At 35.6% G+C, this 118,460-nt stretch overlaps 5 protein-coding genes across 7 annotated transcripts; 2 read left to right on the top strand and 3 right to left on the bottom strand.

The window, feature by feature from the left end:
• The first annotated feature begins 9,311 nt into the window (after nucleotides 1–9,311).
• On the top strand, nucleotides 9,312–37,622 carry LOC128015966 (regulating synaptic membrane exocytosis protein 4-like). Its single transcript, XM_052600242.1, has 6 exons — nucleotides 9,312–9,979; nucleotides 23,579–23,717; nucleotides 31,462–31,574; nucleotides 32,467–32,568; nucleotides 32,852–32,991; nucleotides 34,546–37,622. Exons 1-6 carry the CDS (start codon nucleotides 9,883–9,885, stop codon nucleotides 34,762–34,764), a joined length of 810 nt encoding a protein of 269 aa, XP_052456202.1. The 5' UTR covers nucleotides 9,312–9,882; the 3' UTR covers nucleotides 34,765–37,622.
• Nucleotides 37,623–39,587: 1,965 nt separating this feature from the next.
• On the bottom strand, nucleotides 39,588–42,702 carry LOC128015965 (actin-binding Rho-activating protein-like). Its single transcript, XM_052600241.1, has 2 exons — nucleotides 41,995–42,702; nucleotides 39,588–40,241 (listed from the first exon to the last, which is right to left on the bottom strand). The coding sequence occupies exons 1-2, from the start codon at nucleotides 42,571–42,573 to the stop codon at nucleotides 39,804–39,806; spliced, it is 1,017 nt and encodes a 338-aa protein (XP_052456201.1). The 5' UTR covers nucleotides 42,574–42,702; the 3' UTR covers nucleotides 39,588–39,803.
• An 8,270-nt stretch (nucleotides 42,703–50,972) lies between these two features.
• Nucleotides 50,973–89,966, bottom strand: LOC128015964 (angiopoietin-4). Of its 2 annotated transcripts, XM_052600240.1 has the most exons (10): nucleotides 89,777–89,966; nucleotides 87,491–87,832; nucleotides 62,017–62,166; nucleotides 61,405–61,526; nucleotides 58,378–58,610; nucleotides 56,292–56,404; nucleotides 56,065–56,166; nucleotides 55,327–55,493; nucleotides 55,103–55,233; nucleotides 50,973–53,173 (listed from the first exon to the last, which is right to left on the bottom strand). In XM_052600240.1, exons 2-10 carry the CDS (start codon nucleotides 87,803–87,805, stop codon nucleotides 53,013–53,015), a joined length of 1,494 nt encoding a protein of 497 aa, XP_052456200.1. In that variant the 5' UTR covers nucleotides 87,806–87,832; nucleotides 89,777–89,966; the 3' UTR covers nucleotides 50,973–53,012. The 2 variants fall into 2 exon arrangements, with proteins under 2 accessions (XP_052456200.1, XP_052456199.1); XM_052600239.1 differs by lacking the exon at nucleotides 89,777–89,966 and having other exon boundaries at nucleotides 87,491–88,480.
• LOC128015963 (uncharacterized) lies at nucleotides 76,111–84,259 on the top strand. 2 transcript variants are annotated; one of them, XR_008184042.1, is made up of 2 exons: nucleotides 76,111–83,815; nucleotides 84,152–84,259. XR_008184042.1 is itself a non-coding variant. In XM_052600238.1 (2 exons), the coding sequence occupies exon 2, from the start codon at nucleotides 77,428–77,430 to the stop codon at nucleotides 83,320–83,322; it is 5,895 nt and encodes a 1,964-aa protein (XP_052456198.1). In that variant the 5' UTR covers nucleotides 76,111–76,426; nucleotides 76,763–77,427; the 3' UTR covers nucleotides 83,323–84,259. The 2 variants fall into 2 exon arrangements, 1 of the variants encoding a protein (XP_052456198.1); XM_052600238.1 differs by having other exon boundaries at nucleotides 76,111–76,426; nucleotides 76,763–84,259.
• A 10,604-nt stretch (nucleotides 89,967–100,570) lies between the features above and the next one.
• Nucleotides 100,571–110,206, bottom strand: LOC128015199 (R-spondin-2-like). The gene is made up of 5 exons (XM_052598863.1): nucleotides 110,128–110,206; nucleotides 104,976–105,146; nucleotides 104,512–104,649; nucleotides 103,721–103,918; nucleotides 100,571–101,016 (listed from the first exon to the last, which is right to left on the bottom strand). The coding sequence occupies exons 1-5, from the start codon at nucleotides 110,204–110,206 to the stop codon at nucleotides 100,925–100,927; spliced, it is 678 nt and encodes a 225-aa protein (XP_052454823.1). The 3' UTR covers nucleotides 100,571–100,924.
• Between the last annotated feature and the right edge of the window lie 8,254 nt (nucleotides 110,207–118,460).

The following is a 118,460-nucleotide window of genomic DNA, read 5'->3' as shown; positions in this document are numbered from 1 at the left end:
CACATTAGAGCTTGATAAAGACTGATTTTGCTCTCCATTATGGCAGAACACTTCTGAACACTTCTGCACAGAACCGCTCGTATTACATCTGCTGCACACCTAAAATTCCCAAAAATGAAACCTCAACCTTATGTCGTTCTAAGCCTATATGACTGTTTGTTTGTTTTGTTTTTTTGTGTGGTTACAAAGTATTGTTTTTGTCCATAAAGTGAAAATCAGTGTTGTTTGCATTGTCTGGCGTTACAATCAGCTAATGTTTGTTAGCAGCTGAATTAAATCCAATTCTTACTGATTTAGAAGAGCTGGTTGTTAAATAGTGCTTGTTTTGCTCAAGCATGTCACATTTTCTCAGAAAATATGATTCATTTTATAGCATTTTTACTTTTGACAAAAATTTGAAAGGTGACTGTCTTCTATTAACTAAATCACCAGAAAAACTGACACAAAGACAGGATTCTTGTTCAATTATCAACCCATTGTTACATGGATAAATGATTCTGAATCTTGATTTCAAGTTATTATGTTATTATTATTATTATTATTATTATTATTACAGATTTTGGCAAAAACGTATTTGTTTATTTTTTTTATAAAAAAAATGCAGTATTTGCAGTATTTGAATACATTTTTTTCACTCCATTGCAGATTTTTAAGTTAAATGATACATGTTGAAATCTTTGATATTTGATGCATCTGGTTATTTTGATAAGTGCATTAAAGCTCTTGTATACAGAATATGCAATTTGAAATTTTTTTTATAAATTTTGAACTCATTAAAGGTGCTGTAGGGAACTTTTGTAAAAAAATATTTTTTACATATTTGTTAAACATGTCATTATGTCCTGACAGTAGAATATGAGACAGATAATCTGTGAAAAAATCAAGCTCCTCTGGCTCCTCCCAGTGTCCTATTGCCATTTGCAGAACCTCCGTCGCTCCCGGTAAAAAATAACCAATCAGAGCTGTGGTCCGTAACTTTGTTTGTGTTCAAAATGTAGAAAAATGTATATAATAAGCGAGTACACCATGAATCCATTTTCCAAACCGTGTTTTTAGCTTGTCCTGAATCACTAGGGTGCACCTATAATAAGTGTTTATATTCGGACTATTTTAGATTGTTTCGGGGGTACCGCGGCGGAGTAACCCAGTACCTTTGTGATTCTTCATAGACATAAACAGAGAGAAGTAGTTCCGGCTACGATGTTCTTCCGCAAGACGCAAGCAGTTCTGTTTATTAACCGCTAGAGCGTCAAAAGTTCCCTACCGCAGCTTTAAAGGCAACATTAGGCCCTTTTTGCAAATCAGCAAATGTTACAAATACAAACACACTGTCTGTCTAACTTCCAGATGTGTTTTTGTAACCCAGTCTGGAGTTTGGTGTTGGATGTGTTTAAATAGGCCGACTCAAAGGGGACTCTCCTGTGTGTCTCTCGTGTGCCAACCAAAGGTAGTGTCCTAAAAGTAGGACCGTTTTTTTTTTAGAGCAGGAGCTGCTACAAATCAACATCGAGTAGATCAGTGTGCGGATGTGCAATGCTTTTTATGAGATGCCCAGCATTCAGACCATCAGTACCCTTGGAAACAACACAATAACAGACAGCAGAAGTCAACAGGAGAGATAACATCTGTGCATGTTGCTCAACTCACACAGCCATCAACATAACAAGATTAGAGAATGACTGTAAAAAATCAGGGTGAAGCCAACAGGATTGAGGATTTAGCAGTGTTTCAATAACTGAAATGATGCGGGTCTGAACAAAAAGCTGTTACATAACAAGTATTTGGAAAATATCAGGAAGAAAAGCAAAGTATTTGATGGAATAACTAAATAGAATAACTGAAAAGAACTATAAAGAACAATGTTACAACTATCTATGTAGCATTACGGACTTATGGACCAATTATGGATATATATATACACACACACACACACACACACACACACACATATATATATATATATATATATATATATATATTAGTGCTGTCAATCGATTAAAAAAAATTAACTAATTAATCGCACAATTTTTTAAAATTAATCGCGATTAATCGCGATTAATCGCAATTAAAAGACTGAAACTTTTTGGATATGTAAATGTAAAATGTAAATAATTAATGTAAACTCAAGACAAAGAAACTATTTAAATTCAAAATATGATTGTTTATTGGAATTTTTGTTTAACTTGTAACACAGATTTTCTCATGTAAACAACATACCTGCAATAAACCATCAATATCCTCCAAATTAACTGTTGGCTTGAAAGCCATATTTATTACAGAAATAAAAACACAGGCATGTAAGTACCATTTGAATTTCAAAACAATCAATGCCAATAAAAAACAAAAATGATTTCCACGTTGAATTCTAAGTGGACTGCAAAAAAATTCCAAAGTATAGTCATTGCCAGTGCTTTAAGTGGGCCGGTACACACAGGTACTCAGTACCGCCACTTCCAAATATAGCTCTTGAGCGTATCGCCACCTCTCCGTGCACCCAGAACGTGCTTGTAGCGTACCGGTACGCTCATTTGGACATCTGTTTTAATATAGGTTTTAATCTTTTTGCCGATTTTCAGAGCGCCCTTCACAATGCAAGTTTCCTAATTCATCCCACCGAGAGCATAAACTACATTACCCATTCACCCTTAAGTTATACAAGTGAATAGCGCATGTGTCGCTTTTCCCACTGTTAAGTGTCAACAACTCAACGTGGCCGGAGAAGGTGTGTGAAACTCGTTGTGAGTTATACTAAAGCAAAATCTTGAGTATTTATTGTCTGATAAACATTAAAAACTGTCTGAGGAGGTTGAGTCGTCCTGCAGCCCCCGCTGGCTATTCATTGGCTGCAGCATCTTTTTTCTAAGTTCTAAAAAAATACCGTAGACGGCAAGGCACAAATTTAGATATTCATTTATCTAATTAATCTATAGCCTATGCACAAAGACAATATGATCTTTTTGTCCCCTTTTTGTTTTAAAGCTTGATGAAGAGAGAGAGCGCAAGTTGCTGCAGCTGAGGAGGACAATGATGCGCGCGTACAGGAGTGATTGACAGTTCGCGGCACTGTGTACAAAAAATACTCCGCTACACAATTATTTCTTTATTTTCGTTTAAGCTTATTAACGTTAGCGTTACAGAAAGGTCTGATTTACGCACTGTTACAGTGATTGTTTTTTTTTTTTTTTAAACAATGACATTTGAGTTCATGATTTTAATGTTTCTTGTGGCAGACTAAATGAAGAGTAATGTTTCTTGTGGCAGACTGAAGAGTAAGCAGAGTTTTATACTGAAACTTTCCGTCTAAAATCCTTCCTTGGTCTTATCCATATTTCTTTGCACGTTGAACACACATAGGCCACAACTGGAAATAAAAAAAAGCTGCAACCGCGTTAATTGCGTTATTTTTTTTTAACGCGTTAAATATTTCAAATTAATCGAATGCGTTAACGCGCTAATTTTGACAGCACTAATATATATATATATATATATATATATATATATATATATATATATATATATATATATATATATATATATATATATATAATAATAATTCAGCATATCAAATATTTCAGTACCTTGGGATGAAACAAAAAGAAAACACCCCTAGCAGTAGTATAGTAGTCTTTATAACTGACAGCTTAAGAGGGTTTTATCTGTTGAGACATTGGGATGCTGAAAGCACAAAGAGCTGTCAAAATTGATCAGATTTGGTTTGATTTGGATTTTAGGGTTTCATAAAACATCTTGACATTTGCAAACTTTTGTATAAAAAAAAACAAACAAAAAAAAAAACAAGACCTAGAGCTGCCATATATATTTGGTAGGCAGACTGGCTAAGAATAGCTGGACATTTGGAAAATTTAGAAACCACAAACGGAGAACTGATTCAGTTTAGCATCTTGAATGAGAAGATCTGTGACATTACACCTCCTGTCGAGTGCATTTACATGAAACACCTGAAATTACCCATGACTCATTGAACTAAACCGCTCTAAATGCCACACAGCCTGAGACAGCCTATCAAGGTTAGCCTCTTGCATCCACTTCCTGTGGAGAGCACCCGTCTGTTTCATGTTTACAGGCATCAGTCAGCAATGGTCGTGATAGTGGGTTTATGTCTATCAAATCAACAGTTTCAGTTCAAAAAGTCTTTTTTTAGACAGACATGACTAATGCAAGTTTAGCTCACAAATAACTATTTGGATAAAATCAATATGATGTTTTGGCAGTTATGTTTTAGGTAATACAGTAATTCTATACTGTATGAACATGAATAAATGACAACAAAAATGTCAATTTTGGGGCGAACTATCCCTTTAAGATGCCAAAAGCAGGCTCGCCATGCAGGGAATAACATAAATCTGTGGAATTAATCCCAGATCTTACCTCAGTAGGTTTTTGTGCATTTGTAAATCCGAAATTTTATGGCGACCCGCATGACATTACAAAAAACATGCTCCAAATGAAGTTTAGCATCAAATCGAAGGGCTCAAGTATGTAAGGGGAAGTTAGCATATATTAGAAAACAAGAGAGAGAGAGAGAGAGAGAGAGAGAGACAGATAAAGAGAGATAAACGTGTAGCACTATGTTGATGTTAAAAGCTGTTAGAGGGATTGGCCTGTGGACACGGCGCTTTGTAAATCCAATAAGTGGATTTTGCAATTCTGTGATAGACTGAGCGCTTTTGCTTAGTTGGTAGAATGATGTGATCAAGCAAAGCTTCAATACGACACGCCCCCAAAAAGAACCAGACAATCACTTGGGTTTCTGTGTGTGGCACTTTTAACAGTGAGGGCCTCTTTTTTTAATCAAATAACCATATATTTAGCGTAATTACCTTTATTGAAGCACTATTAAGTAATTGGCAAACCGTGGTCGGCCGCACTGAACGGAGATGCTGGTGCCTGAAAATTAATCTGCAAATTTAAGTGTTTCCTGGCCCACATCAGCTCGACCTGGATGTCAGTTTAGCTCCACTTTTACAAGTTGCTTTCAGAATAAGACAGTATGTTAATGAAAAATGCAGACAATTGGACCAGAAAATGTAGGCCATCCACACTGCGCTGCTCCACAGAGAAGAAATCTCACAAATGGGATCTCATCATAGCTCAGTTGTTTCTCCTAGGCAGCAATGATGGAGGTCAATGTTTCTGTATATGGCCTAATTTTCAGATTTTTTATCGAAGAAGAGAAACAAACAAACAAACAATTCAGTAATCTCAAGAACTCAACAATGTGCTTAAGTTTACCAAGATACTAGTCTTCAATTAAAAGCCTATGGACATTTATTTTCCATTATATAATTTTATATTAAAAATATAAAAATGTAACAACAAATTCTTATCTCACAATTCTGATTTTTTTCTTCTTCTTACAATTGGGAGTTTATATCTCGCAATAGCAAGTTATAAACTCATAATTTTGAGTTTACATTTTGCAATTCTGACCTTTTTCTAGCAATTTTGAGTTTATATCTTGCAGTTCAAACTTATGTTTTGCTATTCTGAGTTTATAACTCAATTTTATATTTATATTTTTTTAGTTCTGAGTATAAATCATGCAATTCTGACTTTATTGCTCGCAATTCTTACTTTTTTAGCTCAGAACCGTAAGAGCAAAAGTCAGAACTGTGAGATAAAAATACATATTTCTCATTAAATTCTTCCAAGACCAAATGATCTGAAATGCTATCTATGTTCATATATTGCAAAGAGCTGCATGTTGCATCTCCTTTCTGTTCCACAGGAGAATAAGAGAATACAGGTTTGGAAAGACATGAGGGTGAGTACATATTTTGGTCGAACTGTTGCTTTAATGGCATCAAACGATGTTTTTTGTGCCTTCACAAATGGACACTAAAACCTAAAAGTGTTGCCCTCTCGCCTTCCATCATGCAACCCAGAGTTTCGATGCAGCTCAAGAACATGGAGCAACAGATCCTCAACACGTGTGTCCACGTCACGTGTTCAAACATCTCCTTGATGCAATGCAGTCACCCAAAATGATCCGTTCTGCAGCCTAACATCAAAGTTACTGCTGCTAGTACAAAATCCAAGGGCTTGCCAATGTAAGATTATTTCGATTCTGTCATTTTCTTTATATTTATCATTCACTAATTTGCTGTGATTCACCTAATATTTATTACTTTTGAGATAAAAAAATGTAAAAGTTCTGTTTCAGATATACATTTCTATTTTTACAGACAAAATAATAGTGGCGGATGTGTTTGTACAGGAAGTCAGTGAACTGAAAAAATAAACCTGCTGTTGTCACCTGCTGTTATGTCTCTAAGTATGTGCTCTGCTAGCAGGAAAAGCTTTTGCTTCCACTTGGATTGTTCAGGCAGGCATCAGCTGAAGAAAATAAAAACAGCAAAATATAATATATTATGATCATTGCATCAAACATCATTAACTCTGTTCTTAAACAATATTTTCTGACCAGGATAAAACTGGTTTCTGAATGAAACATAACAAAAATCCCCTAGCCTATGGAGGCAGCTATGAAGTCACACGGAAATCAAATCAAATACGAAATCAAAATGGGTACATTTATTTTATGTTCCATAATTTTTAATCAGCATTCCAAAATGTAAGTTATATTCCATCACTAGAAACAACGACAACTTAATTCAGCGTCGAATCTGATTCAAACGGTAACTCCTGAGTTCATGAATCATTCAAATAGCAGGTTCATAAGAGTCATTTGTTATTGAATCAAAGTCAAATCAATTGAACAAATAGCTTCACAAAATGATTCAATCACTGTTGGACACCTGTTGGATGAAGCTTTCAAAATGCAACGAAAACACACGAAAAAACGTGTTCATGGTCTACAAGCAATGCAAGGCTAAAAAAGACAGTAGAAGTCATTATAATCAGTAATTATGTCCCCGCTGGATGCAACAAATGCCTCGTTTGTAATGGGTTTTATTGGATTTGTCTCGTAGAACAGGGACACAGCATCACAATATGGTGAGGTGCGTAACACTTCTGTCACACGCTTGAGGTATTCGGCCAATCACAACACACTGGATAGCTGGCCAATCAGAACATACCTCGCTTCTCAGAACGATGAGTTTTGTAAAAATCTACCAGTTTCAAGGCGGGGCATAGAGGAGAAACAATAATGTACATTGTGTGTATGTAATAATGTACATGTGGAAAATAATGTGTTTTTTAACCTTAAACCGCATAAACACATTGCATTACACCAAAAACACAACATAATGTTCTTTTTAGCAATGTCATACAACCCCTTTAATGAACTGTTTTTTTTAAGTGTTTTATTTGGAACAGCCTAATTTAACTGAATTATATAGTCTTAATGTGAGTGAATGAGAAAAAAGGCCACATTTGAAGGCTTTGGTGAACTACTGATCATGTAATAGTGTAAGTAGGTTTCTGGGCATCACAGAAAAAAAACATTACAATGGTCTTACCCTCTTTTGGAATATTTACAGCATGATTATGGGTTTCTGCCATGGGCTTTGAACAGAAGGGGTGTCAACTGTTGCAAGTACATGTTGTTTCTGGAAGGGAGAGAACAATCCTGCCCTATTTTGACATCTTTTTTCCTCCTGTATGTTCTCTCTTTTACACATGCAAAAACTTGTGTTCACTTTTACTCTCCGCATCTGTCAGGTTTCATTGGTGTCTCGCACCTAAGATGTCATCAGCGTGAGACGGCCCCTTCCCCAGGGTCCCGCTGGTAGATGGAACAACATGTTAAAAGGTCAACGAAGCAATGAACAAGAACCAGCACATCTGCCATTGGCAACAATACAACGTACAAGCTATAGGACTGAATGATGGTATCAGATGATAATGCTGTGAAATACTTCGAAATATGGTACTGAAATTATTATGTATTATATATTATTATAGTAATTTGTGGTATTTGTTAATAGCTTGCAGTTATCACACAACAACTTGGCAACAGCCACTCAGAACACCTTAGCAACCACATTGCAAAAACTTGCGTATGGCCAAAGTGAGGGTAAGCATAAAATCAGATGAACTCAGCTAGAGGTTAAGCCATATAAAGACTAAATCTATACAAAAACTGACAGGATGCACTTTGAAAGAGACAGAGATTGTCAGCACTGGCTATGAGGCGTTAATAACTATGAGTGATGCTCCTGCGTTTGTTATTTGCAGTAGAGTTGTGATTGTTCATTGAGGTGGCACAGGTGACATTTTCAGCCCTCTCAGACACACACACACACACACACACACACACACACACACACACACACACACAGATGCACTCTCTCCTGCCAGACACACAGAAGACAAAATGAATCTTTAACAGAAGATGACTGTTCTCAGCAGGCAGTGTCATTCTTTTATTCCGCTTCTTAAAGAAATATTGTGGGTTAAATACAGCTGAAACCCACTGGTGCTGTCAAATGTTTTAGTGTTATTTTGGTGCTAATACTTTAATTCACAACATACTATGTTCAAGTTAAATGCAATAGGCCTGTTTGTTGATGCTGTTTCTATCATTTCTCAGTTTGAAAAATAAAATAAAATTAATGTATTAACAATAATAAGGATGTGACGTTAATATCTGTAAGTTCATCCAATTTTATATTTTCAGTTTTTATTATTTTTATTTGGTTTTAATTTATTTTTATTTTAGTTTTAGTAATGCTAACATCATTTATTTTATCAACTATTTTTTTTACTTAGTTTTGGCTTTATTTCAGTTAACGAAACAATTTTTAATAGTTTTAGCTAACACTAACAACATTACAAATATCCTTATTTTTGCATTAAAGAATTAAACACAAAAATAAAATTTTCCCATTTCTATTTCCAAACTTTCCATGTCTTCCATTTATATGTAATATATTAGTTTTAAAATACTAATGTGAGATTACTTTTCTTCATGGTTGAATTGATTACATTTATTTGATATTAATATTCACAACATTATTGATTCGATAGGTCTTAGTATATAGCCAACTGTTGCAGTTTCTGGTGTGTGATTTACTCTTAAAACAATCAGGTTTGATTGGAAAGAGAGAGGCAAACACACGCTGCAATCAAACCATTTCTGAAATCTATCAGCTTTCCAATGTTTCAAGATTTCCACTTCACCGTGTCAGTGGAGAGAGAGCGAGACGGTCGATGTCTGTGAAGGATGAAAGATATTCACAGCTATTGTGCCTGTGGACGGTGGCCACGCCCCCATCCTGACATCCAGCCTGTGATTGGCCAGTATCCTGAATCCCAGCAACAGCTCTCTGGTGTCTCCTCCCATTTTTTGTCTCCACAAAGAGCTCAGCGCTGAATGAAGTGAATCAGCCTCAGACTGTTAGAACAGTAAGAACCTCTTCTCCCCGTCTCTCTCTCTCCGTCTGTCTCTTCAATCCCATCTCTCCTTTTCTCTCTCCATTTCTCCTCTTCTTTATCTCACACACACAGACAAACGGCATTATATACTATCCGTCCATCCATCCATCCATTCATCCACTGCACAGCCCAGTGAGGGATCAGCTAGACAGAGAAAAGCAACAGATCATGCTCTCTGAAGCAGATCCAGCACAGCTCTGAGACATCAGCCTCTGGGATGAGACTCCATCCATCCTAATTCTCTGTCCTGAAGACCTGGACAAAAACAAAACAAAATAAGGGCATTGCAGGCACCAGAAACTCTGGACATAACATCTGGAAAGGATTCTCGAACCCAAACCAGGTCCACAGGGACTTCCGAGGGTGCTTTGGTGTTTGTTTTTCTATCTTGTACGGGGCTGGCGAAGGGGCCGGTGAAAGTTAGCCAAGACGCCGCGTGCTGTGCTCCGCGTGAAGAATGCCCAGGCGCGCCTGCCCAAGCCGGTGGACACGGCGCCGGCACCTACGCCGGGCCTTTACATGGAGCGGTCACAAAGTCGCATCAGCTTGTCCGCTTCCTTTGAGGCCCTGGCCATCTACTTCCCCTGCATGAACTCCTTCGATGAGGACGATGGCGGTGAGTGGACTTATATGTGTGTCTGAGAATGTGGGATTGCTTTTGACAGACCATGACACCTGGAAGTTAGAACAGAGATAAGTCTTAGGGATTCGTTTTTGAGGTTATAGGTACTGGTTGCAAAAATGCGGTGATCTGGTCTGGAATCCAAAAGGTTATGGGTTTAAATCCCACAAGACGTATATATGAGTTTTCACCAATGCGTCCTTAAATCAATCCAAAACATAATGGCAATTTTGGATGAATTAGTTCAATATGATTCCGATAGAAACATATAAGCTGTGTCTCATTTCATAGGATGCACCCTCCAGAGGTTGCATGTCGGTCACATACAAAGACATTATTAAATTGACTTATTTCTTGTGAGGTGTAAGTTATTGTTATTTCTTTCTTTTTTAGTTCAATGGTTACTTTTCTGAAATGAAGCTGTTTTAATGACACATTATAAGTGTGACCTGCAGAGGGTGCAGCCTTTGAGAAGAGATGCAGCAACAGTTTTTTTTATCAAAAAAGTAAGCATGAAGGTCCATCCCTAAACATAACCGTCAGTGGGATGTAAGCAGATCTTATGAAAATATATGAATGCGATTACAGAATAGCCACCAATTCGCAAAAATGAAAAATATTTACGAATTGCCATGAGATTGGATGGCCTCTATAACCAAGACATCCCAGGTTAATCCAGGGAATGTACTTTGGATAAAAATGCCTTCTAAATGACAAGTTTGCTTTCACTCAGCTATCATAGGTAAAAATGATTATAATGTGGTTTTGGGACTCATTTGGGTCAGCAGCATTTAATTGGTGCAAAATTATGTTCAGTTCCTTTCCCAGTTTTGGGGTTTTTGCAAGCCCCCAACTCTTGAAAATGGTGCCACGTGTATGATTTGGATGGAAAGGCCATGTTATACTGTTCTTTTTGATATGCAATAAAGTAAATGGGGTGGTTGCCCATCTGAAATGGTAAAACAATTGTTCTTTATGATGAATACATGCATTTGCACACAGAAAACACTTCCTCCAGCCAGCATTCTAATCAGACAGACGTTTTTATTAATGAAGGTGTTTAATCACAGTGCTGACACTCAAATGTTAATATAGATGTGATTTTCTCCAGGTATGGCTGTGGCTCATTTCAAACGTCTGATTGCAGTTTCAAATTCATCAGCAGACATCATGGCGTTAATTTAGTGCTCATTAGAAATATTCCAACTGCTCGGTGCACTACTTGCTGAGTGTTTCTGAGCTGCAATTTTGCATAATTTCCCAAGTGCTTTTGGTCTAGGTATGCTATAAATCTCTCTCTCTGTCTCTGTGTGCTCTCTTCCTTTCTTGATCACCCTCGTTTCCTTTTTATCCTGTCCACTCACCCAAAAAACCTTTTACACAGCCACGTCTATCCGAGACATCCACACGCCCAACCCACCCACCCACACACACACACACACACACACACACACACACACTCTACCCTTGGCCTGATTACAGACTTTTCTGCAGGAGAGAGACTAGTATCGAGAGGAAAGATTGTGCCTAGCTGGTGATCATCTTCGTTCAACATGTGTGCATCACACACAAACACACACTCTTCACAAAAACAATGTACACTTAATTGCACTTTCTGGTTTAGATTTTTTTTTTTAAGGCATGTACAACTCCTCATATGCATCTTCAATTTTCACTTTAAGGTTTAGTTTATAAAATTGTGCAAACATTTGGATGATGATGTAATATTGCCTGAGAATTAAGAATATGGCCGTGTTTATTTCGGCCTGTGTTGTGTTTGTATTTATAGTGTATGCTGTTGGTTTTAAACTTATAGGCCTGTCATTTAACTAACCAGCTCACTGCATCTTTTTTTTGCTGATACATACTTGCATAAATCAACTTAATCAATGCAAATCGCACTAATGAATATTCTAATTACTGGAACACAAATGAACACATTGCAAGTGCTTTAGTTTAACACCTATTGCTGACTGTCACATAACTGCAAATTCATTGGTGATTTAATAGCAAATAAGACTGAATACAATGATACAATCTGCAAATTACAATTTGATTTCTGGTTTGTGTTATTTGAGATACTACTTGGGATGGTTTGCAGCCATTTAAACCTGTCATTTATGAACATGAAGATGGACAAAGAGATTTTCTACAAAAGAAGGGGAAAATGTTGATTAAATGCTGTAATAAATGAACTCGCCAGTGACACCAATTATTTACTGATCAAACCCCGGGATATTTTTAACCTAAACTATAGAAGCAAAATGTTCTCATATAAAAAAAATATATATTAATGGTTTTCGGATCCAATAATCTGAAGAACGAGTGGAGTTAATGATGTCTTTGTCAGTCCATTTCTGACAAAGAGACTGCTGAATGTAAAGGTCCTTTGGTTGTGTTAAATGCACATCTCAAAACACCTGCAACTGAACTTGATAAGTGCAACCTGCGGAGGGTTCACCCTTTGAAAAGAGATACAGCGACAGTTTTTAGGAAAAAAGTAAGCATGAAGGTCCATCCCTAAACACCACCAGGGTGTAAGCAGATGGATAATAGTTATGAATTGCCATGAGATTCGATAGATGACCCAAAAATGAAAATTATATATTTTTTCTTAAAACCGTTTCTGGTATTTGTACAGTTGAATTTTGTGGTATTCTGTTTTATTGTAATTCTCTTCAATGCCAATAAAAAAATAGACCACTATTAAATGCAGTTCAGTACCTGACACATAGGTGGTGAGTTATGAAGTGGTTGCCCTACAGTTTCTGGACTTCTTGTTGTCATTTTTGCAGCAATTCTGATCCATTCAGGGCTGAAAAACTGGCTGGAAACTTTCTGCTTCACATCTGGTTAAGAAATGGCATCAAACTGCATTAATCTTGAAGAAATTATGCTGAAAACCAGCCATATTTTAAATGCACTGAAAATTACGATAACATCTAAGTTAACTGGTTTAATTCAAATCAAAATTATTATTTAATATCGCTGAATGAACCTAAATAAATTAATTTATACCAAAAAAATATAGCTCTTAAATGTAAATTTGGAAAATACAAAATGAATGCTAGAAAGACAAACTTTCAGGGCTTTTCCAAGTAAAAATATAAGTGCTTTGTGATCACAAAAATAATTGAGAAACGACTTGTTCCAGTACGTTTATTTAGCATATGATCGTTTGATTAGTGTCCTCTCAAGCTTTAACAACTGAGTTAAAGTTTCTCTGTTCAGACTGCTTTCACCATTGCTTTTTTCTTCACTGTGTGTTAAGATTTAATCTAACAGCCCAACATGGGAGTTCAACACCTATATAACACACTCGTTCCCCAGCCACGTTGACACGAAGGGCCTGAAGCCTTTGCGGCATGCGTCAGATCCAACGTTGCCTCCCACCGCTTGTCTTGGTGCATTCAGACTTCATCTTTCATATCCTGTTTGCTGTTAACGCTGTTTGATGAAATGTGTATTAAGAATCCCAAAGCACAACATGTTTCGGCTCCCCCTTCCACCAGCACAGGAACGAATCTCTGCCGAAGAAAGGCAAACGCTCTGAAGTCTTGAGGCTTATTAACCCTCCTACACTGACAGGTCCTGCATTGATGCTACTGCTCAAAATAACCTGCAAACAAACACACGCACGGCATCAGTGAGATGTCATATGGCGGCAGGGGCACTTTCTGTGTTGCATAAGAGCGTAGTGAATCAAGGACAGAGGAAAAGATAGAAGGAGGTCAGGATGATTGATACTTGTAGTATGTGTCTGTGTGCATGAGATTTAATGCTGACACTGATTATCAGCATGTGTTTATGGCTCCGGTTTTAAAAAGCTGGTGAGGGATGATGGGTGATGATATTTATATTTTAAAACCAGGGTTAAAACCTTTTCTGAAGAATCTTTGTGTTGCCTTTCACACGTTCAAAAATTATATTTGATTCAGATCTTTGTTATGAAACAAAATAAAAAAAAATAGCTTAAAAAATATTTCAAAGTGTTGCCAAATACTATGCCTTAATTTTCATATTTTATTTCACATTAAATTAGCTTTTACGTTTTACATTAGAAAACAAAAACATGAACTATAATTTTGTCACGATCATTAGATGGAGTGCCCATGAACTTCAGTAGAGGGCACTCCACTCAGGACCATTCCACCCATCAACCACCAGATGTCACTTGGACACTAGCACCTCTCATACTGTTGCACCACACCCGAACTACATTCCCCATGAGTCACTGCATCACAATCACCTTGCCACACCTGCACCTCATTCATCAGCCAATTTCCTTGCCACACCTGCACCTCATTTACACACACATAAAAGCAGCACAATCACTCTCACTCACTGCAAAGTCGTGTTTAGCCTGTCTAGCATTTCTGAGCGTTTTCCCCCTGTGTTTGTTTTTCCCGTGTCTGATCTTGGATTGTGTTACCGACTCTGATTCTCTGCTGCCTGCCCGACCTCCGTTTGTTAACATTAATGATTCTGGATATCCCTAACACACCTGATGCCATTCCTGATTTCTGCCTGTATGACCATTCTCTTAATAAAATTCTGCACATGGATCTGAACGCCTCTGACTCCTTGTTACAAATTTAAATAATAAGAATAAGAATAACATAAATTAATAATAATAATAATGCTGCTGACCATATGTGCCATTTTCCCCAGGATTTCTATATTGCCTAAAATATCCAGGTTTTGACTTTATTTTCCTGTTTCCATACTTGACGAAGGTAATGATCGAAAAGTAGTTTGACCAATAACATGCAGGCATTGTACATAATCGACCAATCGTGGCGCATGAGAAGGCACAGGATCTACAGAAAAACCTTCCCCCTTCCCCAGCTCCACCTGTATGGATCTGCAACGGGGTGATTTCATGTATATTATATATAGGGGTTATTTTATATGTGTAATGTGTGGAGCAGCAGTATTTCCAGCAGCATGTCTCGGCAAGCCTCGGCAGGAGCTTAGCAGATCTGTTCCACCAACACCAAACATTAACATTGCCATGTATATTACCATACTAAACTCTCTGAGAGTTGTCGTGACAGAACTACAAATTGCATATCTTAAAAAAAAAAAAAAAATCGTGCTATTACTAGAGTTCCAGCATGTTTTCTGACAATTTAAGAATTTAAGGAATCTTGCTGCATTTATAAACCATAAAATCACACTGTGATTAACTCGATCAAGTAAGCAACATCCTAGTGAAGCATTACAAACAACCCTAAATGCCTTTGCATCATAGTATAGCATCATGATCAGGCAAAATGTAAAAATCTAGTTATTTCTTATTTTTGAATAGCCGTTTCTGGCAAACATATCATCAGAATCAGTCAGGACTCATTCAAATAGGTCTGGTTGTGAAGTCATATCAAAAGACAATCTGAAGTGGCATCACTTTATCAAATGTTATGCTCTTTTGAAATGTCATGAAACCATTTTTTTTTTTTATCATAGAGATTGCATGTCTGTTTCCAATGTACAAGTTCAGTTATTTAGAAAATGTCAGTGTGATAAGTGTGCAGTGGTTGATTCTCATCAGCTCATATGAGCCACTGTGTGTGTGCACTGATACTGAATCGATGGCCTCTGAAATGCTGTTCGATTCCCAGCCATCAGGCACAGGTGAGAAAGTGATCTGTCGTTTTACTCCCCAAGTGCAAAAGAGAAAAAGTCGGCCAGGGTAAGAAATCTATCACATGATGCCAGTGTGAAAACAACAGTCTGTCCAATCAGATAATGAAATTTCCAGTTTCACACTAATGCATAGTCTGATTCATAATATCATTCATTGTTCCTGTTAGAAGCATCTCTAAAATACTAAATTCTTTGTTCTAATACTATACCTACATGTTGAAATGCTCAATAACTCTTTATATACAATGCTATATAAAATTATTTTAATGCATGAATTATGTTTTGTAATGCACCTTATAATGTACTGTATGATCTCATGAATATTTGTAACCACGCTATCATACATAACAATACGTATACTATTTCAGATGTAATACAGAATGTTTAAATATTATGAATTTTAACTTTGGCTACAATTATTTATGAAAAGATAAATAATGCATTAAATTGTGGGTTACAAATTTGTATTTCATACTTCAAAATTTTATGTTTAATTACTTTAATTTAATTTGTTACTTGCCATTCCTCTGTAATTGTTTTTAAAATTTACAAGGAATTTCTGTGTCACCTCCACACACTTCAGCTTTAAATTGAGCTAATAAATCTGAAAATGGAAAAGGACCAAATACACATACTCTTCATTCTTTGAAAACATAATAAATGATGCAGTTTCAGGTTAATTTATTTGATTTTATAGATGTAAGGAGGACAGACAAAAAGATACTGAAATGGATAGTGATTGTATCGCAATGTTTCTTGTGCCTCAGATTTATGCACACACAAACCTAGCAAATGCAGCACTGACTGATCTCTCTTTTCTTTCCCAGCATGACCTCTGGTAGTGTAGTGTGCAGGTGCATTTGGTCTGCACCCTTTGTGTTGGCATATGCAGTCGGAAAGCACAGCGATACAGTGACGCGTGGGAGCAAGAACAGATGGATGTGCACAAATGCTCAGATTTACCTGCTGTCTTGTCCTTTACTACAGTCTAGAAGTGAAATTAATATTCTGAACTTTTATTTTCTCATTACTGTTAAATACAGTATTTTTAGGCTTAATTTTCCTCATGCAAAACAAACATATACTTTAAATATAGTTTTCACATTACATGGTGGAATACAAATTGTAACTTTTTTTTATTTTTAACATCAAATTTTCGATTTTGAAGTAAAAAGGCTGAAATGTTATTCTTGTAAAACATACTCTAAAAACAATGGAGTGCATTAAGATTTTCTTTTTGCATTGTGGCATTATTTTCTTAACATTTTAATACATATTTAATAAAATGTTTAATAACATCATTTCTGAATAATAAATAGAATTAAAATCATATTACTGTAATACAGTATTTTGAGGCTTCATTTATTTAATACAAAATATAACTTTTTTTAAATATAAAATTTTTTATACAATACAATGTAAAACAAATATAATATTAAACATAACTTAATTTTTTATTTTAAGTAGAAAGAGGGAAATAGTATTTCTTGTAAAACAAAACATACATCAATAATCTTTTTTATTTACAGCATTGAAAAATAATTTAACTACAGTGCATTGTTTTTGCTTTGTAAACATTATTTTAACTATTCTGAATTCTAAATATAATAAAAAAAAACTGTAATACTGTATTTTGAGGCTTAATGTTTTGTGCAAAATATAAATAAAATGTATTTTAAAGAAATTAAACAAATAATTTAATATATAAATATAATATAAAACATAACATATATAGTTTTCCATTTAAGTTAGGGGTGAAATATGATCCAGTTCTTGGCAGGTTTTTGTGACATTCACTGTGTTTGATCACTGGAACAAAATAATCACATTTCGTACTAGCAGGGTGTACATCCAATAACTTTAAGCTCTCATAATTAATTAATTCATTTAGAAGTGTAGTTAAATTGAAGAATCAATATATATTACAACGAGAATTCTATCTGTATAATGATGGAATAATGGGATGTGTGCCCTAATGCTAATCACTATTGTAACAAATGAAGATCATAATTGATACTCCTAACCAAACATGAATTTGTTTTTAATATGCCGCTTGGCAGAAGCGTTCAGCGAGCACATCAGTTTAAGTAGCAGTTGACTTGTGGAGTAAATCACAGCGTGTTTCATCTGTTTTATATAAGCCACTCTGAGCAGATCTGCAGAATGAGATTGTTTGAAGCTTCACACAATGTCGACACTCACGCGCTCAATTACTGCCGCCTACACATTATGACTGAAGTATCTGAAACAGCATCCGGTGGCCCACATTTTGAATGGGCACATTGTTCTGAAAAGACATTTATTCAAAGCTTTGACTTAGTGGTATAGTGGTCATGCAGGAAATATGAGTTTAAGTATGGCTTGTGTGTTGCTTTCTAAACTTGTTTTCTTCTTGGCTACTCTCATATTTTCAATGTACTTTAATGTCATGATTGCTTTATATTAGGGATGCACGATAAATATCGGCCGATAATTAATGTGCATCTCGTCAGTAAAGCCGGCTCTATGAGAAATCATGCACCTGATGGAATTTATCACTGATTACAGAACCGGCTTTACTGACGAGATATGTTTATATATTTCTGCCAAATAATCGAGCAGTACAACAACATCAAAACATCCAGAACAAACTGCAAACACATGCAACGGATACTAATAAAAAGGTAATTAAAATGTTAGATTCTACACAGAAGTTTTTTTTTAAAGAAATTAATTACTTTTATTCAGCAAGGACACACTGGGTTGATCAAAAGTGTTTCGAGAGATTTCTATTTCAAATAAATGCTGTTGTTTTGAGCTTTCTATTCATCAAAAATACTGACAAAAGTATCATTGTTTCCACAAACAATATTAAGCAGCACAGAATTATTTCTGAAGGATCATGTGACACTGAAGACTGGAGTTATGATGAAATTATGATGTAATGAAATTACTGTATTTTTGATTAAAAAACAGCTTTGTTGAGCATAAGAGATGTCTTTCATAAACATTACAAAACCTCCAGTGTATAGTGAGATGAAATCTTTTTCAAGTTTACCTTGTTTACTTTCTTAATACATTTCTGATCTCATAATTATTAAAGATTATTACAAAACAATTGTTTATAATCATATGGATATGTCTGATTCAAGGTGGTTGCACAGTATAGATTAATACTAATATTACTCTGAGGAAAAGATTTTAACTTATGGTCTGGATTGGTGTGGATTATTGTGACGTATCCATCAGCTGTTTGGACTCTTATTCTCACGGCACCCATTCACTCCAGAGGATTCGGTTTGAATTTAAAATGCTCGGTTGACTGCTAAGCAAATAAGGAAAATATATAAATTATATTAATACAGATCTATTTAAATGAACAGCAATCATAAAATACTGAAATTATAAAACAGAAGACAAATGTTTCAATCTAAAGTCTGTTGTGAACAGACTCTTGTCTCTGGTCTGCAGCTACTGAAGCTCCGGTATGAAAAATCAAACTCATAAAATCCCAGAAATATCTCAGGTATATTAATATAACTCTGATATATTAGCTTCTGATAAATGACCTTTTGAGGTCATTGTCCTCCTTCCATCCATTTATAGCTCCGGTCTAAGCTCTTACGTTCACAGTTTCCTGATTCTGACTCACTTCTCATTTAGCCTGTAGGCAAAACATCGAAGCTGAATTTGGGCAGAATATGAATAAATATTTGGCATGACTTTTGGCTGAGAAGAATCATCTGTGTATGATCGGATTCTCCACTGTGATTAAACAGATGGGCTCACATCTAACAGTCAGCACATGCTTAATACTTCTGTATTTTGGGGCTTTTAAAAGGATTTTAACACATTCTTATGTGGAGCTGACAGTAAACCTTACAAGGTTAAAACATTTCCAGGGAACTAAAAATAAAAAAGAATAAAATGTATTCCAAATAAGTGTTTTGAAGAAAATACGGTGGCCTATTTATCCATTTTAGTTTGATTAGGATTTTTGAATTGTGATTAAATTCATTCAAATTTGACTGAATTTAAATGAGCATCAAACTTCAAAATGTGGATTTTACAGGTTATATATAAAAAAAAAAAAAAAAAAAAAAAAAAAAAATAATAATAATAATAATAATAATAAAAAAAATCAAGCATATTTATCCTTTTTTGACAAAATAAAGTCTCAAAATGCATCTGTAAGTTCTAGTTTGAAAGTTTTTTTTTTATTTTTTATGTATATATAATTAAAAAAACATTTTTAATTCCTTTTATTTTCAATAATGGAATCAAATCAAATCAAATCAAAAACCTTAAAAACCTATAAAAATAAAATACAATAATTTACCAAAATATTGTTATACAATAAAGGAAATATTATAATGATGTACAAATAAATGTATTTTTGTTTTTGCATAAATGTATAGCATGTTTTTGCATTATAGTAAGGACAAAGAAATACAGTAAGACATTTACATGACAGTTTTCATGAGAATCAACCACTTCCATTAACAAGTAGTTATAGTAAAAGTAGTTATAAGAGCATTGCTTTGGTTGGAAATCTGGTTAGAAAGAAAGGTCTGGATTTCCCTCTTTTCTTCAAAAGCAGTAGTGGTGTTGGGTTTGGCATCTGATTAGGGAGCGCAGAGGTTATAGCCTCCAACCAGGCATCTATCAACATCACTGCAGATCAATAGACCTCTAGTGCTACTGATTTATCAAAGAGGTAATAGATAATTAAGACAGGCTGTGGTAATGAGAGGTAATGGCATGATCGATAGCATGGACAAACCAGAAAACTGACATGCTTATTTAGATGACAATCAATGTCTGGCCTAATGATCTTCAACAAACTATGTTTCAATCAGACCCAAGTTAAGAGCATCCTATTCCTTTAACCCTGCACATGCACAGTTCATTAGCAACACATCAAAACACTGGGCTTTTAAAGAGACAGTTCAAACAGAAATGTAAATTATGTCGTTCATTTCTGCTGTGCAACACAAAAGATAATGTTCTCTGTGTTCTTTTACAGCTCTAAGCTCCAAAAAGGACAAAAAACATAAAAGTTACCCATAAAAAGCACACTTTTGCTTGTTGGGAAATAACTTCTCTTATTGTTAAATAAAATGAAATGATAGGTTTATAACAACGTGACTGATGGCAAATAAAAAAAATAAAAAAAATAATGGATAAACCATTTAATTAAGTGATGGCGCACTTATTTGCATTTAAATTTGCATATCAATCTTTAACAATAAGTCTTTACTGAAGATGTAGCCTTAAGTCTTATAATAGGTTTTTCCATATGTTGTTCATGTAATCAAATTTGAAGGAAATCAATTTGAACGCCCTGACAAGTGACAAGCGTGGGGCATAAACCACAAGCAAGACGAGATAACAACTAAAAGCACTTGTTAGAAAAGCCTCTTCTTTCTTGTTCATGGTAAATTCATGAATGTCACTTTGATTAATGATTGTTGGCCATTCTGATGAAATGTGATACTTTATCTGTTGTCAAAGGATCTTGACAGCACAGAAAATGCTGGTGAGATGTCCAGGGAACAAAAATATCACACTTACACAAGATATAATTAATGCTAAAATGGAGTATTTATAGAGCGAATTCATTATTGCTCATACTTGTTTTGAAATAACACCCAACAACCCACTAGCACGCACTCAAAACCAGTGGATGATGAAGTATCAAATACTCCAGTAAAAGAAAATATTAGTCTACTCCAGTAAAGCATTAACAACTCCTTTTTAATTTTACTGTTGAAAGTATGAAAGCAATTTTTGAATGTACATAAGGATTACATCTAAAAAGTACTAACTGATGAATGTTTATTTTGTAATTTGAATTTATATATTTTTTAATTGAATAATTGTATAGTATATATTTTATATAATCCTACTGTTCAAAAAGAGAAGGGGGGCTTGTCATACACATCAAAACAATACATACATTAAAATATCAATTTAGATTACTGATAATTCATGTGTGCAAATAAATTATATATATATATATATTTAAAAATGAGGAAAAACTAAATATGTGTTGACAAACAAGACATCACGGAGTAAAATGTATACCCTAACAAAAAAGACGCTTTACAATACTAGTATGAAACTCAACAGCTTAAGAAATGTCATGAAATAAAAAGTACAATACAATGCTTAGGAATATAGTTAAGTGAAAGTTTCTCATGAGCAAGTTACACCACTGCTCGAAATAGCCTGGAAACCACTAAACAACTCCCAAGCAGCCACACAGCAGCAATCAACCAATCAGAACATCTTAGCAACCACATGACAACACCCTGGAGACACCCAAATGCACATGTAAAAGTCAAGTTTTGCTATAGTACTTGACCGATTTTTTGTGAAAAGGTGAAATCACTTTTTCAGGCATGTTCACCAAACATAAAAAGGCCAAAGGGAGAGAGAGAGATGCAGTGAAGCACACTGCTCTTGTCTCCCATAGCAACCCTGGCATTTCTGGTGCATTTCCTGATACATGATGTTCTGTTGTGGAAGGTTACGTTGACATGCTAGTTAGGATGTGCCAAGTGCACCAGAGAGGCAGGAACAGACAAAAGAAGACTGTATTTTTAGGAATGGCCTAACTAGGTCATGTGCTTCACAGCCAAGAGAAAGCTGTGAAAATGGCTGCTTTCCCATCACTGCAGAGAGCGTGCGCTTTTCATGTGGATCGGATGCATTCAGCTGTGAGAAATGACAAAAAGAGATTATATGCATGCATCAAGCTTACTTTCTGTTGCATTATATATATATATATATATATATATATCAGAATATTAGATGCTTTCTGAAGGATCAAGTGACACTGAAGACTGGAGTAATGAGGCTGATCACAGGAATAAATTACATTTTAAAATATATTCATATAGAAAATTTTAATAATAATTCACTATGTTATTGATAACAACAAATTATAATGATTATGATCAAATAACTGCATCCTTGGTGAGCATAGAGACTTTGAACAAAATTTTGTTTGACCCCAAACATTTGAATGGTAGTAAATATTTACTGTATGTTTTCCTCTTAGAAAGGAAGTAAAATGGGTTGTGAACCAACCCGATCTCACGTCATTCGTACTAATAAGGTGGCTTATTCGTACGACCACACTCGTACAAATTCATACGATTGTTGCCAAATCGTACGTATTTTACGAGTTCCACAATTCGTATGAATTTGTACGAATTACCTACATCTAAACCCGCCCCTAAACCTAACCGTCACTGGGGTCGTATAAAATCGTACGAATAAGCCACCTCGTAAAATAAGTACGAATTGGTCGTGAGATAGCGTTGTGTGAACATTGTTTTATGTTGATTTACTGTATATAAAGTGCATGCAAAATCAAGTAACAAAACCATTATGAGATGACATCCAGCTTTGAAATGACTCTGAAAGTCATTCTCTGAAAAGAAATGTATTTGTGAGGTCATGGGCTAGTGAAGCTGATCCCCTTCACCTTTACTAGGAAAAGTCCAGGCTTTGTGAATCTGTCCTCTAAGCCTTCAGAGTTCAATAAGCCACCACTACAGACTTGAATTATACAAGAAGATTATATTTTTCAAAGGATTTATTTTTAATACAGCCAGTACTCTACCTGGCGGCAACGTTATCACAACATATTTATTCAGTCTGATATGGAGAGGATTTGATATATAACTTGCTTTTTTCCAGTGCCTTGCCAGAAATACAAGAATAACATTCATTTCACAATAACTTGTCCCAAAAAGTTTGTGCTAGAGACATGAGTGATATCTTAAATCATGTGAACGTTTATGTGCTGGACAATAAACATTCCCACAAAATTACACTGAAGGAGTGACTCAAATCAGACACTTGGTTCCAGTATGAACCATCTAACAAGCTAAAGATTCAAACATCTTATGAATTAAATGTTGGTTTGGTGAACTGACCTTTCTTTCTTTGTTTCAGACCCAGAGGGCCGCAGGTTAAAGGGCATTCAGAGGAGTACAGAGACAGGGCTGGCCGTAGAGATGCCCAGTCGCACAGTCCGGCAGGCGAGCCACGAGTCCATCGAGGACAGCATGAACAGCTATGGCTCGGAGGGAAAGTGAGTATTACAAATCAGGACTTCTCAAAATATTACATTTCTTTTAAAAAAAAAAAAAAAATTCACCCAAAAATGACAGTTTGCTGAAAATAGCTCACCCTCAGACCATCCAAGAGTTTGTTTCTTCATCAGAACAGATTTGGAGAAATGTAGCATTCCATCACTTGCTCACCAATGGAAGCTCTGCAGTGAATGGGTGCCGTCAGAATGAGAGTCCAAACAGCTGATAAAAACATCATAATAATCCACAAGTAATCCACACCACTCCAAATGACTTCTTGTGAAGCAAAAAGCTGCATATTTGTAAGAAACTAAGAAGTTTTTTAACTTTAAACTGTTGCTTCCGACTTCTAAATCTATAATCTAACGCTTCCTCCAGTGAAAAAGTCCATCCCCTAGTTGTCCTCTCACATCAAAATCCACATAATAGTTTAGAACTGTTTTGGCTTGTAAACTGTGCTTAATCTGTGTATACTTCTCTCCTGATTCAGATGAGATGAATTTTTCACGGGAAAAAGGAATATTATGGATATTATGGACTCATATTTTAGCTGGAAGTGACGGTTTGAAGTTAAAAACATCTTAATAATGGATTTGTTTCTTACACAAAGCATTTCACATCATCAAATGTTAATTTATGGTCTGGAGTTGTGTGGATTACTTGTGGATTATCGTTTTTATCAGCTGTTTGGACTCTTATTTTGATGGCACCCGTTCACTAATATTATAAAAGTAGCCATCATCACTGTGATTACTCACTTTAGAACTGCAACAATCAATACTGAAAGTGAAAAACCGACTGCTTCCAAATATAGAATCTGTTATTTTGCAACCACATTTAGTTTGTAATCAGTTTGATCAGGTGATACATTTGATGGGATAAACATAGGAAAGAGTGTTGCATGACATAGTGAAAAGTGCAGGTGAGATGAAATCTACCTCTGTACGCAGCCTTTATTATTATATTCAGCTACAAGATTGATTCAGACAAATCTTCCCTTTTCTTTTTCTTCCTGTCCCAAAAATCTACCAAAAACATTAAACATTTCTTCTATCATTTGACAGCCTTAGTGTATAAAACTATTTAGTTATTATTAGTATAACGAAACAAAATTTAAATCTGGAATCTACTTAAATACCCTTGAGGTCTCACATTCATATTTTATTTGGTTTGGGATACATTACATGTGTTATTGCATTACATTTCTTTAGAAACAGGGATGTTCATCCAGTAACTCTCCGGAGATTGTGCTTATATCTTATATTGAGCAATAAATAACAAGTGTTTGAGTTACATAACCAACAGTATAAACCCCTCTTCTCAGCAATAAACCTTTTCTCTGCCAGCTCAATTTCTGAATGAAATCCAGAGTTGAGAGCTTCTGTGTAGATGTACTGTAAACTCATTTCAGATCTGGACACTGTCTGGAGTGACACATCAAAGCCGCAGGTTTTTATCTTATTTTAGCTCTGTGGAGGACAAAAGCTGTTTAACTTCAATTCTATTGTGCCAGAAAGTTTTGCACAAGTTTGCATATATAAATGGAGAAGATATTTGCTGGGTTGGGCTAGTTTTAACCAGGGCTGTTATCATTATAAAACAAACAAACAAACAAACAAAAAACATTCCTGTTACTTGAAAATAGCGACATTTAAAAAACATAATTTATTTCAGCTTGTTGCCCAATAAACAATTCTCATTTTAAATTATTTTGAAGTTGAAGTAAAATTACTAAATCTAAATAAACTATTAAAATAAAAATAAATTAATAAAAATAATGATTAATAACTATAATATAGACATGTTTAAAAAAGAAAAATGAATAAACATGACACAAACGCACACCACAATTATTAAAAGATTAACTAAACTACAGTGAAAACAAACAAACAAATAAATACATTTGAATGAAAAAGATAATAGTATATCAATTACCACAATATTTATTAAAAAAAATATTTTGAAAATTTTTTCAAGTGAACAAACGAAAATTTTAAATGAATCATCAAACATTACGATACATACCATGTCCAGAAATATATTTGGACATTAAGGCACACTTAAAAATAATCAATGCCATTGCATTCGATGGTAACACTTTACAATAAGGTTCAATACGTTGATATGAACTAAGAAGGAACAATACTTATACAGCATTTATTAATCTTAGTTAATGTTAATTTCAACATTTACTTATGCATTATTAAAATCATGAGTTGTGCTTGTTAACATTAGTAATGCACAGTGAATTAACATGAACTAACAGTGAACAACAGCCTTTTCATTAACTGAAATTAACAACGATTAATAAATACTGCAATAAATGTATGGTTCATTGTTCATTCATGTTAGTTAATACATTAATTATCAAAGCAAGTGGCACTTATTTAAAAGAAAGATTGCACAAGTACTATTTTCATACAAAACATGATAATATAAACAACAGATATTTGGTTCAAAATGAAGACAACACATATTGGGACCAATTGCCAAAAGCTCAAATAGAAACATTAAGAGAGGATGCAAGATGATATAAACTTGAAATAGATTCATGAAGATTTTTCAGGCAAATTCATTCAAATAAGAACCACTCATTAATAACAGAAACTTCTGAAATGTGCTTGCAGACAGTTCACTTCAAAACATTATGTTCAGTTACATAACTATAACGATATGTTGTGCTCAACTGACGGTCTATTCTGCATAAATTTCCCCTCAAACTCTCTGTCCAATACCCAGAGCTCCATTAGAAATTCACAAACAGTCAAAAACTCCCCACAAACCTTACGTAACGTAGTTGGAAGCTCTTCCTGTGCTGCTCCATCATGGGAGTAAAGATCCAGCCCAATTCAGCGGGATTACTGCACAGTTTATGGAGCGTGGGGATTACAGTTTTGACTGCTACCACTGAGGATATTTTACCATATTACATGCATCTCATGAATACGTAACAGAGTAAAACATAAACACTTATTGTTAGTCTGGACTTTGCAACCGTGATGGAAACTTCTACAGAAGATTCAGTAATATTTATTGAATATCTAGTGTTTATTTTGATCTGTTTCCATTGTGTGTAACTTGTCTTTTATGCAAGATAAAGTTGGGCTTTTTGGCTTCAAATACCTAAAATGTTATGAAACATTATATACAAATGTATAAAACATTACAACTTAAAAAATTAAAAAGCTTAACTTTACAAGGAGCACAATTAAAACATTAAAACGAGGAATATAAGCATTGTAAACACTCAAGAGTATATGTAAAAAGAATAAAAATGATAACTTTACTGAACATTACACCAAAAATTATTAAAACATTTTAAAAAGTACAAATGTCTTTAGTTACTGCAAACCATTAAAGTCTGTTGATTTCAAAACACATTGCAAGCATCATCTTGCTGCAGCTGTTGTACAGCTATAGAAGCATAGCTGATTTAATAGGGGCTTTTGCTGTATTAAAACACAAATATTATGAATCTAGATTAAAGACTGATGCACTTTCTCAGTTACAAAGTTTTGAATCTCTTGCATGTCTGACCTGAACAACTCCCACTTTTGTCAGTAAAAATGTCTTATTTGGGGAGCAAAAAGTGCAAAAGAGGCCACTTTTATGGACCTGTCAAAATGCCCTAGAAAGCAGCAAGCACTGATCTAACGCCCTAATTAAAACTCCAAAAGCAAAACTGCTCATGGTGCATGGGCCAAATATATGATCATATTATTTGTCCTGTATTAAAATCATATTTGACAATTTTTTTAAGCTGTCAGAAACTGAAATGTAGTGCAAATAAATATGACTGCAAAGGTGAATGCCCTTATAAGTTCACATAGGTCTTTTAACAAAAAATAACCATAGGTTTGACCTCTGACATTCAAGTTCAAATACTTAATTATGAATAAACTTATTTTTTATGTTTTGCATGAAACCATGCATGTTCTACCTTTCTTTAAAATCAATGGCATTTCATATGCTATAAAATTCATACATTTTTAAAAGCCCAAATACTTTTTGGGGCCTCTGTATAAAATTAAGGCAGTGATGTGATCTATCTTTAATAAATTCTCAAATAATAGGTTAAAAATCTAGCTAAATTGAGAGATAAAAATATAATTGAACAGCAGGTCATCTTCATTTAGGGTTATTATAGTTAAATAAACTTAAAGCCATATAAAATAAAATATACATTTATTTCATTTCAACTAGTTGCACAGATATCTCTCATCATGTTCATTGCTGAACTTGATATAGTTACATAAAAGAAAATAAATGAATAAAAACTATATAGACATAGTTAAAAATAAAAACAAAAGCTAAAGGAAAAAGACAAAAATGTATTACATAAAAAGAAAAAGAAAATAGAACAACAAGAAAATAGAAAAACTAATTCAAAATATTGCTCAAACTACAACAGTATCTCACTGACACTAAAATAGCCCTGTCTCCATCACATTTTAAAATAAGTCTGTGCTCTATTTCAGATATATAAACATTTCCCACATACCTTTCACCTTTTCTCTAGAAAACAATAACTCCTGTACTTGCATGCAGGAACGGAGCATCTGTTTAGAAAGGTTTGCATGCAATGAATGCCAGAGCGCCAGAAGAGCAGCACAGAGACAGTGATATATAAAGCAATAGAGAGCAGTGCGCTGAGATGCCATGATTAACACATAACACAGACAAATGTTTATTCTAGTGACATCAAGAATGTGGCGTGTAATATGTGGAGCGGTGATAGGTGTATTTGTCACTCTCCGAAGCGTTTGTATGTGTTTTTACTGATGACTGCTGCTGACGCCAGTGCATGCAGGGGCCAGTGACTAATAATGACTCTCTCACACACACACACACACACACACACACAACCTTAAAATTAGTCCCGCTTTAGTCTTCTGAAGCCATATGAAATAACTTTGTGAGATGAACATATGTTGTATGGTTATGTGAACTCTGTGACTCTCCATTTGTGTTCCAAAAGGAAACAACATCAATGGGAGAAAATTTAGACGATTCCTTCAAGAACAGAGAGAGTGAAGCAGATAGAGACACCAGACGAGAGACTAATGATGAACTAGATATTGACATGGGACAAAGAGACAGGAAGGAGTGAAAAATGAGCAAAATAACGAGGACGCAATGAAAATGGTATCTCTTGGGATGCCCAGTCTGAGTATTAGGCATCAGGAACGTCTGGACCCTCCCATTTTAAAAATAGACCTGTGCGGAGACGACAAGCGAAAGAGACAGAACTGGGAATGGGTGGAGGGGCGCTGGAGGGAATCGAGGTCAAACCGCAGAAAGAAAATTAATTATGAATCCGTCCACATTAGTATGGAGGATAATTGAGAACAAACACAGAGGAATGGGAATGGAGAAATGAGAGATGGGTTTGAAAGGAGGTCTGAAGGAGAATGACAGTCATAGCTATCTATCTATTAAAAATGAAGAAATGTGTCATTTCTGTGCAGAAAATCAAAAATACTGACTATTTTCAAACAGGTTTCCATATTACTCACCCCATCTGCAGTTGGTCAATCAAAACAAATAATCCTGGCCCAAGCTCATGCCATTCATTCTGCCAATTGGACTGGCCAGGATGCTCAAATAAAATAACAAATGTTTGGGGGGAATCAACCTGGGGTGCACTTCCCAAAAGCATAGTTGCTAACCTGTTAGCAATGGGAGATTGTAGTGCAACCAACAAAGTTGCTAACTTTATTAGCAACTATGCTTTTGGGAAATGCACCCCTGCTCAGTTATAGTTAGAGGAAAAGAAGTAAAAATGAGTAGCATGTCTTTCAAAAACAAGATCTGCCTAGTTTCAACTTTTACATCTTTACACAAGATGTAAAAACATCTTATGTTGGGGTGGTTCCATTTGCTCAAACAAGCACCCTTTTGCTGTTTTTGCTCCCTTTCTTTTTCCCAATTTTTTGTTTGCAGAAGGAAAACACACTTGCTGTGATGAGCAATATGGGATTCTTCACTTGTGTAGATAGCTGAAATTACATCAATTTCTTTAAGAGGATCTACCTTTATATATATATAAAAAAGATATCATGTATAAAAAGAACATAAGAGGAGCATTGCTTTACAAGTGAGACAAGCAGGTAAATTGCTATTTTACTTGAATATAATATAATATAATATAATATAATATAATATAATATAATATAATATAATATAATATAATATAATGTCATAGATGAATATAATTATTTTTTTATACTTAAAAATGCATTATATAATTAAAATACAATTATTTTAATTATAAATAGGACCTATTTTAAGTTATTTTATATATACTGTCAAAATGTATTTTATGGGCTAATATGTAATATTTTGACAGTACATTAAATCAGTGGTTCTTAAGTAATTTGTTTATTTAATCCTTAAATATACCTTTGTCTTTTTGTTTAACCTGTTAACTGTAACTCACATTTTTTAACATAGACTTGAAAGTGCATGATCCAAACCTAGATTTTTTATAATTCATGACTGAAAACATTTTGTAACACGACTTTGATGTACCATTTTCATGGGAAAACAATGTTTGATTTTAAAATGGCTTTCAAAGAATTAATTTTGAGATTTTAAGTTTTGAAGTGATATATCATTTCAGATGATTTCTAAAGTGTGTTAGAGAAAAAGGCAGAACTCCTGTTATGATGTAGATTTTTGAGGTGCACTCTTGCCATAAATTAATCTATTGCTTTTCCTACATAATTTCTAACATAAAATATTGGTAAAATAGATTAAATAGATTTAATTGGAATATAGTAAAGTAAACGTAGGCATCCCGTATACGGGACGGGGTGACAGTGAACAGGTTTTAAAATGTTGTTTATAATATTGTACATCGAACTGCAGCTTGTTGGTTTAGTTTAAGGCTTCTTTATTGAAGATGTTTTAGGGGGAGATAATTAATCTGAAGAATAATTTTGGAAGGCTGATGAAAAAGTGGGCAGTCACTGCTGTGCTATTAGATGAAGGCCAGACGTCCTGTTTCAAGAGGTCATGAGGGTGAATATGACATGGAGCATGTGACCCATCTTCTAGAAACACATATACTGAAGTAATTTTTGGCCGCATACATGTCAAATCTGCCTTTAGGTACAGGAAAGCAGTGTGATTATACGCGTCTGCACTGGCTTTACTCCAGCGGAGCACTCGGCACTATCAAAGCAGAGCTTCACCGTTAGGGTTAAAGCCTGTCTATCCTCATTACATAAAAGAGAAGTGCCTTCCACCCATCGATCTCGTCCCATCACAGAGCTAAGCTGTTATCAGTTCAGCCATCGCAGAATAAAGGAAAACTTGTAATGTCCGTCATACATTGCTCATCTGATGTGAATCTTCAAAGCCTTCACAAGCAACACACATAACAGCATCATTCTGCCAAATAAAATTGTTTGTCGAATCCTGAAAGCTAGACATTTTTCTTTAAAGAGATGGTGAGCTGAATATGAAATAAACTAATTGTTTGGAAATAATCTCATGTCGATTAACCTTTACAAATGACAGAAAATAATTCTACATGCTTCATTCAAGCTGTCAGTACTGAAAACAATGAAATACTGAAAATGTTCTCAGTGCACACAAAATGTTCTGAACATTATTTTAAAGCAGCATTGTGTACTGTATACTATATCCAGCGAAATATGTGGTGGACAAAATCTCAGTAAACTGTATTAATAAAATGAAACTTTTCACAGTAACCCTGTCCTGTTTTCTTCCCTCTAGTCTGAACTACAGTGGAATGTGTTTAGCATCAGATGCCCAGTTTAGTGACTTTCTGGATGGGATGGGACCTGCTCAGTTTGTGGGCAGACAGACACTAGCTACAACTTCATTGGGTGAGAGCACTTACAGTATATACAGTACGTCAAACAGTTAATGTAGTACAAGTGAACAGGCTTTTCTTTAATGCAAATTAAAATTAGCCATATAAAACCACACATTTTTGTATTTTATTGTGTTAAATGATAATTCAAATCACACATCATCTTTTTAGATGTGTATATGTAACTAAAGTGATGGAGAGTGACAGCTTCTTCTATGCACAATAAGTGGTTGGTAATTGTTAGAGCTGCTTGACAAAAGGTTGTTTGTATTACAAAATATTCAATAAAATAGAAATTAGTGAGTGTGAAAAGAGATGTGCTTTTATTTTGATGCTTCCAAAAATGTTAATGAAAAATAATTTTCAAAAACCCGAATCAATGGTATGATTAAAGAATCTAAATTTGAAATATAGGTTAATGAAACAACATATTGTGCAGAATTTAATTTCTAGAAATGACCACTGAAAGCTTACCAATACTTGTTTAATTCTCAAATATTGTAGTATGCTTCTGTGACATGAAAGATATAGTTCCTGATATATACAATAACAAAACATATATGGTGGCTGTTTGGCCAAAATGACCAATGAGCATCAGTTTATCATCAATAAAATAATATTAAATAAGACACCAATGTTTTTGCAGAGTAAATACAGACATTGTTATTAAAATATTGGTAACATTTCACAATAAGGGCTCATTGGTTAACCTTAGTTGCTAACATTAACTAACAATGAACAATACATTTGTTACAATATTTATTCTTTGTTAAGGTTAGTAAAAAAAAATTGAACTATTCATTTTTAGTTTATGTTATTTCAGGTCCATTAAATAATAATAAAAGATACAATATTTGATTTCAATAATGTATTAGTAAAAAAAACGTGCAAACTGATGATTGCAGGAGATGTTGAGATCGGTCTAATGGAGAGGAACGGACAGCTGGAGGTGGAGATCATTCAGGCTCGAGGACTCATCATGAAGCCTGGATCTAAGGGCCCTCCAGGTGATTCATCAGACAGAAGGATGAGCCTGATAGAGCGATTCCATTCATTTAGGACAAAACTGACTGCAAATGTTTATAAACTGCTTCTCAAATACACAAGTTTCTCTTAGATCGTTTTCCTATTCTTATCTGAATATTCATTATCCAAAAGTGTGTGTGTGTGTGTTTTGAAAAAAAGAGAGGAAATCGAAAAGCGACATCTAAATCGGTGGCTCTTCAAAGTTATTTAAATTTTTTAGTCTATTTCAAGGATGCCGTTTGAATTTTATTTTATTTTTTTCAGCTGCCTACATTAAAGTCTACCTTCTGGAAAACGGCATCTGCATTGCCAAAAAGAAGACGAAGTCCGTCCGGAAATCGTTAGATCCCCTTTACAATCAAGTCCTTGTTTTTTCCGAGAGCCCGCAGGGAAAGGTTGTACAGGTAAACTTGATTTTTACCTTTTCTGAAGAAAATGTGGGTTACTTGTGCAAAACTTGTGCTGTGCGGTTACAAAGAAGTTCTGGATGATTTCTCTTGCTAATTTGGTTGTTAGAAATGCCTTACATTTTATTGTCCACCAATCAAAAAAAGTCCAAGTACTTTAATATTTAGCATTAAGGGTGGTTTAAATCTCAAACGCTAAGTATGAGCTATAGAAATAGTGTTGCTTGCCTTATAGGACTTCATTATACTTGAATTTCACGATGCATTAAACATTAAGGTGTCAAGCACTTCAAATGCATCTGTCTAGTTATTTAAATGACAAAGAAAATAGGCTCTAAATTACAGCAAAGTTTACCCACGTCTTTTCCAATTTGGTGTAATTTCTCTGTAGGTGACATGATGTCAGTGCATGATCATTTCTTATGCATTCCCTCCATCATTTAGTTCCACTGCAGAGAACTGGCAGAGAAACAGCAATGCAGTGAACACTTTATTTTTAGCAGCGGTGAAGGAATAGGGGGAAACGTTTCATATCTCTCTGAATTAGACATTTTTCTAAGGACAACATTTATGAAAGTCTGTCACAACAAACAATAAAGGTTAGAACAGGCTGCAGGATGTTCAGGAACGTCGGGTGGTGGGAAAAACATCATTTGCAAGTTTAATCACTGGTTTATGACGCCCTCCATCCAAACATCTGTCATTATTATGTAATCTAAGGGAACTATTAGATTGATCTAAAATAAATTATTCTTCAAAATTTTGACAAATTCATTATCATATTTGGAAATTCAAGTTATTTCAGTTTACTGCAAGATGGATGAATCACACAAAAGCTGTCAAGAACATGGCCACGTCGTATTACGTCAAAAATAAAATAAAATAAATAAAAAGAGAGAGAAATTTGTTTTGCTTAAATAAAATGTTGCTTATTTTAATGACCTATTGCATTGTAACCTTATTTTCTTTACAATAAAGCACATTTTCCCCCAATTCTATAATGTAGAAATAATTTGTTGATTCGTGGCCTAGTGGTTAGAGCGTTTGACTCCTAATCCTAAGGTTGTGGGTTTGAGTCTCAGGCTGGCAATACCACAACTGAAGTGCCCTTGAGCAAGGCACTAAACACCCAACTGCATAAATGGCTGCCCACTGCTCCGGGTGTGTGTTCACTGCTGTGTGTGTGCACTTTGGATGGGTTAAATGCAGAACATGAATTCGGAGTATGGGTCACCATACTTTACTGTATGTCACGTCACTCACTTACACAATTAACTCAATGAGGGGAACATGCAAGAGGAAAACAAAGTCAAAACTGAATGACATGTGACACTAAATATGCTTCTAAATATGCTTTATTTTCTTTCTTTATTCACCCAGAATGATGGCATTAACAAATAATGACCATGGATTATGGTATATAAATAAGTGAGAATTCTGAAATGAACTACAAGGATTGTATACACATTAAAAATGTAGAATATTATAGTCAAAAGTACTTTTTTTATTGTTACTTATGATAAAATAATACTTCCATTTCTCATGCAACAGGTCATCGTTTGGGGAAACTACGGCCGGATGGATCGTAAATGCTTCATGGGCGTGGCCCGCATCCTATTGGAGGAGCTGGATTTGACAAACATGGTGATTGGCTGGTACAAGCTTTTCCCCACCTCTTCTATGGTGGATCCTACGATGGCTCCGCTGATCCGCCACTGCTCACAGCTGTCTCTGGAGAGCACCGTCGGGCCGTGCTGTGAACGCTCATAAGACTAACAACTCCACTAGATTTATTTTTCTCTGGAAGGGCTCTCACAGCCCCCCGATCCTAAGAGTGCTGGTTGTGCATGACTGCGGCACCGGAACCCTCTGGAATGTTCTAGAATCTCTTCAGAACAAATGACCTTTCTGCAATATTCCAGAATTGACCACAGAGGGAATGCTCTTTTTCAGCCTCCGAGACAAAGATTTCAGGACAGGCAAAGAATGCAGGCCAGACGTCTGGGCTTTATTTTAGCTTTCAACACATTAGCTTGTGATGGTCTGTATGAGGAAACTTCCTCGAGTTAGATCTGATTTCCAGAAAGCAGGTAAATGTTTGTGCAGTCATCACGTTGGGTGCTGCAGCGGATTGGATAAAACGGATGGGTTCGTGCAATATGACATCCAATAGAGACAAGAATGTATCGGTAATAAAAGGGCGGGTTTGCATTAATTTTCTTGTGTAATGAACAATACAAGAATAGATATACGTCTTAAAAAGATTCAATATGTGTAGTTTGAAAAGAGTCGATGATTTCGTTTGCACACAGATCTTTTTCTGTTTGTGTCTCTTCCGTTTCGTCTTTCTCATTACTGAACAGTGCCAATGCTGCCAGCGAGTGGCTTTATTTGTGGTTAGTGTCGATATTGAGTGATATGAATCAGTAATCTAAGCAGACACATATTTAAAAAGACTAATTTTACAAACTCTTTTCCTGAACGGTGACATAATCCTGATGAAGAATTTTTAATGCCATTGTATGCTTTTCACCATTAATATTACATGGGAAAATGTGAATGGATGCAAGATGCTGAATTAACATAGTGATTATATAATACATGTGAGTAAATGATATACTTACAGTTAGTGGTCGACAGATATGATGATCAATGGCTGAAACCAATATCTAGAGAGCAGAGTGACATAAACAGACATGTTATATACATAATGTATATGCCATGTACATGAAATGGATGAATTTAAATGAACACACTTTTAGAAAAATATTGAAACGAGAGAAATCTGTTTTATTCATTAATAAGGGTGTGTTTTTGACGACTTATGTAAAAAAAAAAAAAAAAAAATTGGTCAAATTAATCACCATGCCCAATATTTAAGAGTTTATTACTAATCATTAAAAGATAATTTAGTTTTGCACTTTATAATCTTAAATGTCTTTCTTATAAGTAACTGCTAGTTTGGGATAAGCCAAAGTTCATTTTCTTCTTTATACTCTGATATTATTTGTGACTACGGGATGCAGAATCTTTAGTAGCAATGATAAGGCTGTAGCATTAGATAGTAGCATACGCATGAAAGGCATCTTAGTTTGCCACCATCTAATGAGATTTTGCATGGAATTGATTGATAGCGGATTACAGAGCATTTCGCTGGCAGTCGAGCAAACATGTAGCAGCGGACGATCAAACGAAAATGCTGTTACATCGCACTGAGATGTGCTGTGTGTCGTCCTGAGCGTCGGGGATTAATAAATACGTCCTGAAATGATGAAACATTAGCACAGAAAGGGAAGAAAACGGCATTCTACATAGCCAAGAAATTTTACGTCCAACATAAAATATTCGACTATTTCTGAAATAAATACACTATTTACCACTAGACAACTAGGATTGTTTTTTTTTTTTTTAAGATTTATTCCTCTCAGAGAAGTTCAGGAGTGATTATTTCAATTAACACTGAAAAACGTACCTCAAATACCCTCAACATAATCATATTGCAAAGGCTATATAAAGCACTGCCACTATCTTTTTAAAAACTTTCAAACTGTATTGTCTTAAAAAGCAATAACTATATGATTTTTTTATTTTCATTTTTTTTTTTGCTCACTTTATTTGTTACAGGGATTAAAGCCAGATTGTCTCTGCATCACATTAGGAACTTCTGCATCCATGTAGCAATATACAGTAGTACATAATTGGTTTTAGACGAAGCGCTGAATGTCTGAGATCCACATTTTAAACATGTGTTGATGGGCTAAAAAAAATCATGATTTGGAAAAACCTTTTTGAGCACTGTAGTTATTAGCATTGTATATTAATATAGATTAATATACATTAATTTAATATATCATATTTTAATCAGTATCATGTCAATCTGTCCAAAAAAAATCTTATTTCTTGGTCTGTTTATTGTAAATAGAAAACTTGTGGGCAAAACAACAATAAATCATCAGGGTCTTGTCTGGGATGTCAATATTGGCATTTAGTTTTTAGGCTTTAAGCAACACATTTCTCCTGTTTACATCAGCATGATGTTATTGCTGATATTTTACAATCTGGATTGGATATATAATTGCTTTTAAACTAACTCCAGATGTTATGAAAGAATGTGATTTATAGAATATAAAATGAAATATCTCCATTCCACATGTTGAATTATTAGGAATAGTTTTGTAACGCCTTAACTTGTAAACCAGAGGTCTTAACACAATTCCAGTTTACAATACAGAAGAGAAAGAGCATGCAAGAATGTCATTCTGCTTTTACTTCTATTCATTTTATGTCTTTCTCTTTCTTTTTGTATTTACTATTACTTTAATCTGATAAAAAGTCATGGCCTTTTATCATCACGTTTTTCACCACACAATTTTATAACTGATTAATCTACCATATCAACTATACTTGTTGAAGTTGACAGGGCAAAATGATCAACATATTCCTAAAATTTGGATGCTATGATATTTTTCTTTGTGGAGATACTTGTTTAATTCCTTATTACTATTCATTATATGTACATTTGAATTCGTAAAATAATGTCACTGTTGATTAATGCACAATTTAGTGTATTGTTACTCTGCTGAAAATGGTTATACAGAATAAAATAGCTCACTCTGATTTACAAAACACATTATTGTCTGATGATTGCCTGATGCTTCTTGGTCTTAAGAGTGGATTTACCCTTAAACCATCCGATAACCTTTTACTACTAACATATAACGTTAAGCTTATTGTGCTCGGCAGAGAGAATCAGACATTGAGTGTTATAGTTAGCCTGCTGCACTCAAGTCTTTATCAGGATATGAAATGACTTTTTAAGAGTAAGATCGAGGAAAATTAGGTCAAGCACTCTTGATTTGGGAATTGAGCTGAATATTGGTATTTGGGGGATATGGCCCTTTTATTATCATGTGTGTGTGTGTGTAACCACTGCCACTTACAATCAGGGACAGATGAATAATTTTGTCCCTGTTTGATTTAACTACAAAGAATAAAGATTGCTTTATATACATCAAATGCATCCCACACACATACATTTCAGAATATAGCTTCTTACATAAAAAACAATAATAATGATAATAATAATAATTATTATGTATTATTTATTAGTCTAATTTATATATATATATATATATATATATATATATATATATATATATATATGTATATATATACACACACACACACACACACACATACATACAAACACACACACAATTTGATTTATATAATTTCTAATAATAAAGTATTATTAATATATACCATGTAACATATATAGTATTAATAGAATGAAGTATTATATTATTAATACCTTATTTTTTAGAAATTATAATACAATAATATTACAATTATATAACTGACATATTATATTAATATTACTACTAATAAAAATTATAAAATAACTGATGGATAATTATACAAATAATAATAATAATGATAATAAAATTGAGACATCCTCTCATCATTTTTTTTTTAATGTAACACAAAAGTGTTTTTATTTCATCCTTTACTGACAGGAAAATAACTCAGCATCAAATAAATAAATAAATAGTTGTTTTATTTACAACAAATGCTTCTGTAAGAAGGTTATTATGCTTTCATTTTGAAAGAGGTTATTAAAAAAGAGCCACAAACATCGAACAAATAAAACAACAGCAAATTTCTTAAAGTAGACGCAAATTAACAAAATGTTCAGATGCACCAAAGCAAAAAAAGACCTTACCAGGGTCTACATTCTCACATGACCAAACTGATTTGTCATTGCATTACAAGCATGAAACATGAGATGATTTCTAAAACATGTCTAGACATCAAAGCTGGTGTGCAAAGCATTCAGAGGATGCCTGATGTTTGATGTGTGAGGAGACAAACACGAGATCCCTTGTGAAAACTGTGAGCGAGGAGTCGCCCTTTCACCATCTCAAATATAAATCTCCTCACTACTAAAACGAAATCCGCTTTCAGACCAGGTCATGCACCAGAATGGACATAGAAGAGCATATGTTCATCACAGAACGTTCAGCAGGTTTCTGGAACGTTCTCAAGGTTCTAACATTTCGTCTTGCTAGAAATAAATTATAAATAGAGGACTAATTTGAAACTAGATATCTAGAACCTAACTTAAAGTCATTTAACTACACTCAATTTGAAAGTAGTTAGTTTAACTATACACTTATAATATGCATAAAATAAAAGCAATGAACCATTTTGACATGCTACACAAATACTTGTTTGAAAAAGTAGGTTTTTAGTGCAAAAGCAAAAGTATTTTGAAAACAGCTGAGATACTGTAAAAAATAAAGTTCATGAAATAATTAGTTACTTTTTAACAATGCAACTTATGGTGCATTCAGGTCATGTCAGTTAGATCATATTTACAAGTCGTTACTACGAGTGGGAAACTCTGAATTTGGAGCGTGTCAAAGTATCTGTATTGACAGTAAATTTGAAATTAATAAAAAAAAATGTTTTGTCATGTACAATTAAACTACATAAGATACATATCCAAAACAAAATGTTATTCTATAATTACCAAAGAATGCATAATAATTCAATCAACATCATATATTGAATAAAAACAGAAAAAAAGCAAAAACAATGATGCACCCTCTTTATTCATAATTTTGTAGATGTAGAGTAAAAAAAACAAAAAAAAAAAAACATTGAACTTTATGTAGAAAAGTTGAATTCGCATCGTGTTCCAACCAAAGTGACTTGATAGCACCTAAGATCATAATTACAACTTGTTAACTCATAAGTACAAACTTCCCAGGAGGACTTGAATGCAGCATTAACAACTTTCTGGGACATTATTCTAGTAATGTGATTATAATGTCATCATCCTGGCCCTTCCAGAGCATCTCGCCCTCAAAGTCCACCATCTTGTGTTTGCGACAGCGTAACAAAATTCCCACAACTTTATCAGAGATCTTAACGTAGCGGTCAAACAGGCGGCCGAAAGTGACGTAGATACGTCCCTCTTTATCCTGCTGGCCCATGCTGCGTATGATAAAACACATCTCCTCCATCTCACGGTGGATGTGTTTTTGAGCCCGATCGGCGCGCTGGGCTGTTTTGGATCCGTCTTTGGGTTGTCCGTATCCCGCGTCACCCTTTTGGAGTCGAATAGCCATGGCATGTTCATAGTCAAACTCTTCACTGAAAGGGTTGAGCTTCTGGCCTTCAATGTGGTCTTCAGCGAACCGCTGCCACTTGCTCCTCAAGTCATTCATCGTAGTTATTTTAATCTGAGAGGACAAGATTCATATGTTATTCATGACCACTGATTCACATCAGAAAGTGTATGTTTTAAAGAATTAGTGCCCTATCATACACCCTGCGCAATGCGTGGCGCAGGTGTTTTTGCTAGTTTAAATAGCAAATGCATTTGTGCCCCATTTATCACCCATGGGCATGCTAGTCTAAAAAAGAGGTGTGTTCAGGTGCATTGTTGGGGCATTGCTATTTTGAGGAACTGAAAATAAACTGCCCCATAGACCAACTCAAACCTGGTCTAAAGTCTGGCGTAATATTTTTTCTGTTAATTCAAAAGCCTGTTAGTAATTTGCGCCTATAGACAGGTGCACAACAAGCCTACAATATACTTATTACACACACACAGGGATGTGCAGCAGCAGCAACATTTTTAAAAAGGTTTTTAGAGATGAAACTCTGATTGGTTTATAGCATGTTACACCCAAAAACACCCATTAGTCATTAAGAGACATCAGGGTGACATCATCTACAAAAGACTTCAGAGGTTATTAATTATTAATTACTAGTAGTATTAATAATGATAATAACAATAAACATTAATAGTAAGAATAATAATTCACTTTAAAAGACAAAAAAAAAATTGGATTTAATTTGGACTTTAAAACATATTTTTTTTTTTACAATAATATATTATCCATATCTTGTTTAAGGTGTAGACAACCTGGCTTGTCACCAGACAGTCAAATTACACTACTGTCTGTCTGACGTGCCTGAGGATTAATGTTAAATATTTCTCAGGTTGTCTTCAAGGGGCACTAATTTCACATGGGCGCCATCTGAACCCGTGCTAATGCGTCCTGTGAAACGAAAGCTGGTGATATACAAATACCAGATCGACACAGCTGTGATGGATCTCACTCATCAAGTTGAGGGTCAGCATGATGCTTTTCAAAGGTCAGAGTAAAATGATCCATCAGTGTTTTTATTTGCATATATTCCATTGAGTTTATGATGGAACATTATGCTGCTGTGACGGTACAGTTGGACTGTGACTTGTTCTAATGCTCTAAAGCCAAGATTGCCATCAATTATTAATAGGGAAAAAATATCATCTTTTCAACCAAGAAACTTGTATTCAACTATTTAAAGAGTCATTCAAAAACATCAAAAGATTCACTATCAAAACACGTTTATAACTATAGATTTCGTGAGTACTTTCAGAGAGACAACCACATTTAAATTAAAGGGATCATATGATGCTATTTCAAATTTTCCTTTCTCTCTGGAGTGTTACAAGCTCTTTGTGCATGAAGAAGATCTGTAAAGTTGCAAAGACTTAAGTCTCAAATCCAAAGAGATATTCTTTATCAAAGTTTAGACTCTGCCACGCCCCCTAAAACACCTTGTTTAAACACGCCCCCACATATCTATGTCACTATGTGGAAATATTTGCATAATGTTCCCAAATGTTCTTTACATTTACATTTATTAATTTAGCAGAATCATCATTGCCACAAACCGCTAGTATCAGTTTTGCTTTAAATTTGTTTTTAGGCTTGCCATTTAGAATTAATGTCTTTATTATATGCCACTATAATTTAAGTGTGTACAGAAGTAATACACTAACACTATACTAACACTATACTAATGCTAAACTAAAGCTATAATAGCTAAGCAATTGTGGGCAGAGTTAGTGAAAATAGCTTTTGCTAATAAGCTTGCTATGTGCACTCAGTACAAACAGAAATTACCAGAACATAGCTTGAATTGAACAGATAAACACACCTTTTGTCTGTTGACATGTTTCTTCGGTTCACTCTCATTCTGATCACTGTTGTCGCTTAGAGACACTTCCTCCCCAAAACCACTGTCCTCAGCATCTGAGCCACTACTTCGGCATCCCAGCGCCTTCACCAAAGTTCCAGCTCTCCCACCACAGTAGCGTCTCCTGGTGGGAGATTCATTGCCAAGAAAGTTTTTGGTGTCCTCTGATGTTAGCTGATTGGTGTTGATCTTCTCCTTGATGATGTTCACTAGGTCTTTTCCATATTCAGTACATTTTGGCGTGATGCCTTTAGTCACGGTCACTGTCTTAATCTGGTCCTCTTCACCAACTTCGCTAGTTATGGAAACCACACGAGGAGTAACCAAGAGTTTCATCTCACTCTTCTCATTCTGCTTGTCTTTCGTGTCCTCAAGGATGGTGTCAGGCATCCATCCGCTCGGGATCATGTCTTGCTTTTCGGTGTTTTTGTTTGCCCAGCTTTGCCAGCTTTTGGCAAGGCTGTTCACTGTTGAAGCCACCTTGATCTTTCTGACGGCTCTGCTAAATGGCCGGTTTTGCTGGACGGCAGCTGTACTCATGGCTCTTATTGTGTTTTCCTGGTTGGTGAGGTTCAAATCTCAAGGTTTGTAATCTGTTTGGATGCTACTGGTGGTCACCAGTGTCTTTTATATGAATGGAATGAGGAAGTGTCCTCTGAGGTGGGCGGTGTTAAATTTCTCTGGATGCACATGGTGTCCACTGTAACCCCAAACATGCGAATGGAATTTCTCCAGTTGAATAACAGGTGGCCATGTTATGACCAACCAAAAACACTTCTGTCCAACTGTGCAACCATGCAAAAAACTTTTCTGACTGCGTCTCTTGTTTTAGATGCACCCATGATCTCACCATACCATAAAACCGCTCAAGGACGCCTATAGATCCTGATGAAACGACTACAAATGCATGCTCTTCTCCACTGCCATGGCATGTTTTTGTACAACGTGCCAGAACTCAGTGTGATGATCTATTTTTGCAGACTGGGTGTTGAATTGTGCATGTGCGCGCTTCTGTTGATTGATACACAGGCCTGTTCTCAAAGCGCAAGCCAAGCTATTTTAAGCAGGAGTCGTGCTGAAGAAAAACTTAGGATGAGCCTTGGATTTGCACATCCCCTCTGTTTCATTTATACAACCTTGCTGATAAAATGGTGAATGGGATAATTAGAGTATTAATCTGCTCGACATTTTCATAAGGCTAACCATTAAGCAAATAGGTTACTGCAGAGATATTGCGTAAAGAAATGGTTCATAACTGCTGTGTGCCAACCTCAAAAAATGGGCTGCAGACCTGTTTTGATAAGGTCACGCACAGGTATGATAAATTAAAATAATAAAATGTAACTAGCCATATAATATTTCCCATTTTTCATCAAACTCTGCAATATTTTCCAGGCAGGGTGCTGCAATGATAACATTTAAAAGACAAATAATGTTTCTAAAATCGATACTTGAGAGACATTTACAAGCCAGAATTGACCATTTTCTTATGCAGCCATGGTCATGATAAACATTTAGAATAATTCATGATAACATTAATAGATTTAATAGAACGTTTGACGTTTTTGCTTACATTTGTAACATTTTTGTCACCAGTTGTAAAATATAATGCAAACACCTGCATTGTGAAGTCTGCACTGCACTATAAGACATCATAACATAAGAACTGATAAGGTCACACACAAAAATGCTACATTTAAATACGATAATAAAATGCAATTTGAGAGACTTTTTTTTATTCAGCCTTAGTTATTATAACAATTATGCATATAATATCCATATTTACTTTGGCACTTGGGTAACCATTTGTAAAAATGTAAAAATGTAATGTAAAGACCCAGTTTGCACTGACTTATACAACTTGTTAACATGAATCCTGCCCTATATAACCTTATTTGCTCAAGGATTATCCGAAATCTGTGGGTGATAAATATATATCCACCTCTTAAATGTCTTTGCTTGTTTTTAGCTCCCACACAAGATCCCTGAATCTTTGGGGACAAAAATAAAATGACTGTCATTTTGGATGTTATTTCTCGTCGCTTCCTCTGGCTTTTGGTGACTCACATATGGAGGAGTGTACCGAGGAAAGAAACCGTCACTTATATCACCGCTAACACCACCAGCTGGATGCACTTACCAGCTCAGACTGCAGCTAAACACGCTTAAAGCTTCACTGACTGGCCATTGTAGCATCTCCTAATGTGTTTGTAAAAGCAAGACATTCACAACCTCAGACAATTCATATTTAACTCATTCTGAGATGTAAATGGCTTTTGTAGGAAGAAAATAACAAAGGAGATATATTGATCTCTCAATAATAGCTTTAATATTGCAACCATGAATCTCAAAAATAAAATTATAGGAGAACAAATCAAGAATTTTCCCTGTCTACTGTTTCAGAAGAGATTTCAACATCTCATCAAATGTGTGTTCAGATTTTCCAAGTCTCACTATGAACTCAAACATTTCTCATCAGACTCTTCCAAGGCCAAATAATCAACTGTTCTGAAATTTCTGCAATGTATTTGTATGAAAATTTTGCCTTGCACTAAAAACTCATTTGTATCTTTGCATATTTACATATTTTAATGTAACATAACTTGGAACTCTATTTAGACTCAATTGTCCTTGACGTATACAACTCACACTACACCAGATGATAAAGCTATTAGCATCGAAAAACACATTACAATAAATGTGCTTTATAATAAATGTCATGAGCCAACATTCAACTCAGCTCTGTTTTCCAATAATAATCTGAATGCATGTCTAATCTCAGTTGGGCATTAGTGCAAAGATTGAACTGCATATAGAATCATTTCTTCCTTTGAGCAGTCGTCTCATTAACAGACCATGAGTAATGAGCTAATCAACAACACTGTGCTAGGATATGACGTTAGTCGTGCACAGTAGTCAGTCATTTACTAGCTTTAGCGCACACAGCTGTAGTAGTTTGACAGCTCGGGTGTCATTAGAAACCAGCTTGGATGAGACAATTAGTGTGCTCGCATTCCATTTGGTCCTCGTAAACAAGCCAACCCAGCGTTTTAGCACACAGCTGTATCGCTAATTGTCTCTGCTTATGCTAACCAGCAAAAACAGGGTTGATTTTGTAGTATTTCATACTAAATGATGTGTAGCACCAGCTAGCTCTGCAGTAACAAAGGTCATTGCTAATAAAAAGTTCAGCCGCCTGCAATGAAATGGAAGATGGTATTAAAAAAAGTTTATACTTATTGTTTGAAACTATATTCAATTCAATTCAATTCAAGTTTATTTGTATAGCGCTTTTTACAATACAAATCGTTATGAAGCAACTTTACAGAAAATTATGTTTCTACAATATTTAGTAGTAGCTAGTAGTTTGTGCACGTTTGATATATGTGTGAATATGTGTGAACATATTTATGTTCACACATTATGGTCAGCTCATGCTTACAAAATAACATGGTATTTCCACATTTTTTTGGTCATGGTCTTATCACAAGTCTTTCCTGTCAGGATAAAGTTATGAATGTAGGATTATATTTTCTTGTTGCGGAAACATGAATGGACTCTAATAATAGTGGGTTACCACCTGACAATGATATTAGAATGACATAAGCTCAAGTCACTTTGTATTTCTGTCTTTGTTCTATTAATAGACAACCTGACCCACAAAGTACCCTTCTACTATATATATATATATACTATATATAATCACCACCATATTTTTACCATGCTTTGTCAGTAGCTTTGGTATGACATGGTTTTAGTGCTATCACCACAACAGCTGCATTACATTATTTTTTTTCGTACATTTTATTCCTCCTTTATCTTTCTCTTAGATGCCAACTCTACTTTTCTTTTTTGCATATGACACAGATTAACTGAATATATCAATGGACAACCTACAATAACTCGTATTTTAAAAAAAAGAGCATGTATATAAAAGTACCATGAAATTATAATTTTTTGTCACTGTACAATGATAAAATGCAATGCCTTGCAATACAATACAATGCAATGCAAAAAAAAAAAAAAAAAAAGTTTTCACTCTAAATTGCTAATAATTTTTACAATTAATTACAAAGAAACAGCAAGTAACACGTTGAATTAAACATGACATTTTAAAGTAGAAAGACCTAAACAGTATCTACTTGTAAAACGTACTACATTTTTTTATTTACAACTTTTTAGTGTTAAATATTACATGAAATTACCATCTGATACTGTGATTTTTGTAGGACTTGGCTTTTGTAATTTCAGTTATATTTTTAAAACAGTCTTCATTCTCAGAGCACTCAAGAAGTAGGTGCCATATTACCACACGGACCACCTAATTTAGCCATCCAATGAGTCTGAATGAACAAACCAAAAATAAAAAGCATACAAAATAGTCAGCGGGTACTGCGAAAGATGTTAAAGGACACCAAGACGTCCCTCTCTCTTTCTATGTATGCTGATGAAGACTGGTGTTGTTGTGAGTCATTTCTGTGTATGACTCAGATCAGATACTCAAACTGTCCTCAGACACTCTCAGCACCTGCTCAAGACACACACACTCTAAAATAAACCCTCCTTCTCCATTTTTCCTTCTTACCTCACCCACCCACCCCGGTTTTGTCTATTGCTTTCCTGCTTCTCTTTCTCATATCAAAAGATGCAATCAGGTCTGAATCGTGAGCGTGTCGTGACCCCTGACCGCATGCAGACTGAATTGTGCTTTGTTGAATACGTCTGATGAGATTAGACAAATTATCACACATGCCATTTTTCTTTTTTAAATATCACATCCAGTTTAATAGCACAGTCATGTGATGGAAACTCTATCGCACCAATGAGGACAGAGTTTTTTTACCGCCACACTTCCAATGCATTGTTTCACAAAATTTTTACTAATTAATTTAAACATGCTCTTCTTTTAAGAGCCTTTTAAATACAAAAACATATTAGGAATATACTTATGACCCCAGAGTGGTCCAGAAATTAGCATGGTAGAGACATTTTTATGAATAATTTGAATCAGTTTTTATTTTTATATAATTTCCTTTAAATTTTAATTTATTTCAGATTATATATATATATATATATATATATATATATATATATATATATATATATGTATGTATGTATCGAACATGTGAGATTCACCTGCATGTGAGATCGCAGGATCTGTGTTTGTATGACACACTGTGAGTCTGTCAAGTCATTCTACACAGGCCTCTGCATAATCTAAATGATTTATTGATTTTCTGTAATAGCCCCTGCAGATATTTACTTTATAACCTCTTGGACACCAGATTGGAAACATGTAATGAAAGGTGAGGGGGACAAATGCTAAATTTATACATAGTGTCGTGTCTAGTATTACCTCAGAAAACACACAAACACTACTAGAAAAATACAGCACAGCGTGAAATAATAATAATAATAAAATCATATAATGTTATCCATAACATGTGTTTAATTCATCATGTTTAATTATAGGTGTGCTCTTTTGCGCTATTTTCATTATCAAACAGTATGTGCCAAGGTTATTAACATTACTAAGAACACTGTGTTTCAAATAAACACAGTCATTATGCTGATCCATGTAAAAACATAGAAAATGTGCATGCACATGGCCCATTTTGACTGCAGTTAACAAAGGTACATGCAAAATGCATCTCTGTAATGTACACACCATTCTGTCACTGTCATGAGGTTTCCATGCTTAGGTGTCACACATTTCTTTTAATACTACCATCCATTTATTAATTCTAACATGTCATATATAGATTCATTAGCAAAGAAAATGTAGATTTCCTATTCATTTCTAAAGAAATTATACATAGGTATTGCCGAAAAAAAATTATGAAATGTGAAATAACATTGAGATATCCAACACTTTCATACTGACATTCATGTATAATTGAACCCTAATGAATCAGTTTGGCAGGAGTGAAGCACTAATAAGTTATTGATGACAGACTGGAGAGACATTAAGTCTGATAGGTCACTATCTATTTATAATAACAAGTACTATACTATCATGGTATATTGGGCATGTACACAAGCATTTCCAATATACAATGGCTAAAAAAAGGACCATGATTATACCATGTTATTTATACAGGATAAGACATGGCATTCTTTGAAGGGAAAGTTACAGACTTTTACATAATACATAAAAGCATATACATAAAAACACATGTATGTATTTTTTTATTTAATGTGTGTGTGTGTGTGTGTGTGTGTGTTAAATTCTTATAATGCCTTGATATTACATGACAAGCAAGATCAAAATATATATACAACATCATATATTTATCCTAAAATGAATGCACATAAGCAGACAGTATAAAAGACTCCATTATCCAGTTATAAAATTATGCTTCAGCATGGACATATGAATGCATAAAAAACAGACTAACATCAAAGCAGCCATGATACATTAAACCACACAAAAATAGATCCAAACAGCAGCATAGTCTCAGTATCCTCAGCTTCCCCTGAGCTAGAATTTTTACGATCAATCTAGAATAGCTAAAGCTGAGTGCATTTACAGACCCCCTGTGTTAAGAATGATGGGACGGGACAGCTGCATTACCAACCACTGTTTTGGAGAAGTGTTTAGCATGCCAACATTGCAGACAGTTTTCCATGTTAATTGCATATGGCACATCAGTGACAAGGTACCCAGGGTGAATTGTGACTACATCCATCTAGTGGCTTATTAAGGTTAAGGAAATGTTCCCAAATCTATTCCAGTTAAGCTCTATTGACGGCATTTGACTCACTTCTCAGTATGTAAACAAAACAAGCAAGATTCACATTTAAAGTATTGCAAGTTTATGGAAAAGGGTATTGAACCAGAATACACGTTTCTGTATATACACCATATCAAAACTGTAGTCACAAAAAATATATAGACCTAACACAGGACTAAAGGGTAAAAACCACTATAAACTTTGTCTATGCAAAGTTAACTGCAAATATTTTAAACCCCATTATAACCATGTCAACTCTACAGCTCAAATAACACAATTTTGAAAGGAGTGATTAATATATTTTACAGTATGCTACACTGAAGTCCATTGTAAGAGCTACACTGCAAACGATCAAATTATTGTACATTCTGGTTAAGCTATATTTATATATCACATACACACAAACACACACAATAGCAATTCGTTTTGAAACTATCAACATAATTTCTGTAATTTTATCAAACAACATGTTATGTAATAGAATGAAACAAATTAACACATCAAAACATCAAAGATCTCATCAAATCAATCGCTAATACTAACTAATGTTTGCACTGTTGTTTTCCCTCCAAAATTAAGTCACTTCATGGAAAATGATGACATTAGGAAATATCTTTTATTATTTAAAGGGATATTTCAAAAGACGATCAGGATATAGAGTCATGTTGACAGAGAAGAAAAAAATAAAAATAAAACTACTGTTTATTCTCAGTGAAACGTTTTGAAACACGCTTGAACTAGACAGAATCAAATGAATATTCCTAAATATAAATGATAATATCTGCTCAGTATATGCTCAAAATTATTTAAAGTTCGCGTCTCACGTAATTTTGATTAAAAACCTAAATAATATGATTTCCATCTTTAATATTTACATGTTTATGCGTCTTTTATATAGTTTATTACGACAAATGAAAACATATGCTTACCTCATAACACCAGTGTGACCCTGGTGTTAATCTCTGGTCATTTCACCCCTACTAATAAACCACTGTCCCCATCTGCCCCCTACTGCTCAAATCTGACCATCTGCACATCATTATGGAATATTGTTTCCTATATCTTGGACATGGGTATTTTGTTAATATATATGAATTGTAAAGATAAATATAAGTAAAAAATAAAAATGTACTGTGACCGTCAGCAATAACCTAAAATAAGTTTTTGTGGTTTAGACATCAATAACCTAGATTTCCCTCTAGCTTCTCCAGAGATCAAGAACTGGAGGGACAGAGCCAAAACAACAACAAAAAACTGAATCGAGGTCAGAAGAGGAGGGGAGGGCGAGAAGGCCTGAGAAAAGGAACAAGAGAGAGAGAATGATATAAAAGAGCAAAGAGGGTTTTGAACACATCCAGTTTCACTTCACACAGCTACATTACTGCTCTGAATGTGCAACCTACAGCACTCTTCAACCAGACCTGAAAAACCTGTTGAAACGGTTATGGATATAATTCAATATTTCATTATTTTTCGAGTAATCCTTTATTGTGGTCATGCTGTAGTTCTGAGGTGGCAGATGTTTGTGCATCCTACATACAGAGCTGGTCAGCAGATGGCGCTAGAGAATAACTTCTCATCAAAACAACAGCCAGTTTGACAAGGTTAACTAAAGTCTAACATTTTTCAGCTATCTGGGTAATATGGTTTACGGTGTCAAATTCTTTTTGGAAGCTTTTTACAGTGCAACGGCCTTTTATATTTTCCCCTCAGCTCGCAAGATACTCATCTAACAAAAATATGAGAACGTTACGAAACATTCAATTATGAACATGTTTTTCTCTGGATGTTCTCTAAAAACGTTCTAAATATTATCTTTATTCAAACATTATGGAAACGTTAATTTTGAATGTTCTCTGAACATTCTCAAACAAGTAACATTGTGGAATTAAAATGTTTCAGCAATAAAATGTTTCATAATGTTTTTGTATGGACGTTATATATATAACTTTGAATGACTGGTCTATTAACAGGCTGCTGAAAGAATGTTTGTTCATAACGTTGAGAGAACCTTGCCAGAATGTTAGCCAAAGTTATGAGATTATTCCCTGTAAGCATTACAGTTATATGCAGTTTGATTAATAAAGATCAATCATTATAATGTATATGCTATATATAAAGTATCTTAACAGAGGGACTTTTGAAATATGTTTCAGAAAAACCAATTAAGACACAGTGACCAAAACTGCACCAAACATCTATATAAGAAGCACTTTATTGCTTATGTAGAACTCTTAAAACAAAACCCCCCCCAAAAAAAGAGGAATATCTGATATGACAAATTGACATTTTTACAAAGTGAATAAAGAATCAACAAGAGGGAATGTCTTCCATATGCTCCTGATGTTCTTGGCAGAAAGTTGGAATTCAGTTAAATGAAAACACTGTATGAACTAGGAAGCTTGAACCACAAAAAGACAGGAAAGCCTTTGGCATCTTCAACTTTTAGTTCACAATAGTAAAATATTTCATATATAAATGTCAACCTGCTGAAATCCTGGTATCCAGTTTGACTCCAGAACTCATCTGTAGGGTTTATTATCAAACTGTAATGATATGTGATGAAAGGTTTATGGTCATAAAGTATTAATGTATACACAACAGCAGCATCTAAAAGTATTGTTCACACTGTACAATTGTCGGAACAGTCAGCTCCTATCAGCGTATCTGCTGTCTAACCACATGACCGTCATACTGTGCTCCTTAAAGTGCATCCTCCTAAAAAATGACATCTAGTCTTGAAATGGGAACAATAGGACACACAGAACATATTTCAAAACATGAATAAACAAAATATAGTATCTTTCTCTTGCATACAATACATACACATCACACGGGTACAAACAATTTTAAGGCCAGAAACATACTTTATGCAAGTGGGCAAACGCAGCACATTGCTTTCGAGTTGCTTTAAAGAATTTATGTACAAAAGAGTGCAGAAAAGAGTTACATTCAGTAGCTAGTTATAAACTTCCCAAATAACACTACTCTAAGCTGCCCGGCAAGATTTACTTGCAAATGTTACTCCGTGAAGACCATAAAGATGATAGTTTATGCTAAATAGCCTCCATAGCAATACTAATAACATGTTAAACAAATAGAATTTAGTCTTATTAAATTACACACTGGAGTTAGAAGTGTTTGCATTGACATTCTTGTACAGAGTATGTTTCAGGGCTTAAAAAAAAAAAAAGAAAGAGATACAAAATATTAAAAATATCCAGTTATTAAAACTATACATAACATTATACAATGACTCCGTCTAACCAGCTGACTTGCTAAGAAGCTACACTAGTAACACTACCATTCAAAAGTTTGGGGTCAGTACATTTGTTTAAAGAAATTAACACTTTAATTCAACAAGTAAAGTAAAGACATTTATAATGCTATAAAAGGTTTCTATTTCAAATAAATGCTGTTCTTTTCATCATTCTATTTATCAAAGAATACTTACAAAGAAAAAAAATTAATCATGATTTCTACAAAAATATTAAGCAGCACAACAGTTTTCAACATTGATAATTAAGAACTGTTTCTTGAGCAGCATTTTAGAATGATTTCTGAAGGAACGTGTGACACTGAAGACTGGAGTCATGATGATGAAAATTCAGCATCAAAGGTTTATATTTAAATAGTATATTCAAATAGGTATTTTAAATTATAATACTGTATTTTTGATCAAATAAATGCAGCCTTGGTGACTATAAGAGCCTAAAAATCTTACCAACCTCAAGTTTCCGAATGGTAGTGGAACTAGTCATCTGTCTCACTAAATTGTTAATAGCTATTATCTTTTACAAAATAGCACATCTTAGAAATTAAAGTTATTCCTCTTGAACATCCAGAACAGTTCTGGAATCAGACTCATTAGGTTTGAAATGTTTTCCTTTGGAATTACATCATGCCACAATTTTGCCACATTTTGACACCATCACTAAGAGAGTTTCAGGTTATAAGCCACACATGAACTCAAAAAGTTGGTGTAAAGGTGAAAGACAAAAGTAGGTGTAAAGGTGAAGCATGTTTAAATGTGTAAAAAAAGAAAATGGTGGTGTAGTAATGAAACCAAATATTCAGTCTGATAGTTTTTGTCCACTCCTGCTCTCTGTAGTGAAACATCGCCGTTCATCCATTAAATGACATCTTTATTTGTCTCCACCTTGTTGCATCTATGTCCCAAGGCAAGCACTTTATGTCCTTTCATTATCAATATGACAAGCTTGCGGCAATGCTAATTTATTCACGTCAGAAATCAGCTGGACGGATCATCATGGAAGTGGACCGGAGTGAATAGCTGGGTCCACGGAAGTGATGCCACTTAATCCCATTGAGCTTGCGGATATTGTGACCCACGGTGTAGTAGATTCCGTTGAGGTTGGACAGACCGCAAGCATCAAACCACCAGCCTGAAAGAATGACAAATGTAAAGAGACTGAGATAAATAGGGAAGTCGTGGCCTAATGGTTAGGTACCCTTGAGCAAGGCATCGAACCCCCAACTGCTCCCCGGGCGCCGCAGAATAAATGGCTGCCCACTGCTCCGGGTGTGTGCTCACAGTGTTACTCACTGTTAACTAAACCAAATCTATTAATAAAATAAAATATTAGATGATATGATATGACAATGATACATTTTGCCTTGGCAACTGTCTGAAATCAGTTTAAGTTTAATAACTGGAAATAAATAAAAACTTAAAAGTACTTTCATGCTGCTTTTTGTCCTTTTAAGAACTTGATAGATACAGCACGTTTTTACTGAATGAACAAAAAACTAAAACTGAAGATTATACAAAATAATTATTTAGCATACCACAAAATACAGAAGGTCATACTGGTCTTGGAACGACATGAGGGTGAGCAAATAAAGTCAGGCTTAAAATTGCATCTCCTCAAAACAATCAAAGCCCTTGATCCATCTCTCTCCTCTATAATGTGTCTTTTTATTTTTCTCTCCACAGTCTATCAGTGTTTCAAAGAGTATGTTATTCCCACTGTGCGGTCGATGTCTCAGCGAGACCTGTCAAAGCAAACTGTGACTCTTCAATAAAAACCAGACTTTCACTCTTCAGAGAGGACACCGTCTGTCTATCCCTGATTAAATCAGTATCACCTCCCGCAATGCGTGTTTAGTTTGTACAGGCCGCACAGATGGATCCATCTTTCCATCTTTTTATTACCATTTGAAATGCAAACAGAAAGGGCACTTAAAGTTCTCCAGCCAGTTCGACGGTAATTAACTCCAACAACTTTCAAAATCAATAGCGATGCATGCTATTAAAAGCTGTTTATCTTTTCCCCCAGTGGTGTGGGATCTGCAGTCGAGTGCATAGATTAAATTGTCTGCATAGCGAGCGTTGAAATCACATCTGAACTCTGGATGTGTTTTACATAATTCTGTGATGGGCTTGCGTTTTCTTTGATTAGAAGAGGATCAGAGGGATTTTTCATGACAGTTTCAGCTTAAAAGGCCACAAGTGAAGAAATGTGACAGCGAGGATATGAATGTAGATGGCTTGTGTTCAATAAGTGCTGTCGAGTGCCTATCTACAATCAGATTAGTCTTTACCTAACAAGTATTTTATGTCAAATGATCATGGATGTGACAAGATCATGGACTTTGCTCAGTTTTGAAGATGTTTTCATCAATGGGATGACAATTAAAGATGCAAAAAGCAACTTCACTGATGGACATTAAATATTTGCGTGAACAGGAGAATTTTATTAAATTGCAAGATTATTGCAATAAATCGCACTGATACTTTCAGGTGAGAACTAAATTTTCTGAGAGTATTGTCTTCTGTAGAGCTGCTTTACAGCTGAAGTGAATTAGTTTCATGATGAATTCTGTGACTGTTATTGAATTAACTGAATTAACACTGGAGCTAAATAATGACACGTCTTTTGTAGAGCTGCTTATAACTGAAATTTAGTTTGATAATTGATGAACTTTACACAGTCATTGAACTGAACTGAATCAACCCTGAACTGATTCGAACTGAAGAATGACACTATTGTCTTTCTCAGAGCTGCTTTACTGTCTAATATTTGAAGAAGTTTGCTTCAATTATTTTGTTTTCGAAAAACATTTCAGGAAAGCATGTTTGAGTGTGTAGCCTCACATTGCTCAGCTACAATATAATGTTATTAAAAACAGCTATGTTTTTTAATGCTCTACCACAAACTCATCTAAATCTGGGATGACCTGAGGGTGAGTCAAATTTGTTCAAATTTAAATTTTGGAGTGAACTATTCATTGAAGTACTTCTCAGTATTTCAAAATTTGAACAGTTTGGTTCATAACAGTGTTTTTGAAAGAGCTCATGTTTAAAAGCTCACCTCCAGTCATCATTAGGGCACACTTGCAAACACACTTGTCATTGTCAGCGTCGCGAGTGCTGAAGCCTGTGCCGTTTGATGCTAAGCTACTTTGCTGTCCTGGAGTTCCACTATAGCTTCCTAGCGAGAGTCTGGAGAAAGAGAAAAACATTGCAAGATTATGATAATGATGCCAAAACGTATTAAATGATCAAGTCTCGCACTGTTATCAATCTTGGTGATACCTGTACTGTTGTTTTTCACCGGCGAGCTGGAATTTGTCATACAGAGCATAGGCGCCATTCTCCTCCCAGTCCTTAAGTTCCACTCGGAGGGAGTACTGGGCTTGACTGGTGATCAGGTGAACAGCCTCATTACCCAGCCAGTGCTCTCCACTAAGATCACCGAATCCCTGAGAGAACAACATACAATGACACCAATGCTGCATCTCATTCATCTTGTAAAGCCGGGTTTTAATATAATACACAATAACATTTGGCAAGATGAACAAAATGTAGAAAATTGCAGTATTGATTTTCACTGCTACAGTTTCAAGAACTACCAGTTTTCAGTCCATTTCAGCATATTTAAGCACTTAAAATATCAGCAGAATGTACCAAACAGCTCCGCTACTGCCAATGATGCCAATCTGTCACGCACAGTTTTAGCCGCCGTGCTTCATCCTGTTTTGGCTGCTTTTTAAGTCTATATATGTCATCAGAATAATGCCAAACTTGTAATCAAGTCTTCTCAGCACAGACAGAAAATCCGTTCTGAAATGTCACCAATTTCTTTAAACACAATCAATATGGATTTTCATCATTATCTACAAATGCAACAAGTTTTTGTCTGTACACTGATATAATGCTAAAGTGGTTGCTGTGGTATTCTAAATGGTTGTTATGGGGTTTAGTGTGGTTGCTAAGGTTCTGCACAGTCAATTTTAAATGTTTTGCACTTTTTACATCTTCGCGTCCACCTACCAGTTTGTAGTCTTTCCACCCTTTCTGGAAGTTCACATTTCCGTTGTATCTGTGCTGGAATACCGTCCAGCCACCTCCGCTTGTCACCATATCACAATAGACCTGTCAGAAGGATATGAAACATCTCAGTCTCACTCTCTTATATTTGTGCCGTTCCTCATTCGGTATGTCACAGCCAAGATATATCACACTGATTCCTCATACTTGTGAAAGAATGCATCCCACACCTTGGTTGGCTCGGTCGTGTCTCCGATGTAAATGTGGTAGACTCCGCTGGTGTTGTGACCGGATTTATAGGCCTCGGCACAGTCTCTGAAGTGCTGCTCATTTGATGAGATGCCTGTAAGGAACAAATACAGAGGCTTTGTGGTTTAGAGTTGATTTGAAAGCAAGTTGAAAAGATAATCAGCAAACAAAAGATTTATGCGGCATAGCTGTTAGTGTGAAATACTTTAGAGGTCTGGTATTCGTTTATAAATCACGACTCTGTCTTCTGTATTTTTTTGTGTTATTGAAATAAAGTAAAAAATAACCTGAAACAAAGACAATATTAAAAACTTACATCTTTCAGTGAGTTGCTTACTTATGAGTAAAACTAAAAAAATAAAAAATAAAAACCCAATAAAAAAAAACCTAAGTGACATTTTTTTTTTAAATGAAAATATATTAATTCAAAATATTAATAAATACTGTAATAGTGTATTAATAATACTAAAGTAACACTGATGTAACTGACTTTATTAGTATAAAAAACTAAACTAAAACTCAAATCTAACTTCTATTATTATTATTTTTTTACTTGAAATAAAGTGAACTTTACCTGAAATAAAATATAAAATATAATAAAATAAAATAAAACAGAATAAATAAAAACAGAAAATAATCAAACAAATTCAAAACATTAATAAAAATTTCATACTAAAATAACCCTGATTAATATGATGCAACTTTTTGTGCTGAATCTTCACATGCTAAAGTTTTTTTTATGGATTTGCCACACAGTGTGACAAAACAAAACGACGTGGTTTCTGTTGTCAAAACAGATAGATTTATAATCATTACATAGCCTCAACTGTTCAAATATAAAATCCATAGTGGTCTAGTTTTGGGATGAGTCATTTAAACATTCAACACAATGTGTTTGTCAAGAATTTGATATAGAGTTTATTTAGAAAATTTGGTACATTTGGTTCTTCAAATGTGAACCTCCACACAAACATTTATAAACTGACATGTCTTCTGTCCGTATTAAATGCTGCAGTCTTGATTTAGCTTATCACTGTGTTTGTGATGCATGTGAACTTCATCCAAGACACGAGAGCATGCTGCCAAAGACTTCACTAGCAAGAGCTTATCCTCTTCTCTCTCCATGAATCACAGCTCGATTTATCATTAGCGTCACAGTTAATTAACCAAAACTTTCAAGTCATGTTAAGTATCTGCCACTAGATTTCTAAGCTGTTGTAAGCTCAAGAATCAGACGTGACCATCATTCTTAGACAAGTAACCTTACTTTGTACTCTAACCAGGTGTTGAGTCACTTTTCTTTCCTCACAGACAGTGAAATGTTGCAGGGATGAAACCAAAATCAACATGAAATGACATTTGAAGTGCATTTTTGCTTTAAAAATATGACATAAGTTCAAGTGAAACATCATGCACTTATACGGCATGATAGACGATCTAGATTGTTGTAGACTAATATTCTGAGCTAATTTTGCACAATTTATGACGATAATCACATGTAAACAGAACAAATACAACTTGTAGACTTGATGCTGTTGGCAGGAGTCCAAACAGCTGAGAAAAACAACCCACAATAATCCTACAAGCAATCCACCAGTCCTCTTCAATTCAGTAATTCATATCTTGTGAAGCAAAAAGCTGCATGTTTGTAAGAAACAAATTGAAATTCTGTATCTGAATCAGGATAGAAATATGCACAGTTTACAAGGAAAAACCATCCAAAACACTTTTTAAAAGTAAGTGTTATTATGGATTCTATTCTGGCCAGATGCAGAAATGCCTAGTTAAAATAATGGATTTATTTCTTGTGAACATGCAGCTTTTCACTTCACTGGATGTTTATTGATGGACTGGAGTGGTGTGGATTATTGTTATGTTTTTCTCAGCTGTTTGGACTCACATTCACTGCAGAGGATCCATTGGTCAGCAAGTGCTGTTAAACTTATCCAAATCTGTTCTTGTGAAGACACAAACTCGTCTAAATCTTCTATGGCCTGCAGGATGAGTACATTTTGAGCAAATAATAATTTTTGGGTAAACTGTTTGTTTAAAGGTGTGTACTCTTACCTGTACCAAAAGACACCATGCCGATAAGTGTGTGTACGGACTTCATGAGCTGCTGATGTTGTCTCTGTAAGACTGAGTTGTTGCTGCTGGCCGCACTCAGCTGTCTCTCCAGAGCCGTAATGGCAACTGTCTGTCTTTTCACCAGGTCCTGCAGGCGCTCCTTCTCCTCCCTCATGTCCTCCAGCTCTGTCCTCTGCTGTGACTCCAAGACCAAGACTTTACTCTCCAAATGACTGGTGGAAGCAATGTATAATGCATTCTTTAAAAACTTCTACTAATAGTTTAAGTCAAAAAGAAGCTTTTTCAAAGCGTCTCCAGATGTTTCTAAGAAATTCCTAGATAGAGCAGGAATCAATGCCAAATGGAGACATTGGGCCTCTACCTTGGGACTACAATAGGATGGATAATGGTGTTTTGCAATCTACAGGAGTTTATTTTAAACATTTAGACTTAAGTATTAAACTTTGGCTCTCAACCCATCCCTCACCAGTTGCACTAGACATGAATTCCACCACAAAACATTTGTCTTTTGAGAAGAAGTGTGCTATTACTTTTAAGATTTCAGAAACTGCCCAGAACAACCTAGAAACAGGACAGAATACCCCAGTAACCACCTAGAAGTCCCTAACAATCACCCATAACACTAGCAATAAGCCAGAACACTGCTTGAAATCATCTGCTCGAAGTACCCTAGCAACCACACAGAAAAAACACCCTAGCAACCATCTAGTAATCCAAAGCAACCACCCAGTACTACCAAGCAATCAGCCAAACATCCCATAAATGTATGTAGATGTAATTGAGGATATGATTAAACAACAACTATTGCATTATAAACTTTTTTTTTAAAGCAGAGAGACAAAAAATATTTTGTCATTGTAAAAACAAATAAAAATACTGTATTATGCATGCCAGGCCAGTAGTTGGCGATATCACTTTTTAAAGAAATACTACGCGCCTGCACAAGTACCTTTAGGCTGAACACATAATACACACGCACATGACATCACTGCTTTCACAAATTCATGTTTCCGTAGTTTCCGTAGTTTCGTAGTTTATTTTCAAAAGTTTGCTATTGTTGTGTAAATGAACATCCAAAATGCATAAAACGTTTTCAGTTTTTTAGTTGAAAATGGTGTTGTGTAAACATCCTCTTAGTCAGCAGTTTTTTAACAACAACTTTCTGAGCATACAGCATGTATTTACATAAAGTACCATCGATATAAGCATCATACCAATATGAAATCATATGTAAACGGTCCTACTCGCCTCACTCCCAATGAGATTCGAAAAGTGGTCTCCGGCGAGGGAGGCGGTCGCTCTAACAAAGAGGCTTAAGACTGGAGCCTCTAGCATCAATCACTAAAGCACCTCTTGAGACCAGGGGAATAAGGTTTACACACACAGCTCTTACTGACAGTTACACTCACCCCCCTAAAACTCACTCCCATCCGGGTCACGGCACCAAATTTAACCGGTCCTACTCGCTCCACTCCGAGTGGGATTCGAATCGAATTGTTACTAAAGCTGTTTGGTTTCTATTGTCTAATGGGTTACTGTGTCATGTGAAATTACTCTGATCTCTGAACCTTTAGAAAATTATATTTTCTAAAAGTATTTCCATCAGTGCTATGCATGTAGGTTCATGATTTAGTGTCTGGATCAGAGGAGACAGCACTGAATCAGTCTCGCCCGCTATCAAAACAATTTACATCTGCACAACAATGAGCCACTGCTACAAAAATGAGTTTCTGAGGAACTCCACAAAATCCTGCCAGCTTTAATCTGTGTGTGATTTAGTGAGCGAGTGTGAATGTGAGTGCTAAAAAAATAACACCACCCGAGGGTTCGAGGCTGAAAATAACTGGAAAGCAAATCAAAACCCCATTGAGCCATGTAACTGGAAGCTTACTTTGTTAAATTACAGTAGATAGTCATTAAACATACTTTGGTTGCCAGTGGTTCTGGATGCTTATGTTTATAAATTGTTCATGATTGATTACACAAATAGTTTTCACACAATCGATTGGCATGGACTGTTGAAGTCCCTTGCCAGAGTTTGTAATGTGTACACAATGCCGAGCAATTGTTTGCTGCTATTACACTATGAAGCTGACCCTCTCTAAACCCGCATCAATTCTGGGAGCAATTATCAAGTTGTAAGTCACCTTGGAAAGGTCGAAAACTCTCTGTTCTCACTCATACGGGAAACATGAAAAATTGAATTGTTTGTAAAGTAGTGGTCCATTATAACTACGTCTGATGCCCCAATGCAGCTACCAAAACATCACTAGCAGCACAGTTCAACTGGTCGTCAAAGTTGAATGACAAAAAGCGCTATCTGTTTAATCTAGTGAGAGCCAAGTACAAAGTTTTCTGGGAAACCCTTTGTCTGGCTTTGTAAGTGTGCAAAGGAAACTTGCCTGGGGTCTGCTTTCTGTGCAGTGCTTACTCCGTAGTTATTAAACATTACAAACAATCAATTAGGTTGCTGATTATTTCCCTTTACAAAACCTTTACCCCTGCTGTTCTCTCCGACTGGCCGAGTATGGGAAAATATCGCTTTGAGAACAACAAGAGCGACAAGAGTTGCTATACACTGTGTGAACGTGCAGTTGTGGACATTATCTGACCCTAAAAAATGACTTGCAGATAACTTTTTGGTCAGCAGTTGTTCAGAGTTGTAATGAGCACAATTACATAATCCAGTTCTCAGTTATGACTCACTCAAGCATCACTTTGTATGATGTTTCTCATACAATATCATTTGAGAAATAAAATGGACACAAAAATGAGAGAACTGTTGCCATATAAGGAGAATAAAGCTATACAATGAATATGGAAGAATATGATTATCTCATTGCTTTCTATGACATACAATCAAGATGTTTTGATTGATACAGTCACATTAATTAACTGGTTTGACAACTTTCTGCTGATGTTAACATAAAAAGTAAATTTTAAGTTACCAGACAAGAAGCAGAATGAAATGAAAGAAAAAAACAAAGATTTATTGAAATGTTTTACCTGTTCTTGTCTTGAAGTTTGGAGATTTCTGAAATCTGTGTTAAGAGTTCCTTCTCCAGTTTGTTTGTTGACAATGAATTCTCTAATAACTGAATTGCAATTCTTGATGTCTGGTTCATAACCTTCAAATGGAATTCAATAAAATGAAGAATGAGAAATTACAGAAAACTATCATATATGTTACTTTATATATGACATGATACAGTGGGGTCCTAAAGTCTGATTGTTTGTTTAAATGACAACTAAAGCAACTACCAACAAATGATGTTTTCCAGAATGATTTTAGATGTTCTTGAGCTTCAGTGGAGGAAAGAAAATCGGACAGTTATTAGATTTGATTTGTGAAAAATCATTATGATTTTCCCATCACAATCTTCTACCTTAACATTTCTATGTTTAATATTTTGAAGCATTTAACAACTTTCCAGGTTTAAATACAGGTTTTCAGTGTGGTCTCACATTTTTGGACCCCAAATATACATATAAATATATTATATATCACAATATTTCTGTTTTTAATATATATATATATATATATATATATATATATATATATATATATATATATATATATATATATATATATATATATATATAGTAGAATGAGATTACCTTGGCTTCAACGACATTGAGTTTCCTTGTTTGCTCTGCGGTTTGGGTGAGCAGGTTGGTGCCGATCTCCAGCATAGTGGCAGTCTGGTTATGGACTGCATCAGCTTGAAAATGCACCATCCCTGTCTTCTGATGGATGTAGTTTTCTAACTGTTGAGCAAAGGAAAGACAATTGGGATTTCAGATAATTCTGCATATTGCAACATGTTGGACTGACCTTCAAAGGATAATATATTATGGGGGAAGTCGTGGCCTAATGGTTAGAGATTCGGACTCGTAATCCAAAGGTTGCGAGAATTCCAACTTTGTTTTTTTTTTCTCTTTATGTCAAGAACATTTTACAAAAGTAAATTTTTACTACTTTTGTGAAATGGAAAAGGTTCCATGGATGTTAAAGGTTCTTCATGAAAACAACTACTTTTTTAAGAGTGTATGATAGTCATAATGAAAACATGATGGTTGTTTTAGTCCCATTTGTCATTTAAAAATTCAGAAGGGTGTTTACGAGGGCCACTTTTTTGGCGGTGATGTGTCCTCTCTGCTTCCTTTCTTTGAAGCACTCAACAGTGTGGACTCAAGAGCTGGAAAGTTGATCAAAAACAGGATTTTTCCACTATCCAGTGGGTTTTAAATCCACTGGGAGAAGATCCAGTGCCAGGCAAAGGTGAGGTGCGGTATAGTGACCCTCTCAGTCTCAAAAGACAAAAAAATAAATAAAGCATCACCAAGACTACACTGACCCTGAGAGAAGGACTAATGAAGGATCATTTTATCATAATGGAAATAAACATGTTAAACCCTGAGGAAGAGCTATGCACTTGATGTGGTCTATCAGAACTTAAAAGGAAAAGGAAGATGCTTTTTGATGTAGAGACTGTGTTAGAAATGTATAATAGTGATATTTCAATATCAATCGCTACAAAACGCATTCAGTGCCCTGGCATGAATAGTTCCAAATAGAAGAACGATTTTAAGTTCATCAAAGAACCTTTAAGTGAACAGTTCTTAAAAAACATTTAATTCTTTGTATGTAGAGCATAAATTTAAATATCTAACGAACCTCTTTCCACTATAAAGAACATTATTTGGAATGGAAGGAAGTTCTTGATGGAACCACTGATGCCAGTAAAGAACCTTTACTTTTAAGAGTGTATGTTAGTCATAATTAAAACATGATGGTTGGTTTGCAAAAACGAATTAACGCAAACAAGAATGTAAAGGTCAGGTTTTCTTTTGTTGTTTTCGTCTCCCTAAAGACGCAGTGTGTCCTGACCGATTAATTGACCCAAGCTTCCTGCCTTGGATTAAAATCACATAGGACAAGTCCAGCTTGGGAACGCTGATCTGGATTCAGTTGGATCCGCTTTACGAGCGCTAACCAAAACCAGATGTTTCATCTCATTTTGACCAGAGCTTCCTGGGACATCTCCTTACTGTAAAAACACCACCAATGTAAATGTAATGCTCTTCAGAGATTATTTCTGCTGAGTCATGGCGATCTGCATGCAGTCACGACACGGATGATCATTCACACACACTACAGATGTTTATAGGAGATCACTTCAGAATGATTGTGTTGGGTTGTTTGCTTCATAAAGATTCATGCAGATGACATCATTTTCAAAAACATAGCAGCATGAATTCCAGTAATTGTTTCGTGATCAATCATTGTTTTGTTTGTTATAAACTAGCTACTCTGTCATTTAGCTGACAAAGTGATTTATATGACACTTACGGAGCAACCTGGGGTTAAGTGTTTTGCTCAAGGGCACATTGGTAATAGTTCATGGATCAACCCTTGTGGGGTTTAAAAGTATAACTTGTCTGTTAGCAGCCCAGATTTTGCGCTGCTATATATTATCAACATGGGTTAAATGAGGACAAATACTGATTTACAAAGAAATAAATAAATGGTTTAGTATTATAGTTTCTGGGATAACACTTAAATTACATCAGAATTTATAACACATTTGTTAACATTTGTTTTTATACGCAATTATTTTTTTATAATTCATGTGTGTATATATATATATATATATATATAGACACTGACAAGACACTGATTATTGATGTTTCATAAAATGCAATGAATGATTAATACAATAACTAAGAATGAATATATTGATAGAATTAACATGATTTGATATGTCATTAAGATTCATGCAGATATAAATAAATGAATAAATATTATTCAATTATGATAATTGTATAAATAAATACAAATTAATGAATGCATTCCATTAATGTTTTTTTTATTATTATTAAGCATAATAATAAAAATAATAATAAATAATATTCATCAAAACAAAACGAGAAAACCCCTAGACACTAAAGTAAACATGAAATCAAATAGGACTCTATATTTACATTCTTAAAAGATGTTCCTGGTCTTATTGCATAGGATTCTTCTGTGCATGTTATTTTATAGAACAAAAATGTTCATCTTTATATTCTTTAATAAATCCTGCTAATAAATTCTGTATTACATTTTATTATCCCTACGGAAGTAAAATGGGTTGAAACGAATGCCATTCTCTGTTTCTAAATAAAAGAACCATGTGAAACTTGAAAGAAGACATTTTGCAGAATGTTCACACTGTTCTTTACTATACAATGAATGTGAATGGCCACTAGGGGCTGACAAACTTCAAAAAGCATCATGAAAAACAATAAAATTAGCCCATATGACATGCATTTCAAGTTTTCGTGTGAGGAAAAGACTGACATTTTTTAATGGAAATCCTGCTTGACAGATGCGGTCACAGCCTTGACTTTCACCAGTTAAACACTGTGCTATAAATTTCCCCTTTTTAGAGTATTATGGGTTTGGAATGACACAAGAATGAGTAAATCACGATATCATTTTAATTTTTGGGTGAACTATGTAACTGTAACAGAGTAAAACAACTCAAACAAACACACTGGAAAATCGCTGTCAGTGTTTAGCCTTTTTAACACATTTGATTGTGTTCAAAAGATCTGGGAATCTGAGATTTGCCAAATGTTTACATTGCAGGAAAGTGGTCTGCGGTGTAGACAACTTCATGAATTATAATGGGAATGCTATAGTTTTATTGTGTCATGTTTCTCACTCTCATTATAAACAGGGTTTAAGACGATACAATTTCAGAAATAGCAGTGTCATTCTACATGATGATCAGATTTTAGTGGCTGTGCAACTTGAAAACTTCTGTTTTCTCATCTGTCAGGATTTGCTTTGACGTCCACTGCTATAGGCCCGGAAACCCCAATGATTATTTTTAAAGCTAAGAGCTCTGAAAGATTTTATCATTAATACTTTTCTGCAATTACTTACAGGCAATGAATAAGTTAAGACGGTACGTTACTGACAGGTTTCTGAAAACGGCTCAAAAGAAGTGTTGGCTCCAGTTCAGCATTATTGATTTCATTATATACTGACCAAAATGTACATTGAAAAAGGCTAAAAGGATCCTAAGTGATTCGTCCCATGTACTTTACTCATGTTACAAACTTTTACCTTCTGGGAGAAGGTACAGGATCCCACGATGCAAATTGAACCGTTTTAAAAACTCAGTTTTGCCTGTGTCTATTAAGCTGCTAAATCTAGAGCAGTGGCACTTATGTTTTATGTGTGTGCGTTTTTGGATGGATATGTATTGTATGTATTGTGTGTGTACCAGGTTATGTTGGAGCGTTTAGTGTCTACTCCAAATTTCCCTACAAGGGACAATAAGCCTCTTACTGTGATACAGAGAGGGGTCCAGAGACAAAGGCAGAGACAGTCTTGTTTTAATGAAGAAACTAATGATGCGCCGCACGGCTGATTAACAGAACTGAGGATGCATAAAGTAAACAGGGTCCTTGACCACTTCTTCAAAGGGAAACTCATCTAGTTTTAACAATAATCCAACAACACATATACGAAAAAGAGAGCTTAGGCGAAGGCAAAGGGACAGATAGCGAACAGGTGTGATGATGAGAGAATGGAATTCAGCTGGCGGTAATGAGGGCTTACAAAGGCTGCATTTATTTGAACAGATATATTGAGAATATATTACAATTTATTATGTGAATATGTGAACAGTAAAGTATGCTTACTGCATACTGCACAGTATATGCCTATAGTATGCTGTATACTGCGTACTCTATTTATTTTTTGTCCTACTAAATTAACTCTCCTGTATGTTTTTTTTTTTTTTCAGACAAAATAGCAGATTTGGCATTATGATTTGGTATAGTAAAAATTATGGTATAATTCTGAGATGTAAACTGAGAAAAACAGTCAGAATTACGATAGCTAATAAAAGTCATATATATTTATATTTATCCCGTGGTGGTAACAAGCAGCCTTCATTGAATGAAATCAGGTCGTGTGACAACTAGCACACTAATGCAATAATCAAGTGTTGGGGAAAGTTACTTTTAAAAGTAATGCACAACAATATTGCGTAAAAGCCCTTTCACACCAAAAACTTGAATGACTAAACCTCAGGCTGCAGAGTCATTAGTCATCATAGAGAAGAGGGTTCAACACTCTTCATTAATAAAAAAAACAATGAAGCACGTTTGTTAGTTTATCTAAAGTAATTGTTGCTTATTAGTATGGTTGAACTGGATCATCAAAGGTCAGCAGCAAAGACATTATTTAATCAAATGGGATTAGATACATTTGAGTTAATTAATTTTGATGAATACTACATTTTATTTTTTCTTGGGTGAGATGAATTAATGCACATTTACATTTAGTCTAGAACTACCATAACATCATGTTCACACAACGCCTCTGTACTTCTGATTTCTCCCAGTATGGGGACAGGAGACTTGTCAGCCAATTAACGGGAAAACAAAGTAACTTTGTTTTTGTGTGTTACTTTACTAGTTACTTGAAAAAAGTAATCTGAGTAGGTAACTCTCATTACTTGTAATGCGATACCCCAACACTGGTAGTCAATACAATAGTATTCCATTCAGAACTTAATTACGTTTCAGTCATCTACAGCATTCATTTCAAGAAATACATGAAACTGTTTAAGCTTTCAGATCTGCCATTGTTTTAGCATTGCTCAACTCTAAAAAATCCCGTAAAAAAACAAAATGTTTATCCTACACCACTGCGAAGTCTTCACAAATATAACATCATTCTAAAAACATTTATTCCATAAATATTTTTCTATTCTGTTTATAATGTAGTGTTTAATGTTTGCAAACAAAGTCTGCTAGGTTTTATTAGGGGAAAAAATGAAAATGTTCCAGCTACAGAGCCTTTTCCCCCCTTCAATTTATTAATATTCCAGGATATTAAGTTTTGAACATCCTTTTATGGTTTTGATTTTGTAAATCTGTAGGTGTGAAAAATATGGCTCAGAAGACCACTAGGCTCAGTATGCTGCCTAGTTTAATTTTATTATGTTATCTTTCAACTTTAATACCCCTCACTGCTGACCGGACAAACTTGGCCTTTCATGCCTTACTGTGACACTGTGTGGTTAGACAGAAACTCAACAAATGACATGACTAACATGATTAACATGACTAGATTTGAGCTCAATTTAGCAGGCCTCCTTTAGTCACGAGGACTTCCTTAGTTTAAATTTGATGTTAATACTTGGACCAGCTGTACTAAATGGTGGCGAGGCCATAGTGAGCAGAAACAGAGTTGATCCACAGGTAATCATTCCTGCAACAAATGTCTCACACATCTCACTTTTAAAATAAACCAGATGGATAAAATTAGTGGTGTTGAGTCTATAATTGCTCTCCACAATTTCTCCACTTTTCTAAAGAGGCATATTGATTTTTCCACCTGCCTTTTCATTTATCCACCCACTCATCATATAAAATCTAAGTGAATTCATAAATGACAGTCACTTATATCAAAATAGGGATGCACTGAAATGTATTTATTTATTTAATTCCACTATTTATTCCATTCCATTTAAGATACTGATGAGACGTAGACAGGCATACGAACGATGTCACGTTAAGTCAGGCGGGTGCAGGAAGCAAAGTGCTTTTTTTTGGTCCTTTTTATAATGCCATATAAGTGCAGCTGTACTGGGCACCACTGGTAAAATGATGCTACCCTTTATGCTGAGCGCACATGCTATGATAATAATAGCTTTGTAGGACCACATTGTTTGGATAATTCAGTTAAATCTGATTCTGGTCCATGGAACAGAAAAAAATTATATATGGATATTCTATATTAATATATTCTCTGTCCAATTGTATTGTTTTACTTTCAATAAAAGTGTATTATTGGCTTTTTTTAATTATTATTCAGTATCACTAAAATGATTTAATCATCAATTTCGGTTTCGTTTTTCCGCCAAGTGTGCATCAAGAATTTTCATTTCAGTGCATCACTATTAAATAGATATAGAATTAAGTGAACGCATACATACTTTCGATCTTATTCTCTACCAGCGTTATTTTATTATCACTGATATACTACTGTAGTTTTGATTACTATATTTTAGTCATTTACTCTCATTTTAAGTTAAACTAAACCTTTAGCACTGTAAAGTTTGTATAGTTTAAAGTGTTGGAATAAAGCTACAAGAATGTACAAAAAATAAATTTAAGTTTAAAGATACTAAGAGATTGCTTTCAAATGTTCTATGGGGGTATTTCATCCTATTTAGAAACATAATATTGCTATTGGGAACTAAATCTAGTTTTGTTTTGTACTACATTGAAAGTCTTCAAGAAAAGTCCCTTTAGGATTGGTTCCAAATTTCCAACAGGGATCCTTGACTAGATCTTTTCAAAAGAGTCTCAGAGTGTCAGTTTATTGTAAATGGGAAACTAACAGTGCATAAAAACGACTGTGTTGATGTCTGGGCTGTTTATGGTGGCATTGAGCCACTAATCCATTATGACAGTGTGCCGGTGAGGGGACAGGAATGTGCACATAAAAAACTGTCCTTCTGACAGCTAAATATGTTCAATTAATTTGTGAATAGTATTAACATGCTCTCAGATTCACATGATACTGCAAAAACAAGTTGTTTCCTCAGACAGCAATTAGACACTCATTTATCATCAATAATGAATCATGTTTTTGTACTATGATTAACATTCATCACACAAGCAGCGTCCAGAGAGAGTCTGGATACTCAGAAAAGGAAAGAGTGGGATGTTATGTGTCCCTCAATGGCTAAAGTGTTTAGCCTGATGTTAAAGGGAAAACCCTATGTGTATGTTCATATATATATATATATATATATATATATATATATATATATATATATATATATATATATATATATATATATATATATATATATATATATATATATATATATATATATATATATATATATATATATATATATATATATATATATATATATCTGGAATATCTCCAGTTTTCTCTTTACTCTACATTTTCTAAAACATTCTGAGTGAGGTCAAACAAGAAATAGTCTCTTGTCTCTGTTCTCTTGTACTGAATGCCCCAAAAATACACCCGGTCTGAGAACATCCTATTGCTAATTCTATCAGCATGGTTACAGAGAGACGCCCCACTGTCAAAGCCACTGAAGACTTCAACATTACTGACGTTTGCATGGATTCTTCCCATTGGCTCACACATAACCAGATACTGATGACTACAAGACTGATGCTATATAAAGAGACCGGGGCTATTTGTCACATGAAGAAAGACTATCAGTAAGTAAAAATTTAAGTCAAATGTCTAATGTGTTTGTGTGTGTCCATGATGACTAATGATTCAGAAATTTCTACTGTTTCGTGAATTGTTTTTAATTTCACGTTGAACAATTAAGCAAAATTCCTGTATTTCTGAATAGCAGTGTGTCAGGGTTGAATGTGGCATTGTTTTTATGCAACATTTTAACATACTAGAAGTTAGATTGAGTAACTTAATTTTTTTTTAGACAATATTTCCAGTTATTTGTTGATTATTTTATTTTATTATTAATATTTATTTATTTATTTATTTTTTTTTGCTGCATCAACGGAATTGATCATTTGAACCAAATCTGAATCATATGTTTCTCCAATCAACACGCAGTAGCTGTATTTTGTTTCTGAATCATGTGAATGAATCTGTTGAATGATTGAATGACTCACTCATAAAGAATTCACTTTTTTGCTCATGAATGAATCTTCTTATTTTTTTACTAATCAGAATTCAATGGTTCATTTATACAGTCGCTTGTTGCCACCTGCTGCAGCATCATGTTGATAAAAAAATTAAACACCACAAAAATTGTTACCTTTTGGAAGCTCATGTGGCATTGAAAAAGAAAACTACGTTTTTAAAATGAATGCCATCATTCCTGGAAATTAGCTTTGTAAATTAGCTTTTTAAGTCAATATTTTAAACATCAAACTGAGAGAAAATTACACGTGGCAACTAGCCAGATCTTGCATAGCCTATATAAACTCTTATTCAATGTCATGGTTCATCATTATATTTTAAAAATGATCCCCTCCCCCCCATAAAACTGCCATTTTTATTGTAAATTGTTCCCTGATGGATTAAAGACCAGAATTAGCTTCTGTCCCATAGAATTCATAAACAAGCCAAAGAGGATTGTGGTGAGCTAAATTTATGATTGTACTGGGATTTTGGTTATGGCTTTATCATCTGTAAACTCATCAGAGTTGGTGAAGCTTCAAAGATTATGGAAAACAAATAGAAAATCCAGAGCTGTGCTAAAAGATGTTAAATATACGATTGACCTGTCAAAGTAGATGTACGTTTTATAGCACAATCTGATAATGTGATCTGCCAAGCAGACCATCAGGGAAGAAAGCAATCCATCATACTCATTAGAACACAAACAGGGGAAATCATATCATGTCATATCTTAAACTTTCATTGTACAAAGTCACCATTTCTGGTAATGCAATCAGATAAGGTTGAAAATGATCTGCAACTGGCACAACAGATAACATCAAATTTTCTGGAACCGCTGAATTTGGGAATGAATCATTCTGTCTTCTGAACTGAATCAACTGATACATTGAGAAGATTAGACTCGAGAGAAAGATTGGGCTGTGGCAGTTGATTATGGTGCAGTGCAGTTCATTGTTAATTATTCATATCAGTTTTTAAAGGATGTTGTGCTGTTGTTTCCGTTATATTCAGGGAAGAATGTATTTTCAATTTATGAGTTACTGTTTTTGTTTTTATTGATATTAAGAATTAGCTTTATTTTTAATTTCACAGCTTTTATTTTAGTTGTGCATTAGTAGCTTTATATTAAATTAAATTCATGCATTTAGCAGACGCTTTTATCCAAAGCAACTTACAGTGCATTCAGGCTAACATTTTTTACCTAACATGTGTTCCCTGGGAATCAAACCCAAAACTTTTTGCACTGTTAACACAATGCTCTACCATTGAGCTCTACCACTATTTAATTAAGATAACAATTATATCAATATGCAGTATCAATGTATCACTGTGAAACATAAATTGAGATTTTTGCAAAATGTTCATAATTTAAAACATGAATTTACTGCATTTTTAAAACTAATTTGAACATAAATTATCTGACCATCCTTTCATGTTCAGTTATATGAAATTAAATAGCTTCTAAACTATTACCCACTTTTCTCTGCAAATACTGATGTGCTCGAATACAATTAATGAATTAGCATATCATGTAATTCTATTAAAACTAATGCTAGACAAGATAAATCAAACAAGTCACTCCAAAAAACTGTTGCTTAAAGAGTAATTTCTAATCTCGGGCCTAGGATTACTCAGAGGTGGAAGGGTTAATATTATATTTGATAGAGCTAGACTATCCCATCAGTTATGATTATCAGAGTTACTGCTCCTCTGGAAGACAACCATGTTTTCTTTACAACCGAGATGGAGCTTAAAACTTAAAACCGATGTCACTTCCTGGAGGAAGATCTCATTATGTGCACCAATTAAAACAATATTCATTAGAAAACATGTAATGTTTGAAAGTTTTTAAATGAAAATGGCAAATTATAAATAATTTATGTACTAATTATAAATGTATAAATTATTGTTGAATAAAATATAATTTAATAATTGATATAACGGTTCGTAAATAAATTATAAATCAATTTATATGATTTTTATGTCAGTTATGTTCCAATATAATTAAGAAATTCATATAAACTGTATCTGACATAAAAATGTACTGCAGAGCTGGAATTACTCTTTTTAGAAATCCATCTACAGATTTATTATTGATGTGCAGCCATGGAAACACATGTGTTCTAATGTTTGGAGAAAGTAAGAGTCCCATCTGTAGCATTTCTTGAATGAGCATCAGTTTTATTCCATATAATGGATTATTGCAATTGTGTAATGTGCCATTGGAAATTCTGTCTGAATCTGCCCAAACTGAAATTTTATACTGAAGTTCCTTCACATCAGCAAGAACAAACAGAAGTGTAAGAAAACACTGTAAAGAACAGAACTATAACTCGTTCCAAGGAAAAGCACAACAGATGGTCCAGTACTTGAGGGATTGAAACACTAATGGGTTCTCAAGTGGGGACAGGATAGGTTGAAACCATCTATTTCCATGTGATCTCCACATTTGACCCTAAAACAGGATACACATTTATTATATTGTACTTGTTATTATTAAACAGCCTTTTTAAAGGAAATTGAGGAAGACAGTTATCACAGTTTTAAAGATGTACTGCATGCACACGATGGTGGGGGTAAATCACTGCTACCAGTTAGTATGAGTTGACTTAGAAAAATGCCTTTGATCAACCCAAGACAAAACCCTGTGCCTCACAAGAACAAACAGCAAACCTCAAGACTCTAATCACTCACCTGTAATAAGATTCAGCTATAGTTCCAGGTGTAGGATGCAATTTGGTTTTTGAAGTTCAGTCTTACTGAAGACTTTAACTTGAACTTGAACATATAAAAATGAAAGAATGCTTTGGTTCACAATGTGTTGCTGTATTATATCATTTATTTTTATGTAGTCTCAAGATTTTTTTTTACATGGTGAGCAACGCCTCATGGTACCATCACAGAGAAAGGCACGCTTTCCAGAACATTTTCCTTCGTTGTACCTTGCAGGTGAAATTATCTTTCCAAAATGGCTATCCATCTTAAAGTTGAAGTGTGCAATTTCTGTGCAGTGTAACCAACTGAAATGGCAAAAGTTTGTTTTGTTTTTTGGCTTTTACAGAAGTAGCATGATGTTGAATTTAGATGCACACACAAGAGCAAAGAATGAGAAGTGCTGACTCAAGCACCCATAAGCAGATGTCTCAGGACACTTGTGATACAAAACAAAGAACATAGTTTGTGTCTCTAAATCCCTCTGCTCTCTCTCTAAATTTTGTAGTTAAATCCATGACAAAAAGTCTAATGAAGTAGAATAATGTTCACACTGCAAAATCAATAATACCACATTTATCAATAGCACATGGCAAGAAAAAAAAAATTGTTGCATCGTCTGATTAGCTGAAATAATAGAATATGATAAATTATTAAGATGTCTTAGAAGATTAACAGCCCAAAAGATGAATCATGGTTTAAATTATTATTATTATTTAAGTCAGGGACAAATTAAATTCTGGCCAAGCCAAGAACATTGTTTTCATTACCACAAAATGCTGCCGTTTGCTTTCATATTCCATAATTGGTCCTAACATCTTATTTTGAGTCAGGAGACTCATAGTTCAAACCACACACACACTTACAAATGCAACACAAAACACACTTAAAGTCATAGTTTAAACGAAAATAAAAATCTATCATTTATACTCACCGTCAAATTGCTCAAAAGAAGCAAAAAGAAGATATTTTCAAGAATGTTGGTAACTAAACAGTTGTTGGCAGCAATTGACCAACATAGTATGAAAAGAAAAAATTACAATGGAAGTCAATGGTTTGTTACCAACATTTTTTTAAATATCTTTATGAAAGAAACTTGGAACAACTTTATGCTGAATAAATGCTGATAAAATTTTCATTTTTGGGCACACTATCCATTTAATATTAATCTTAAATAAGAACATGATGAATGTCTAGTTGCTATGACACTTTATTGAAGTAAAATTGTTTCTTTTAGAATTTTTATTTAGTTACTTTTACAAATAACATGTTATTTCTGTTTATTTATATACAATACAAAGGAAGCTCTAAATACAAATGTTAATTGTGAAATTGTTTTTATTAATTTAGATCTCACAAATGCATTTCTTGTAATTTTGAATGTTTTATCTTACACAGTGACTTCATTTCTTACAGAGTTTAAAATATGAAAATATGAAAGTTACACTGAATATTATAAAATCAAAATGACAAATAAGATATAAACGGATTAGGCTGCAAAACAACAATGAAAGGTCTTGAACTCTAGCAGAATTTCGGTAATATTTCAATGACAGCTAAATGTTCAGTAGATACAGCTCTGGTGCCAAAGCGCCTGTGAAGTTCAGCTCTATCAGCGAGGCGGTTGTCACTCTGTAGGAGTTCTGGCTCCAGGGGAGATCTCCTAATGTTGACTGATGTCAGTGAAAGCAACACAAGCGAGCCCACGTCCAGCTCTTCCCCAAGCCCCACATCTCTCTTTGCTCTCAAAGACACTTCCCCAAGAATGATAAACACGAGAGCAATGTTTGTTTAACAAAGTGAAGCCTTCTGCTGTGATCTGAGCCAAACTCAATATACGAGCAGGAAAAAATAGAGACGACATTTATAAAAGACAAGAACACGCAAATTTAAGACATTGTGCATATTATTCGAACTCAATATCTTGCAGTGCCACTGGACTTCTGCAGAGATCCAGAGTTCAAAGCCGACATTCAAATACTTGAAAGCAATGTAAAGGCATTTGGCTTACAGAATCATTCAGAGCTGTCAAAAATGTGCATCGATTTTTACAGAAGACGCAAGTGAACTAATCGAAAATGACAAATTCATTCCAGACCAAAAGTTATGTTGCATTCAACGCAACAGTCTCCAATTCTCAGGGATCCCTAACATATTTGTGAGCCTCCCACAAGGGTACGACTTTTATTTCGAGCTCCTAGAGAAAATTCTTCACAAAAACATGCGCGCTGAGTGAGCGTTTGATGTGTACGGCTCAGATTTGGCACGTTGATAGCAGAAGTAATCAGCAGTTCAGCCCTCCCTCCACTCCCAAGGAAGTCCTGCAACCGTGGCGTTTTACAGGCTCATTAAAGACAGTGCCGAGACATCGTAAACTCGGCAGGCTTCGCATTTTCCCATCCTCTGCTCCGTTGCATCTATCTCTCTCAGTTCTCCACTGAGGAATGATATGCACAATAGGCCAGAGAACAAAACACTATTAGCTGATAAGCTGGAGGCTTGTTAATGTGATGTTGCATTAGAAGAAACAGCACATATTAGATCCAGTCACATGCTGAGAAGTTTTACTGTCTTCTTTCTGTATTTACTTTCTAACTTTAATTTTCTAAGTGGCTCTGTTGGGAAGTAATAATTGAGCCACCTTTGCACAAACAGTTTAAAGCAAGCCTACATTTGGCTCTAAATGTTGTTTTTACAGCGTCCTTGGAAAAGAGCATTGATTGCCGAGTGATTAATGCATAGCTGTTACCAAATTGCAGGTCTTGCTTCAGTTATGAGGCATGCTGACCATTGGCATTGTGCTGTATTGCCAATAATTAGGCAAGCATCACTATTATTATTGCTCAAATTTAGGGTTAGGGATTTCAACAAACCCCTAACGAATAGTATTAAACTTTTGTAAATACTTGTCCTGCACAATTTGCACTACAGACGTGAATCATACCTCAAACCATGCGGCTTATTGAGGAGAGCTGGGATTTAAGCAGAAAACTAGATGTAGTCTTAAGATCATGCTACACACTTATTCCACACTAGTCCAAACTTTGGTTACTTTTTTTGAAAAGCACAATGACAATGTCATTTTTGATATAAACTACCTTTATATGCAACTCAGTATTTCCACGCTGGCTGAAACACGTCTCTATATGCTTATGTGCACTTTGATTGTGTGCGAGAACTTGTCAAAAGAAACTGTCAAATTGCTACTCCATATAAATCGCATACAATAAAAATACTGAATAATAAGAACAATCATTAACACGCAATAAATAACAGAGTGTCATTGTAAATGTCTTTATAAATCGCATTAATATCCTACACCGTATATATACAACATATATAACATTTTATATTAATATTTTAAGGCATTATATGTTTAACAGTGTCACTTTGTCTGTTCTGCTTTTATTTTGAAAAAGCGCTGTTTTCTTCTTCGGATGGTTTTTTTTTTTGTGACGCTAAACTTCCGCTATTCTCTCGTCACAATGTGGTGTTCGCATATCGTCGGAAGAACGAGCTCCGAACTGTGAGGGTGTGTCAAGCTAGAGCACATGGTAGCTGATGGCAGAAACTCTTTGATTAGCGCCCTTGGAAAAGCGGAATGAGGTATGAAGGAAAATATGTGGAGTTTGTATTATTATCAAAAGGGATATTGTTTAAGGAAAAGAGAATGTCAGTACTTCATTTGTTTATGGGTTTATTGCACATGTCATCAATATAAAAACGTTTATTCTTTCTTTAAACAATTATAATATATTCTGTTTAATTTAAAAGAAGCATGTGATATTTCATTTGTCATAAAGGCTTAAACATATTTCATATTGTTCATTTGTTAAAATAATTTGTATTGGGTGTAAACATGATTAATATGTGAAGATGATTTATGTGCAAATTATTTGTGAAACTACATGGAAGCATTTTGTATTTCTGTTTATTCTGTAGTTTTCACGGTGTCCAGGTGCATGGTGCTCATTGAGAGGAAGAAATAAATTGACACCCGTTTGAAACTCTCTGCGTCTTGATCAATGTATATCCGAGGGGCCGCTACAGTGAAAACTCATCGCTGCACCAGCCCTGCCATCTTTGGTGAGAAGTTGACGCCATCACATCTGAGGTCCAAACACCAACCTAATACCAGCCAGTTTACTTCGCTTGCATCCAACTCCTTCACACAGGCAAGACTTAAAATGGACAGCATACTTAAGGTACAGCTAGAGCTGCAAAAAGAGACACTGGATGCCAAGGAGCAAGAAAGCTGAAAAGGGACAATTTCTACACACATGCTTGCAGCATAACTGAATGACTTAATAATAATACGCTATTATAAGGTCAAAATATCTTGCAAACTAATTCTCCGTTCTTAAAGCTTCTAAAACTGGTGAAAGAAACTAGCCCATGCTCTTCGGTCATATCTGTTTATGAAAAGGTTAAAAGGAGTATTTTGTTGTTACTGTTTTAAGCTAAAAATCCTTTTAGATGTCCATTATTTGTTAATGCGTAGCATAAACATTACTCTGTAGTAAAGGATAACTACAGCTTACAAGTGTAAATTCAGGTGGACAATCAAAGGCTACACTCGACTTAAAGCAGCAGCACAAACAAACAAGATGTCACTTAAAGATACACCTTGCAGGTCCAGCTCACGAGAAAGAAAGCTAACAGAGAAAGGCCAAGAGATGCATGAACAAGACACCAGAAAACGTGAGAAAGCATTTAACAAGTCCTATGACACTTGGAAGCTGGTAGCTAGGGAGACTAGGACAAAATTAAAAACCCTCTGTTCATCAGAAGACCTTATTAAATTACAGCAAGACATTCAAGCAAAGCATGATGGTGTAGCCCAGCAGTATGAACCTATACTTCGTAACAGTAACACCACACCAGAGATTGTAAAGAAGATGGATGCCTGTGTTACGCTAACAAAAGACATTCTTGACCTTATTAGTAACCGTCTAGAGACTGTTAATCAAGAATATAATGATCAACTTGAGAAGGAAAGGGTAAGAGAAATCTTAAACAAAGATGAATATGGGTCTGTCTTTGGCCACACTAAAACTGAAACGGTAAGCTCAGCAAAGTCACCGGAGAGATTGAGCAACCACTCCAGCTCAGCCAGTACTCACAGCAGTAGAGTAGATGCACAAGCAGAGTTTGCGGCTAAGCTGGAACAATCAAAAGCCATAAAAGAAATCCAAGCTCAGCAAGCACATCTTCACAAGTTAGAAGGTGAATGGAAACTTAGAGAAGCAAAAATGTTAGTAGAAATGAAGCAAAAAGAGTGGGAAATGCAACAACAGTTGGAACAAGAGAGATCCAAATTGCAGCAGTTACAAGCAGCAAAAGACGTTGCCATAGCAGCAGCTCGTGTGAGAGCATATGACAATTTTGAAGGGTTTGAGAACCATGATGAGGAGATTAATGACCAAACTAACTCTGCTTGCTACAGAAATCAAAATGAACCTCGATTAAATCCTGATGCTGCATCATTCCAACCTCACCAAACTGCTCCTGAGGTGACAGTGACCCAGGAGTCTGTCAGTCTAGCCCAGGCAATCGCCAGCTCATTAAGCATGAACCGCTTGCCGGTCCCTGAACCAACCACGTTCCGTGGTGACCCTCTACAGTTTACAGATTGGAAGATGTCATTCATAGCTCTTATTGACAGGAAACCCCTCCCACCAAGTGAGAAGATGTTTTATCTAAAAAATTATCTTGCTGGAGAGGCGCGTAAAGCAGTAGAAGGTTTCTTTTATCGAGATTCAGAAAGTGCATACAATGGAGCATGGAAAGTCTTACAAGACAGATATGGGAACCCGTTCATCATACAAAAAGCTTTCCGAGATAAGCTCATGAGATGGCCAAAGATCAACACAAATGATCCACTAGCGCTACAAGAGTTTGCTGACTTCCTCCAAGGCTGCACTGAGGCAATGCCTCACGTCAAAGGACTAGCTATCCTTAACGATTGTGAGGAAAACCACAAGTTGCTCAGAAAACTACCAGAATGGATCGTGCGCAAGTGGAGTCGAGTTGTTGTGGAGGAACTTGACACATCCGGAAGCTATCCAGATCTTGCATGCTTCACAAATTTCCTGAGCAAAGAGGCACGGATAGCCTGCAACCCTATTGCTTCTCCATTGTTGATGAACTTCAGGGCCACAAATGAAAGATCACCAAAGAGAGCCAAAGCTCTCAACACAAATACACAAACAAAGAGTTTCGCTCAGGAGAAACAAGAAACAAATGGCAGTAAACCAAAATCACCTTGCTTCATGTGTAAAAGTGAAGATCATAACATCACCAAGTGTCCCACCTTCGCAGCAAAGAGTATTGAAGATAAAAAGGCATTCATCTGTGAAAATCGGCTCTGCTTTGGGTGCTTGAGGAAGGGTCACATGACAAAAGATTGTAAGAGACGACACACATGCAACATATGCAACCGTCGTCACCCATCCTGCTTGCACGATGACAGGAAACAAAGACCTGTGGAAGCAACAGCGAATAGTTCCACTTCCACAGAAAACCATGCAAGCTTGGAAACTCACAATGTCGTATCCCATGCATCAACGCAACGTTCTTCAGCTACCTCAAGTATCGTCCCAGTCCTTGTGTCTTCAATACAAGAGCCACACAGAGAAGTACTTACGTACGCAATACTGGACACACAGAGTGACTCAACGTTTGTCTTAGAAGATGTACTTGACAAACTGAATGTTGATGCCCAACCAGTAAAATTAAAATTGAGTACTATGACGGCTATTGACACAATCATATCTAGCAAGAACGTCCGTGGTCTACAAGTTCGAGGACTGCACTCTAAGGACCACATTCAATTACAGCAGGCCTACAGCCGTGATTTTATACCAGTGGACAAGTCTTACGTTCCAACAAATGAAACAGCCTTACTCTGGCCTCATCTCAGACATTTGGCAGATAAGCTACCACCCCTTCTAGACTGTGATGTAGGGCTCCTGATAGGATATGACTGTCCAGCAGCATTAACTCCTCTTGAGGTTATCATTGGAGACAAAGATCAACCGTTTGCACAGAGATCAATACTAGGATGGAGTATCATAGGCTCATCAAATCCTCACCTAGACAGACAAGGAAGTCAGAGCTTTGTGCATCGGCTCACGGTAAAAGAACTGCCAATTCCATCGACAACAGATGTTCTAAAAGCCCTAGAATCAGACTTCACCGAGAGAACATATGAAGATAAATATGTGTCCCAGAACGATGTTCATTTCATACAGTTCCTCAGTGACAACATCACGCAGAAGAAAGATGGACATTATGAGATGCCCCTCCCTTTCAAGGGCAACAGTCCACCCAACCTACCAAACAACAAGAGGCTAGCCACAGTTCGTCTACAGTGTCTTAAGAAGAAGTTAAAGACCAATAAAAAATATTATGATCAATACAAAACATTCATGGAAGAAACAATTAGCAAGGGTGATGCAGAGCCTGCCCCTACAACATTTGCAGGAGAGACTGAGTGGTACCTTCCGCATCATGGCATTTATCACCCCAGAAAACCAGACAAGCTGAGAGTTGTATTCGACTGTTCAGCCAAATTCCATGGTGTTTCTCTAAATGACACTTTACTGACTGGGCCTGATCTTATCAATCCTCTGGTAGGAGTTCTCTGCCGCTTCAGGAAGGAGGCTGTAGCGATCATCTGTGATATCGAAAGAATGTTTTATCAGTTCTCTGTCACTCCTGAATCCCGGAATTATCTGAAATTCCTCTGGTGGGGAGGTGGAGATTTGGAGAAGGAACCACAGGAATACAGGATGGCAGTTCATCTCTTTGGAGCTGCCTCGTCTCCAGGATGTGCCAACTTTGGCTTGAAACATCTGGCACGCCAACACAAAGCTACCTATCCACTAGCATCAACATTCATAGAGAAAAACTTTTATGTTGATGACGGGCTAGTCAGTGTTCCATCGGTCGAGGAAGCCAAGAAACTGATCACTGAGTCACAGGAGTTGTGCAAAAGAGGAGGCCTACGCCTTCATAAATTCAACTCTAATGAGGAAGCAGCCCTCGCCTGCTTAGATCCTTCAGAAAGAGCAGCAACCATTGAACCTCTAGGACTGGATCCAACTCCATCAGAGCGTGCACTCGGCATTCAATGGTCGATTAAAACTGACACTTTTAGTTTTAACAGCAGCTTGAAAGATCAGCCTTCCACCCGGCGTGGTTGCCTTTCTGTCATTGCCTCTCTTTATGATCCACTTGGATTCATTGCTCCATTCAGCCTAACTGGAAAGCGTATACTTCAAGAGCTGTGTCACAGAGGCATCGGATGGGATGATCCACTACCAGAAGATATGAGACCACGGTGGGAGGAGTGGATAAATGGGCTTCAGAGGTTGAAAGAGGTTTCAATTCCGAGATGTTACCACCCATATGACTTCCATAACATTGTCAGAGTAGAGTTGCACCATTTTTCGGATGCCAGCTGCGTGGGATATGGTGCATGTTCTTACCTCAGGTTCAAAAATGACAAGGATAAAGTCCATTGCAGTCTCGTGCTGGCGAAAGCAAGGGTTGCACCCTCAAAGGTCACAAGTATCCCGAGACTAGAACTTGCAGCAGCTGTGGTTTCTACGAAAGTCAGTGTCATGTTAAAAGGTGAACTTGACATAAAGATTGATGAAGAGGTTTTCTGGACCGATTCAAAGGTGGTGCTTGGGTATATTAACAATGATGCCCGTAGGTTCCACATATTTGTTGCGAACCGTGTTCAGATGATAAGGGATAACAGTGATCCCAGTCAGTGGCACTATGTGGACACTGCAGAAAACCCGGCAGATCATGCTTCCCGAGGTCTTAGTGCTTCAGACCTTCATTCAACAAACTGGCTTCGAGGACCGAAGTTTCTCTGGGAGAGTAATTTACTTCTATCACCCAGCGCTCCATCAGAATTACTTGTTGGTGATCCTGAAGTCAAGACAATTCAGGTGTTTGCAACAGAAGTCAAAAACTACAATGACATCCTCAGCCGTCTGTGTCAGTTTTCCTCCTGGACAAAAATTCTTAAGGTGGTGGCAAGAATCAAGAGGCTGGGGTCTAAACAGAGACAACACAGTGAGTATGTGACTGTTAAGGAGATTGAGAAGGCTGCAGATGAAGTGATTAAGATCGTACAGCAGCAAGCTTTCCCCCAAGAGATAAAGATGCTTCAGGGTAAAAAGGACCTTCCAAACTCAAGCTCTCTTTTCCGTCTCGACCCTATCTGGTCTGAAGGACTCCTCTGTGTTGGTGGCAGATTGAACCAGTCATCGCTCTGTCATAAAGTCAAGCACCCAGTCATCCTACCGAATAGCAGCCACATCACTAAGCTAATTGTGTCTCATTTCCACGCTAAGACATGCCATCAGGGTCGAGGCCAGACTCTAATGGAGCTTCGGGCCAATGGATTCTGGGTAATTGGTGGGAGCAAGTTGGTTGCTAAGGTGATACACACTTGTGTGTTTTGCAGGAAACTGCGAAGGCCAACAGAAAGACAACGAATGGCTGAACTTCCCACAGAACGCGTTGAAGCCTCAGCACCTTTCACATACTGCGGCATGGACTGTTTCGGTCCTTTCATTGTAAAGAAAGCCCGCAAAGAATACAAAAGATACGGCGTGATTTTCACATGTATGTACTGTAGAGCTGTTCATATTGAAATGCTCGAAGATTTGTCAACAGACTCATTCATCAACTCATTGAGATGCTTCATCAGCCTGAGAGGAGCTGTTCAACAACTTCGCTGTGACCAAGGCTCTAATTTTGTTGGCGCAAGGAATGAGCTCAAGGAAGCACTTAAACAATGTGACATTAAGCTTCTGGAAATCTTCCTGACAGAGAAGCAGTGCGAATTTGTCTTCAATGCTCCCTCTGACAGTCCTGCAGGTGGTGTCTGGGAACGCCAGATCAGAACTGTTAGAAATGTGCTGAATGCCGCCTTTGCACAGTGCCCAGGTCGACTGGACGACGCTTCCCTCAGAACACTGCTATATGAGACCATGGCTATCGTTAACAGCCGCCCATTAACAGTGGATGGAATCAATGATCCACAGGCACTGGAGCCTATAACACCGAATCATCTCATTATGATGAAATCTAAAGTTGCTCTTCCTCCTCCTGGAGTATTTGTCAAGGAGGACCTGTATGCATCAAAAAGGTGGAGAAGAGTTCAGTATCTCATCGAACAGTTTTGGAGCCGCTGGAAAAAGGAGTATCTGCTGAACATATCCTTGAGACAGAAATGGCACTCACCTCAGCGCAACCTCAAAGTGGATGACATTGTCATTATTAAAGACGACAACCTCCCAAGAAATCAGTGGCAACTTGGACGGGTGATTGAAACTGTTCAAAGTAGTGATGGCTTGGTTCGTCGAGTTAAAGTGCAAGTTGGTGAGCGGAAACCTCATAAAAAACAAGATCCACCCTCCAAGCCCTCAGTTATTGAGAGACCAATCAAAAAATTGGTGCTCCTCCTAGAGAACTGATTAAAAGAAAGCGATTTACAACACTGCACAAACTGCTTTATTATGCATGATGCCATATAGTTACGCCTCTGATAGCTTAACTTCAGGCTATTAATTTCTTAGCAAGAAATCCTGCACAATTCACTTACTCTTTGTATATTTGTTCATTCATTGTACCAGGATTTGGTGGGAGTGTAAATGTCTTTATAAATCGCATTAATATCCTACACCGTATATATACAACATATATAACATTTTATATTAATATTTTAAGGCATTATATGTTTAACAGTGTCACTTTGTCTGTTCTGCTTTTATTTTGAAAAAGCGCTGTTTTCTTCTTCGGATGGTTTTTTTTTTGTGACGCTAAATTTCCGCTATTCTCTCGTCACAATGTGGTGTTCGCATATCGTCGGAAGAACGAGCTCCGAACTGTGAGGGTGTGTCAAGCTAGAGCACATGGTAGCTGATGGCAGAAACTCTTTGATTAGCGCCCTTGGAAAAGCGGAATGAGGTATGAAGGAAAATATGTGGAGTTTGTATTATTATCAAAAGGGATATTGTTTAAGGAAAAGAGAATGTCAGTACTTCATTTGTTTATGGGTTTATTGCACATGTCATCAATATAAAAACGTTTATTCTTTCTTTAAACAATTATAATATATTCTGTTTAATTTAAAAGAAGCATGTGATATTTCATTTGTCATAAAGGCTTAAACATATTTCATATTGTTCATTTGTTAAAATAATTTGTATTGGGTGTAAACATGATTAATATGTGAAGATGATTTATGTGCAAATTATTTGTGAAACTACATGGAAGCATTTTGTATTTCTGTTTATTCTGTAGTTTTCACGGTGTCCAGGTGCATGGTGCTCATTGAGAGGAAGAAATAAATTGACACCCGTTTGAAACTCTCTGCGTCTTGATCAATGTATATCCGAGGGGCCGCTACAGTCATATCTATACACATTTTTCCCAGAATGTTCTTGTGACCCGGTAGGAATTCTTCCATGGCCTGGTGGTGGGTCACGACCCGGTGGTTGGGGACCTGTGTTCTAGTATAGTCTGTCACTTTTGATCAATTTTGATGCATCCTTGCTGGATATATATATATATATATATATATATATATATATATATATATATATATATATATATACACACAGTATATGCAGCTTTTCCCCTTGCTTTTATAAAAAAAAATCTTAAATAAAGATGTTTTCACAACTTCACATTAACAATTGCTTCTTTTCCTCAGCTCCAATGTGTTTTTTCTATACCAATCAGAGCATTAAGCCAAAAAGCCCATGAATAGAAGTTTTGGTTGAGTGCTCTGAAGGATCTTTTCTAGTCATTTTCTTGTTATTCAGTGTCCAGCGAGGCTCCCACTCAAAGGGGTCTGGGGTTTTGCCATATCTCAAGCTGCTCTAAATGGGACGTACAATCGCTAATCCCTTGGCCTTTGAAGAACTCTTTTCCAGGGAGATCTCTGGTCCACGGCCATTACACAAAAAAATAAGCAAATACTTCAAATGGCTCCTCATGCTTTCCATATACTCCTATGCTCCATATACCAGCCTCCTCCCTCCTCTCTTTCCTGTTAATGGAGTCAAATACATGGCATGCCTCCTATTGCTTGTGAATGCAGTTATCAGGTAAAGGGTGAGCAGCAGGAGCAATCTAAGAGGGCATATCCGTTTAGTTTCAGTCATTTGCGAGTAAACTAAACACTCCTCCTCCATAAACATTTTGCCCAATTATACAGCCAGACCAACACATGTACGAGGCCCTCAAAGGATTTTAATTCGCTTACTGAATACCTTACATTCAAGTCTGCACATTCAGCCTGTTGCTTGTTAGGATTTTAAATCAATGATACATATCATCTATTTTATATAAACTTTTAACTCTAAATACAATTAGATTAGATTATAGTTAGTACAGTTTATATATATATTTATATATACACTTTAGGTTTTTAATATTAAATATTTAAATTTAAGCTATGTACATTTTTTATTTTATATTTAAGTTGCATTTATATTAAATTTGAGTAGAAAAGTCTTCTAACTATTTTTTTCTGACTGAATAATCTTAACTATTACAAATGACTTTATCAGCAAAAAAAAGAGAAGAAAGAAATTACAGAAATAAACAGAAGTTTTCGTGCTGCTTGTCATTTACCACAAATTTAATTCATAAAGGCATGAATGCAATGAGAGCAGCAAGTGTTTATAATTTAACGGCTCTTATCGGAATCTGACCTTTCCTTAACCAGAGTCGAAGGTCGCGTCTCTTTCCTGTCGAGGTGCAAGCCAATTCCCTTTGAGCCTGTCAACTTGGGTGGTGTACTGTATAGAGACAGATGCAAAACATGCACACGCATGGCAAACTTTCACTCTACACTGTGACACTTCATCTATTCATTAGCTCAATTAATTTCACCAAGCAACGTGCCCTTGAAGTGCCAATCAAGCATTGTATTCTACACATTTGAATGGAGTAGTAAATCACTCTGCAAGGTCAAAATGCTTCTCTGGTTTTGTCATCTGGCTCCTGTTTAAATGCCACTTTTGTATTATTACCGAAATGAGTATTTCATCTATTTATTCAGATGTGAGAGTTCTTGCAATCTCACTTTGATGTCTGAAACCGGGCTTAGTCAATGCACTTGGCTGAAGTTGCAAATAGAGCCCTGTTAATGGAAATCACACATGACAGTTCTTAAAGCATTGGAGGTTTTGGAATCCGTCAAATGGCTGAGTCGCCTTTCAACAGGTCGTGTTCTTGGAAACCATTTTGTATTGAGTATTCAACCAGAACTTCTTTCCATTCAGTTTTGATAAATGTATTTGCATCGCGCAGCTTCTCAAACCAGCTCAGCCTGCATCTACATCTGGACATTTGGCCGGCATCTGCACCCTAACAGTTCACTCATCTGAATATAAATGGGCTGCAGGTCTGAAATAGGGGTGTAAATGTTTGCTCTGACCGGTACGATAATTTGTTAAATGATGCAATGCATCATAAAATCTGCTGTTTGGTCATTAGTTTAATTATTTTACTATGCTGAAGACCCGCATTCACCTACAGGGACAATTTACTTTTACATTTTTAAATTGAATCTTTATTCAGACAATTAACTTTTCATTTTACACAATACATTATAGGCTAATAATTGTATTTTGGATAGGAAATGAATGCAGAATACATTTCATTTTGTTATTCTGATGCAATGAAATTCATTGTCAGATCACAATGCACCAGTGCAGTTTTCAGGTTGCTTTCAAGTCCTCCTGGTAAGTTCTTAATTATGTGTTTAAAAGTCATAATTAGTGTTCAAGGTCTGAAAATGTTTAGAATATCGGTCAACGTCATATTTATTTTCCCTCTTTCTCAAAGACAAATCATTTTGGATGCTACTGCATCAAAGTGCATTAGGTGAGTATAATCATAGTGTGTACATGGGAGAACGATGGGAAGTGTAGTTTTGTTGCACAAGCCTGTTGCCTCATAAACCAGCTAAATGAGCAGTATTATCTGACAAGCTTTTCCACTATTTTTCATCATTAGTACACTAAACTGTGAACAAACTAAATTCCACCATCAACATTAACAGTTTTAACTTAATTATGATAAATACCAGTTGCTTGCTCTGTGATTTGCCTCAGACTTGGACAGTTGAGGTTTAAAAATAGTGTTTACCACTCATAAATACAATTATTCCCAACACGACTTGAAGACAGCATTGCAGCCCAGCTTCAAATAAAATATTGCTAGTGCCCCAAAATATGTGCTTTATGTGAGGAATTTATGAATTATCTAACATTTAATATTCTATTGCGAGAATGATGGGAAGTGTAGTTTTGTTGCTGAAGCCTGTCACCTCATAAACCAGCTATAGTAAATGCGGAGTATTTTCTGGCAAGCTTTCCCTCTTATTCTCTAATCTAAATTGTGTACAAACTAAAATGCACCATCAACATTAACAATTGAAACTTAATTACAATACAGTTCAATTGCCTCTGATTTTTTAAATCTGCATTCTCCCAGACTTGGAAAGTAGAAAATTCCTGACATGACTTGGAGCCTGCATTACACCTCTACTTAAATACTGCCAGGTTTGAGGAAATGAAAGATGTAATGATGCCAGTCACCTGTGTCTCATTATGAGGTCATTCTCACCTTCTGCAGCCACTGTGTGTTGTTTTCCATGGCCGACTCCAGATGCTGCAGCTTCTGATTGGACCACTCGCCATCGGCCGGCGGGGAGTCCCTCTGAACCATGCTGGTCCCGCTCATCTGCTCCGTTCCACCCTGACAGCTCTCCATCTCCGGAAGGATGAAGGTGTAGCTGCACTGACCGTGCTGCACGCGGTGAAGCTTCTTCCGCCTTTCGCCTCCCCCACGTCTCCCTTGACCGTTCCCGTTTCCAGAACTCACCAGGCCAACGGACGCCAGCAGCAGTGCCAATTGCCAACCGCTTCTGGCAAACCTCATGGCAGCAGGAGCAAAAGCAAAGGCCCCCTGCAGTCAAGAGAAAGTGCCAACTCAGTAGTTCAAACTCTTTTGATGAAGGAACACATGGCTGAGATGAAGAGGCTTTTTGGACTCTTTTCTCTTTACAGTTGGATTGCAAGAACCTCTGATGCTGGAGAAGTTCCTGGTTTTCACGAGGCTCCCCTGAAGAAATGGCAACAGGCACTGAGGCACTGAGCCTTGAGTAACCACAACACACTCTCACAGACAGATAAGACGGCTAAGAAAGAATTCAAGGAGAAGCGGAGACAGCCCTTTTAAATGAGTCTCCCAATCTGTATGCTCTTAACATGAGAGAAAAGTAAACAAAAGAGGAGAACTTTCCTTCCTATCCCAGAGCAGTGTGTGAAATGACCGGAGCGAGAGAGTTCTGCTCTCTTATCTGGGAGCGAGGGAGTGTGTGGAGGATCGGGGGGAGGTTGAGGGAGGTCTATTAACACACGCTCTGTCTCTCGTCTCCTCTGTAGCATTTCTCACCCCCGAAGCCTGGAGGAGAGAGAGTTTCATCTCCCCATTCAAGGCTGTTCTGAAATCGATTATGGGTCAGATTTAGCTCATTAATGAAAAATTCTCCACATAATTCTCTCTTGGGTAATAAAAGGGTTGTGCACCATTGAAAAATGGACTGAGAATGCCTTGAGAATTCTAATTCTAATTTGATTTTAAGTAAAAAATTTACAGTAACTGTAATTTTTAAAAGATACACACTTTGAATAGATAAAAACTTTAAATAGATAGATAGATGGGCAAAAATATAGTTTAAGTGACTCTATTTTTAGCATACAGATAAGCTTTTGCAGGCTCATTTCATGCTTCAGATTAATGTTACTTTTCATGAGACTTTTTAATGCACTATGCCCCTTACCCACTTGTTTATTTTTACATATTTCTTATTTTGGTTCAGTTTGCAGTGAGGCTGTGCTCTTGGGGATAGTGGAGGTCAAAAAGAGTAACTCTTTGCCCCAAATGAAATCATTCTCATGGGAAACACTCGACAGAGGGAGTCAGTGCCAGAATGCTCCTCACAATTACCCAAACTTAAGGGCCTTCTTTCTGAAGGTGAAACTTTACACATAGCTATTCACCTTTCCTTTGGGAATATCACAGCCGGATTGATCCGATGTTTGTTTTCACACATTGTGCATAGCTCTCCTCCACTCAAGGGTAGCTGTGTTTTATTGAACCTCCAACTCAGTTTTGTGTTAAGTGCTTGGCAGGACTGACATAGCTCTTGGTATGGATCAGGGTTTTCACCACTTCCAGCATCTATGTAATCCTGACCCTTTGATATTGCAATGGATTGACTACATTTGAATGTCTAATGAAAATTTACATAGTTTAATAGGAGTAAACTGTGCAGTTAACATGCAGTGTCATGTAGTAAAACATACACCAGGTAAAACAGCACTATTTGAAAGTTACACATTTTTATGCATGCATTTTTATATGATATGAAACATACTATTTTGCATGTAAAAATTGCTTTACTATTATTTTTATAGAGCTTTATCCTAAAATCTTGATGTTTTTTGTGAGCTGCCCACTTCTTCAAAGGTACAAGTTGTAGGACCTGCCACTAGAGGGCGCATTACCAAAACAGTAACAATCGCGTGGTTTGATGACGCTAAGAAGGAGTGTGGAATGATGGGATTTATTGTCTTTTACCCAACCGCTGACAGCCATCAATCAGACGATATGAAAATGATAACTTGTTCAACAAATATATACACTCGTGCACATTCAAACACAATAATTGGGCATACATAGCAAACGCGAGTTCAATGATTTGCGTGAGTAGATTACATACAAAGTCAATGCAAAGACGCGATCAGACTATGCCCTGTGATTGGAGTGTATGTCCCATAATACGAATCTTGTTGATCGTTATAATAGCATATGTTTTCTGTAAAGATACGAATCGAAACAACTCACCTGTCGAGTAAAACACAAGCGAGATCGGCATCTCTTTCTAGTTGAAGTTTGTCATGAATCTCCCTCCATCTAGAAAATGCAACACCGATATTGATCCTCACTCTTTCCATTTACGGAAGCTGTCCTTGTCGACAGAGCCAGCGACAGATGGAAAACAATAATTATGTTCCATAAATGAGTAACACAATCCACCATAAAAGGTGCAAGAAGAAATAAATAAGGAACTGCTTGAAGCAAGCTAGTGGTTTGCTGGACGCTAGACACTACTTCCGCATTTGTCCGCGACACTGTTGTCATGTGCTTTCTACGTCAGTAAAGGCCGTAACAAATTGTAACTAACGTCACTGTTTAGAATGGGAATTTTCTCATGATTTACAAGTAGATGAAAACATCTACTTAGATATCGTTAGTAATCAGCTGGACAAAATCTATAACACTTTTACTGCAAATATCTTACAAATTGTACCTTTAAACAAGAAATGTCACATTATATAATATAACAGCAGAGTTTATTAGCATAGCAGTGGTGGTTGCCCTGATTCAATCAGGGCTGCTGGATTTAGTTACCTAATGTAGAATTGTTGTTCAAAACAACAACAACAACAACAAAAGTCTAATCCAGACCAGAAATGAGCAGGGGAGAGAAAACAGCTTCCTGTCATAAATCATCTACCTTGAAAATTCACTCAAGGTGAATCTTTCTGGACAGTTCCATTGTTGTCCTTTTGTCATCCCTCAGGCTGTAGGGATTACAGTTTTGAGTTTGCGATTTACGGGAACGGTTATGTAAGACGTAAATGAATCATAGAGACCTGACTTTGTGGAATCCTAATATGGTTTCACACCCAGAAAATATATTCAGAAAGTCAATTAAAATGGATGATGTACAGGTCAAGAATGAGATAAAATTTTAAATGCATACTGTACTCAAATTAGTTTTTTCAGAATTTGATCGTACCCTGTGATTGGTTAGCATCTCTGGTGACTGAGGACCTCTTGCCCTGCAGCTTTGGTCAGATGGTGATGTAATCCACTTTCACGGATGTTCCTCTGCCATTTTAATCTAAAGTTCCTTATAAAGGTTGGACAACAATTTTAAATATTGCTTATTATATTGCTAAGGTCTTTGATTTTTAATCATTTATGTAAGAAATATGATCTATTAGTATGAAAAAATATATTATTATTATTATTATAAAAAAAATACACTCACATTAATATGAATTTAAAATAATTCCATTCTATTTTAATTTTACTTCACATTGATTTGTATTCTAAATTTGAACAATGTAATTTAAATTCAAATTTAATTTAATATTAGATCTGATGTTTATTTTAATAGTTTTTCGGTTCTATGTGTTAAAAACTACACATACAAGTTATACTGATTTCTTTTAATTCTATTTTAATTTTACCTCACATTGATTTGTATTCTAAATTGGAAATTAAGTATCTTAGATTAAATTAATTAATAAAAAATTAGATCTCAAAGCTTTTTATGATAGATTTAATTTAATTTAATTTAATTTAATTTAATTTAATTTAATTTAATTTAATTTAATTTAATTTAATTTAATTTAATTGCCCCTTGCATTTTTATTTATTTATTTCCCCCATTTCACTGTATAAGTATTTTGAGAAGCCCTCTTTTAAGGTGCCATATAAAATAAAGAAAATGTATTGAATTTAGAATGTATTTTTAATAATAATAATAATAATAATAATAATAATTTTATTAATAATATATATATATATATATATATATATATATATATATATATATATATATATATATATATATATATATAATTATTTTAATAATAATTATATATAATTATTATTATTATTAAAAATACATTCTAAATTCAATTATGAATGGCACACATAGGCCTGCTACAAAGTATACTTTGAGGCATGACCAAAACTACTCCCACCCAAGGTAAATTGTTGGGGGAAATGTTATGTTATGTTTTTTTGGTCTGACGTCGGACACTGCAGTATTAACACTGCAAGCTCTCATCATGCCTTAAGGGACCGCCATCTTCCAACTAGAAATTGGCTGCACAATTTATCAGTAAACCGCTGATTTATCATGCATGTGCTCATGGTTTCAAGTTACGACATTGTTTATAGTCCAGATGATGATAATAGTTAATTATCCTAAAGGTTAATTTCACTCTTTCAGCCTCTGTTGAATCAAAGCATGCTTTGTTGAAATACAACAGTGTTTCTAAGGCACATATGACATTAGGTCATGCATGCATGTGCAAGGTTTGTTGTAGTTATACTGGTTTCAAAGGAATTAACTCACAAATATACAGCTAAACCGTTTGAGAAATTCCTTAAATTGCCACCATCTGTCAGAAACATTTGCTCACAATTTTTTGTAGTTGGACTCCAAAGGTGATAAATGGTGAAATTTGAAGTAGATATTTGCTTACATACTGGCAATTTCTCCTACATAAAAATCTCTATTTGAGAGATCAAACGTGTGAAGATTTATCCAGACAGCATTTATATCTGTAAGATTAGATGAACTGAAAACAATACTGATGTATAAACCATAATTAAAAGTCTTTTTGGCAATCCGTGCTTTTTTTTCATTCTTGTTCACTCTCATTTTCAAAGATTAGGTCAAGTGCCTCATATGCCTCACTCTCTCAGTAATGTTCTCCACCTGCACAAACATACACACGCTGACTCTTGAAGCCTTACAAAAATAAAACCATCAGAACAGTATGACAACTTCTCAGTTTGGCCTGTCGGAGTGTGATGATAAGGATGATTAATTCACTTCCCCGATGTGATGATTCGGTAGCGTTTATGATTGAAGTGCATTAAATACCTTATAAAGGACTTCATTAGGCTGACAGAAACTTATATTTCGCTGAGCTGGCTTTAAAAAGAGATCTTATTGAATTGCTAGAATTATAGTGCTCAATAAATAAATGAAAGGAAGAGTTCACCCAAAAATGAAAATTGGCTGAAAATGTACTCAACTCTCAGGACATCCAAAATGTAGATGAGTTTGTTTCTTCATGGGAACAGTTTGGATAAATTTAGCATTATATCACTTGCTCACCAGTGGATCCTCTGCAGTGAATGGGTGCCGTCAGAATGAGAATTCCAAATAATAAAAATAAAATAAATAAAATAATAAAAACATCAAAATAATCCACACCACTCTGAAATTGAAATGTGCATGGGTTAAAAACCCATGTGACTATTTTCATACCAGTCTTTCAAACTCTGAAAGGACAAAAGCAACACAATACTAATAAAAAAGCAGGTCCATCTGGCTTGTGCACTATGTTCAAATACTTCTGAAATCCATGTGATCCCAGTTTTTTTCTAAAAACTTGAAAACCAATGAGCCTGAAATCATCAGGTCAAGTCTAAGGTGATGCATCTTCATGCATTCTGAATATAAACACATATATTTGGCAGTTAATGAACAGCTGTAAACCATAAAACATTTAGGTAAGATGATCCCGAAATGTGTAAAAATGTCTAAAAGCTGAACTCTACCTTGTGATCATTATGCAAGTCCAATTTCATTGCCAACAGAAAACCCTAACAATCATTCACCCAATACCCTGATGCATATCTCAGTCCTCAGAAAGTTCAATCAACTGGACGCTATTTGGCCCAATTATTCAGATATGATGAAATCTTGACAAACTGGTTGATGTATTTTGAAACCGAGTAGTTATATGGCTAATTGCTTTGGATTGCTTTTTAATCATTATCCTCAGCCCATAGGTCCAAGCAAGTCAAGGTGATGACTGCAGCCAGAGTGCTAGAACGTGTTTTCAATCATTTATTTAATCATGTATGTGATCTACAGCGCTCAAATACTCCTGGGGAAGCCTTAGCTTTGGTTTTGACCAAAAATGTGTTTAGGGGCTGAGTGGTTTTGCAGTAAGGTCTGTATTGGGCAGGTTTTCCACAAATGATGATATGATACAACTTATAAGGTGAGATATGAAATACAAGAGAATCCTTATGGTAAAACTTTAGACATTGTTGTGTTTTCTTGTCCTTGAAAATAATTTTTCAAGGTTGGCAAACAGCATGATACATGTGAGAAAATTGTAAAGTTCATAAATTATCTGAATGATTATCAAACCCCTAATTTCCCCCTAAACCAGTGTCACTGGAACTGATTTGTGTTAGTTGAAGCGATTGAAGTCTAACCAGACAGAAAGTAAAATTGAAAGCTCTGGAAACATTATTCCCAAGAAATCTGGTTTTCATTTAGATTTTCATATTTCATATTGTATATTTTCATCTAAAGGTTTTTTTTCATGGTAGTAAGAATAACAGTGACCATGAGCTCTAGCCTTGACATCTTGGTCTCTGGCAAAAGTTGGACGTTTTTAAAGGGGCAACTTCAGAAGGTTGTGAGCAAATGGCCATCGTGGCTGACAATTTTAGAGTCTTCACATAAACACAGCGCTCAGTTCCCATGACAACATAAATACACTGAAATTTAATCGCGACCTCAGGCTTGTCTTATTAATAACTCATTTTGATTATTCTGTTTATATAAGCCTCTGGTGTTGTTTTATCAAGCAGTTGGTACTTGACTGTGAATCGGAATTATCTTTCGAAAGGCAACAATCAACATCATACTGTTGCGATTCCATCAGGTCCTCTTAAACAAATTAAGGCCGGGTATTTTAACTTTTTGTCGAGTGTTGCCATTTGGATTTCTGGCTGTTTACGGTCAGCGTAAATCCTATCTTATCTCTGTTTTTCTTACAAGATTTGAGTCAGTTTCTACGAAATCAAAACCACTCGTAAACACATTCCCTACAAGCTTTATTTCCTTTGGAGTGACCACTGGAGCTGGCAACATGGACCAGATTTGCAATCTCAAAAAGTGAGCCAGCGAGAAATGTGTTTAAGGTTTAAGGAATGACCTTCTACATATACCAAGAGAGAAAATATAAACAGTTTCAACAAGAAAGCAATCAATCTTATCTGGAGGAGTGCACTCCATCAGCAATTTAAATGTGATGTTGTACATGCTATATGTCCTTTAATATATCATTCAGCAAATCATTTATTTTATGTGGAAAAGCTACACTTACAGTGTTCTGTTGATCTGAAAACCTTGAATGTGTCATAGTAATCAACATCTGAGATAAAAGTGTCCAGGAATGGCAGGACATGTTTAATATCTCACATCTTATGTTCAGCTGTGATTAAATTGTGCAAGTGGAGCAGCATTTCAATGTCTATGCTTAGATGTATGAGAAAATGTGTCTGTTGGCTGTTTTAATTAGCCGAGATTTTCCTGATATTCAGCATAGATGGCAATTGCTTTTGCATGTGATCATAAATAAAACATCCAAAATCATCTCAGTATTTGAAGTGGGGTAAAAGCTCTTTTTGAGGGTTTCTTTTGAGGTAAAAGACATTAAAATAAAACATAATGTAGAACTGAAAATGTTCCAGCCCCAAAGCACAATTTATTGAAACTAAAAAAATAAAATAAAAAAGCCTTGATCTTATTTTTATTTTTATTTTTTTTTATTTTTTTTTTATGGATTACATTTTTATTGATGATTCAGTTTTAGATATCATTACATGAATATATTCATATATTTTGTGTGTGTGTGTGAAATTTTCCTGTTAGGAAAAAAAAAAAAACTCTTAGTAATCACTGTTACGCATGTAATTTACATGTTCATAAACATATTTTTAATGCTATAAGTCAAAAATAGGCTCTTAAATGGTCAGGAAAACTACATTAGAACTTTTTCTGGTCCAAGGAAGCTTGACAAACACTATAAATAGACTTCAGAGAAAAATAGGATACGGTAATTAACAAGAAAAATTTGACTAACAGTCAATACGTGATTCAAAAAGAATGTCATGTTTGTATCATATTTTCATTATACTATCAACAGTATCATACAAAACAAATGAACAAAATGGCATACTATTTGCATAACAGAATATAAGCTCAGCAGGACAACAGAGGATGTAAAATAGCTTGCATAAATAGTAAGATTAATATTTGAGGAAAGTATAATTGTACATTTAGATGAATATTTCACTCAAGTGGATGTGTGATGACAATTTAAATGGTACTGAAGTAATTCCCAGTTCCAGCTCACAAAACACCAGGGAGGGATTTGTTTAGTTTGTTCTTATTTATTTTGCTCTTGCTCTATCAGGACAGTGACGAAACATATATAAATCCAATGTTAATATCAATAGAAGATGGACTTTTTGCACTGGAGGAAGCATTATTATGGACTTGTGTTTTGGCCAGAAGCAACGATTTAAAACTAAAACGCCTTAATGATGGATTTGTTTTTCTTACAAACATGCAGCTTTTCACTTCACAAGATGTTAACTGATGGACTGGAGTAGTGTGGATTCCTTGTGGATTATTGCGATGTTTTTATCAGATGTTTGTCTCTCATTCAGACGGCACCCATTCACTGGTGAGTCAAGTCAAGTCAAGTCACCTTTATTTATATAGCGCTTTAAACAAAACAGATTGTGTCAAAGCAACTGAATAACATTAATTAGGAAAACAGTGTGTCAATAAAGCAAAATGAAAGTTAAAGGCAGTTTATCATTGAATTCAGTGATGTCATCATGCAGCTAAGTTCAGTTTGAATAGAATCTGTGCAATAATTTGCAATCAAGTCAGTGATATCACTGTAAATGAAGTGTCCCCAACTAAGCAAGCCAGAGGCGACAGCGGCAATGAATTAAAACGTCATCTGTGACAGAATGGAGAAAGAACCTTGGGAGAAACCAGGCTCAGTTGGGTGGCCAATTCTCCTCTGACCAGAAGAAACCAGCAGTTCAATTCCAGGCTGCAGCAAAGTCCCATTGTGCCGAGGACTCAACTGGTTCCTGTGGTCTCCGCTGTCTTTCAGGGATGTATAGGTCCTTTCTACAGTAGGTGCTGATCCACCATCTGGTCAGTTTTACAAATGCTAGAAACGTGGCTTTCTAAGGAAAGATTGCTATCAAAAAGCACACCTAGATTCCTAACTGATGACGAAGAACTGACAGAGCAGCCATCAAGTCTTAGATTATAGGTTATTACATGCAGGCGTTATAGGTTATTACATGCAGAATTTTTAGGTCCTATAATTAACACCTCTGTTTTTTCAGAATTTAGCTGTAAGAAATTACAGTCATCCAGTTTTTCATATCAACTATGCATTCCATTGGTTTTTGAAATTGGGGTTTCGTCAGGCCGCAAAGAAATATAGAGCTGAGTATCATCAGCATAACAGTGAAAGAAAACACTGTGTTTCCTGATGATATCTCCCAGGGTTAACATGTAAAGCGTGAAGAGTAATGGCCCTAGTACTGAGCCTTGAGGTACTCCATACTGCACTTGCGATCGATATGATACCTCTTCATTCAGTGCTACGAATTGATGGCGGTCATATAAGTACAATTTAAACCATGCTAATGAACTTCCATTAATGCCAACAAAGTTTTCTAGTCTATGCAAAAGAATATTGTGATCAATAGTGTCGAACGCAGCACTAAGATCCAATAGCACTAATAGAGAGATGCAACCACGATCAGATGATAAGAGTAGGTCATTTTTAACTCTAAGGAGAGCAGTCTCAGTACTATGATACGATCTAAATCCTGACTGGAAATCCTCACAGATACCATTTTATTATTAGGAATATAGAATATATTATATTAGGAATATAATTGTGAGGATACTACCTTTTCTAGTATCTTGGAAAGAAAAGGGAGATTCAAGATCGGTCTGTAATTAACTAGTTATTTGGGGTCAAGTTTTATGTTTTTTGATGAGAGGCTTAATAACAGCCAGTTTGAAGGTTTTTGGGGACATATCCTAATGACAATAACGAATTAATAATAGTCAGAACAGGATTTATGACTTCTGGAAGCACCTCTTTTAGGTTTAGATTATTTAACAAGTTTATAAAATTCTTCCCAGTGATCTAATGCTAAATTTAAAATCTGCTCAGATGATGAAACAAACATGTCTGCATCTTGGATGGCCTGAGAGGGAGTACATTTCCAGAAACTATCCCTTTAAAGTTTGATAAATTTTTATTATATTTATGCGATTTTCGACTTTCACAAAAGTCTGTGCAGTGTCCAAACTTCCCTCATTAATCGTCCTCTGAGTTGCAAACTTCCTGCAGCTAAGAGCACTGCTCCCTAGAGAGAAGTAATTTAAAGACTACAGCACAATTGTTTCATGAACGCTGTCCACAGCATTCTCTTTCACATGTGCACACAAACATAAACAAGCACACCAAAAACGTCCTAACCCCCAAAACAGGGCAGCACACAATTGATGTCTGTTCAGGTCAAAGCTGACAATGTCCCAGAGGGGTTGTTTCGCACTTTGCATTTTGACACTGGGAAAACATTTTCTAGAATGTTGCCCTTAAAGCAACACAAGGGTGAGCAAATGATAATAATTAGTGAATGTCTATGTTCCCATAGTCAAATAGAGGCTTTGCATTATTGCCTGTGTATGTGCATGCATTTGCTCAATCTTCTACATGCCAAGGTTGTATGTTATTTATATTTATACTTCACAATTTATATTGTACACATTTGTCATAAGGCTACATAAATCTGGGTGAGGCTTAAATGTTTTCTATATATACAATTAATGTTCTTTAGGATTTGTTTAATGTTTTTGAAATAGTCTTTTATGCTCTACAAGTCTGCATTTATTTACAAGGAGACATTTTATTACAATCTAAAGTAACTTTTTTCTATTTTCAGTATCATTAAATGTCACATGAAATCATTTTAATATGCTGATTTGCTGCTCATGAAACCTTTCTTATTTTTAGCAATGTTGATAATTTTTTACTGCATAGTGTTTTTTGGAAACTGTGACTCAAAAAGTTTGGGGAACGTAAAAAAAAAATTAGAATAGTAATTTTATTGAGCAGTATGAGTGCATTTAACTGAGTAAATATGGCAGAAAAGATCTGTATTTTCTATTCATCAAAGAATCCTAAAAAAAAATTATCATGATTTCCACAAAAATTTTAAAATACAATGTTTTCATCATCTATATGAAATGTTTATATGTGTATGTATATCTGGATACTTTCTGGGAAATCTGAGCAACCAATTCATAAATTGTTTCCCTCAATTACTGTTACTTGCATAGTACCTTCTCATTACTTAACTTGACTGTAATCAGAATCAGGATCAGAAATAGCTTTATTGCCAAGTTTGTTGTTTGCTCACACAAGGAATTTGTTGTGGTGACAGAAGCTACCAATACACAGAGACAACACCACACAGATAATAAGAAATAAAGATGAACATTTCCATCTAGTGGCTGAATATGGAACAAGTGCAGAGGCTGGTACTGTAATGGTTATTTTAATCATTTAATCATCAAAAAGCATTTCACTGAGACTGCATATGCCCTGAAAACAGGTCTATTTTATTCAAATCTAGTGTAATGCTTAAAAAGAAAATGAAATACTTTTTTTCAAAACGACAGTAACCTGGTTGATTTGGGAAAATAAAATTACTAAAAAATATTTAGAAACTGCCTGAAACAAACACACTTATCGTCATAAACATGTATTATGGGTGGGCGGGGTTAGTTTACACTTTAATTAAGCATTAGTTAACACTTTTTACTCCAGTGAATATTACTATTAAAAAAAATATTTTTCTCTCTGGACACATGTGTTTTGATTTCTAAAAGCTATTGAACATTACTGAACAGTATAACTGCAGAGGAAATACATATCGACCTTTTGTGACCCTATAGCAGTGCATGTTTTAATAGTAAACAGGGAGAGATTTTATGTTAATTTGGAAGAAAAAAAAAACGTTCACATCTGTAGGTTTGTTTTTAATATGCATTATATGATATTAATTTGTTCATATATATATATATATATATATATATATATATATATATATATATATATATATATATATATATATAAACAACTGAATATAAACAACGTACAAAAAGCTGTATACAAACAGAGTATGCAATATCTGAATTTTTGTAAAGAGAATGTACTTAAAAAAAAATAAACTCTATATCCCTGTAAAGCTGTAACAAATATCAGAATTAATTTATTCATTGTTTTCTTGTTTGTCATGTGATGGCAAATCCCTAAGCTTTTATTTTCAAATCATATTTCAAATATATACATATAATCTCTTTCTTATCTGTATCATTTTCAGAACTCCTCAAGAAAAATAGTCCTTAAGAAACTCCTTAGGAAAAAAGTCAACATTCCTTTGGGTGTAATTGCTTTAGCGAATAAAACTGTGATTTTTCCAGTAAATACATTTCAGCTGCCTGAGAGAATACTGCGGAGGAAAGTGCAAATAAATCACATTGATATCAGCTCATTCCCATCCTTCCCAAATCAAAAGCAGCATGTTGTAGCACATTTCAGTTTTCACAGGGGGATGATAATCAGTTTCAAAAAAGAGGAAAAAAGAGTTGAGGCTCTAAGAAAATAATTCAACATTATACTTTAATTTAAGCTGTTTAGACCAAGTTTGCGCACTTTAAGCAGGTTAACTTAGAAATGTACATGAAAAAAATATTTATCACTTTTCTTAAGAATAAATCTGTGCCAATCATTGGGTCACATGACCTGTCTACAGCCAATTACACGGTTCAAGACTGAATAAATGGAGTACAAGGTCATGTTTTTGGCATCTCTTTACACGATTTTACATCATTCTGTGTCTCTATTTTCTCTAATACAATTATTGTGAAGAAGTGCAAATATAAGGAGAGTCTGTGGTTGGAAAGCACAGAACAGCCGAGGCATGCACAGAAAGATGTGAAGATACAGCTCAAACCACATGAAGCTGTTCTTCTGTTATTCATCAGAAGGAAATGTACAGTGTCATAGTCCAACATGGATCTCGTCTTTGTCAAACCCCAGTTTACCGGAGGTTTAAGTCATGTGGTAGTGTTGGGGGAAACCCTTCCAACTTGTCACTTAATACATCTGCATTAAAAAAAGGATGTGCAATATCTTGCTATATGTTACACTTTTTAAAGTAGCCATATAACAATTATTTATACAAAAATATTGTTATATACTATATATATATATATTACTAAAGAATAAAACTGACTTTCGTTCCAGAACTTTACATTCTTTATGGAGGTTCTGTGATGGTTCTGTTCCCGAAGAGCTTTAGCTTTTTCTGTGCCTTTCTTCTTCCTTCTCTCCTTTCATTTTGCCTTTTATCTGTCAAGATAAAACCGTAAATCCGTATAAGAAAGTGAATCATCTTTAAGTTATAAAATGTAGGCAGTGAAAAATATATGTTCTTTATTATGGATGTAAAGCATAAAAAATTCAGTTTGATCACTTCAATATGTCTGTCACATCTATACCCAGAGAGATATTTTTATTACACCATAACTTGACCTTGAAATTCTGCTGTGATGTTTTTGTGTAATGATGCATTGCTTTTGTTTTTCTGTTTTGAACATTTTGAAGTCAAAGAAAAAGGCTTTTTTTTTTCATTTATATTTGTATAATTTGGTTGGACAGAAATAACACTGATTTTGTCCATTAAAATCAACTGAAATTTTTTATTTTAAAGGAAATTAAGTATAAAATGGAATGACTATCCTCATCTTCAATTGGGAATGTGGATTAATCTAAATATATTGTTTAAATAAATTGATTAATTTAGCTCTATTTTGAAAATTTTTAAAATGTCTAAAATAAAGTCTCGAAATATTAATTTGTCACTAGTTATGTGAATTGTCTCAGAAAATACATTTTAATTGGGCAATTCCAATTCCAAGTTTTTCAAAGTTTTCTGAATACCTTGAACAAAGAGTTTATTAAAAATCAGATATGATCACCAGTACACACACACACACACACACACACACACACACTTAATTATGCTCTTTATAAAAGTAAAAGGAGCTGTTGACTTTCAGTGTCTTAGTTTTAATTCTACATGGGGAAAGCCAGTGTTTATTTTTTGCGTTAGTGGTCAATTTCTCGCTGTCATGCAATGGTCATGCAGCTTATAACCTGAGAATATTGTGTTATTGTTCATGTCTGGTTTGACTTTAAGATTCAAAATCAACAACAGAGGAGCTTCAGGGTGGCACATACTGTCATCCGGAGAAAAGAGCCGAAGAAAAAAAGTTCTGGAGCAAAAGCAGAACAAACAGTGTGCAGAGGTGGGTGTTTGAGTATTTATTTAACATTTTTGTGTGCTAAAGCCAAATCATAATACATGTTTGTCTTTTTAAAAAATGACATAATAAGAGCATAATAAAACTGGAGTAAACAGATATTATGGCTGGAGTTGTCCGTCTGGCAAGAATACCACTTTCTCCATTATTGTCCTGTTTTATCCTCTTGGATCTCTCCAATCTTTTTTATCTGTCTTCACTCTCTGTCCTGCTTTTTACATGCTTTGATTAAAGCTTCCTAACTTCTTCGTTTTCTCAGATTACGCACACACAAAGCACTAAAAGTCGATATTTACAGCCCTGCAGTCATCTGTTTTAACCTTACCCTCTAATCCTAGAACCAACATAGATCTCCATGTTAAGATCAGAGGTTTGTGTGTTATGATTTGGGCAGGTAAGTTTGGGTCACGTGTAGGGTCCAAACAGAAAACACTGGAAAATCTTCAGCTGTGAGCCGTTCTGAGATGTGCTGCCTGACTTTCATTAGCTCTCAGGGTTACATTTGCAGACAAGGAAACTTGAGAAGAAAGGCAATGATCTTGTGTTGATCTAGAGGACATCCTAGGACTAAATTAATTCATCAGGTTCTCATTGGTCACACCACATGTGAATCTTTGAGGTGTCAGCTTCAGAGACAAACCACAATGGTACTGATTGAGAACATCTGATGTGGATGGTAACAGTATATTTTGGTACTGTTTTTGAGCTGTCTTTCCTGTCTGAATTCTTATCTATGTGTGTGTGTGTGTGTGTGTGTGTGTGTGTGTGTATGAAAGAAGTATTTTATACTCACCAAAGCTACATTTATCTGTTCAGAAATACAGTAAGAATCAGTCATACTGTGAAGTACTGTATTATTACAATTTTAAAGAACTATTCTATGTGAATATATTTTAAAATGTAATTTATTCCTGTGACCAAAACTGAATTTTCAGCATCATTATGCCAGTCTTCAGTGTCACATGATTTTTCGGAAATCATTCTAATATACAAAATAATTAATATATACAGTTCATAAATATAACTCCTCTTTTCTTTTTCTTTTTTTGATGAATAGAACATTTTGAACAACATTTGAAACAGAAATCTGTAACACTGTAATGTCTTTACTGCTGTTTTGAATAATTTAATGCATCCTTGCTGAATTAAGGTACTAATTTCTAAAAAATAAAAATAAAATAAATAAATACAAAATTATTATTATTATTATTTTTTTTTTAGTCCAGTTGAAACAGCTGCAATTACTTATTTTTTCACTGCCATATAGAAAACAAGTTGATTGCATTGCGTTGTTGGATACAACAGTGTACTTCATGGTGCATGAAAGCAGAAAATGTGCATACTGTGCACCCACTGCATCCCATATTCTCTCAAAAACAGTACTTAGTATACCATTCTAAAGCATTTTCTCATTTAAAAATGACAGCAATGGAAATTCTAATGATAGAAATGGCTGTCATGCAGTGTTTCCATCACACATGGTTGCCATTCAGGGTGACTGAAGGTGACAGAGAAAATATCATGCTTCATTTTCTTAATGCCACCAGACATTTGATCTGCCAGTGACAACAAACAAGTGATTTCAAGTAGAGCATCAAATGGAAACAAAACACAAATTCCAGGATTTTTTTTTTTTTTTTTTTTTTTTTAATCTTTGTTTCATGTAATGTGAGAATTGTGTGAGCATCTACAAGAAAGATGATATAAAGAGGCTTAAAAATATGAATCACCTTTTGGACACCTCTTCTTAATCCTGCACTTTCTTCTCTCAGTCTGATGTGAACAGCCTGCGTCTGTTTCTTCAGGCGTGTTTCTGGACAGCTCACGGGTCCTGCTCTGCTGCCCCCATCTGACACCACAGCTCAGGCCGTTGTGCTGGCATGGGCTCCACTCACCCCAGAAAGCTACGCTACTGAACACACAGCCTTCTGGAGTACAAACAGATAAGTGAGATAAAGAGTCACAATTACCTTTTTTATTTTTTTCTGTATAGAAAACAAAAAAACAATTGTAACCTCATAATTCTAAGTAATAAAGCATAATTGCAAAATATAAAAGTCTTGCAATTCTTGGATTCTGTCTTTTAAATTGTAAGATAAATAGTCACAATTACCTTTCTTTAACCTCTATCTATCTGCTTATTTATTTTTATCCCGTGGCAGAAACTGGCTTCCATAGATTTGAAACAGTGTGTATTGTATAAAGCACTAGATACAGTAAAGAAATGTGATTTAACTTGACTTAATCTTGACTTTATTTATTTTTTAATCAAAGCTCCTGTGTGAGGCAGTAAGTCAAGTTTGTGCACAACATCAAGTTAATGGCATGTAAATACCCTGGTAAATGCAACCAGAAATTTTCCTCAAGACTATATCTGCTGCTTTTCATTGCATTACATGAGAAAACATCTTGATATAATTGTTCCAAATAAAACAAGACTTATAGGTTTCTTTCAGTATGCTAATGAGAGTTTAATGGCATCTACCCATAAAGAAGGTCTGACAACGAGTAAAGCACTTACCAACACAGTCTGTGGACTGTGGAAATGTGCCCTCTGGACAGTTTTTGAAGCATTTGCCTTTGAAGAGCAGATGTCCTCCCTTGCACTTAGTGCAGAAGTCTTTGCTGAAGCACCTCTCACACTCTGGAGCTTTGCATTCTGGGAGAAATAATTATGAGGATTATTTCTAGTTATATACAGTATAAGGTGTGTGGAATTGTTCCAGGCTTTCTCAAGATATCAAGATCTAAAAATATTAAATAATAAGGACATATTTTGAAACACTATATTATTATTATTATTATTATTAAGAGTTACTTAGTAATATTAGCAAGAATGTTAAATAAAGTATTAATATGAAATAGATATGAAATAAACACACAATATAATAATAAAGAAATACAACATTTCCAAGAGGTTTGGACATGTAGATGATGATTATTGTGTACTTGTTTAATATTAACTATTGTCTCGGATGGACTCACTCATGCAGCGGTTGAGATCTTTGCCTCGGAGGCCGAAGTGTCCGGAGGGGCAGGAATAAAGACAAGAGCCGTAGTGACTCATGCCATCTCTGTTCAGGAACAGGAAGAGGCGCTCAGAGCAGCGCAGGCAGCCGTTTTCCTTCGAACACTCCAGACAGCTGCTGCAGTCCTCTGAAAACATTTCAAATCATTATTACCAAACATCGCAAGGGAGCGTGTCTAAGACTGCACACTGGGATTTAAGTGCAGTCACATTATCTGACACATTACACTTTCTGCATTTGAGGGTTTTGAGATGACAAAGGCTATGAGCCCGTATGTCATCACTTTGACTGCTTGAAAAGAACCTGGCTTTTTTCTGTCACCTAACCTAAATACCTAAAGTATAGTGTGCATTTTAGCAATGCAGTACATATATACATTTTGATGTGTGCATTATCATGATTAATTGTGATAAATGATGCAATCAGACTTAAGAATTCCTCTTGGTGGATGGTAAATGGACTGCATTTATATAGCGATTTCAACAGACCACATGGCCATCCAAAGCGCTTTACAATTTGCCTCACATTCACCCATTCACACACACATTCACGGCGGTGTCTGCCATACAAGGCGCCATCCAGCTCGTCGGGAGCAGCTGGGGTTAGGTGTCTTGCTCAAGGACACCTCGACACTTAGTCAGGTGGAGCCGGGGATCGAACCACCAACCTTCCGGTTTGTAGACAACCTACATGAACCACTGAGCCACTGTCACCCCATGGATGATATCTCGAAACAAGACTTTTAGAGAGACTCATCTATTTTTCTTTTATTTTACCTTTATTTTTACAGGCAAGTCATTAAGGACAGGTTCTTATTTAAAATGGTGGCCTGACAAGTGGAATAACCAATTAGGGAAAGGGAAGTAGGGCTAAAATAATTACAGAACTTTAGAAATATATACAGGTTAGAAAATATACATGAATAGGATTTAAAACATCAAACATCATCAATCTATGTTTTGCAGAGCATTCCAGTCGTGAGCGGCAGCAGATTGAAAAGATGCAAGACCAAACGCAGAGTTGGTTTTGGGAATGCTTAGTTGAAGATGAAGTGAGGACCGGGTGTTATATGTGACAGGCTCTGGCTGCAGCAGGTGACCTAAGCAAGGAGGTGAGTGGCCGAGAAGGGTCTTGTAAATGAAGGCGAACCAGTGAATTTTAAGCCGATTGTGAAGGTAGTGCCAGTTAACAGATGAATATAGAGCACAGTGGTGTGTATTGAAGGGTGCATTTGTGGGAAACCTGACTTGAGCAACCACACAGAAGTCCTACAGATTTGAGCTCCAACCCTAATCAAAACATCTGAACCAGTAAAATCAAGGTGTTCAGGGGTACTTGATAATTACAGTCAGGTTGTAGCAGGGTTGGAACTGAAGTCTGTAGGACGGTTGCTCTCCAGTAGCAGGGTTGGAGATCCCTGCCCTAGAATATAGTCCTGATGGTGCCACACATGGCAGCCGAGGTGCTTCGCTCTCCAGTTCTTTTAGTTTGTTTTTCCTGTTTTTTGTTTTGCATACTCAATCAGTTTCACCAGGGATGAACTGATGAACATTCGGCAGAACATACCACAAAGTCTCCTACCGGTAAGGATTTCTCACACTCTGCTGCTCTGTGTTTCACGGAAACCTGGTTGAATGACGCCATTCCAGACAATGTGCTCCATCTGGCTGGCTTTCAGCTGTTTAGAGCAGATTGCGACGCAGAATCAACGGGGAAATCAGGTGGCGGCAAGACATGCTTTTACATCAATGAAAGGTGGTGTACAGATGTAACTGTGTTAAAGAAGATGCTGTCCTGATCTAGAAGAGCTCTTCATTAACTGTTCTATTCGCCGCGGGAGTTTCACTCTTTCATTCTCATGAGAGTCTGGCTTTGCAAAAACTCGCTTATCAGGTCACAGAGATGGAGCACCCAATAATTCTCAGGGATTTGAATAAAGCAAATATTTCCTGTGAACTGACAAAATACATGTCACATGCAACAGCTAGTGAGAATTGGAAATTGATGTCAAACAGCCTCTCTCAGGACCTGAATTGGGACAATCACACTGACTCTATCGTTAAAAAAGCCCAACAAAGGTTGTACTTCCTTTGCCTGCTGAGGAAGTTCAACCTGCCACGTGAGCTTCTGAAACCGTTTTATTCAGCCGTCATTGAGTCTGTCCTGTGCACTTCAGTAACTGTCTGGTTTGGTTTAGCTACAAAATCAGACATCAGAAGATTACAGAGAACGGTTCAGACTGCTGAAAGGATTATCGGTGCTCCCCTGCCCACCCTTCAAGAACTGTATACATCCCTTTTTGAACTTTTGCCATCTTGCCGGCGCTTCAGAGCCACAAATACCAGCACAGTCATGCACAAGAACAGTCTTTTCCCTCAGGCAATCTACCTCATGAACAGTTAAATGTTCCCCACTTTATGCAATAAAAAATTTGCAATAACCTTATTTATTTGTTAGCACCTCGATCAGTACATCCCTGCATCTCACTCTATTCTATTCCATTTTATCATCTATAGCACAGGTGTTCATACAATTTATTTATATTTCAATATTTGTCTATTTATATTTACATATGTGTATTTATTTTTATTTTCTGGTCTGTGTGTTGTTGTCTCTGTGTACTGGAAGCTTATGTCACTAAAACAAATTCCTTGCATGCGCAAGCATACTTGGCAATAAAACTCTTTCTGATTCTGATTAAGAATTCCTCCTGGTGGATGATATTTAGAAAGCAGAATGTCAGAGAGACTCATCTGACTTGAGCAACCACCTAGCAATCACCCAGAACACCCTAGAAACCACGTAGCAACACCCAGCATTTGCATGGGTATGTATATTGCACGGTTAATCAGGTTTAGGCCCATGGAAAATCAAAATAACTTGTTATGTACAAATCTTAAAACTGGTGCATGCAAAATATATATTTCATTTAAACTTTGAAAATACATAATATATTACTAAATATGCATTTTGCTTATGGCTACTTTTTGTTTTGTTCCACCTTCTATACAACTATCAAGTACACATTTAAAACCATTAGGGACAACAACAACTGAAGTCCATTGGATAAAGGTCAGGGCCTTTAAATAAAGTAACTGGTTCAATCCCTTCAAAAAAAGAGATGAGCCCTTGATCAAAACATGTAACCCTGGACTGCTCCATGATGAGCTGGTTGTTGTAATAATTCAGCTGTATAAAAGCATCTGCCAAATAACTGTTTACTCTCTCTCTCATTCTTTTTCTTTTCAAAAATGTGTTCTTAATATATAGAGTGCATGCATGTGTATATCTGACTAATTCCAAAGACTGGAGATTGAAGCCTCTTGTCTGTGTGTGTTGTGTCACTGGAGAGGGTCTGCAGGGGGGAGATGGGAGGAAACTGCCAGATGGTTCTTATCTTCATGTCCTTCATTAGGGAAATAAAGAGAGACACCACTGTCTTAAAAAGACATCGGTGAGCCAAACCGAGATACTTCCGCTGCGTTCTCATCAATATATTGTTCCCTATTTTCTGCATGGATGTCAATCAAATGAAATTGAGAAAATATGGGGAAAGATACAAATAAGAAATGAGAGCCAGATACTTCTATAATGCTTATGTGCTCAAATTGAGAAATGTTTTTTCTGGTCTGTATATCTGTATTCTAAAGTTTTTGTGTTTTGTTTTTTAATAATTGGTTAGTTACATAAAAAAATACATTGAAAATGAGGGTTTCAAACAATTTTGCAGTAACATTTCTTTGCATATGTGGTTTTACTAGATGCTTTGTGACTATTCTAGAAAATCAGTGGTAAATAAACAGACTGATCTTGGCACAGCGCATTAAGATTTATTACCAAATGGTATATGTCAGTCTCGTTCTGCGTAAAATATGCACATAGTATATGATCCACATGGATACATCATGGATAAGACATTACATGTGTTGACTTTACAACTGTTAATCTATATTAGATAAAAACAATATTATTTTTTTCTAATACAATTTTTCAGACTCAATGTAACACTACTCATTCTGGGAAAGTTATGCATGTAATGTTTCACACTTCACTGTTTCCGTCACTGAGTCAACATCTGTTTTAAAGCATATTTAATTTGTTATAAAATATAATAACAAACATATGACATTATATACAACTACTAGTACTTGATAAAGTGTCATTCCAAAATCAACACAAGCACAAGTTATATACAACTAATCCCCTGGATGAACCCTAAATGAACCTTTCGAGACAAAGTTTTCATGCAGGATGAACTGAAGCCTTAATTGTTGTAAAAACAAAATGCCTAGGATACAGCAGCACTAAATTGCAACAAACACCACCAGTAACAGAAACTGTCCTGCTCCATCATTTCATCTTGCTGTATCGAATTATTTCCAGAGGGTGAAAAAATATGCACTATAACTCACTACTGCCTCTGTATCTATACAGTATCACTATACTCCCCAAATGGCATTTAGCCCCAAATACACATTGATTCAGATATTTAAAAAATCTAAATAAAAAACTCTTTGCAAGCTAAAATATAATGGTTGCCAAGTAATGTATAAGTCCTCACATTGTTATAGAATTCAGCTAATAATCACATACCTCTACACTCTTTTTGTATATTCACATAAATAACAGCTTAATAAATGGCTTTGAGTCAGGCTCATCCAATCCGATTTGAGAGTTGGAACTATACATTGCATTTATGTAAACAAGCAGTATTTTGGTTTTGGTATATGTACTGAAAGTACCATGGTAGCACATAAAGAAATACTCGAAAGAATACCATGGTACACTCTCTGAAAAAAAAGATACAAGAGAGGTCACTGGGATGGTACCTTTGAAAAAAGTACACCTTTAGACCTTACTTACCTCTAAAGTGTACATAGTAGTAACTAAATGGCATATTTTAGTACCTTTTGAAAAAGTACCTCTCCAGTGATAACTTTAGTATCTTTTAGCTGAGTGTACATGTCCATAAACTATAGTGTTTGGTACTTTTCTTAATGTCAGGTATTCTGCAAAAAAAGAAAAAATAATAATAATAATAAAAAAAACATTATAATTAATAAGCAGACATGAAACACAAAAGATAAAAAAAAAAAAAAATTTCTTACCGCTTCGTTTTCTCGCAGCTAACGTCAAATTAAGTGTCTGACAAACAAGGGAGAGGAGAGCCAAAAGTTGCAAATGCATCTGGACAAGCAACAGGTTCCGTAACATCTGCCTGAAAGACTGCCTCAGAAAGAGAGACAGCCTCCTCTCTGTCTCATGGAAACTCGTGGTTAACAGCCTGATGCTCACCCTGCCTACATCACCTGATCTCCACAAACATCTGTCCAATTTACCTTTCAGCTGTTGAGTAATTGTGCTCATTTCAGGATCTCATTTTGCGTGTATTCCACCTTTAATATCACATACCTGAGGCTAAACTCAAATCTTGACCTTTTTGTCAACCCACAATCCTTAGCCTAACTATTTCATCCCTCCATATTTAGATGGTTTAGAAGAGGTTTATTTTTCCAAAGACAGTGGAATACAGATTTTTTGGTTTGCTGTGGTTGTGGTGCCCTGGATCGTGCAGATCTCCTTCCTGTTCTCCGGAGCTCTGAGGACTGAGTTGTTTATTTTATTATATAAAGTTGAGGGTATCATTAAAGATCTGTGGGGGTGGAGGGGGGGGGGGGGTGAGTGTATATGTATGAAATACATCTTGTGCTTTCCATCTGCAGTTTTTCATGGGGCTGTCTTAACAAACAGCAAATGTTTTACAAAAATGCAGGAATTAGACTGAAAATTTAGCAGCTGTTAACAGACAAACCAGTTAAAACAGCTTTCATTGGGTTTTTGGCTACTGTTGCTTCCAAATATTAGGAGGACGGCTGTTTAACATGTTTTAAAACAAGTGCATTTATTGAACAATTCTTGCTTTTTTACATCAAAATGTAAACATGATAAATTATTGATATGTAATGTACATTAAACATTAATGTACATGTATAGTACTTTGAAATATACTATAGTACTATATTCATGTACTATAATATATTTACTTTACAGAATACCATGGCACTATTGGTATACATAAAAATAAAAAAACATGTTAGTATCATAGTACATTTTGATACATTTTTATAAGTGATTTCACATGATAGCACTTACTAATCAAGTACCAAAAAGAACTGTGGTGTACTATGGTACCATGATGCTATTGCATGAAAGAGATACTATAATACTAAAATTCATGTACCATGGTATTTTGTATGGTACTCCAACAGGTCCATTAAATAAAAGACAAAAAAAAAAAAAAGTTTTTGTAAGCAATGTAAATTGTACGGTACATGAATATGGTAAACATTCAGTCCTGTGGTGTCACAGTAAAAATAATCAAACATATACCATGGTATATTTCAATATTATCTGATACTGCAACTGTACCATGGTATAGGTGAGACATTCATCAACTGAAATTACGTATCATTCGAGATCAACCAAAACCTTGTGTCAAGCACGCAACCATATCACAAAAAATGTAAGGTTGTGAACTCTCAAATCGACTCTGTGTTTGATAACCAGGCTGAAAGTGCATGGAGGGGGGATAGACATCCCACTAAATACACACCAGATGCGGTGGGTAAGATACTGGCCGTTCAGAGGCACGCCATGAGGCAGTGACACTACACATCTCCGTTGCGCTTTCTTCCAATCAGTGTAACTCCACTGGATTCAAAGCTCGCCGTCAGCCCTGGGTCTGTTGTGATGTCGGAGAACCCACTACCCTGCTGGTTCTGGTTTGTTGGATTGTCTCTCTGGTTTCCTTTGAGGCTGTTATGGATGTACTGAGAGGGACTGCTCTCCTCCATGACCCTGAAGTGCTTGGTACTCAATCTAATCTGAGGATAAAGACACAGACATACAGATACATAACTATATTACATACCATTCTTTTTTTCAAAATGGTTTTTAGATTTTAGCATACCAATTCACATCTTTAAGGAGTCAACTCACTTTTCCCTTTACCATTTCATTTGATAGAGATCATGTTTTACATAGGACTGCCATAACGCATGGATTAATTTAAAAGAGAATTCATCCAGAAATGAAAACTGTCATTATTTACTCAACCTCATGTTGTTTCAATTCCCGCAGGATTAAACAAAATCAGATGTTTTGGAGAAATGCACAGCTCTTCACCATGAAATGAATGCTTATTGTGACCTAGGATTGTATGGACAAAAAAAGCTTCAAAAGGAACCAAATGCTATATAAGTGAAATATCTTATATGCACAAACGTCACAATATGTAATTAAAAAAAATAAAACTAATTCCCATTAAGAGAAAAAAAAAAAAAATTCTTATTAAAACGTATTCATTAGTTCACCTTAAAACACAGACATACTGATGACTGAAACCAAAAGTTTTGGCAGGGACATACTTTTTGTGTTTTGCAAAGTTTGCTGCTTCAGTATTTCCAGATTATTTTCCCACGTTTCTATGGTATACTGAAAAACAAATAAGCATATACATTTTAAAGGCTTTTATTGGCAAAAAGAAAAATGTCAATATTTTGTTTTCATAACCTCTGCAATTCACTCTGACTCGCTGGATATTAGCTTTTGGGCCATGGGCATCCATTCTCTAGTCCATTCTTCTCAGTGTTAATGACAATTTGTGGGCTTCTGCTTGTCCACTCACCTTTTGAGGACTGACCACAGGTTCTCTATGGGATTGAGATCTGGGGAGTTTACAGGTTCCAAAATTTAAATATAATGATCTTCGAGCCTCTTCTTTATCACTCGTGCTTTGTGACATGGTGCTCCATCATGCTGGAAAATGCACGGATCATCACCAAATTTCTCATTGATCGTTGGAAGAAGTCCCTCTTGCTGGGTGTTTTGATACCATTCTTTATTTGTGGCAGTGTTTTTGGGCAGAATCATGAGAGAGCCCACTCCCTTGGATGAAAAGCAACCCCACACACGAATGGTCTCAGGATGCTTCACTGTTGGCACGTCACAGGACTCATGGTAGCGTTCACCTTTTCTTCTCTGAACAATCTTTTTTTTTTGTGTCCTAAACAGTTGAAAGGCAGCTTCATCAGAGAAAATAACTTCGCTCCAGTCTTCTGCTGTCCAATCCTTGTATTCAGAATTTCAGTCTGTCCTTGATGTTTTTCTTGAAGAGAAGTGGTTTCTTTGCAGCCCTTCTTGACACCAAGCCTTGGCCTCACTGCGTGTGCAGATGCTCTCACATCAATCTGCTGCTATTCCTGAGCGAGCTCTGCACTGGTTCTGACATGATTCTGTTGCTGACTCCTCGAGGAGATGGTCCAAACACTTACTGGACACACTGGACACATCCTATAGACTTCTTCACTGCAGTTGAACCTCCCTCCTTAAAGTCCTTGATGATCAAGTAAATGGTTCTTTCAGGTGCAATATTCTTTGTAGCAATTTTCTTGCATGTGAGGCCATTTTGATGCAAATCAATGAAGGCTGCACGTGTTTCTTTGCAGGTAACTATTGCTAACAAGAACAATGATCAGAAGCACTTCTTCCCTCCTTTTATAGCAATCAGTCTGCTCTTACAATTTAATTAGTATGATAGTAATATTACCTGACTAGTACTAATTCAAACTTTCACATTTACTGCTGATATGTTTAGTCAGTTTACTGTACTGTGTGTGTGTGTGTGTGTGTGTGTGTAAAAAGTTCATTTTTTGGCCAATGAAGCTTTCGGCAATAATAAAAAATATATAAAATCTGATCAAAAATACATCTGATCACTACACAATAATCTAGAAACAATGTGAATGAACAACACACCAGCTTAACCAGCAAACTTGGCAAAAGACAAAATTTATATCACTGCCAAAACTTTTGGCCATGACTGTATTCAAAGTCTGCAGGTCTGGAGTGGACAATGTACATGGAATGCATGAAACATTCCTCCAATATTCCACAGATGGAATGTGAGTTTGAAGATATTTCTGTTAAGCTATCTCAAACGGAATAAAATGTGAGTTTATTATTCATATCCTTTTAGTATTAATTTGTTTCAAAAAATAACTCAGGGGCCAATCCACCCTCCTGTCAGTCATTTCAAAACTGAACATTTACAGTAACGTTTAATGGATGGTTTTACAATATTAGCTGATTGACAGGTTGGGAATGGTAGCAGTATCTGTCTGTAAAAGAGAAAGACAAGAAGTGGAGACTCACTCTGAAGTGCAAAGAAAAGAAGCAAAAGTCTTCACAGACTTTTTCAGCTCAGCTATATAAAGTAGCAAAGCATCTCAAACAAGGACCATATGCTCCACCTGGACTGTGTGTAATGTGCTCAACAGGACAAGAGCAGCCAAAGCACGCTAACAACATCTCACACTCAGCATGCATTCACCCTCATCCATCCATCCATCTTTCTTCTTTTATAGTTGCATGTCTATTTGCATGTGTTTCAACACAATGTTTTGAAGATTTAAAGCATTTCTTGGTAATGTTTGATTTTTCTTACAATGCTACTTGCAACCACGCTATTGTGATTTTGTCATGCAGTAAAACCTTTACTAAGCAACCACAAATTATAAATACATAAATATTTTTGTGTCTAAACTTATGCAGATGTATGGCACAATGCTAGAATAACAAAATAATGAACATAAAATATTTATAGAAATAAAATAATAATAAAAACTACGGAAGTACTAACTGTCAGATGACTCTCCATAATACAGTTCATTTGGATGTTTTATCACGTGACCTGTTATTGTGTAAGTAGCTTCTTGGAGGTGGTCTTGCTTTGATGTGCAACTGAATAGTTTGTTTTTCGTGATAATGCTGCGCCGTGTCTGGACTTCATTAGGCAACCAGATGAAAACCTTCACACATGGTGGCCTTATTTTCAGACAAACCTGAACCTGTGTGAACAAACCGACTGAAACTATGATCCCTTATTCTATGTATGTGATCTGAAGTCAACATATGCCTTCAAGACAGCTGGCTCTAGAGCTTCATACCTAACAGACTGACAGTAAATCTTCAAGACTTTGAGAAGAGAACTGATCTATTCTTTCCAATCCAAAGACCTAAAGTCTTTAACAGGGAAATGAAAACTGCATTTGTTTTTTTGGGTTTGACGTCTGTCCACTGCAGTGAGAGGAAAAAGTGACAAATGCTAGTGTGCTATGGGAGGTTGCTAGTATGTTGCTATGCAATTTCTATGGAGTCATTTTAGGAGTTTGCAATGATTCTACAGCATTTTATTTTTCAAGTAACTTACTAGTTTTTAGGGGTACCGTGCAATTTCCCTATTCAAGCTAAAAAAGTTACAAATATATTATATACTAGGCTGAAAAGTGATCTAGACAAAAGTCTAGTAAGACATTACTTTTGCCATTTATAATTTTAATTAAAGCAGATACTTCTGAGTACACATATGACAGCAGTAAAGGCTGATGTAGATGGGCAGTACTGTATATTACTCTCATGTTGTAGTAATAAATCTTTCTTGAAGGGGAGCTACTGTATGAATCATGAACCCTTGAACTTTGAGTGGCATCATACAGAGACGACACTGAGCTGACGCACAGGCTCTTGATTGCTGTGGGCATCAAACACACATCTGGAAGCCAGAATGGCAAAACAACATGTTTCAAAAGTCCTTTGAGAGCAAATGAGTATTTGACAAGAAATGTCAAGCTGTGACAGAAGTGTTCTGTAGTTTGACATGCTATATAAACAATATTAATTAACATTTATGTGATCAAAAATCCAATAAAATAGTATACAGTGAAATATTATTAACATTTTAAATAATGTTTATTCCTGTAATGCAAACTGAATTTTCAGCATCATAACTCCACTCTTCAGCATCACACGATCCTTCAGAAACCATTCTAATATTATGATTTGCTGCAGTTCCTATTGTTATCAGATTATTGAAAACAGTGCTGCTTCATCTTTTTTTACATTGTAAATGTCTTTACTGACAAATTCGATCAGATGAATGCATCTTTGCTGAATAAAAACATTAAGAAATAAATCTTACCCCATTAAAAAACTAATATACATGAAACACTCAAAATCATGTCAACTGCATAACTATCCACAAATTCACAGCGTTCTTCATTGACCAGATTTTCAATACATCATGGTTTATATACAGTATTTTGTTTAATACAGTATTTATAGTTTACTAGAGGAGAAAGTCACAGAAATTCTGTCAAAGCAGAAAATATCCAAGCAGTGAATCTATGTGTTCTTTAAATAAAAATTAAAAGGTTTGTGGGGCTCTTGTAAGTGCTGTAATTGAATGTGAGCAACACTGAAGCACTGATTAGACGGCAGACCTGCTCTCTGAAGTAAGCTTCTGTGCAATGTGTTTTCAGTGCACTGTAAGTCAAACCAGATGTTGATGTTTTGGTTATTTTTAGCTTGAGAATGTCAAGTAAAATCATCACGATTTTAAAGCACAACAAAGCTTAAAACGCTCACTTGAAGGAATATAATGCACTGAACTGAGATGCATATTATTGTTGGGAGTTATTATTTCATAATGTTTACGTCCTCATCCCATATGTAAATTAATATTTTAGCCAGTAAACATTAATTAAATAAATGTATACACAAAAGAAACAAGAAACATAACATAGCCAGTAAAGATTAAATGAATAAATAAATCTAAATGGCATCATTAGGTTCTGTCATTCAGAAACATGGCTTTTCATACCACTGCTATGATGATGACACTCAACTCTACCTCTCATTCCATCCTGATGACCCGACGGTAGCTATTCGCATCTCAGCTTGTCTGACAGACATTTCCTCCTGGATGATGGACCATCACATTCAACTCAGTCTTGCCAAGACAGAACTGCTTGAACTGTGGTTCCAGCAAACCCATCGTTTCATCACAATTTCACCATCAAGTTAGGCACATCAACCATAACTCCTTCAAAAACAGCCAGAAGCCTTGGAGTTATGATTGATAATCAGCTGATTTTCTCAGACCACATTGCTAAAACTGTCCGATCCTGCAGATTTGCTTTATTCAACATCAAGAAGATCAGACCTTTTCTTTGGAAACATGCTGCACAACTCCTTGTTCAAGCTCTTGTTCTGTCCAGGCTGGACTATTGCAATGCTCTCTTGGCATGTCTTCCAGCCAGTTCTATCAAACCTTTACAATTAATCCAGAATGCGGCAGCAAGATTAATGAGCTGAAACGAATACATGTCACACCTCTGTTTATCAATTTGCACTGGCTACCATTCACGTACCGAGTAGCGGACTGCAAACGCGTTCTGTGTGAAAGCACAATGAGTATGAGTCCGTGCTGCTTCTGCTCCACACACGTAACGCACACGGACTGCATACACACTGCAGACGGATTATGTGTGAAACAGGCGTGCGTCTTGTCGAGGTTTCCATTGGGAAGCTTCTTGAAATCTGCTTCTAAATCTGACCTCAGAAGACTACAGAGGGTAGTCCGGACTGCTGAGCGAATCATCGGTTCAACTCTCCCATCTATTCAAGAACTGTACTTATCCAGAGTGAGAAAAAGGTCTGTCAAAATCACTTTGGACCCCTCACATCCAGCACACTCCCTCTTTGAACTGTTGCCATCTGGTCAACGCTACAGAGCACTGAGCACTAGAACGACCAGACACAGGACCAGTTTCTTCCCTCAGGCAATCCATCTTATGAACAGCTGATAATAACGGCGAACACACTACACTTTATATTTATATACACATACACTTTATTTATCTAACACACATACTTAGTATACACTTAAATTTTGCACATAATATATATGTACATACATAACTGCATTTTGTAATATACCTGCCTACAATTGTCATTTGTATATTGTCATTCACTATCTTATTTGTATTTTTTATTCTTTTATTATGTGTTTTATGTTCTGTCGCTGTCATTCTGTTGTACTGCGGAGCTTCTGTCACGAAAACAAATTCCTCGTATGTGTAAACATACCTGGCAATAAAGCTCATTCTGATTCTGATTCTGAAAAAAAATTATTCCCTGAAGCAAACCCAGTGGCTGCAGCTGCATCCATGTTAGCACGTCACGTTCGATGTGGTAATTTCACAGTAGACATATACACAGGTTCGAAGACTCGTCCTCGCCCCGTACAATTTGGTTAGGCATACATCCGTGCTAAAATATCAAGGTGAAAGTCATCATAGCTCGCCTAGTATAGACAGGGGAAGTCGTGGCCTAATGGTTAGAGAGTCAGACTCCCAATCGAAAGGTTCTGAGTTCGAGTCCCGGGCCGGCAGGAATTGTGGGTGGTGGTAGTGCATGAACAGCTCTCTCTCTCCACCTTCAATACCACGACTTAGGTGCCCTTGAGCAAGGCATCGAACCCCCAACTGCTCCCTGGGCGCCGCAGCATAAATGGCTGCCCACTGCTCCGCGCGTGTGTGTG

Source organism: Carassius gibelio, chromosome A6 (assembly GCF_023724105.1).
Source record: "Carassius gibelio isolate Cgi1373 ecotype wild population from Czech Republic chromosome A6, carGib1.2-hapl.c, whole genome shotgun sequence".
Lineage (NCBI taxonomy): Eukaryota > Metazoa > Chordata > Actinopteri > Cypriniformes > Cyprinidae > Carassius > Carassius gibelio.
This window is presented reverse-complemented; position numbering and strand designations above follow the sequence as displayed.

Coding starts and splice junctions, on each gene's coding strand:
- LOC128015966 (XM_052600242.1), top strand. CDS start 9,883: ATGGAGCGGTCACAAAGTCGCATCAGCTTGTCCGCTTCCTTTGAGGCC. Junction 9,980..23,578: donor CTTCGATGAGGACGATGGCG/GTGAGTGGACTT, acceptor TCTTTGTTTCAG/ACCCAGAGGGCCGCAGGTTA. Junction 31,575..32,466: donor ACTAGCTACAACTTCATTGG/GTGAGAGCACTT, acceptor TGATGATTGCAG/GAGATGTTGAGATCGGTCTA.
- LOC128015965 (XM_052600241.1), bottom strand. CDS start 42,573: ATGAGTACAGCTGCCGTCCAGCAAAACCGGCCATTTAGCAGAGCCGTC. Junction 40,242..41,994: donor AACATGTCAACAGACAAAAG/GTGTGTTTATCT, acceptor TTGTCCTCTCAG/ATTAAAATAACTACGATGAA.
- LOC128015963 (XM_052600238.1), top strand. CDS start 77,428: ATGTCACTTAAAGATACACCTTGCAGGTCCAGCTCACGAGAAAGAAAG.
- LOC128015964 (XM_052600240.1), bottom strand. CDS start 87,805: ATGAGGTTTGCCAGAAGCGGTTGGCAATTGGCACTGCTGCTGGCGTCC. Junction 58,611..61,404: donor AAACTTCAAGACAAGAACAG/GTAAAACATTTC, acceptor TGCTTCCACCAG/TCATTTGGAGAGTAAAGTCT. Junction 55,494..56,064: donor GGTGGAAAGACTACAAACTG/GTAGGTGGACGC, acceptor TTGTTCTCTCAG/GGATTCGGTGATCTTAGTGG.
- LOC128015199 (XM_052598863.1), bottom strand. CDS start 110,206: ATGCATTTGCAACTTTTGGCTCTCCTCTCCCTTGTTTGTCAGACACTT. Junction 103,919..104,511: donor ACAGTCCACAGACTGTGTTG/GTAAGTGCTTTA, acceptor TTTGTACTCCAG/AAGGCTGTGTGTTCAGTAGC. Junction 101,017..103,720: donor TAAGAAGAGGTGTCCAAAAG/GTGATTCATATT, acceptor TTATCTTGACAG/ATAAAAGGCAAAATGAAAGG.